Source organism: Copadichromis virginalis, linkage group LG15 (assembly GCF_057382275.1).
Source record: "Copadichromis virginalis isolate Kocher_CV1m ecotype Utaka linkage group LG15, C_Virginalis_male_GT1.1, whole genome shotgun sequence".
Taxonomy (NCBI): Eukaryota; Metazoa; Chordata; class Actinopteri; order Cichliformes; family Cichlidae; genus Copadichromis; species Copadichromis virginalis.
This window is the reverse complement of record NC_140632.1, coordinates 15,800,899-15,942,087: the sequence shown is the minus strand read 5'-3', so window position 1 is coordinate 15,942,087 and position 141,189 is coordinate 15,800,899. Positions and strand designations below refer to the sequence as shown.

General features: G+C 39.6%; 11 protein-coding genes across 14 annotated transcripts in view; 5 read left to right on the top strand and 6 right to left on the bottom strand.

Annotated features, from left to right (window-relative positions):
- The window catches only part of LOC146692182 (uncharacterized), a 7,616-nt gene extending 6,235 nt beyond the window's left edge, over positions 1 to 1,381 (top strand). Inside the window, exons 11-12 of the mRNA XM_085432184.1 lie at positions 876 to 935; positions 1,056 to 1,381. Of these exons, the coding sequence (XP_085288310.1) occupies positions 876 to 935; positions 1,056 to 1,145 (150 nt within the window). The 3' untranslated portion in view covers positions 1,146 to 1,381. The remainder of the gene's footprint in view (positions 1 to 875; positions 936 to 1,055) is intronic.
- A 546-nt stretch (positions 1,382 to 1,927) lies between these two features.
- On the bottom strand, positions 1,928 to 9,289 carry grcc10 (gene rich cluster, C10 gene). Its single transcript, XM_085432186.1, has 4 exons — positions 9,202 to 9,289; positions 8,721 to 8,774; positions 6,095 to 6,271; positions 1,928 to 2,413 (listed from the first exon to the last, which is right to left on the bottom strand). The coding sequence occupies exons 1-4, from the start codon at positions 9,287 to 9,289 to the stop codon at positions 2,274 to 2,276; spliced, it is 459 nt and encodes a 152-aa protein (XP_085288312.1). The 3' UTR covers positions 1,928 to 2,273.
- A 184-nt stretch (positions 9,290 to 9,473) lies between these two features.
- On the top strand, positions 9,474 to 11,404 carry saysd1 (SAYSVFN motif domain containing 1). The gene is made up of 2 exons (XM_085432185.1): positions 9,474 to 9,677; positions 10,963 to 11,404. Exons 1-2 carry the CDS (start codon positions 9,474 to 9,476, stop codon positions 11,284 to 11,286), a joined length of 528 nt encoding a protein of 175 aa, XP_085288311.1. The 3' UTR covers positions 11,287 to 11,404.
- A 20,222-nt stretch (positions 11,405 to 31,626) lies between these two features.
- On the top strand, positions 31,627 to 44,947 carry bpnt1 (bisphosphate nucleotidase 1). Of its 2 annotated transcripts, none has more exons than XM_085432183.1 (10): positions 31,627 to 31,975; positions 37,791 to 37,916; positions 38,014 to 38,118; positions 38,224 to 38,331; positions 38,487 to 38,535; positions 38,955 to 39,046; positions 39,869 to 40,066; positions 43,976 to 44,081; positions 44,204 to 44,356; positions 44,869 to 44,947. In XM_085432183.1, exons 2-9 carry the CDS (start codon positions 37,797 to 37,799, stop codon positions 44,353 to 44,355), a joined length of 930 nt encoding a protein of 309 aa, XP_085288309.1. In that variant the 5' UTR covers positions 31,627 to 31,975; positions 37,791 to 37,796; the 3' UTR covers position 44,356; positions 44,869 to 44,947. The 2 variants fall into 2 exon arrangements, with proteins under 2 accessions (XP_085288309.1, XP_085288308.1); XM_085432182.1 differs by lacking the exon at positions 44,869 to 44,947 and having other exon boundaries at positions 31,632 to 31,664; positions 31,932 to 31,975; positions 44,204 to 44,466.
- LOC146692178 (serine/threonine-protein phosphatase PP1-beta catalytic subunit-like) lies at positions 44,585 to 53,225 on the bottom strand. Its single transcript, XM_085432181.1, has 8 exons — positions 52,974 to 53,225; positions 50,997 to 51,128; positions 50,327 to 50,557; positions 49,775 to 49,879; positions 49,397 to 49,468; positions 48,159 to 48,310; positions 47,657 to 47,791; positions 44,585 to 47,570 (listed from the first exon to the last, which is right to left on the bottom strand). Exons 1-8 carry the CDS (start codon positions 53,023 to 53,025, stop codon positions 47,466 to 47,468), a joined length of 984 nt encoding a protein of 327 aa, XP_085288307.1. The 5' UTR covers positions 53,026 to 53,225; the 3' UTR covers positions 44,585 to 47,465.
- Positions 53,226 to 55,831: 2,606 nt separating this feature from the next.
- LOC146692177 (phospholipase B1, membrane-associated-like) lies at positions 55,832 to 75,516 on the bottom strand. Its single transcript, XM_085432177.1, has 42 exons — positions 75,463 to 75,516; positions 72,575 to 72,628; positions 71,703 to 71,763; positions 71,583 to 71,617; positions 70,590 to 70,674; positions 70,453 to 70,504; positions 69,955 to 70,035; positions 69,481 to 69,546; positions 69,344 to 69,405; positions 68,949 to 69,024; positions 68,743 to 68,850; positions 67,819 to 67,893; positions 67,645 to 67,716; positions 67,452 to 67,526; positions 67,299 to 67,359; positions 66,778 to 66,836; positions 66,623 to 66,696; positions 66,466 to 66,509; positions 66,276 to 66,359; positions 66,023 to 66,074; positions 65,703 to 65,783; positions 65,546 to 65,611; positions 65,345 to 65,445; positions 65,124 to 65,205; positions 64,930 to 65,034; positions 63,542 to 63,637; positions 62,550 to 62,621; positions 62,300 to 62,377; positions 61,014 to 61,074; positions 59,367 to 59,425; positions 59,206 to 59,273; positions 59,078 to 59,121; positions 58,618 to 58,717; positions 58,477 to 58,528; positions 58,306 to 58,386; positions 58,159 to 58,224; positions 57,986 to 58,080; positions 57,653 to 57,734; positions 57,468 to 57,572; positions 57,295 to 57,390; positions 57,071 to 57,145; positions 55,832 to 56,341 (listed from the first exon to the last, which is right to left on the bottom strand). The coding sequence occupies exons 20-42, from the start codon at positions 66,035 to 66,037 to the stop codon at positions 56,066 to 56,068; spliced, it is 1,956 nt and encodes a 651-aa protein (XP_085288303.1). The 5' UTR covers positions 66,038 to 66,074; positions 66,276 to 66,359; positions 66,466 to 66,509; positions 66,623 to 66,696; positions 66,778 to 66,836; positions 67,299 to 67,359; positions 67,452 to 67,526; positions 67,645 to 67,716; positions 67,819 to 67,893; positions 68,743 to 68,850; positions 68,949 to 69,024; positions 69,344 to 69,405; positions 69,481 to 69,546; positions 69,955 to 70,035; positions 70,453 to 70,504; positions 70,590 to 70,674; positions 71,583 to 71,617; positions 71,703 to 71,763; positions 72,575 to 72,628; positions 75,463 to 75,516; the 3' UTR covers positions 55,832 to 56,065.
- On the top strand, positions 75,039 to 78,627 carry LOC146692176 (protein yippee-like 5). 2 transcript variants are annotated; one of them, XM_085432179.1, is made up of 4 exons: positions 75,039 to 75,237; positions 76,383 to 76,536; positions 76,765 to 76,833; positions 77,566 to 78,627. In XM_085432179.1, the coding sequence occupies exons 2-4, from the start codon at positions 76,396 to 76,398 to the stop codon at positions 77,785 to 77,787; spliced, it is 432 nt and encodes a 143-aa protein (XP_085288305.1). In that variant the 5' UTR covers positions 75,039 to 75,237; positions 76,383 to 76,395; the 3' UTR covers positions 77,788 to 78,627. The 2 variants fall into 2 exon arrangements, with proteins under 2 accessions (XP_085288305.1, XP_085288306.1); XM_085432180.1 differs by lacking the exon at positions 76,765 to 76,833 and having other exon boundaries at positions 75,042 to 75,237.
- A 1,397-nt stretch (positions 78,628 to 80,024) lies between these two features.
- slc35a1 (solute carrier family 35 member A1) lies at positions 80,025 to 86,255 on the top strand. The gene is made up of 8 exons (XM_085432176.1): positions 80,025 to 80,214; positions 80,457 to 80,637; positions 82,817 to 82,976; positions 83,452 to 83,604; positions 83,761 to 83,827; positions 84,035 to 84,211; positions 84,297 to 84,431; positions 85,007 to 86,255. Exons 1-8 carry the CDS (start codon positions 80,190 to 80,192, stop codon positions 85,138 to 85,140), a joined length of 1,032 nt encoding a protein of 343 aa, XP_085288302.1. The 5' UTR covers positions 80,025 to 80,189; the 3' UTR covers positions 85,141 to 86,255.
- On the bottom strand, positions 85,755 to 95,604 carry rars2 (arginyl-tRNA synthetase 2, mitochondrial). The gene is made up of 20 exons (XM_085432175.1): positions 95,254 to 95,604; positions 95,058 to 95,131; positions 94,849 to 94,951; positions 94,259 to 94,342; positions 94,044 to 94,144; positions 93,409 to 93,464; positions 92,954 to 93,037; positions 92,717 to 92,793; positions 92,379 to 92,537; positions 92,143 to 92,249; positions 91,099 to 91,194; positions 90,854 to 90,914; positions 90,212 to 90,288; positions 89,573 to 89,697; positions 88,220 to 88,287; positions 87,581 to 87,690; positions 87,285 to 87,380; positions 87,127 to 87,201; positions 86,952 to 87,015; positions 85,755 to 85,963 (listed from the first exon to the last, which is right to left on the bottom strand). The coding sequence occupies exons 1-20, from the start codon at positions 95,287 to 95,289 to the stop codon at positions 85,877 to 85,879; spliced, it is 1,740 nt and encodes a 579-aa protein (XP_085288301.1). The 5' UTR covers positions 95,290 to 95,604; the 3' UTR covers positions 85,755 to 85,876.
- A 1,106-nt stretch (positions 95,605 to 96,710) lies between these two features.
- akirin2 (akirin 2) lies at positions 96,711 to 103,396 on the bottom strand. Its single transcript, XM_085432174.1, has 5 exons — positions 102,848 to 103,396; positions 102,271 to 102,402; positions 98,996 to 99,145; positions 98,809 to 98,880; positions 96,711 to 97,339 (listed from the first exon to the last, which is right to left on the bottom strand). Exons 1-5 carry the CDS (start codon positions 103,017 to 103,019, stop codon positions 97,329 to 97,331), a joined length of 537 nt encoding a protein of 178 aa, XP_085288300.1. The 5' UTR covers positions 103,020 to 103,396; the 3' UTR covers positions 96,711 to 97,328.
- A 2,491-nt stretch (positions 103,397 to 105,887) lies between these two features.
- On the bottom strand, positions 105,888 to 109,947 carry cnr1 (cannabinoid receptor 1). 2 transcript variants are annotated; one of them, XM_085432173.1, is made up of 2 exons: positions 109,542 to 109,947; positions 105,888 to 108,944 (listed from the first exon to the last, which is right to left on the bottom strand). In XM_085432173.1, exon 2 carries the CDS (start codon positions 108,897 to 108,899, stop codon positions 107,490 to 107,492), a length of 1,410 nt encoding a protein of 469 aa, XP_085288299.1. In that variant the 5' UTR covers positions 108,900 to 108,944; positions 109,542 to 109,947; the 3' UTR covers positions 105,888 to 107,489. The 2 variants fall into 2 exon arrangements, with proteins under 2 accessions (XP_085288299.1, XP_085288298.1); XM_085432172.1 differs by having other exon boundaries at positions 109,537 to 109,946.
- Positions 109,948 to 141,189: the final 31,242 nt, after the last annotated feature.

The following is a 141,189-nucleotide window of genomic DNA, read 5'->3' as shown; positions in this document are numbered from 1 at the left end:
TTAGGAAACATAAACCACTGTGAATCCATTTCACCTCCTTCTGTGCAAATTAAGTCACAAGGTGGACTGGAAAGGCAACAAAAAGACCGATCCCACAAATGGGAATGATTGTGGTGGCCAACATTGCTCTCGTTTGACCAATTATTCTCTAGTTACCTTTTTTTTTTCTTCTCTTTTCTCTAATGTCCTTGCCACTACTGGTAGCATAAGACAGTACCTATTGTTCCTATTCAGGTTGCACAGTTAGTCCAGCTACTCCAGGATGGCACAACCATATGTGCCGCCACGAGAAGGTTTCCTGTGTCTTTCAGAATAGTCTCACAAATGTGAAGGAAACAGTGGAGAAGAGAGCTGGACAAGGTTGTCCGCACAGTCACAGACCCACAGAGAAGACCTCCAGTCAATGACTGGCAGCATTACCTTATCTTCACACTCCTTCACATGTGCTCAGTGTGAACCTACTCTCATCTCTGAAGAGAACTGGGTGCAAATGGCGAGCCTCAATAGGTCTTTGTTGTGCTGGACACGAGTCCCACTAAAGGACGCCGGGCGTTCAAATCACCCCCATGGTCTCGGTCTCTGTAAGTTTGGTGAGAAACGTATACAAAGGGTTGCTGGAAGTCTGTTTCCTTCTGTTCCTTCTCACACAAAGGAGTAGATACAAGTCCATCTGATGGTTTGGTGCCCTTTATGACCCTCCTACAGCTCTCTGTGTGACAGACACGTGGTTATACATGTGGAACCTGAATAGTCCATATGTGCTATCTTAATCCTACTTGTCATCTAAAATGCAAAAATAAGGGCTATGAAGTATATTTGCATTTACACATTCATGTCTGTAAATGTTCATACAAAACGTGTCTTTATTTTTACAGAAGGCAAACCTGAAGCTTGCTTTTAAGACAGGAGAGAGTGTCGGGATCTCTGCCACACTAGTGAGACATTTTTGTTCTTCTTGTTCAACTCAGATTTGTGTGTTTTACACAAATAGCTCAACTTTAACATTATTATTCTTTATCTGCTTTTTAAAACTTCCTGTTTATCCTATGTGGCAGACAGTGGAGGAGATGCTGAAGGCAGAAGGACCAGACTGGCAGAGGGTCTTGGGATATGTCGAAAGTATTTTCCGCCACTTTGAGATGTGAAGTCTTCCGCCTTCGTTTTTTATTTCTATAATTATGAATCAGGAGCTGAACCACGGAGACACAAGACGGAGCTCAGCTCTCTAAACTAAAACACGCTGGCAATACTGGACTCCATGACTTAAGTTTAGGTACCAGAACAATCTTTTTCACAGAAACAAGTGGAAGAAACTAAATAGCATTTCACTATCTGAGCCATTTAAAAAAAAAAAAAAAAAAATCTTAAACATGCACAGAAGTTATTCTGGATCTGAATACCTGGCTCGATGAATGTGCACAAGACACAAATCTAAATATGCCAGAAAGACTGCACACTGAACTACTTCCACATAAACTGGGTGCCATCTGCACTGGTTTTGCACAGTTTGCCTTGGTGAAGGGGAAAAAAAGCACTTTTGGAAATGTAGTGTAGGTTCCAGAATCTGGGTCACTTTATTTATCTCGACTAATATTTTTATCCTGAACTTCTTCTGCCACAATATGTATTTATGCATCAAAGCCTAAGAGCTGTATAAGGTAGATATGTATTCAGATTTTATATGCTGGAATAGTGATCTTTTAACCCCAAATCCTATATGTAAAAGAAAAATTGCCTTTAATGAAATGTATATATGTAAATACATGTAATCGATTCAGGGTTTTTTTTTTAAGTTTTTTTTAAGTTTTTTTTTTAAAGTATGGTAAACACTGGTATATAGATTAACTGCAATAATAAAGCATTTAAATGGAAATGAGGTTTTTTGGGGGTTTTTTTGCACATTTTCTGCATTAACAATGCACACAGGTTCAGAGAAAACATTTTAATTTAAACAAAAAAGACATTTGACAGCATATAAAAATGGTACAAAACATGGCATCAAAGGAAATGATTAAGGTTAAGAAAGTGGTCATGGTGTAACATGTGACAAATAAATACAGAACAGTAAAGAAAAGCAATAATTAAGCAAGGGTACTTGAGATTAAACTGGAAAAGTTGTGTTGTCTTTCTTGGAATATTTAGTGTTTTTAAACAATAACCGCTCCACATAAAGACAGAACTGTTGACGGCATGCTGGATCTGCTCATAACTGCACTGTATTCCAAAGTTTAAATGGAAGTATCCTTGCGAACAATGGATGGAAGTAATATTTCCTATGAAGCTGGAATGGCGCCTCCTATAGGTGGTGTTGAAAGTGGCGGTAGGAGAAGAGATTTCAGTTTAGCAGACATGGCTGCGATTTCTGGGTCCTGGGTTTCATACATCTTGACCAGTCGGGCAAATTTAAGGACACCTGAAAGGGAAGCAGATGATCAGCATGACAAATTATATCATCTCCCCAGAATGACATGCAGCCTGTAACCAGTACAGACTGGAAGTTTCCATCGAAAGGGATCTATTACAGTTTGTTACTGACTTTTTTGGATTCTCCTAGAACAGATTTCTATTTCAACTCGTCTTCCTTTAAAGCAACTCCCTTTTGATTGGCTGCACCTTGCAGACAGGAAATTTAAACCACAAGTAGGCGGGGCATCTGTGCTGTGTGCCTGAATTGACCTCATTAAACCCGAGCCTTGGGCTCCCAGGGATTACTTATACATACACTGATTTTATTATTTAAAACTTTGGACATGTTTAATTTTAAAAAATTCCCTGTGTGTGATTAAAAATTGAGGCCCATTTAAAATATGTCATTTAGTATCTATAAAAAACAGTGATGTGCATATGTTTGTGACACTGTAGTGAGGATGATATTAGTTTTGATAATAATGAACTCAGTAGGTGGAATATAAGTGTTTTAAAGACACTGTCTGGCTTTGTTGTTGCATCTTAAAGCTCCTCTGTGGATTCAGGCGGTCTCATCTGCTGCCGTCTTTGTACCTAATCCCATAACAATTTCATTATTTTTCCATCGAGCCTCTGTCTGAGCTATGCAATCTGTTGCAAGCCTCCTAGTTATAACTGTCTTTATGTCTCGGGTAGTTGATCAGACATCTCTCCAATGTGTGACTGGTATACATCTAAAGTGACTACAACCCTGCAAAGTTTGGTTTCTGTAACAGCATTGTGTGGGAGATTTAAGGTGATGTCTTTAGAGATAGAAAACGGTAAGAAACGTTTAGATGAGAAACAAATATGATTTATAAATGCAGCATTTATTTGTTCTTCTTTGAGTAGTTTAATGTCCAATTCATACATTTAAGACCCAAATTAAATTATATGAGTACTCTGCGTCATATCAGCCAACACTAATTAGCACCGGTGGGATCATTTGTTCTAGTCTGAACGGTGTCTTAAAATTATTTGAACTTTAGAGTAGTTTCTATTGTTTTAAGCCTTCAGAGAATAATGTCTTACACTTGGTACTTTAACTCAGAGAAAGGAACCTGCTGTCCTGAAAAAAATTCCACAGATAATCTTACTACTATGGTTGGCTCTTTGGACAGAGTTCATCCCTAATCATCTCAAAACCGGGGGGGATTACAATAATTTTTTTTTCTACAAAAACTAAATGGGAGGCCAGCAGTGGGCGAGCTGCTTATTTTCACAGTACACTGTTTGCACTTTTTCTCTAACCTAGCAAAGAGCAGGCTGCCACCTATAACAACACCACTGACCTCCAGGAGTACGCAGAGACTGTTACTGCCTACATCTACAAGTGTATTGAGGATGTAACAGTCACGAAAACCATAACTGTCCGGGCAAATCAAAAACCATGGATGACAGGAGAGATCTACAGGCTGCTGAAAGCTAGGAATGTTGCCTTCAGAGATGGAGACGAGGCGAGCCTGAGAACAGCTAGGGCCAACCTTTCCCGTGGCATCAGAGAGGCTAAGAGACAGTACTCCAGGAAAATATCTCATCACTTCAAAGACAGCAGAGACTCACGGAGCCTGTGGCGGGGCATTCAGACCATCACAGATTACAAGCCCCCACCACAGACCTGTGATAGCACTATCCCCCTGCTGAACGAGCTGAATACTTTCTTTGCTCGCTTTGAAGTCCAAAACAGCACCACTGCACAGAAGACCCCACCCCCTCCTGGTGACCAGGTGATGACTCTGTCCCCGGACAGCGTGAGGAGATCCCTCAGCAGGATCAATGCACGTAAAGCTCCGGGTCCTGACAACATTCCTGGTCGTGTACTGAGAGACTGTGCAGTGGAACTCACTGATGTCTTCACAGACATCTTCAACATATCACTCATCCAGGCTGTCGTCCCCACATGTTTTAAAGCCACCACAATCATTCCGGTTCCAAAAAAGTCATCTCCCTCCTGCTTTAATGACTATCGTCCTGTTGCACTTACTCACATCCTGATGAAGTGCTTCGAACGACTAGTCATGCAACATATCAAGACTGTCCTGCCCCCCTCCCTGGATCCCTTCCAGTTTGCGTATCGGCCCAACCGCTCAACCGATGATGCCATCTCCACTGCACTCCACTCGGCACTCACACACCTGGACAAAAAAGACTCATATGTTCGAATGCTGTTCATAGATTTCAGTTCAGCATTCAACACTATAATCCCCCAACAGCTCACTCAAAAACTGGTCCAGCTGGGGCTCAACACCTCACTGTGCAACTGGCTGTTGGATTTCCTCACGGGAAGACCTCAAGCAGTACGGGTCGGCAGTAATACATCCAGCACCATCATTTTAAACACGGGGGCCCCGCAGGGATGTGTGCTGAGCCCCCTCCTCTTCACTCTGCTGACCCATGACTGCACTCCATCATATAGCTCCAACCTCTTCATCAAGTTTGCGGACGACACAACGGTGGTGGGTCTCATTAGCAACAGGGATGAGACCGACTACAGAAGTGAGGTGAGACGCCTGGCCACGTGGTGTGCTGACAACAATCTCTCTCTGAATGTGGAGAAGACGAAGGAGATTGTTGTGGACTTCAGGAGAATGCACACCCAACATGCTCCTCTGACCATTGACGGAGCGTCTGTGGAGAGAGTGAGCAGCACCAAGTTCTTGGGTGTGCACATCACAGAGGATCTCTCCTGGACATACAACACCACAGCACTGGCCAAGAAATCACAGCAGCGTCTCTTCTTTCTCCGCAAACTAAGAAGAACAGGAGCACCAGCCCCCATCATGTACACTTTCTACAGAGGCACCATCGAGAGCATCCTGTCGAGCTGCATCACTGTGTGGTTTGGAGCCTGCAATGCGTCCTGTCATAGAACCCTCCAACGCATAGTGAGGGCTGCAGAGAGGATCATTGGTGTCTCTCTCCCCTCCCTCCAGGACATTTACAGCACCCGTCTCACTAAAAAAGCCCTTTGCATAGCGGCTGATCCCACGCACCCAATGCAAAGCTTCTTCAAGCTGCTGCCGTCAGGGAGGAGACTGCGGAGTCTCCAGGCCAGGACCAGCAGACTGAAGGACAGCTTCATCCATCAGGCTGTCAGGAAGCTTAACTCCCTTCCGATTCTGCCCCCTCTCCCCTCTTCTCCTCCATGGTCTCACTGAACTCTGTCTCACACACACACACACACACTCTCTGACTCACTCACTGGCCTGCACCAGTTACCAGTCACTTTGTGGAGCATTGGACTGCCATTACCTCATAAGACTTTGTTGTTACACTATCTCTTACCGTATATTACTAAATCTCCATTTGCACTATTTGCCTATTTGCACTACTCTGCCTGGTTTACACTCAATGTCATTTACCCTTACTTGAATATTGTATATCGTATATTGCATAGCTTTCTTGTTATACGTAAAATTGTATTGTATTTATTTAAATTTTTACTTTTTAATTATTTTATTTGCATTTTTTAATCACTCTCTTATATTTAAATGTTCATTTGCTATTTCATCTAGGGTTTGAGAGTAACGAAATTTCTATTCTCTGTATGTCCTGTACATGTGGCAGAATTGACAAATAAAGTTGACTTGACTTGACTTGAAGAGCAAAACCAAGCACATTTTTAGTTTTAAGATACAAAAAAGCTCACCTTCCCCCTCATTGTTGAATCCGTAGGCTTTGATAACCTCTTGTTGAATTTGGGTGGCCACAGGGAGCACAAGCTGCAGCATCTTGCCCATGTCGTTGCAGGCGCTCTCTCTGGCCTCCTCCATCCGTGCGGCATTCTCCGGTACTGAGAATGCCTGGATCACCTCGCTCAAAACCACTGTGAAAAAAAAGCTTTTTTAGTAGCTGCTCCACAAAGTAAAAAAAACCCAACCTTTTCCTGACATTGCTGCACATTTTAGAAGAAATTATCAACTTAATTAATCTCAGCTCTGCTTTTCGCAGGTGATGTGGTTCTGTTGGCTCGCACTGGAACAGTTTGCAGCCGAGTGTGAAGCGGTGGGAATGAGATTCAGCACCCTAAATTTTGAGGCCATGGTCCTCAGCTGGAAAAGGGTAGAGTGCCCACTCCAGGTCAGGGATGAGTGGAGGAGTTTAAGTATCTCTGGGTCTTGTTCACGCGTGAAGGGAGAAGGGAGCGGGAGATCGACAGACGGATTGGTGCAGTGATGCAGACGCTGTAGCAGTCCATTGTGGTGAAGAGAGCTGAGTGTAAAAGTGATGCTCCTAATTTACTGGTCGATCTACGTCCCTACCCTCATCTATGGTCACGAGCTTTGGGTAGTGACCTAAAGAACAAGATTGCAGATACAAGTGGCAGAAATGGGTTTCCTCCAAAGGGTGGCTAGCCTCTCCCTTAGTGATAGGGTGAGGAGCTCGGCCATCTGGGAGGGGCTCACAGTAGAGACGCTGCTCCTCCACATTGAAAGAGCCAGTTGAGGTGGTTCGGGCATCTGACAAGGATGCCTCCTGAGCTCCTCGTGGGTGTTCTGAGCATGTCTCACCGGGAGGAGGTCCCAGGGCAGACCCAGGGCGCGCTGGAGAGATTATATGTCTCAGCTGGCCTGGTTTGGTGTTCCTCTGGATAAGCTGGAGGTGGTGGCCGGGGATAGCTAGGTCTGGGCTTCTCTGCTTGGGCTGCTGCCCCGCAGGTCCCGGATAAGCAGAAGAAGAAGGATGGATGGCAGTACAGTAACTAATCTGGAGCCTGAAAATCACCATCACTAATTCTTCTCCTTACTTTTCATGAACAAAGAAAGTGCACCCCATCCAACTCCAGGGCCCTATACTACAAAAAAAGTTCACAACACCCAGGCTATTTTACCGTTATCTAGATTCTCTTATGCTAACACTGGCGATCAGGATAAAAGGTCACACAAAGCTGGTTATCAGCTCAATAAGTTAACCCAGGGTTTCTCTTGTGCGTTAACACAAGAAGGGTGGTATTGGCTGCATCTAACCAATCTAAAAGAGGCATTTCACGGATCATATGACTCTTCTTCCACACAAAATGATCCCTATGAGTGTCACCTAATCCAGAAACTATCAATGCGTGATTAAAAGTCTAGGATGAAAGCTTTAGATTTCGGACACAAAACAGTAAAATAAATATTTTCATTCCAGTTGATTATTTTAACACTGAGTGCGCTCTCAGTCCTGCTGTTTATTTCTAAGGTGATGGCTGTGCATTAGAGCTCTGAAACTTTAAACTGGATCCATTTGAATATTAAAGATTACTGTCCCACAGCTTAATACTATTATTAATAATATTATTCTGAATAAAGGAGATGTTTACATTGCCATAGTTTATTGCAGATAAAAGTTAAAACCATATTACTGATTGAACAGGCATTCTTTGTGTGTCCTGTGTTCTAGTAGCTGTAATACCACCAGAGTAAAAGATTAGAATTAAGCATAACAGCATTTTATACATTTTCTAAATCACCAAGTTAATCATGCACATTGCCGTTATAATATGACTCACAGGTTGTGCTTCATTCAGTGGTTTTACTAAGGTACACATTAATAAGCTGCACACACAAGCATAGACCAGCATACAATCTATGTTGCAATTAAAACATGCTGTGAATAAAAGGATCAGTGAATCACGCCGCTTCCAGTTGATTTTAAACTTAAACTCAGAACATAACCCGCTCTTAAAAATGTAAGTTTTTGTTCTCTCAGCTGCAGACTCAGTGCTGTTTAAGGGCTTGAAAGTAAATATTAAATATAAAAACAGAATTCAAACACAGGATTACTACAAATTTGATATGAGGTCATTAAGGACAGTGTAGCCGTCCTGTTTTAGGTTTATATATTACTACTTATTTTATATTACTATTTATTACTCATAAAACAAAAAGCTGTTGTAAAATTGTTTGCTGCCAACACAGAAAACAAGGAATAAGTTGTATCTAAAAATCTGTATTTATTACTGATGCTCATCAGGGAAACACAGAAACTTTACATCCTACAACTCTCCCCACAGAGTTCTCCCGGGTCTTCCAGGTTAAGTCTACAGCATAAATTACCGTGATGACTTACCTCGGTAAAAAGTGAACCACCTATGTAGTACAGAAAACCTAGGGTTAACCCTGAAGCTACCTGGATAATCCAAAATCCTGCTGACAAGTACAGGTCTCGGTCTTACAAATGCAACGTACGAGTACTTACCCAGTATTTATTCAGCAACAATATGGACCACCTGGGGAAGAGTAAACAAGTAGAAACGGGAGCTTTTATATATATAAACCAGCTGTTCCTCTCACCTCTGGTCTGCTCAACTGTCAGAGTGGGCTGCTGTGCTGGAGCTGTGGCCATGTCTGCAGAGAAAACAGAAAGCCACGAAAAAAATAAAGCTACTGTAGACGCACTGATGTAGACAAAATTAAAAACATTTACATTTTGTAATAATAAAAGTAGGAAAATTAAAGGAAGATCGAGGTAGCTTCAAGAATATGAAGCATCTTTGTTTTATTGAAATATATTTTAATGTATAACATAATGATAACTGTTAGCTTGATAAACCAATAAAAAAAAATATAGAAACCGCAATAATAGCACAACGACACGTATATATAAAGGAGACGTGGTGGTTATGTGGTGATTAGCATCTGTCTCCGATCGTTCATTCAGTAGCTTCAGTAGCTTAAAATTTGACGGTTATCAACAGCAACAGCAGCTAAAAATCCATTTATTTATTTACCAAACTAAATGAACATAAAACAGTATAACATTTGGGGAACTCACCTCTACTGAAAACAATCACTAAGCTAGCAACAGAACTGTGAAACTGTCGTAAAACGGGGACTGTTGGAGGCTTCTTGCGACACACCATCCTGCTTTCAGGTAGACGTCGACGTAAAATGTAAACATACCTGTTACTAAGCTAGTAGCAAGTCATCAAACTTAGACTGAAAGTTCGTGTGTGCGAGAGAGATTTACTGTGCTTCGAAGGGCTTATAACTTTAACGTAAGCTTATAGAAGTTGTGAATGAGTTGCTGTCGGTTCTTAATTATCCATGGAGCAAAAGCTGGCAGAGTTCAGAGCCAGACGACAGGCTGAAAAAGCTGCTCAGAAGAGTGAGACTACTGGTTCACAATCCAGAGGGGAGACAGCAGCAGACACCGCTGCTCAGTGTGATAAAACACCCACAGCTGACAGTCTGCAGCCTGAAGACAGGGCACGAAACAACCAGACTGCGACCGACGGCTCTCAAAGCAGCGTAAGAGATAATTTCAATCGGGAAGCTCATGAACTTCCCGATTTAGCTTGTTATTTTAAAGATCGGACTGTGCGTGATAAATGGAGTGCTTCGTCTGCTTTGCACTAATAGTATTGTTTTACAATTGGCAATAATTTAAAAAAGCACACTCACGAACAATGACAAAGTAAACCATCAAATATAACAGTAAACAAACGCACAGACCACATCATTAGTTACACCTGCTAAAAGTGATTTCCATCGTTTCTATTTTTTCATATCTAATATATTTCCCCACACTGGTAAATAGGCTGTAGTCAACAGGATTTACGAAGGGTTTACATATAAAATAAAGAGTTAAATAAAGAAAATGAATTGAAGGTATTTCCATGACGTTATTTCACCTACCCTGTTTTCTACATTGGCCATTTAAAATATCTTCTAATGTTATTGGGGTGTTTTGTTTTGCTTTGTTTTTTACTCAAAATGACTTGATATAATTCACAAAAAGATATGTTTTAGATACTTTTGACAGATTATAGGCCAACAGTATTTACAACAGTGTAAAATAAGCAGTCCTTTTTTTGTCAAGTACCAGAATACACCTTCTGGTATTTCGTTTGAAATCAGGTTGGACCTCCTTTAGCCACCAGAACTGCCTATATTATTTGTGGGATAGATTTAACAAGTTGCTGGAAACAAACAAAATCGCAGAGGTGCTCTATTGGATTGAGGTCTCATAACTGTGGAGGCCATTCGAGGACAGTGAACTCATTGTCTTGTTAACAAACCAGTTTGAGATGATTTGTGGTTGTGACATGTTACCCTGCTGGATAGAGCCATTAGAAGATAGGTAAACTGTGGTCATAAAGGTATGCACTTCTGGGTACCTTGGTTGTAACGATTGGTTGAGTTACTGTTGCCAAAAAAGTGTTGGCTTTTGATGGGATTATCTACAAGAGAACTGCTACCCACTGGATATTTTTTCTTTTTTGAACCATTCTCTCTAAAGATTAGAAATAAATGCCTTTGTGGGAAAAATAATAAAGTAGCTGTATTGATTGCGATGTATTGATTTGGAGATCCAAGCTATTTTTTGTAAGCTCATATTTTTTCTCAGCAGCCAAGGAATACTCACTGTACTGTATATGTTCATTTAATCCCCACTAAGTCATGTACAATTTGTGAGCTGTTTCTAAGAAAACTGACATCCTATTGTTTATTTATTTTATCCAGTTTGGTGTATTTGTAGCATCACATGTTTTTATTCTTCTCTTCTTCTTTTTCTGTTGTGTATTCACTATAGGATCGTGGAGACTGGCTGCTGGATAGCGCTCTGGGAAAGTGGCTGGCTTCCCGACAGTTTGTCATTTCTAACATCACTTTACTAAAAGTGCTGCTATGGCTGGTTCTGCTGGGTCTGTTTGCCGAACTGGAGTTTGGTCTCCCCTTTTTTGTCATCTCTCTCTTCTACTGGCTCTATGAAGGACTCCGGAGCCCAGCGCCGCGCAAGCCTGGTGAACTGAGTGCTTATTCAGTGTTCAATCCAGACTGTCAACCTCTGCTGGGTGCTCTAACCGCAGAGCAGCTAGAGGGAGAGATGGGCTACAGACCTCTGGCAAACAGATGACTTGCCTGTGATATGCACATTGACATCAAATATTTAAATTTTCATCTGAAAAATGTTAACTTTTCTCCCATTTTTTTAGTTGCTGCTTCTGTATGCCACATTAAAATGTAACTGGTCAGCCAAAAGTTTTATTTCTGTTTCTACTGTAAACTATTTTGATAGTGTACATCAGTCATATATAATGGCTAAATCATGATGGTGGGTTGGCATGTCTGTAATACAAGTTTTTTTTTTCATTTAAACATGGATGTACTCCTAATTCTCTGATCAATGTGAGTTTATTTGAAAATACAGAAGCCATATTGAGGATTAAAGAAAAAAAAAAAACAGCCTCTACTGAGTCAAATGAACTGCTTTTAATTTAACTCAGTAAATGGCTATTTTATTTTATTTTATTAGGGCCCGAGCACCGAGAGTGCGAAGGCCCTATTGTATCTGCTCCGTTTCTTATTATTATTATTATTATTATTATTATTATTAGGGCCCGAGCACTGATAGTGCGAAGGCCCTATTGTAATTGCTCTGTTTATTATTTAGGGCCCGAGCACTGAGAGTGCGAAGGCCCTATTGTATCTGCTCCGTTTCTTATTAGGGCCCGAGCACCGAGAGTGCGAAGGCCCTATTGTATCTGCTCCGTTTCTTATTATTATTATTATTAGGGCCCGAGCACTGACAGTGCGAAGGCCCTATTGTAATTGCTCTGTTTATTATTATTATTATTATTATTATTATTATTTCGGCAAATGAATTGGCCGTTTGAGGGCCTAAACATGCTCGAAAACTCATGAAATTTTGCACACGCGTCAGGTCTGGTGAAAATTTACGTATTTTAATGTTCTCAGACATGGACAGGGAAAATTAGCTCAGTAGCGCCACCTAGAAAAATGAAAAACGCGAGCCCCCGGTATGGGTATGGCCTACAAGTTTGAAAGTCGGTACACCTATATAACGTTCAGAGTCGAACAAAAAAGTATATTATGGCAATGTCCTAAACCCAACAGGAAGTCCGCCATTTTGGATTGAAGGTGACATTTTGGCTCTGATTTTACCGTTTCCATGCCTTGTACTTTAACGAACTCCTCCTTGGGATTTGGTCCTATAAGCTTCAAATTTGGACAGTGTCAACTACACCCTTGTGCCATGTTAAATTGCGGAGCTTTTGAGTTTTCACAATAGTATGAGGCCGTGGCGCCATGGCGAATTTTGATGACTCGCCATGAAAATCTTATTGCCTCTCATTCTGTCATACATGTTCCAATCTGGACCAAAGAGCACACATATGATAAGGCTCCACCCCTGAACATATTTCAACTGCCATATTTGACATCAAGGACAGCGCCACCTAGTGGGAACAGGAAATGTCATGTTTTACACTTTGGGGTACAGTATTGTGATGGGTGACATCTGCAGCCTCAAATTTCTCCAGGAAAGCCTTAAGGAGTTGGTCTTGGGTTACAGTGAAAACTGTGACTTTTCACGAAAGGGTGTGACCCCAGCAGCATGGCGAACTTTGATGTCACGCCATGAAGAAACAAATTAGTATAACTCAATGAAATCCAGTCTGATCAGTACCAGACTTTACAGGCATGATGTCAGACCTGCCCTGAACAGATTGATATGCCCATTGTCGGAAATACGGACAGCGCCACCTAGTGGCAACAGGAAATGTCATGGCTTTAACTTTGTTGTACTGATTTTCACAGGTTCATCGTGGCCACCTCAAAAGCGGTGAATATCACCATCAGTCCCTCGTGATGCTTCAGTGCAAAAATTGTGACTTTAAACTGAACGGCGCACCCTGGTGGCAACGCGGTTCATCATGAAAGATGAAGTGGCTTTTGAGGGTCTTGGCAAGTTTATAGAGGCTTGTAATTTGGCACACACCTCCAATGTGATGAAGGCATTGTTGTTATGTAACCATTTTCCTTGAATAGCGCAAAATGGCTCCACAGCGCCCCCTACAATATTTCAAAACATCAGCCCCTGCTCTGTGTTTCATCTATGAGTCTGACACTTGGTAAGCTTGTGTAAGATATCAAGATGTACAAAAAAGTCTCTTGGAGCAATATCCCAAATCCAACAGGAAGTCAGCCATTTTAAAATTAATGTGCAATTTTGATGACATTTTCCCCCCTTTTCAGGCCTCATACTTTGACGAACTCCTCCAAGGGATTTCATCATATTGAAGCATTCTTCAGTGTGTAGAATCTAAAGACCTTTGTGATGTTAAATTGCGAAGCTTTTTCCGTTCAGGGAAACGGGGTGGTCATGGCGGCACGTAGAGTTTCAATCACTCGCAAAAAGCAGTAATCTGCTGTCACTAAAAAACACAATGTCCAATCTCTCCCAAAGGTCGCAGGTGTGATGAGACTCGAGCTTGGAAATGTTTGTTATGCTATTTGTCAATAATGGTTAGAGCGCCACCTAGTGGCATGACTATAATCCTGGTTGAATAAGATGAAATGTTAGCTGGTGATTAAAAGCATGAAATCCATCAATGTGACATCACATCGGACGTGCCGGTTTGAGGTGTTGGGCGTAGCTCGACGCGATGGGGTGCGAGGGCCCTCATAACGCTGCTTGCAGCTTTAATTATTATTATTATTATTATTATTATTATTCAGGCGAAACAAGGGCCTTTTTGAGGGCCTAAACATGCTCAAAAACTCATGAAATTTTGCACACATGCCAGGTCTGGTGAAAAATTTTGTATTTTAATGGTTTTACATATGAGCACTGGGAAATGGCTCTAGAGCGCCACCTATGCCTTGTTAAATGCAGCCCTACGACCACATGGTTTGAGCTACATGTATGAAATTTGGCACACATGTGTATCATGCCAAGACGAACAAAAAAGTCTGGGGGCCCATTGACGCAAACCCAACAGGAAGTCCGCCATTTGGAAGAGAAGGTGACATTTTGGCTCTAATTTTGCCATTTCCATGCCTCGAACTTTTGCGAACTCCTCCTTGGGGTTTGATTTCATAACCTTCATATTTGGTCAGTGTCAACTACACCCTTGTGCCATGTTAAATTGCGGAGCTTTTGAGTTTTCACAATACTATGAGGCCGTGGCGCCATGGCGAATTTCGATGACTCGCCATGAAAATCTTATTGCCTCTCATTTTGTCATACATTTTCTGACCTTGACCAAAGTGAACACATATGATAAGGCTCCACCCCTAAACATATTTCAACTGCCATATTTGACATCAAGGACAGCGCCACCTAGTGGGAACAGGAAATGTCATGTTTTACACTTTGGGGTACAGTATAGTGATGGGTGACATCTGCAGCCTCAAATTTCTCCAGAAAAGCCTTAAGGAGTTGGTCTTGGGTTACAGTGAAAACTGTGACTTTTCGCAAAAGGGTGTGACCCCAGCAGCATGGCGAACTTTGATGTCACGCCATGAAGAAACAAATTAGTATAACTCAATGAAATCCAGTCTGATCAGTACCAGACTTTACAGGCATGATGACAGACCCGCCCTGAACAGATTGATGTGCCCATTGTCGGAAATACGGACAGCGCCACCTAGTGGGAACAGGAAATGTCATGGCTTTAATTTTGTTGTACTGATTTTCACAGGTTCATCGTGGCCACCTCAAAAGCGGTGAATATCACCATCAGTCCCTTGTGATGCTTCAGTGCAAAAATTGTGACTTTAAACTGAACGCCGCACCCTGGTGGCAACGCGGTTCACCATGAAAGATGAAGTGGCTTTTGAGGGGCTTGGAAAGTTTAAAAAGTCTTGAAATTTGGCGCACACCTCCAATGTGGTTAAGGCTTTGTTGTTATGTGATCATTTTCATTGAATATCCCAAAATGGCTCCACAGCGCCCCCTACAAAATTTCAAAATCACAGCCCCTGCTCTGTGTTTTATGTATGAGTCTGAAACCTGGTAAGCTTATAGGAGATATCAAGATGTACAAAAAAGTCTCTTGGAGCAATATCCCAAATCCAACAGGAAGTCAGCCATTTTAAAATTAATGTGCAATTTTGGCAACATTTTCCCCTCTTTTCAGGCATCGTTCTTTGACGAACTCCTCCAAGGGATTTCATCAGATTGGACCGATCTGCAGTTTGTGGAATCTAAAGACCTTTGTGATGTTAAATTGCGAAGCTTTTTACGTCCAGGGAAACGGGTTGGTTATGGCGGCACGTGGAGTTTCAATCACTCGCCAAAAAGCAGTAATCTGCTGTCACTCAAAAACACAATGTCCAATCTCTCCCAAACGTCTCAGGTGTGATGAGACTCGAGCTTGGAAGTGTTTGTTATGCCATTTGTACATAATGGTTAGAGCCCCACCTAGTGGAACGACTAACTAATCATGAATGAATGAGTTGAAATGTTAGCTGGTGGTTAAATGCATGAATTCCATCAATGTGACATCAGATCGGACGTGCTGGTTTTAGGTGTTGGGCGTGGCTCGACGCGCCGGGGGTGCGAGGGCCCTCATAACGCTGCTTGCAGCTTTAATTATTAGGGCCCGAGCACTGAGAGTGCGAAGGCCCTATTGTATCTGCTCCGTTTCTTATTAGGGCCCGAGCACTGACTGTGCGAAGGCCCTATTGTATCTGCTCCGTTTCTTATTAGGGCCCGAGCACTGAGAGTGCGAAGGCCCTATTGTATCTGCTCCGTTTCTTATTATTATTATTATTATTCACCCCAAACAAGGGCCTTTTTGAGGGCCTAAACATGCTCAAAAACTCATGAAATTTTGCACACATGCCAGGTTTGGTGAAAAATTTTGTATTTTAATGGTTTTACATATGAGCACTGGGAAATGGCTCTACAGCGCCACCTATGCCTTGTTAAATGCAGCCCTACGACCACATCGTTTGAGCTACATGTATGAAATTTGGCACACATGTGTATCATGCCAAGACGAACAAAAACGTCTAGGGGCCCATTGACGCAAACCCAACAGGAAGTCCGCCATTTGGAAGAGAAGGTGACATTTTGGCTCTAATTTTGCCATTTCCATGCCTCGAACTTTAACGAACTCCTCCTTGGGATTTGGTCCTATAAGCTTCAAATTTGGACAGTGTCAACTACACCCTTGTGCCATGTTAAATTGCGGAGCTTTTGAGTTTTCACAATAGTATGAGGCCGTGGCGCCATGGCGAATTTTGATGACTCGCCATGAAAATCTTATTGCCTCTCATTCTGTCATACATGTTCCGATCTGGACCAAAGAGCACACATATGATAAGGCTCCACCCCTGAACATATTTCAACTGCCATATTTGACATCAAGGACAGCGCCACCTAGTGGGAACAGGAAATGTCATGTTTTACACTTTGGGGTACAGTATAGTGATGGGTGACATCTGCAGCCTCAAATTTCTCCAGGAAAGCCTTAAGGAGTTGGTCTTGGGTTACAGTGAAAACTGTGAGTTTTCGCGAAAGGGTGTGACCCCAGCAGCATGGCGAACTTTGATGTCACGCCATGAAGAAACAAATTAGTATAACTCAATGAAATCCAGTCTGATCAGTACCAGACTTTACAGGCATGATGTCACACCCGCCCTGAACAGATTGATGTGCCCATTGTCGGGAATACGGACAGCGCCACCTAGTGGCAACAGGAAATGTCATGGCTTTAATTTTGTTGTACTGATTTTCACAGGTTGATCGTGGCCACCCCAAAAGCGGTGAATATCCCCATCAGTCCCTCGTGATGCTTCAGTGCAAAAATTGTGACTTTAAACTGAACGGCGCACCCTGGTGGCAACGCTGTTCACGATGAAAGATGAAGTGGCTTTTGAGGGTCTTGGCAAGTTTATAGAGGCTTGAAATTTGGCACACACCTCCAATGTGACGAAGGCTTTGTTGTTATGTGATCATTTTCATTGAATATCCCAAAATGGCTCCACAGCGCCCCCTACAAAATTTCAAAACCACAGCCCCAGCTCTGTGTTTTATGTATGAATCTGAAACCTGGTAGGCTTATAGGAGATATCAAGATGTACAAAAAAGTCTCTTGGAGCAATATCCCAAATCCAACAGGAAGTCAGCCATTTTAAAATTAATGTGCAATTTTGGCGACATTTTCTCCTCTTTCCAGGCACCGTTCTTTGACGAACTCCTCCAAGGGATTTCATCATATTGAACCAATCTCCAGTGTGTGGAATCTAAAGACCTTTGTGATGTTAAATTGCGAAGGTTTTTACGTCCAGGGAAACGGGGTGGTCATGGCGGCATGTGTAGTTTCAGTCACTCGCCAAAAAGCAGTAATCTGCTGTCACTCAAAATCAAAATGTCCAATATGTCCCAAAGGTCGCAGGCGTGATGAGACTCGAGCTCGGAAATGTTTGTTATGCCATTTGTCAGTAATGGTTAGAGCGCCACCTAGTGGGACGACTATAATCATGATTGAATGAGATGAAATGTTAGCTGGTGGTTGAATGCATGAATGTCATTAATGTGACATCAGATCGGAGGTGCTGGTTGTAGGTGTTGGGCATAGCTCGACGCAATGGGGTGCGAGGGCCCTCATAACGCTGCTTGCAGCTTTAATTATTATTATTATTCACCCCAAACAAGGGCCTTTTTGAGGGCCTAAACATGCTCAAAAACTCATGAAATTTTGCAGACATGCCAGGTCTGGTGAAAAATTTTGTATTTTAATGGTTTTACTTATGAGCACTGGGAAATGGCTCTAGAGCGCCACCTATGCCTTGTTAAATGCAGCCCTACGACCACATCGTTTGAGCTACATGTATGAAATTTGGCACACATGTGTATCATGCCAAGACGAACAAAAAAGTCAGTGGGCCCATTGATGCAAACCCAACAGGAAGTCCGTAATTTAGAAGTGAAGGTGACATTTTGGCTCTAATTTTGCCATTTCCATGCCTCGAACTTTTGCGAACTCCTCCTTGGTGTTTCATTTCATAACCTTCAAATTTGGACAGTGTCAACTACACCCTTGTGCCATGTTAAATTGCGGAGCTTTTGAGTTTTCACAATACTATGAGGCCGTGGCGCCATGGCGAATTTCGATGACTCGCCATGAAAATCTTATTGCCTCTCATTTTGTCATACATTTTCTGACCTTGACCAAAGTCAAGACATATGATAAGGCTCCAGCCCTGAACATATTTCAACTGCCATATTTGACGTCAGCGACAGCGCCACCTAGTGGGAACAGGAAATGTCATGTTTTACACTTTGGGGTACAGTATTGTGATGGGTGACATCTGCAGCCTCAAATTTCTCCAGGAAAGGCGTAAGGAGTTGGTCTTGGGGTACAGTGAAAACTGTGACTTTTCACGAAAGGGTGTGACCTCAGCAGCATGGCGAACTTTGATATCTCGCCATGAAGAAACAAATTAGTATAACTCCATGAAATCCAGTCTGATTAGTACCAGACTTTACAGGCATGATATCAGACCCGCCCTGAACAAATTGATGTGCCCATTGTCAGGAATATGAAGAGCGCCACCTAGTGGGAACAGGAAATGTCATGTCTTACACTTTGTTGTACTGATTTTCACAGGTTCATTGTGGATACCTCAAAAGCGGTGAATGTCACCGTCAGTCGTTCATGATGCTGCAGTGCGAAAATTGTGACTTTATACTGAACGGTGCACCCTGGTGGCAACGCTGTTCACCATGAAAAATGAAGTGGTTTTTGAGGGGCTTGGAAAGTTTAAAAAGTCTTGAAATTTGGCCCACACCTCCAATGTGCTTAAGGCTTTGTTGTTATGTGATCATTTTCATTGAATATCCCAAAATGGCTCCACAGCGCCCCCTACAAAATTTCAAAACCACAGCCCCAGCTCTGTATTTTATGTATGAGTCTGAAACCTGGTAAGCTTATAGGAGATATCAAGATGTACAAAAAAGTCTCTTGGTGCAATATCCCAAATACAACAGGAAGTCAGCCATTTTAAAATTAATGTGCAATTTTGGCAACATTTTCCCCTCTTTCCAGGCACCGTTCTTTCACGAACTCCTCCAAGGGATTTCATCATATTGAACCAATCTCCAGTGTGTGGAATCTAAAGACCTTTGTGATGTTAAATTGCGAAGCTTTTTACGTTCAGGGAAACGGGGTTGTCATGGCGGCACGTGGAGTTTCAATCACTCGCCAAAAAGCAGTAATCTGCTGTCACTCAAAATCAAAATGTCCAAACTCTCCCAAAGGTCGCAGGCGTGATGAGACTCGAGCTAGGAAATGTTTGTTATGCCATTTGTCAGTAATGGTTAGAGCGCCACCTAGTGGGACGACTATAATGATGATTGAATGAGATGAAATGTTAGCTGGTGGTTAAATGCATGAATTCCATCAATGTGACATCAGATCGGAGGTGCTGGTTGTAGGTGTTGGGCGTGGCTCAACGCGATGGGGTGCGAGGGCCCTCATAACGCTGCTTGCAGCTTTAATTAGGGCCCGAGCACCGAGAGTGCGAAGGCCCTATTGTATCTGCTCCGTTTCTTATTATTATTATTATTATTATTATTCAGGCGAAACAAGGGCCTTTTTGAGGGCCTAAACATGCTCAAAAACTCATGAAATTTTGCACACATGCCAGGTCTGGTGAAAAATTTTGTATTTTAATGGTTTTACATATGAGCACTGGGAAATGGCTCTAGAGCGCCACCTATGCCTTGTTAAATGCAGCCCTACGACCACATCGTTTGAGCTACATGTATGAAATTTGGCATACATATGTATCATGCCAAGACGAACAAAAAAGTCTGTGGGCCCATTGACGCAAACCCAACAGGAAGTCCGCCATTTGGAAGAGAAGGTGACATTTTGGCTCTAATTTTGCCATTTCCATGCCTCGAACTTTTGCGAACTCCTCCTTGGGGTTTGATTTCATAACCTTCATATTTGGTCAGTGTCAACTACACCCTTGTGCCATGTTAAATTGCGGAGCTTTTGAGTTTTCACAATACTATGAGGCCGTGGCGCCATGGCGAATTTCGATGACTCGCCATGAAAATCTTATTGCCTCTCATTTTGTCATACATTTTCTGACCTTGACCAAAGTGAACACATATGATAAGGCTCCACCCCTGAACATATTTCAACTGCCATATTTGACACCAGGTACAGCGCCACCTAGTGGGAACAGGAAATGTCATGTTTTACACTTTGGGGTACAGTATTGTGATGGGTGACATCTGCAGCCTCAAATTTCTCCAGGAAAGCCTTAAGGAGTTGGTCTTGGGTTACAGTGAAAACTGTGACTTTTCACGAAAGGGTGTGACCCCAGCAGCATGGCGAACTTTGATGTCACGCCATGAAGAAACAAATTAGTATAACTCAATGAAATCCAGTCTGATCAGTACCAGACTTTACAGGCATGATGTCAGACCCGCCCTGAACAGATTGATGTGCCCATTGTCGGAAATACGGACAGCGCCACCTAGTGGCAACAGGAAATGTCATGGCTTTAATTTTGTTGTACTAATTTTCACAGGTTCATCGTGGCCACCTCAAAAGTGGTGAATATCAACATCAGTCCCTCGTGATGCTTCAGTGCAAAAATTGTGACTTTAAACTGAACGGCGCACCCTGGTGGTAAGGCGGTTCACCATGAAAGATGAAGTGGCTTTTGAGGGGCTTGGAAAGTTTATAGAGGCTTGAAATTTGGCACACACCTCCAAATGGATGAACGCTTTGTTGGCATGTGATCATTTTCATTGAATAGCGCGAAATGGCTCCACAGCGCCCCCTACAATATTTCAAAACATCAGCCCCTGCTCTGTGTTTCATCTATGAGTCTGACACTTGGTAAGCTTGTGTAAGATATCAAGATGTACAAAAAAGTCTCTTGGAGCAATATCCCAAATCCAACAGGAAGTCAGCCATTTTAAAATTAATGTGTAATTTTGATGACATTTTCCCCCCTTTTCAGGCCTCATACTTTGACGAACTCCTCCAAGGGATTTCATCATATTGAAGCATTCTTCAGTGTGTAGAATCTAAAGACCTTTGTGATGTTAAATTGCGAAGCTTTTTCCGTTCAGGGAAACGGGGTGGTCATGGCGGCACGTAGAGTTTCAATCACTCGCAAAAAGCAGTAATCTGCTGTCACTCAAAAACACAATGTCCAATCTCTCCCAAACGTCTCAGGTGTGATGAGACTCGAGCTTGGAAGTGTTTGTTATGCCATTTGTACATAATGGTTAGAGCGCCACCTAGTGGAACGACTAACTAATCATGAATGAATGAGTTGAAATGTTAGCTGGTGGTTAAATGCATGAATTCCATCAATGTGACATCAGATCGGACGTGCTGGTTTTAGGTGTTGGGCGTGGCTCGATGCGCCGGGGGTGCGAGGGCCCTCATAACGCTGCTTGCAGCTTTAATTATTATTATTATTATTATTCACCCCAAACAAGGGCCTTTTTGAGGGCCTAAACATGCTCAAAAACTCATGAAATTTTGCACACATGCCAGGTCTGGTGAAAAATTTTGTATTTTAATGGTTTTACATATGAGCACTGGGAAATGGCTCTACAGCGCCACCTATGCCTTGTTAAATGCAGCCCTACGACCACATCGTTTGAGCTACATGTATGAAATTTGGCACACATGTGTATCATGCCAAGACGAACAAAAAAGTCTGTGGGCCCATTGACGCAAACCCAACAGGAAGTCCGCCATTTGGAAGAGAAGGTGACATTTTGGCTCTAATTTTGCCATTTCCATGCCTCGAACTTTTGCGAACTCCTCCTTGGGGTTTCATTTCATAACCTTCAAATTTGGACAGTGTCAACTACACCCTTGTGCCATGTTAAATTGCGGAGCTTTTGAGTTTTCACAATACTATGAGGCCGTGGCGCCATGGCGAATTTCGATGACTCGCCATGAAAATCTTATTGCCTCTCATTTTGTCATACATTTTCTGACCTTGACCAAAGTGAACACATATGATAAGGCTCCACCCCTGAACATATTTCAACTGCCATATTTGACATCAAGGACAGCGCCACCTAGTGGGAACAGGAAATGTCATGTTTTACACTTTGGGGTACAGTATAGTGATGGGTGACATCTGCAGCCTCAAATTTCTCCAGGAAAGCCTTAAGGAGTTGGTCTTGGGTTACAGTGAAAACTGTGACTTTTCGCAAAAGGGTGTGACCCCAGCAGCATGGCGAACTTTGATGTCACGCCATGAAGAAACAAATTAGTATAACTCAATGAAATCCAGTCTGATCAGTACCAGACTTTACAGGCATGATGTCAGACCCGCCCTGAACAGATTGATGTGCCCATTGTCGGAAATACGGACAGCGCCACCTAGTGGCAACAGGAAATGTCATGGCTTTAACTTTGTTGTACTGATTTTCACAGGTTGATCGTGGCCACCTCAAAAGCGGTGAATATCACCATCAGTCCCTCGTGATGCTTCAGTGCAAAAATTGTGACTTTAAACTGAACGGCGCACCCTGGTGGCAACGCGGTTCATCATGAAAGATGAAGTGGCTTTTGAGGGGCTTGGAAAGTTTATAGAGGCTTTAAATTTGGCACACACCTCCAAATGGATGAAGGCATTGTTGTTATGTAACCATTTTCCTTGAATAGCGCAAAATGGCTCCACAGCGCCCCCTACAAAATCCCAAAATATCAGCCCCTGCTCTGTGTTTTATCTATGAGTCTGAAACTTGGTAAGCTCATGGAAGATATTAAGATGTACAAAAAAGTCTCTTGGAGTAATATCGCAAATCCAACAGGAAGTCAGCCATTTTAAAATTAATCTGTAATTTTGGCGACATTTTCCCATCTTTTCAGGCACCGTTCTTTGACGAACTCCTCCAAGGGATTTCATCAGATTGGACCGATCTGCAGTTTGTGGAATCTAAAGACCTTTGTGATGTTAAATTGCGAAGCTTTTTACGTCCAGGGAAACGGGGTGGTTATGGCGGCACTTAGAGTTTGAATCACTCGCCAAAAAGCAGTAATCTGCTGTCACTCAAAAACACAATGTCCAATCCCTCCCAAACGTCTCAGGTGTGATGAGACTCGAGCTTGGAAGTGTTTGTTATGCCATTTGTACATAATGGTTAGAGCGCCACCTAGTGGAACGACTAACTAATCATGAATGAATGAGTTGAAATGTTAGCTGGTGGTTAAATGCATGAATTCCATCAATGTGACATCAGATCGGACGTGCTGGTTTTAGGTGTTGGGCGTGGCTCGACCCGCTGGGGGTGCTCGGGCCCTCATAACGCTGCTTGCAGCTTTAATTATTATTATTATTATTCACCCCAAACAAGGGCCTTTTTGAGGGCCTAAACATGCTCAAAAACTCATGAAATTTTGCACACATGCCAGGTTTGGTGAAAAATTTTGTATTTTAATGGTTTTACATATGAGCACTGGGAAATGGCTCTAGAGCGCCACCTATGCCTTGTTAAATGCAGCCCTACGACCACATGGTTTGAGCTACATGTATGAAATTTGGCACACATGTGTATCATGCCAAGACGAACAAAAAAGTCTGTGGGCCCATTGACGCAAACCCAACAGGAAGTCCGCCATTTGGAAGAGAAGGTGACATTTTGGCTCTAATTTTGCCATTTCCATGCCTCGAACTTTTGCGAACTCCTCCTTGGGGTTTCATTTCATAACCTTCAAATTTGGACAGTGTCAACTACACCCTTGTGCCATGTTAAATTGCGGAGCTTTTGAGTTTTCACAATACTATGAGGCTGTGGCGCCATGGCGAATTTCGATGACTCGCCATGAAAATCTTATTGCCTCTCATTCTGTCATACATGTTCCGATCTGGACCAAACAGCACACATATGATAAGGCTCCACCCCTGAACATATTTCAACTGCCATATTTGACATCAAGGACAGCGCCACCTAGTGGGAACAGGAAATGTCATGTTTTACACTTTGGGGTACAGTATAGTGATGGGTGACATCTGCAGCCTCAAATTTCTCCAGGAAAGCCTTAAGGAGTTGGTCTTGGGTTACAGTGAAAACTGTGAGTTTTCGCCAAAGGGTGTGACCCCAGCAGCATGGCGAACTTTGATGTCACGCCATGAAGAAACAAATTAGTATAACTCAATGAAATCCAGTCTGATCAGTACCAGACTTTACAGGCATGATGTCAGACCCGCCCTGAACAGATTGATGTGCCCATTGTCGGAAATACGGACAGCGCCACCTAGTGGCAACAGGAAATGTCATGGCTTTAATTTTGTTGTACTGATTTTCACAGGTTCATCGTGGCCACCTCAAAAGCGGTGAATATCACCATCAGTCCCTTGTGATGCTTCAGTGCAAAAATTGTGACTTTAAACTGAACGGCGCACCCTGGTGGCAACGCTGTTCACCATGAAAGATGAAGTGGCTTTTGAGGGGCTTGGAAAGTTTAAAAAGTCTTGAAATTTGGCGCACACCTCCAATGTGGTTAAGGCTTTGTTGTTATGTGATCATTTTCATTGAATATCCCAAAATGGCTCCACAGCGCCCCCTACAAAATTTCAAAATCACAGCCCCTGCTCTGTGTTTTATGTATGAGTCTGAAACCTGGTAAGCTTATAGGAGATATCAAGATGTACAAAAAAGTCTCTTGGAGCAATATCCCAAATCCAACAGGAAGTCAGCCATTTTAAAATTAATGTGCAATTTTGGCAACATTTTCCCCTCTTTTCAGGCATCGTTCTTTGACGAACTCCTCCAAGGGATTTCATCAGATTGCACTATTCTTCAGTGTGTGGAATCCAAAGACCTTTGTGTTGTTAAATTGCGAAGCTTTTTACGTTCAGGGAAACGGGGTGGTCATGGCGGCATGTGGAGTTTCAATCACTCGCCAAAAAGAAGTAATCTGCTGTCACTCAAAAACACAATGTCCAATCTCACCCAAAGGTTGCAGGCATAATGAGACTCGAGTTCGGAAATGTTTGTTATGCCATTTGTACATAATGGTTAGAGTGCCACCTAGTGGAACGACTAGCTAATCATGAATGAATGAGTTGAAATGTTAGCTGGTGGTTAAATGCATGAATTCCATCAATGTGATATCGATCGGACGTGCTGGTTTTAGGTGTTGGGCGTGGCTCGACGCGCCGGGGGTGCGAGGGCCCTCATAACGCTGCTTGCAGCTTTAATATTATTATTATTATTATTTCGGCAAATGAATTGGCCGTTTGAGGGCCTAAACATGCTCGAAAACTCATGAAATTTTGCACACGCGTCAGGTCTGGTGAAAATTTACGTATTTTAATGTTCTCAGACATGGCCAGGGAAAATTAGCTCAGTAGCGCCACCTAGAAAAATGAAAAACGCGAGCCCCCGATATGGGTATGACCTACATGTTTGAAAGTCGGTACACCTATATAACGTTCAGAGTCGAACAAAAAAGTCTATTATGGCAATGTCCTAAACCCAACAGGAAGTCCGCCATTTTGGATTGAAGGTGACATTTTGGCTCTGATTTTACCGTTTCCATGCCTCGAATTTTAACGAACTCCTCCTTGGGGTTTGATTTCATAACCTTCATATTTGGTCAGTGCCAACTACACCCTTGTGCCATGTTAAATTGCGGAGCTTTTGAGTTTTCACAATACCATGAGGCCGTGGCGCCACGGCGAATTTCGATGACTCGCCATGAAAATCTTATTGCCTCTCATTTTGTCACACATTTTCTGACCTTGACCAAAGTGAACACATATGATAAGGCTCCAGCCCTGAACATATTTCAACTGCCATATTTGACATCAAGGACAGCGCCACCTAGTGGGAACAGGAAATGTCATGTTTTACACTTTGGGGTACAGTATAGTGATGGGTGACATCTGCAGCCTCAAATTTCTCCAGGAAAGCCTTAAGGAGTTGGTCTTGGGGTACAGTGAAAACTGTGGCTTTTCACGAAAGGGTGTGACCTCAGCAGCATGGCGAACTTTGATATCTCGCCATGAAGAAACAAATTAGTATAACTCCATGAAATCCAGTCTGATTAGTACCAGACTTTACAGGCATGATGTCACACCCGCCCTGAACAGATTGATGTGCCCATTGTCAGGAATATGAAGAGCGCCACCTAGTGGGAACAGGAAATGTCATGTCTTACACTTTGTTGTACTGATTTTCACAGGTTCATAGTGGCCACCTCAAAAGCGGTGAATATCACCATCAGTCCTTGATGATGCTTTAGTGCAAAAATTGTGACTTTAAACTGAACGGCGCACCCTGGTGGCAACGCTGTTCACCATGAAAAATGAAGTGGCTTTTGAGGGGCTTGGAAAGTTTATAGAGGCTTGAAATTTGGCGCACACCTCCATTGTGCTTATGGCTTTGTTGTTATGTGATCATTTTCATTGAATAGCGCAAAATGGCTCCACAGCGCCCCCTACAATATTTCAAAACATCAGCCCCTGCTCTGTGTTTCATCTATGAGTCTGACACTTGGTAAGCTTGTGTAAGATATCAAGATGTACAAAAAAGTCTCTTGGAGCAATATCCCAAATCCAACAGGAAGTCAGCCATTTTAAAATTAATGTGTAATTTTGATGACATTTTCCCCTCTTTTCAGGCTTCATACTTTGACGAACTCCTCCAAGGGATTTCATCATATTGAAGCATTCTTCAGTGTGTAGAATCTAAAGACCTTTGTGATGTTAAATTGCGAAGCTTTTTCCGTTCAGGGAAATGGGGTGGTCATGGCGGCACGTAGAGTTTCAATCACTCGCAAAAAGCAGTAATCTGCTGTCACTAAAAAACACAATGTCCAATCTCTCCCAAAGGTCGCAGGTGTGATGAGACTCGAGCTTGGAAATGTTTGTTATGCTATTTGTCAATAATGGTTAGAGCGCCACCTAGTGGCATGACTATAATCCTGGTTGAATAAGATGAAATGTTAGCTGATGATTAAAAGCATGAAATCCATCAATGTGACATCACATCGGACGTGCCGGTTTGAGGTGTTGGGCGTGGCTCGACGTGCCGGGGGTGCGAGGGCCCTCATAACGCTGCTTGCAGCTTTAATTAGGGCCCGAGCACTGACTGTGCGAAGGCCCTATTGTATCTGCTCCGTTTCTTATTATTATTATTATTCACCCCAAACAAGGGCCTTTTTGAGGGCCTAAACATGCTCAAAAACTCATGAAATTTTGCAGACATGCCAGGTCTGGTGAAAAATTTTGTATTTTAATGGTTTTACTTATGAGCACTGGGAAATGGCTCTAGAGCGCCACCTATGCCTTGTTAAATGCAGCCCTACGACCACATAGTTTGAGCTACATGTATGAAATTTGGCACACATGTGTATCATGACGAGCCGAACAAAAAAGTCAGTGGGCCCATTGATGCAAACCCAACAGGAAGTCCGCAATTTAGAAGTGAAGGTGACATTTTGGCTCTAATTTTGTCGTTTCCATGCCTCGAACTTTAACGAACTCCTCCTTGGAAATTGGTCGTATAAGCTTCATATTTGGTCAGTGCCAACTACACCCTTGTGCCATGTTAAATTGCGGAGCTTTTGAGTTTTCACAATACCATGAGGCCGTGGCGCCACGGCGAATTTCGATGACTCGCCATGAAAATCTTATTGCCTCTCATTCTGTCATACATTGTCCGATCTGGACCAAAGAGCACACATATGATAAGGCTCCAGCCCTGAACATATTTCAACTGCCATATTTGACGTCAGCGACAGCGCCACCTAGTGGGAACAGGAAATGTCATGTTTTACACTTTGGGGTACAGTATTGTGATGGGTGACATCTGCAGCCTCAAATTTCTCCAGGAAAGGCGTAAGGAGTTGGTCTTGGGGTACAGTGAAAACTGTGACTTTTCACGAAAGGGTGTGACCTCAGCAGCATGGCGAACTTTGATATCTCGCCATGAAGAAACAAATTAGTATAACTCCATGAAATCCAGTCTGATTAGTACCAGACTTTACAGGCATGATATCAGACCCGCCCTGAACAAATTGATGTGCCCATTGTCAGGAATATGAAGAGCGCCACCTAGTGGCAACAGGAAATGTCATGTCTTACACTTTGTTGTACTGATTTTCACAGGTTCATTGTGGATACCTCAAAAGCGGTGAATGTCACCGTCAGTCCTTCATGATGCTGCAGTGCGAAAATTGTGACTTTATACTGAACGGTGCACCCTGGTAGCAACGCTGTTCACCATGAAAGATGAAGTGGCTTTTGAGGGGCTTGGAAAGTTTATAGAGGCTTGAAATTTGGCACACACCTCCAAATGGATGTAGGCTTTGTTGTCATGTGATCGTTTTCATTGAATAGCGCGAAATTGCTCCACAGCGCCCCCTACAAAATTTCAAAACAACAGCCCCAGCTCTGTGTTTCATCTATGAGTGTGAAACCTGGTAAGCTTATGGAAAATATCAAGATGTACAAAAAAGTCTCTTGGAGCAATATCCCAAATCCAACAGGAAGTCAGCCATTTTAAAATTAATGTGCAATTTTGGCGACATTTTCCCCTCTTTTCAGGCTTCATACTTTGACGAACTCCTCCAAGGGATTTCATCATATTGAACCATTCTCCAGTGTGTGGAATCTAAAGACCTTTGTGATGTTAAATTGCGAAGCTTTTTACGTTCAGGGAAACGGGATGGTCATGGCGCCACGTGGAGTTTGAATCACTCGCCAAAAAGCAGTAATCTGCTGTCACTCAAAAACACAATGTCCAATCTCTCCCAAAGGTCGCAGGCATGATGAGACTCAAGCTCGGAAATGTTTGTTATGCCATTTGTCATTAATGGTTAGAGCGCCACCTAGTGGGACGACTATAATCATGATTGAATGAGATGAAATGTTAGCTGTTGGTTAAATGCATGAATTCCATCAATGTGACATCAGATCGGACGTGCTGGTTTTAGGTGTTGGGTGTGGCTCGACACGCCGGGGTGCGAGGGCCCTCATAACGCTGCTTGCAGCTTTAATTATTATTATTATTATTATTCACCCCAAACAAGGGCCTTTTTGAGGGCCTAAACATGCTCAAAAACTCATGAAATTTTGCACACATCCCAGGTCTGGTGAAAAATTTTGTATTTTAATGGTTTTACATATGAGCACTGGGAAATGGCTCTACAGCGCCACCTATGCCTTGTTAAATGCAGCCCTACGACCACATCGTTTCAGCTACATGTATGAAATTTGGCACACATGTGTATCATGCCAAGACGAACAAAAAAGTCTGTGGGCCCATTGACGCAAACCCAACAGGAAGTCCGCCATTTGGAAGAGAAGGTGACATTTTGGCTCTAATTTTGCCATTTCCATGCCTCGAACTTTTGCGAACTCCTCCTTGGGGTTTCATTTCATAACCTTCAAATTTGGACAGTGTCAACTACACCCTTGTGCCATGTTAAATTGCGGAGCTTTTGAGTTTTCACAATACGGTGACGCCGTGGCGCCATGGCGAATTTCGATGACTCGCCATGAAAATCGTATTGCCTCTCATTTTGTCATACATTTTCTGACCTTGACCAAAGTGAACACATATGATAAGGCTCCACCCCTGAACATATTTCAACTGCCATATTTGACCTCAAGGACAGCGCCACCTAGTGGGAACAGGAAATGTTATGTTTTACACTTTGGGGTACAGTATAGTGATGGGTGACATCTGCAGCCTCAAATTTCTCCAGGAAAGCCTTAAGGAGTTGGTCTTGGGTTACAGTGAAAACTGTGAGTTTTCGCGAAAGGGTGTGACCCCAGCAGCATGGCGAACTTTGATGTCACGCCATGAAGAAACAAATTAGTATAACTCAATGAAATCCAGTCTGATCAGTACCAGACTTTACAGGCATGATGTCAGACCCGCCCTGAACAGATTGATGTGCCCATTGTCGGAAATACGGACAGCGCCACCTAGTGGCAACAGGAAATGTCATGGCTTTAACTTTGTTGTACTGATTTTCACAGGTTGATCGTGGCCACCTCAAAAGCGGTGAATATCACCATCAGTCCCTCGTGATGCTTCAGTGCAAAAATTGTGACTTTAAACTGAACGGCGCACCCTGGTGGCAACGCGGTTCATCATGAAAGATGAAGTGGCTTTTGAGGGGCTTGGAAAGTTTATAGAGGCTTGAAATTTGGCACACACCTCCAAATGGATGAAGGCATTGTTGTTATGTAACCATTTTCCTTGAATGGCGCAAAATGGCTCCACAGCGCCCCCTACAATATTTCAAAACATCAGCCCCTGCTCTGTGTTTCATCTATGAGTCTGACACTTGGTAAGCTTGTGTAAGATATCAAGATGTACAAAAAAGTCTCTTGGAGCAATATCCCAAATCCAACAGGAAGTCAGCCATTTTAAAATTAATGTGTAATTTTGATGACATTTTCCCCCCTTTTCAGGCCTCATACTTTGACGAACTCCTCCAAGGGATTTCATCATATTGAAGCATTCTTCAGTGTGTAGAATCTAAAGACCTTTGTGATGTTAAATTGCGAAGCTTTTTCCGTTCAGGGAAACGGGGTGGTCATGGCGGCACGTAGAGTTTCAATCACTCGCAAAAAGCAGTAATCTGCTGTCACTAAAAAACACAATGTCCAATCTCTCCCAAAGGTCGCAGGTGTGATGAGACTCGAGCTTGGAAATGTTTGTTATGCTATTTGTCAATAATGGTTAGAGCGCCACCTAGTGGCATGACTATAATCCTGGTTGAATAAGATGAAATGTTAGCTGGTGATTAAAAGCATGAAATCCATCAATGTGACATCACATCGGACGTGCCGGTTTGAGGTGTTGGCAGTGGCTCGACGTGCCGGGGGTGCGAGGGCCCTCATAACGCTGCTTGCAGCTTTAATTTTATTTTAGGTTTACATCTTAATTTCTTAACTTTACATCTTTGTGTTTTTTCTTTAGCTACTAGAGTAGCTCAAAATAATCTGTTGTATTCTAGGCCTTTAAGCGACCTTACTGCTGATTGGTTGCTCCTGTCAAACAGATGATTGAAAAAGCATGTGGGCACTCACTAGAGATGACCAAGTATGTGGTCTTATTGATATCACACAGGGTCAAGTGTACAACAAGTGCTGAAACCCTGCATTTAAAGCAGCAGCTTTTGGTTCTCAATGATTATTTGTGCAGACACATGAACATCCACTACTGTAATGCTGCATATGACAGAAAATTAGAAGGAGGGAAAAAAAGTACAGATGTCCGATAACAAATTGTGTTTGCGATTCACGAAGTGGAGTTCTAAAATGCAAAACACAGCTTTCTCACTGAAAACAGAATTACGGTCAAGAAAACTGAATGTTAAATAAAATTTAAACAAAAAACTGTACGGCTGTCCTTCCTTTCCTCCCCTTCGACGAAACCGGCGGGCACTTTGACCCGTCACATCTGTCATTACAGAGAAAACGTGTTTCATGAGCAAAAGCGAAATGGTTCACCTCCACATTCCGGTACTTCCGTAACGGTTTTACATTGTGATTAGACCAGTTTTAAGCAAAATTTAACGTTGTTTTGCGTAATACAAATTCGAATTACTTAAACACATTCATATATGAGAGATAATCGCTGTATTTTAATCCGTGTCGGCATTCTTATTATTTGTTGACGGGTTCATTCTGAAACGTTGCTGAGAGTTTGTCTTTTGGGCGAGGGGGTACATATCTTGTGGGGATAAAAGGTCTACCACTTCCTGCATCTCCCTTCTTCACAATCTCCAGGTGCAGTCCAGGAAAACTGTGGCTATTGCACAGCGTTAGCATCAGTAAGTACTCATCAAAGTTAAGAGGATATATTTTTTAATATTCTTCATTTTAGATTTTTAGTCACCTAGCTTTGAGCTATAGCATGGTGGCTAATTAGCCTTAACTGCACGAGCTTACTTAGAATTCCGTTTACACCCGACTTTTAGTTACTTAGCTAAACTAATCACTCTAAAATGCAAAGTTAACTACTTAATATTTAAGCTACGAAGCTGGTTATCGAAAGACGGCATTCACTGAGTTTTAAACTATCAATGTTAGGCTGTTATTAAGTACATTTAGTACTGTACTTACTAAAATGCAATCTTAACATACTTAAACTTTAGTCTTGTCTATTTGTGAGACCTTATACCTGTACTGCACTATATTTCAGCGAGTAATGTTTATGTTTGTGTAACAGTTTAATTACTTTACAAATTTATGCATATGAGTACAAGGTATACTAGAAATTATTGATTTACACAGTAAAGTACAGCTGAATGATTAGTCAATTAATCAGCTGCTGCACCCACAGCATAACCTATGCCACAGATGACCATATTCGGGATATCCACATCCTTTAGCATTATAGGGAGTGGAGAGTGGAAAGACCTGCTTGAGTAGTTGTTTTTAGACCAGTCTGACCTGTGTGTGTATGTATATCTATCTATCTATCTATATCACATTAAAGTGACATTTTCGACTTGTAGCACTTTGCTAAAAAATATTGGCAGATGATGGCACTAGTGTTGTTGTGAATTAATGGGACAACTGCCTTTAGCTAAATATTTTCATTTGAATGTGTAAATCTTATTAAAATAACCTAAAAATATTTTTTTGATGTACATTAAGATAAGAAAAATGTACAACAAAAAGAAGCTACTATTATTTTTCTGATATTAGTGTGTTGTGATCAGCTTAACTTCGTCATTAACTCTTGTAGCTGCAGTATCCTATGTATTCTTTTAATTTAACTGGGGGATTGTAAAAGCTATTTGCTTATCCAGAGTATTTGGTATTTTTCAGCTATTTTTTAAGGAATAAATCCAAAAAGGAATTATTTTTTTGTTAATTTTAAGGCAAGGCAAGGCAAGTTTATTTGTATAGCACAATTCAACAACAAGGTGATTCAAAGTGCTTTACAGAGACATTAGAAACAAGAACAAATAAAAAGCATGATTTAAAATTGATTAAAACAAGCAAATAAACTAACTAACTAATTAACAAACAAACAAACAAACAAACAAACAAACAAACAAAACAGTATATAAAATCAAAACAGATAAAATCAGAACAGTAGATAAAATCAGTAGTTAAATGTAAGTTTTGAAATTTAAGCTTAAAGTGTGGATTTGGTGCTTTATTCAAATGCAGCTGAGAACAGGTGAGTCTTCAACCTGGATTTAAATAAACTGAGTGTTTCAGCTGATCTGAGGCTTTCTGGGAGTTTGTTCCAGATATAAGGAGCATAAAAGCTGAATGCAGCTTCTCCGTGTCTGGTTCTGACTCTGGGAACTGATAAAAGACCGGATCCAGATGACCTGAGGGATCTGGAAGGTTCATACTGGGTCAGGAGGTCATTGATGTATTTTGGTCCTAAACCATTCAGAGCTTTATAGGCCAGCATCAGAACTTTAAAGTCTATCCTCTGACGGACAGGCAGCCAGTGTAAGGACCTCAGAGCTGGACTGATGTGGTCCACTTTTTTGGTCTTAGTGAGGACTCGAGCAGCAGAGTTCTGAATGAGCTGTAGTTGTCTGACTGATTTTTTTAGGTAGACCTGTAAAGATGCTGTTACAGTAATCAAGCCTACTAAAGATGAATGCATGGACTAGTTTTTCCAGGTCCTGTTGAGACATCAGATCTTTTATCCTTGATATATTCTTGAGGTGATAGTAAGCTGACTTTGTTATTGTCTTAATGTGTTTTTCTAAGTTTAGGTCTACATCCATCACTACACCCAAATTTCTCGCCTGGTTTGTGGTTTTTAGATGTATAGATTGAAGTTCTCTGGTGACCTGTAATTGTTTTTCTTTGGCGCCAAAGACTATTACCTCAGTTTTGTTTTTGTTTAGCTGGAGAAAATTGTGGCACAACCAGTCATTGATTTCCTCAATGCATTTACCAAGAGCCTGTACAGGGCCTCGGTCTCCTGGTGACATTGTGATATATATTTGTGTGTCATCTGCATAGCTGTGATAGTTTATTTTGTTGTTGTTTATAATCTGTGCCAGTGGGAGCATGTAGATGTTAAACAGAAGGGGTCCCAAGATGGAACCTTGGGGAACTCCACATGTGATACTTGTCTGCTCAGATGTGAAGTTACCTATTGATACAAAGTATTTCCTGTTTTCTACGTATGTTTTGAACCAGTTTAGTACAGTTCCTGAAAGACCTGTCCAGTTCTCCAGTCGTTTGAGTAATATGTTATGGTCAACTGTATCAAATGCTGCACTGAGATCCAGTAAAACTAGGACTGACATTTTTCCACTGTCTGTTTTCAGACATATGTCATTAAACACTTTGGTCAGAGCGGTTTCAGTGCTGTGGTTCTGTCTAAAACCTGACTGGAAGGCATCGTAGCAATTATTCTGTTTTAAGAAGTAACTGAGCTGTTGAGAAACTGCTTTTTCAATGATCTTACTTAAAAACGGGAGATTTGAGATCGGCCTGTAGTTGTTCATTTGTGTCTTGTCAAGATTGTCCTTTTTCAGTATAGGTTTGATTACAGCAGTTTTTAGTGATTCTGGAAACACACCTGATAATAAAGAAAAGTTGACGATCTGTAACAGGTCTGACTCTAAAGTCTTTGAGACCTTTTTGAAAAAACTTGTTGGCAGGACATCTAAACAGCAGGAGGAGGAGTTCAGTTTACCTAAGATGTCCTCCAGGTCTTTGCTGTTAATAGGTTGAAACTGTTTCATGGTGTTTAAACAGTTTTTTGGTGGACACAGTACATATCCTGGATCTGCTGTTGATGTACCAATTGCTTGTCTAATTTTTTGGATTTTTTCAGTGAAGAATTTGGCAAAGTCATTGCAGGCCATGGTCGAATGAAGTTCAGCTGCCACTGACACAGGAGGGTTTGTTAGCCTGTCAACTGTAGAAAATAAGACCCGAGCATTATGGCTGTTTTTAGTGATGATGTCAGAGAAGTAGGACCTCCTTGCATTCCTCAGTTGTAAATTATAATTGTGAAGTTTCTCTTTATAAATGTCATAATGAACCTGGAGGTTTGTTTTTCTCCATCTGCGCTCAGCTTTCCTACACTCTCTTTTTTCTTTTTTCACCAGTGTGGAGTTTCTCCATGGAGACTTTTTCCTTCCAGAGATAACCTTCACCTTAATGGGAGCAATAGTGTCCATTACATTTAACATGTTAGCATTGAAGCTATTGATGAGCTCATTGACTGACCCTCTGGGCAGGTCAGGTGTTAATGGGAAGACCTGGTTAAAAATTGCACTACTGTGTTCAGTTATACACCGTTTTGTGATCACTGTTGTTGATATATTTGTGTGGGCTGAGATTTTACTTTCAAAGAAAACACAGTAATGATCAGACAGGCCCACATCAGACACAGTAACCTTTGAAATGCTCAGGCCTTTGGAGATCAGTAGGTCAAGAGTGTGTCCTCTATTATGTGTGGCCTCTGTTACATGCTGAGTCAGCCCAAAGTTGCCCAGAGTGTTACTCAGGTCTTTAGTCCCTTTGTCCTGAGGGTTGTCCACATGAATGTTAAAATCCCCAGCAATAATTACACAGTCAAAATCAACACAGATCACAGACAGCAGTTCACTGAGGTCATTAAAAAAGTCTGTGCAGTATTTGGGAGGCCTGTAAACATTAAGAAACACAACTTTGGATGGGGCCTTCAGCTGTAAAGCCACATATTCAAAAGACTGAAAACTTCCAGGAGATAGCTGCTTACATTGAAATGATTCATTAAATAAGACAGCAACCCCTCCTCCTCTCCTGCTCGCCCTGACCTCACTGATAAAACTGTAGTTAGGAGGGGTCGTCTCGATGAGAACAGCTCCACTGTTACTTTGGTCCAACCAAGTTTCAGTTAAAAACATAAAATCAAGGCTGTGCTCAGTGATTAAATCATTAATTAAAAATGTTTTCCCAGCTAGAGATCTAATGTTTAATAAAGCCAACTTAAGTGTTTTAGAGGTATTACTTGTCTCCTCGTGTTTGGGAGCAGTCTGTGGCACACAAGGTATGTTTACTATGTTTAAAGATCTTTTAGAGTGCAGCTCTCTGTGTTTTGACCAGGCCACATGTCTCCTGTCACCTAAAAGTACAGAAATTTTAAAACCTTCTAGTAAACAGGGTCCCAGCTTCTCCTGGGAAAAGTCATCACTGCCATAATCCTCACAGCCCGGACCCTTCACACATCACGCATCAGACTGCGGAGACAGGGCATGAAGAGGAACTAAGGGGGGCGAGGCTGGGCAATGTGACTTCGATTGCTCTGTTGAGGGTGGGGCTCGATGGCGAACCTTTGGCCGCTCTGGTGGGGGGTTTATGGGGGACAAAAAGGGATTGGGACGGGGGGTAGATCTGAGCCCAGCATTGACCCGCTCCATCATCTCCTCAGTGAATTTCAGGTGTGGGGAGGAGGGAGAAAGGGAGGGGGAGGAGGGTGATGGCCTGTCAGGGGTTTGGGGGACTGGGGAAGGTCGTGGTCCCTTGTCCTGGTCGTTGGTGTTGTTGAGAGAGTTGGAGGCAAATAGGGACCCCTCTTCTTGCCTTAGATGTCTCTCCTTTCTGAGGCTCTTCCTCAGATGCCATGGATGTCTCTCCTTTCTGAGGCTCTTCCCGGGTGGGGGCAAATGGAGCTCCTCCTCAAGGTTTCTGCTGGGCTTTGTCTGTTCTTGGAGTACTGTTTGTTCCTCTTTATGAGATAACTCCTCGTTTATCTCAGCCTTGGCACCAAGCACGGATGGATGACGTATGGAATAAAACAAGTTGGAGGTGAACAGTTTCACCCCTGACTTGTTAAAATTAAATCCATTTGCTTTGAACAGATGCCTGCGTTCCCAAAAAATATTAAAGTTGTCGATAAAGTGCACTGAGTGGTCAGCACATGCTGATATAAGCCATTTATTCAGTGTAAACAACCTGCTGAATCTCTCGTCTCCTCCTCTGACCGGCGGTACAGGTCCACTGATGAATACAGCTGCATTCAGAGAGTTTACAGTATTTAATAATCCAGTAAAGTCCAGTTTCAGAACCTCCGACTGTTGTTTGGACACATCGTTTGACCCTGTATGCAGAACAATGTTTGTCACAGTTGGATATTCATCTGCAATTTGAAGAATTCTCTCCTTCAGGTTGTTGACCATATCGTTAGGAAAGCAGAGGACTTTAGTGTTCTTACCGCACATCCTTTGTGGGTGACTCTGCCGTAAAGGATGTACAATCAGAGTTTCAGGCCTAGCCTTTAGCTTTCCCTGTGGCCTTTCACTTTTCAACAGATTTTCAGACCTTATTTCGCTGCTTTTAGATGGATGGTTGTCCGATATAGATCCAGGGTCCTTTGATAGTGGAGCAAATCTGTTCTGCAGTTTCACATTCAGTTGTTTTGGAGATTTGTTGTTAACCTTCCTATTCACGGTTGTCCAGTCCTGTTTCCTCCCGTATATAGGGGTAGAAGAGCTTCTCTGTCAGATAACAATAAGGGTCATCATTGTTATCTTTTATTTAAGATATTATATTTATCAACTGGAGTACTATGCATTTGAGTTTTTAAACCTGGCTATAGCAGATTGGCATAATGAACAAAATCACTCCTAGTTTTATGAGTTTTACTTTCTTCTGCCCTACACCAACCAGAAAGCAATGTCTGGAAGTCCTGCTGTTGTTATGCGACTGGTGGCCTCAGCCTATGCTGTGGCTGAAAAGGCTGGGACCATTGTACGGAAGGTCCTTCACAGTGGAGAACTTGGTATTGTGGAAAAGGTATGACCCCACTATGTGCATTTTGTGGTTTAACAACACTAGCTGCACTCATGGTTAAACATATAAGTTTAACATTTCTGTTTCTACTTTTGCACAGACAGGCGCTAATGATCTGCAAACACTGGCAGACAGACTAGCACAGCAGAGCATTTGTGCTTCACTGTCCAAACGTTTCCCCAAAATCACCATAATTGGAGAGGAGGTAAGTGTCAACAATATTTAGCCAAATTATTTGCTGTGGATACCTAGACCTAAAAACATCCTCGTATTATGACAAAGCTCATGAATATTTATATACTTTGTTCAGGATCTTCCTTCTGAAGTGATACAGGAAGATCTAATTGAGACTGGCCAGTCAGAGGAAATTCTTCAGAGAAGTTGTCCACCTGAGTACAGCCAGCTGAAAGAAGAAGAGGTAATCACATGTGGGTTTAGTTTCAGAGGTTTAGCACCTGAATAAAAAAGTATTTTCTGCTATTACAAATCAGTGTTGTACAGTTGTTGCTTGGACACTGTTTACCTCCTACGGTGTATACGTACTTGTTCTGAATGTGTCTATCTGAATTTCAGATAGTTGTGTGGGTAGATCCTCTTGATGGCACAAAGGAATATACTGAAGGTATGCTCTTCTGAAGCATGTCTTAAAAATCTCCTCCCATCTCTGTGTATTCAGCTGCATAAAGCTCTCTGTGCACAAGCCTGCTTGGTTGCTTTCTGGTTCTCAGCTCTCAGAACTTCACTGCTACTTTTTTTGCCTCTTCTTTGTTCATCCCTGCTCCTGCTTATCCACCTGTCCGCTGTCTTTCTGCTGACCCTAGCATCGAGGTGTTTCCATTTCCAAGCTGTGGCCCAGGCACCACACAAAGGGTTGGACACCCCTCAGCCTCACAGCACAGCTCTCTGTATGGGAAGGCAACGGTTAAGCCGGGCCTTGCAGAATATTAATTATTATGGCCACACTAGAAATATTTATGAGTGAAAGTGCAGTAATGTCGTTTAGTGGCTTCCAGCTAACATCCTGCTGCTTCCTGACTTCAGGGCTCCTGGATAATGTGACAGTGCTCATTGGGATTGCATATGGAGGCAAAGCCATCGCAGGCGTGATCAACCAGCCGTTCTACAACTACCAGGTACAAGCCAAATCAAAACTATGTTCAAACTGTCTAACAGCTTTGCTATATAGTGTGTCGGCTATTTTGTAGTACTTTTTGTAAACATCATTCACCTTATAGTACACAACAAAATCATCACAAGACGCACTAAAAACAGCGCACAAAAGCTGCACAGATGAAAGAGTCACCAGAGATGGAAATAATGTGATTTTCTTACCCACTGAGCATGCTGTACCTGGTGAGCTTGATGGCTTCTCAGAGGCAAAATTAGAAGTCTCAGCTGTGCTGTGGCCCATCTTCTCCTGATAAACGCTGACTAGAGCCATATTTTAGTCTTCAGTTGCTGAATTGCATTGTACATCTTAGAGATGCATTATAGAATAGCTCGCTTATTAAAAATCTACATGCAAGCTATAACAATAGGCCAGCAGCTTAGCATCTGAGTGAGCAATATAGCTTTAAAATTATAACACAATAGTTCAATGAAATTTGCAATGATGATATTAATGATGATTAACTTTTTAACTTCTAAATTTAGAATAACTAAAGTAATCTAACCTTGTAACTCTCCAGGACCTGCACGATATTGACACCCAATAAAACTGAAACTGAAAAATATTTTCTACCTGGAATGTCGTCACTTCCGTTAAGCTTTTTAACCAGTTGCTTGAACCCCTGCTTTTCCACCGTTTGATATCTGGGCTTGTCTCATTGTTGTGCACATTAGGGAATGTAAAAGCATGATATCACAGTAGGACTCTTGCAGCTGCACATATATGTAACAGAAACAGTCTGTAGTAGTTGAGTGAGTAAGGTTAATTGTGACATTTTCAACATCAGCTTGGTGCAGGAACACAATTAGGAAGAACCATGTGGGGGATGCTGGGATTGGGCGCTTTTGGGTTCCAGCTCCAGGAAGTTCCAGGTGACAGACGGATTGTCACCACCACCCGTTCCCATAGCAACAAGCTGGTAACAGACTGTGTGGATGCCATGGAGCCTCACGAAGTTGTACGAGTGGGTGGTGCTGGAAATAAGGTAAGATGGATCTAAAATTTTCTTCTGACAGTGGTAACAACTCTGTGTACTTGTTCGGGCAGGGTTTTTTAAAACTTATCAACATTATCTTTAATTTCAGAGATCATCAAGACAGAAAAACTGCACGTATAGAATGAACAGTCAGTTGATTGATTCCCCGTGTGCCATCACAAGCTTTGAATCCACAGGTTCTGTTAAAGTAGGGTCCTGTGCTCTTCTTATGCTATCATAGGGCTTTGTCTGCAGGCATACCTCACATAATCTACCAAATGCACCCTTCATGCATTTATATCCCACTACTCCATGGCTTTATTTTATGTATCGTCCTGGAGTTTGTGCTTTGTTTAGTTTATTGGTTATCAGCTCTCTCTGCTCTTCTTTCCTCTCACCCCAACCGGCGTTCTCTTTATATTAAAAGATTGCCAGTATTGCAAAGTAGCATTCATAGAAGATTGTTGTAAATGTGGTTTTCTCTCTATTGTTGCAGGCTCTTTGCTTTAGTTTAGCACCCCATTATGAAGGTGGTGAAGGTTGTTACTATATAAATAATAAAAGAAAGATGTAAATCAATATAAAAAAAGTGCTAACAAATTGAACTCACTTTTTTGCATTGGTGACCAATGAATTATGAAGCAGTGAGATTTTTCTTTTACATTATTAAAATTAAAACTTGGAAAAGTGAATGCTTTTGTCTAGTTACAGTGGGGCAAAAATTTAGTCAGCCACCGATTGTGCAAGTTCCCCCACTTAAAATGATGACAGAGGTCAGTAATTTGCACCAGAGGTACACTTCAACTGTGAGAGACAGAATGTGAAAAAAAAATCCATGAATTCACATGGTAGGATTTGTAAAGAATTTATTCGTAAATTAGGGTGGAAAATAAGTATTTGGTCACCTCAAACAAGGAAAATCTCTGGCTCTCACAGACCTGTAACGTCTTCTGTAAGAAGCTTTTCTGTCCCTCACTCGTTACCTGTATGAATGGCACCTGTTTGAACTCATCATCTGTATAAAAGACACCTGTCCACAGCCTCAAACAGTCAGACTCCAAACTCCGCCATGGCCAAGACCAAAGAGCTTTCGAAGGACACCAGGAAAAGTATTGTAGACCTGCACCAGACTGGGAAGAGTGAATCTACAATAGGCAAGCAGCTTGGTGTGAAAAAATCAACTGTGGGAGCAATCATCAGAAAATGGAAGACATACAAGACCACTGATAATCTCCCTCGATCTGGGGCTCCACGCAAGATCTCATCCCGTGGGGTCAAAATGATCATGAGAACGGTGAGCAAAGATCCCAGAACCACACGGGGGGACCTGGTGAATGACCTGCAGAGAGCTGGGACCAAAGTAACAAAGGTCACCATCAGTAACACACTACAACGGCAAGGAATCAAATCCCGCAGTGCCAGACGTGTTCCGCTGCTGAAGCCAGTGCATGTCCAGGCCCGTCTGAAGTTTGCCAGAGAGCACATGGATGATACAGCAGAGGATTGGGAGAATGTCATGTGGTCAGATGAAACCAAAGTAGAACTTTTTGGTATAAACTCAACTCGTCGTGTTTGGAGGAAGAAGAATAGTGAGTTGCATCCCAAGAACACCATACCTACTGTGAAGCATGGGGGTGGAAACATCATGCTATGGGGCTGTTTTTCTGCCAAGGGGACAGGACGACTGATCCATGTTAAGGACAGAATGAATGGGGCCATGTATCGTGAGATTTTGAGCCAAAACCTCCTTCCATCAGTGAGAACTTTGAAGATGAAACGAGGCTGGGTCTTCCAACATGACAATGATCCAAAACACACCGCCCGGGCAACAAAGGAGTGGCTCCGTAAGAAGCATTTGAAAGTCCTGGAGTGGCCTAGCCAGTCTCCAGACCTCAACTCCATAGAAAATCTGTGGCGGGAGTTGAAAGTCCGTGTTGCTCGGCGACAGCCCCAAAACATCACTGCTCTCGAGAAGATCTGCATGGAGGAATGGGCCAAAATACCAGCTACTGTGTGTGCAAACCTGGGGCCTGTTCTTCGTACCTCGCTAAGTAAGTTAGCTGGATTAGATTGTTGACGATTTTGCGTGATCCTGGATCGTTCGGTTCCCCGAAGCTCATCCGGGACTTGCTGTCATAGCAACAGAGCCGTAAGCGTAAACCTGCTCGGGAGCAGGTTTACTTTATGTAAACAGGATTAGATCGCGGCCACGCAGGTATGTCCGCTTCATTCATACGAAAGCAACAGCGATATTCCACCACTGTTTCACCATAAATAAATAACATCAATGTAACTAAAGATAATGCAGCACTTGATCCTTTTATTGATGTCACACAGATACATACAGGTCATTTCCTAAAAAAGGGAAATGTACTATTAACATTCTATTACATGTATGTGATTATTACAGATGTAATTCATATTTCAGAGTAGTAATTGTAAATTACTTCGTGTAATCAAGATGAGAGACCACGGCTATAAAAGCGAAGGTGGATTTGGGAAGCCTGTCGCAGCCATGTCCTGTCCGTATACGCGACCAACCCATTGCGGAAGGTGCAAGATTGATAAGGAGAGTCCTCAGAATTCAGCGTATATTGCGGGATAGACAGGATCCTTTAGCTCAGCGCGACAGTGTGCTCATTGAGAGATATCGATATTCCCGTGAGGGTATTATTTACTTAACCAACTTGTTGACGAGGGGGTGCAGGACCACCACCTGTCTTTTTTTCCTCTGCCCTTTTCTTGGTTGCTGTTATGAACAGAGTATTACAGGCCAGTATTACCTTGCCAAGAGACGAAAAGCAATCTAAGAGATAAATATTACCATTCTGTAGAATACTCCTGTATTCCACTTTTACTTGTTCCCATGTTCTTGTGGGTCCTGTTGTGGCTCTAATGTGAAAGGGGATATAATATAACATATTATAATATAATGCCATATGATATTGGACAATATAGTGTCATATGATAGCTCTACCCTACCGCCTACTGGTGTTGGCCAGAGGGGCCGATGGCGCGATATGGCAGCCTGGCTACAACCGTAGCTGCCTCCACCAGTGTGTGAATGTGGGAGTGAATGAATAGTGGTATCGTACAGCGCTTTGGGTGCCTTGGAAAGCGCTATATAAACCCAATCCATTATTATTATTATTATTATTATTAAATTACCTACGAGTTTGATTTGTCAGCAACTTTCTGCCAGCCCTCTCTCCTTGCTTTTTCAGCCTTTGCAGTGTTCTCTTGCGTTTTCATTAAACTCTGAAACTCCTGAAATCCCTCACTCATGAGTTCTTGCTCTGCTGCCGGAAAATACCGAGCGCGCTCCTTCGACATTTTCGCCGACCAATCAGCGGGTTGCCGATCAATGTTTCTACTATCGATGCGTAGCCCCTTTTACGACACCCAGTGATGTCACATTACTGTGTCCAGCTGTACTAATCGTCAACAGCAGGTGTGTTCGGGGAACCGGATTAGCGAGCTCACGGTTAGCGCGATGGTTTGGTCTTGGATGTGTCATTTGATCTTGGATGTAGTAAGCGACGTACGAAGAACAGGCCCCTGGTAAAGACCTATAGTAAACGTTTGACCTCTGTTATTGCCAACAAAGGTTATGTTACAAAGTATTGAGTTGTATTTTTGTTATTGACCAAATACTTATTTTCCACCCTGATTTACGAATAAATTCTTTACAAATCCTACCATGTGGATTCATGGATTTTTTTTTTTTTTTTTCACATTCTGTCTCTCACAGTTGAAGTGTACCTCTGGTGCAAATTACTGACCTCTGTCATCATTTTAAGTGGGGAAACTTGCACAATCGGTGGCTGACTAAATACTTTTTTGCCCCACTGTACATAGATAAATTCTACACAGAGAGACTGAACGTACATTTTTCTGTCCGTGCTTCTCTACCTGCAGATTATCCAGCTTGTTGAAGGAAAAGCTTCTGCCTATGTCTTTGCTAGTCCAGGGTGCAAGAAGTGGGACACTTGTGCTCCTGAAGCAATCCTGCATGCTGTTGGAGGTGAAAACGTTTAATCATATAGCAACATAATGTCATGTATAGACACTGTTTTTTTTAGGGTTTAAACCACTTTCTAAAATCGTTTCCCAAATATTTCCTGATCATCTCTTTTTCTAATGCAGGTAAACTGACTGATATGCATGGAAATGCATACCGCTATGATGCTAGTGTAAAGCACATGAACTCTGCCGGGGTTCTTGCTACACTCCGTAACCACAAGTACTACGTCAGCAGAGTACCACAGTCAGTGCTGCAAGCTCTCAAGTCAGACTGAGGTTTGTCTTTATGTTGTCAAAACATACAGTGTAAAATCACTGTTTTGTTTTTTTATTAACCACATTATTTGACTGGTGTATCTAATTTTTAAATGTAACTAGTAACAGCAGTATTGAGGGTATTCTGTGTTCCTGTGCCTAAAACAAATCACCGTGATTTCTGAGTGTCAGCAGACTAACCAAACTACCACTATGATCTGCACTAATTTAATGAATCAGACACAAGTATTAAAGCAGGCTTAACAGCACTTCCATTTATTTCACTCATTTGAAACAAACTTGTACAAATCTCAGAACATCTTAACATACGGTTTCTCAACTTGAAGACCAATAGATTTACAAGGCAAAAGGCAAGATCTGAAGGTTAAATGTTGGTTAGTGAGTTGGAAATGATGTACTGTACTTGATTCGGTAACCACAAAGTCGGAACAGTCTATACGTAATGCAATGCCAACAACAAACAAAATGCAGGCATCTTGACTTGATACATTTTACCCTCTTTTTACACACAGTAACAGAAAATGCATTCTGGACAGTGAAAGAGGGCAATGGTCAAACCCCACTGCTGTGAAGAACAAACATACAACTGAGCTGTGAACACTAAAAATAAACTGACAACGACTAGTTAATCCTGTATTTGAAACCTCGTCTTGTATCTAACAAGATGCCGTGTTCTTCATTTTCTTACCTTCTATTTCTCTTTTTTCACACTGGCACATCTGTCTACTTTTCTACACATTTACTGTATTTATCAGACTAAAGGACACACACTCAAAGTGCTCTCTGAGCGGTGTGGGTCCATGATGTCTGGATTTTTACTTCAGAAGCAAAAAAGGAACCATTTACAATGTTGCTTTATCGATATTTTATACCAACAATGGAAACACCCACTAATGCTTGTTCAGTGATGTGAGGGATTAAAAATGTACACAGTACAGTATGAGTTGTGGAAAAATGGACTTGAAACACTACGAGGAGCATCGGCTTTATACAAATGCCCAACTAAAGATTTAGCACAAGTTGGCATCTTTTTGAAATTAAGAGGCTTTAATAGCCCTCTCACATACTTGTGCTTGCATACAGCAAAATTTCTAGCAATGTTTATTGCACTAACATCATAAAAGTCTCTGGATTTTATTGGCATCTCCATAGGAAGAAAACATTCTTGAGTCGTGAGAAAAGTCTTAGCTGTCACATTTAAAGATAAAATTCAACATTATGGGAAATATGCTTTGGCCGTACCTGCTAAGTGTGAAATTCATGGTGAATTGATTAACGGTTCGTTTGTTGTGTTGTTTGGGACTGTAGGTACAGCTAACAGAGCTTAGCATAAAGACTGGAATCAAGTGTCTAGCATGACTAGCAGAGATCAAATACAACAAAATCAACATATCAGCACCTCCAAAGCCCAATAATATTAACAAGAACGTTAACAATATTTGGTTTATCTGGACGAACAAAAAAAAAAACCCACACTAATTTTAAAGGCGTTCTTTGAGTCAACTTTAATGCTGTACACCATACTTATATAGTATGTGAATTTTAAGAAGGTAGTCCAAATTTGATTGCAATCAAATTCAAATTTAATTTGTGAATAAACCTAAAAAAAAAACAAAATAGTACTCGAGGAGCTAAATCTAACAATCGACCTGGTAGATACTTTGCTCATGCTACCCTGCAGCTCAGTCTCACTGCAAAACCTGAAGGAGTAGACAAACGACTAATTGTGAACACAAATTGTCCTTTTTGTTGACACTTACCCCAGCACTGAATTTAATGCACTTCAGTTGGAAGTACCTCTTGTGCCCACATGCGCTGCTTTAAAACATTTGCTACAACATTTGGGGCGATCGTGGCTCGAGAGTTGGGAGTTCGCCTTGTAATTGGAAGGTTGCCGGTTCGAGCCCCGGCTTGGACAGTCTCGATCGTTGTTTCCTTGGGCAAGACACTTCACCCGTTGCCTACTGGTGGTGGTCAGAGGGCCCGGTGGTGCCAGTGTCCGGCAGCCTCGCCTCTGTCAGTGCGCCCCAGGGTGGCTGTGGCTACAATGTAGCTTGCCATCGCCAGTGTGTGTGAATGGGTGGATGACTGGATATGTAAAGCGCTTTGGGGTCCTTAGGGACTAGTAAAGCGCTATATAAATACAGGCCATTTACCATTTACACCTGTTTAAACCCAACCCATGATCTTTTCCTAAATCTAACCAAATATTTTTGCTGCCTAAACCAAACCAACACCTAAAAGCACAACTAAAGCCTCAAAGTATCAATTAGGAAAACTTAAAATTGTTAGTCCTGAGTGTCTCCAGAGTCTTTTGCACTTTCAGACTGGAAGCACAACAATTTGTGTCTTAATTAATGGCTCTGTGCTCATGGCACATCTGTTTTGCAAACTAACACCCGTGATGGTGGGAAATGCACTAATGCAACAAACAGCCATTCCTTGAGAGCACATCCATACTTTTGAAAGCGTGACAAGTATTGAGATGCAATGTGTCCTTAACAAGAGATCTGTCAATTTAAGTTTTATACTGGGAAGTCTGAAGAGTGATTTCAGGCCCTTGTGCTAAGCTATGAAAGCCATATTTAACAGGTGAGAAGTCTTACCTGATAGTTTGCAGGAACACAAAGGAGCATATTTCCCAAAATGTTTAACGATTTAACCAGTGTAATACTTGAGATAACACAGTGGGAATCGAGATGAGACTGGAATTATTCGGACCTGTAGGCTGGGAGAGTGCTGATTTTACACATTGCTTAAACAAAGAGCTCATCTCAATCACACAAGCGTGCATGCATTTACAAAACCACGATTTTTTTTTTTTTTTTTTAAATCTGAAGGCAAAGAAGCATCTCGCCCATTTCGAAAAAAGGTTGGTGTTAATATTCCTGAATGAGCTGAGTAAATACATACTGTAGCATTAAAAAAGAAAAATCACTCACATATTCATAAAAATACCCACAGAACAAGCAAAACAAAAAACCCTCTCTTTGAGTTTTTATTTACACATGAATAAACTGACTGAGAAGGCTGGAGTGTTTGAGGCAGCCTGCAGGGATGTGGGCCAAAGCCCAGCCAGAGGAGGAGCAGGAGAGTCGGGGCCAGCTGCTCACCTCTTTTTAGGTGCCTGAGTGGTACGAGGTGGGGTGACAGGGCGTCCTGAATTCACCCCTCCATACTGATACTTAGCTTTTTTCTCTGACGGCTTCAGGATCTGAAAAGAACAGATAGCAGTGTTGACATAAGCCTACAGAGGATTTAAGGGAGATTTAATGTGCCATCAAAATTAACACGCTCTACCTGAAAAGAACACATGAGTGATTCGTCCACGCTCATCATGCCGCCTGCATTGTCAAACTCCCCACAGTAATTGGGAGCAGAAAACAGGGTCACCAGCTGCCGCTTTGCAAAGAACTCATAACCGTCCTCAACAACCTGTGGTGTGGCAGGATTAATACAAGATGACTGACTGAAAATTAACTGGCACCTATTTTGGTAATCAATTCAATTCAGTTATTTTTAAGGCTTGTTTTTTTTTAAAGATTGTTTTGGTAGCTTAATGTTCCACTCAGTAAGCCAAAAATACTTTCTACTTGGTGGTTGTAAGTCATTCAAGAATATTTAGGGAACATGTTTTGCATACAAAATGATCAGCTCTGTTTTCACTTTCGAGCTGTAATAAATAAAAATGATTTAATTCAATTAAAACTGACCAAACTTGTTTTCATTAACAAATGGAAGTTTAATTATCAGCTGAGCCATTTTAATACAGTTGTATGTCATCAAGTAGCTTGAGTGTTACCTGATGTGCTCGACAGATGAGGTCCAAGTCGTGGCGGTTGAGGAACTTGCTGACCACATCAGCCCCAAAGGTGAAGGAGACGCCCCGATCATTTTCACCCCAGCCCTGGACATCTTTGTCTGGATCAGACCACAGCAGGTCGCACAGCAAGCCTGGAATGTGGCACATTTAGGTCAGCAGTGCAGTCGAGTTGAGCAGTTACCCACCGACAAGTGCCTATTTTTGTAAACTTCTACATGTAATTGTGTGTTTAAAAAACTGACATTTCACCTGTTGGTTAGTGAAACTGTTGTGAAGACTTGTTTCTGAGCGACATCTTGGTGTTTTAAATCCAAACTTGTCACCATGCACTGATACAGTAGAGACTTGTCAGTCACAAGTCAGGCTCACCCTAAACCGTACATAACTGAAACTAGTCAGCAAGACCATAACCTCATCACAAAAGTGTTTATGGTACCATCCAGCAAAGTCGACCTCAAATTGACATTACTAGTTGATTTGAGCAGCACAGCCCTCCAGCTGCTGAAGCTGGAATAAGACACTTTTTGTAAAAAAAAAAAGGAGAAAAAAAGGTTTTAAAATTTCTGGTTTTGACTTGTCCTCTCATATATCAGTGCTGATGTGGCGGTAGCTACGTGTACCGTGACAGTGACCATAAATGGGCGTGGCTATGTGATGGAATTACCAGAAGTGATGGGTATGGTCACCCTGACTGGCCATTGTAAAAATTCAGTCTAAATGGGGGTTCAAAATGGAACAACTAACAGCGATATGGAAAGCAAAGATCCAGGAATGCCATTAACAGTCAGATGCTTCAAATGACAACAGATGAAAAAACTTAAGGACATGAAGTGGACCACTCCTGAGTTACATTTTTCCTCATCTCTGAGGTGAGTGATCTAAACAGCTCTGAGTGGGAACAAAGAAAGTGCTGACTGACATAAGGGGGTGGTAAAAACATAAGAGAGTTACCTAGACAACCAGAGCCTAAAATGTCCTGTAATGAGCATCTGTCAGCTACAAAGCAAGGCACCATGAGCAAATCGTTTCATATCTGGATGGGGCTTAAGGCACTATGACAATGGCTTTACTCTTTAAACCTCAAAGCTATGTCCATCCTTTATATACAGTCTACATGCTAAAGCAGTAGGTGGCAATGTATTCATAATTTTACACAGTGGGAAATGACTACAGATATATATGATGATCTTCATGAATCTATTAACTTAAACACAGACCTGTGTCTGGGACATCAGTGGGTCTCATAATACGTCGGATTTGTTCCATGGACTGCAGATCAGGTGACAGTCCTGAGCAAAAGAAGACCGTATTTACTACATGCATCAGTAAAAAATTTAGACATGACAAAAACAAAGTTGACTAATGTCATGAATTACCAAGTATTTACTGTAGTTAGTAAAATATGTTAAGTTAATGCAATAGTAACAAGATATATTACTAGCTGAGCCCTCAAATGCATTTAAATATCTAAGAATGATAAATGGAGTAATTCTATATGATCACTCACTGCCTATTTAGAGGCACACTTTTAATTCACGGAGACAAATTATTCAGCCGTACTTTGTTACCTCCCACATAACAGATGTTTCACAAACCTCCGTGACAGCAGAAAATCTTCTCATCAATAATCGCAGCAATGGGCAGACAGTTAAAACAGTCTGTGAATGTCTTCCAGAGCTTTATGTTGAACCTGCGTTTGCCTGAGGAAAATTTAACCAAAAACAATTTCCAATTCAGGTGTGTTATTTTACATCCATGAAAACCTCCGTTATCTCACAACCAGAAATGTTCACTTTTCACATTTTTAGCTTTCAGAAAATTCAATATGTGTTTTGAAGTTTAATCATTATCAGATTACTTTAATAATCATGAGTTGTATTCTCTAGTGCAGTAAGCACTAGAGAATGTTAAGGATTAAATCCAATGTTGATCAAACATTTTTGTCTTTTACACATAATTTATTGCCATAGTGCTTATTTCCATTGAATAACAGAAAGAGAAAGGAAAATAGTTCTTCAGTTTGTATCGATACAAACCACAGAAGCAGCTAATCTTTACATCTATGAAACTGTAACCATCAAGTTAAATTAACAGAATTTAAATCTAACAGTATTCAGATGCAGGCAAGCACTGATTTTTCAACTTACATTCGTCATAGAAGCCGTAGATGCGATTGATGGAGGCACACTCGTGGTTCCCTCTGAGCAAGAAGAAGTTTTCTGGATATTTGATCTTGTAAGCGAGAAGAAGGCAAATGGTCTCTAATGACTGCTTCCCTCTATCCACGTAATCTCCCAGGAACAGATAGTTGGCCTCTGGCGGAAAACCTCCATACTCGAATAGCCTTAACAAGTCTGTGTACTGCCCATGGATATCACCTGAAATTAAAATTTTTACCTACAGTTTATTGATCTCTTGTGATTATACAGATATATTTGAAAAAGAATGGCATATTTATAAACATATTTATAAAATGTGTAGTAAAATATTAAGCTCAACTGTATCAAATGCTGCACTGAGATCAAGCAGGACAAGCACACAGGTAAGTGCAGTGTCAGAGGCAATAAGGCAGTTATTCATAATCTTCACTAATGCAGTTTCTGTGCTACAGTGAACTACTGTGAATCTAAATATGGTTAACCTGGAGCAAAAATAACAGCATTGTGGGGTGGACTGTCTTGCTGTGAAGGGACTTAAAACATATAAGACAAATCCAAGTGGATTTTTGCTCAATTCAACCCATAAGCATTGTAAATGTAGTGAACAAATAAAAACAATGTATATAAATGCCCTCTGGGGATATAGGTGGGTTCTCACCACAGATTTTGAGTGGAGCCTCAAGTTCAAGAAGAATTGGCTGACTGAGGAAAATCTCTCTGGACTTGATGCAGAGCCCCCGCACCTCAGCCTCTGTCATCTGTACGATCTTCCCTGGACGGCATCCTCGCACTACAAGGTAAAAAGTAACACACATATCATTATTGTGATTAAAACAGAAAAAGAAAAACATTTCATTCATATCACCAATTCCCAAAACATTTATATTAAACAAAACTATTAATAAAAAAAAATTGTATGTTCAAGTCACAAGTTTTGTCTTTTATTTACATTTGCACCACAGATGAAAGAAATCTGATCACCAAGTTTTGCTTTGCTACTGGCCAAATATGCCATTTACTCCAGTCAACATGGGTTGTTATGAACTGGCAAGATCAGGAATGAACAGCTTGTTGGCTCAGTTGGAAGTTTATGAGTGAGTGAGCGCAGGCGGTCTAGTCTAGAGGGCAGATTAATGTATGAAGAAAAAAAAACAAGGTTGTTTAGAAATGTGGTAGCGCTAGCCAAAGCTGAAAGCTTACTCACAAATGTTATTGAAAAACTGACAGTAGGTACAAGTTGCACATTAAACCCATAATGGTAACCACAGATTAAAAACAATAAAGATTTGTAATAAATTAGCATGATGCTGATTTTTAATTACAGTGGAGTTCTAGTAATGTTAAATACTATCATTCTTCCTGCAGATGTTAAATGCACAAATTTCAGTATGTGCAGAACAAATACATCCAAAATTAGTTCATGACATGCATTAAAGTAGATGGAATTGAAGGATTTAATAAATTTTGAAGTGTAAAGACAGTAACAATGATTTTGCATATCATTGGTTTTTCCATAACCACAAAGTGCATCTGCCAATAAGCAGGATGTTTAACCAGATATTATTTATTGTTTTCCGTATACCATTCTTTATTTGGTTTCAGGCAAGCAACAACAAAAATAATACTGAATTGTTATGAGCAAATGAAAAGATTAGGGTGAAAGGTAAAAGAAGTTCACTTCACTTTTACTTACACTGATGGATGTGGGGTTTATTTAAACTACTTTATAATTCTGGGTATCATACGCAGGTTTTTTTTCAGCTTTTAGAAATTGGACCGAAAATACAATTAAATTTTAAGTTTTGTTTATTTTGTTTTCATTTAAGACACTTTTTTAATCAATCGAATACGTCATTTTTATTGATACATTTCATTTATTTTAGCTCTTAAATTATGCATTGTACAGCAACTAATAACTCAAGATTCTCGTTTTCTTAAATGTTATGGAATTGCTTTATTTAAAAGTATCAGGTACTGTGGGAAATACTAATACCTCAGAACAGTACTAGTGGACTGAGTTGATTCCCACCCCAGGTACAGCCTAGGGAATACACTGGTTTACTGTTTAAATTAGCAAAGGCTCATTAGCCGTGCAGGCTTTAGTGATCCCCTACGTAAAGGGGGTGTGTCCGCAGAGGTAGCCGACTTAGTTACCTGCCTTGGGAACGAGAACAATTAGTGTTACTAAGAAACCATAAAATTTCACAGTTCTTCCCGTTCCCCAACATAAGAAAAATATTAACCAGCACCCACTACAACAAAAGAGGTGCTGTTAAACCCTCAACTTATATGACTACTTAATTTAATTAGCTTTCACTATCCCTATCGGGCAACAGCAAGCCAATTTGACATCACTCTTATTTTCCACACAATCTCAAAACTAGCATTAACCAGCAATAACGAACAGATAGAGTGATGCCACACTATTTGGGTCGAACGTTTACCGTAGCTTTTTAACGCGGCGGTTAGCTTAAGGCTTGATGCCGATGAAAAACAGACAGCTAAGGATGCGATGGCGAAATGCTTTCGAAACATGTCGTGAAGTTCCTGGTTACAAACAAGAACCTCCAGATAGCCTTTTTCTCCTCCCCGAATAAATTTACATAAAGACGCTAGATCACAAATGCTAACCTACCTTCCAGTAATCTAGAGATGAGGCTGTCAACGTTCAACTCGCTTTCCGCCATGTTTCTGATGCTCACACAGGCAGGTTAATGGACAACACTGGCCCTGAGTGATGACTTGTAGGCTCGATGAGTGGACAAGCTCACTCAAGTAAAATCACACTTAAATGTACAAAAGTACGGAAGCTATGGATATAAAATAAGGCAAGAGAGCATTATCAAGACACAGTATCGACGAACAGAGGTATTATAGCTTTCGATTTTTTATTAGTTTATTTATTCTGGGGGGGTTGTTTGTTTTTGTTTTTCATTCAGTTTAGTTTGCCCCAACTCATTTGTTAAGTCTTTACTTTTGTAAAGCTTCACTTCGCTGTTTGCTTCATCAATAAGGGGATTTAAGACGTTCAGAACAGTCCAGTAATGCAGTACAAGCACTTGACTCAGAGTCTTAAAAAGTATTTAAATGAAGAGGTTAGGAAAAGAAAAAAGGGGGAAGAAAAATGGGATACAGAGATGAAGAAAGTAGACAGGAGTGCTGGGAGGCCTACCTACCCTCCCCTTTTTTAGATTAAAATCCGCCACATATACACATGTACATATAAACCTTATCCTTATTGAACTAATATAATTGAAATCAATTGAAATTGAATCAGTCATCAACTACTTCACAATTTCAAATGCACCATATACATTTAGCATAATTAAATTAAAAGTTTAATAATGTTATTTTATACTGCACAAGCTACAGGTAGTGACGTTGTGCTAATGCTAGGTAGCATTTTGCAGGGCATTTTTATTGTTACTTTATGTTTATCTTTTATATGCCAGAATATATTTACAAATCCAACAACCCTGTGAACTTAAACATATTGATACAAAAGCTTTATGAAATGCTGGGTTTGCAAAGGAAATACTTTTACTATGGTTAGACTCCTTTAACTCAGTTGAATGCTCACCCTTTCAGGCGTACAACTGAACACACTCATTTCACTGTGAGCACTAAAGAAGCAGGAAAGACAAAGATGGAGCCTGATGATTCACGACGTTGTGAGGAGCAGGATTTTGAATTTAATTCTGAATTTAACAGGGAGCCAATATAGGAGAAATTCACACACCTGGTTCAAATTTTGCATTCAATTATACAGTATATAGACTTAATGTACCTCCCCTGGTATCTAAATGACTCCAGCTCTATCTTTTTATGCTATGAAAATGCCTGTAAGCAGTGCGATCTGGATGAGGGTCATTTTAATAGAATTTAATTTAATTTATTTTTATTTAGAAAGAGGGACAATACATATTAATGAACATTTTAACAAATGTAAATATGCCAGATTATAGGCTTGGGCTCATTTCCATCTGCAGACTCTCTGGCAGGTTGGTGTTACAGATAAATTAGTAAAAACATACAGAGACACTATTCACAGATCATGTGACAAGGACAAAAACAGTGATCACATCATATTAGAACAAACAATGACAAGAAGAGTGGACAACAGAGGACAATATAGATAACAGTAAAGGAAACACCTCAATTATATTGCACAAACCCCAGTATTACACATGCCCTGACTGTCCTGATATTGCACTGACCCATTACACTAATAGTTTTTTCCCTTTTTGTAAATACACTAACTAAAAAACATTGATACGGTCTTTTTAACGTTAAGGCACAGGCATGAGTCATTCAGCCATTTTTAAAATAATGTAATGCCAATGAAAGCTGATGGGCTGCATCATCAGCAGTTTTGGCTTGTGTAAAAATTACCGTATCATCAGCATATATAATTGTGTCCACATTTTGCACACATTGGGCAAGTCATTTAATTAAAGTGAAAATAACAGGGGGCCTAGAATTTAACCCTGAGGGACACCTTACATACAGTAAAGATAGGGTGAATTACTATTCTTTATTTGTATGCATTTTTTTCTATCGAATAGATAAGACCGTATCCATTTAATGGTGTGATTACTAAAGTTAAATGTTTACAGCTAGATGGAGAGATTGTGGGGAGCTATGATAAGGATGAAAAGTGGCAAACCTGTGGAGGTATCGAGATGTCTGAGAGAGAAGGCAGTGGAGGAATCTCAACTTTTGTCTGATTGTTGTTTTCTATCCGCTTTTCTCTGTTTTTGTCCTTAAATTGTATTAATGCATCTTTCAGCACATGGTGTGAAGTCATAATATTTGTCTCAGATGTGAAAGGGGACTGTCCAAAGTGATTAGAGAAAATAAGTCACTTTCCCCTGGGAGAAACTCTTCATCATTCACAATTCAAGTCTTTTATTGAGAAAATTCCATCAAAGAAAAGAAAAAGATGTGATTTCCATAAACAAATCCAATAAATAATGTTTATCTATGTGATATAGACATACTATACATTATCAATATGTTCCAGTTCACCTTCTTAGTTTTCCATGTGTGCAACATTTGCTTACTGACATTAATGAGTAAGGTGGGAGTCACATTACATTTTCTTAATTTGCCCAATTGAGCGCTTTCTGAGATGCAGCCAGAAATGAGTGATCTTCAAAGTTACTCCAGTTCACCCTGAGAGTAGCATGATAATGAATAACAGTATGACAATACTGATAAGCTGAGCAACTTCATTATATAAATCCAAACCACAAATATCAAATTGCTGCTGGGTGCTATGAAAAGGTTAGAGGGATCACCAGAGCCAGTGGGATTTCTTCTCTAGAGAATATTTGCATATTTATACAAAGTTAATGCTTCACTTGTTGGACAAAAAAACTACTAGAAGATTTAAAAACACTAAATTCAACTCTGTTTTAAACAAATGAATCAAACCGCACTCAAATACTGTAGCATTTTTATTTCATCAATAAATAAAAATGGGTATGATGAGAGTGAAATGTACAAACTGTCAGGATTCATACATTTATTTAATTATGAATAGTTCAAAATGTCTGTGCAATACAAAGTAATTACAAACATTTCACACACCTGCTAGCACTTTTAAAGAACATTTTAATAGTAAAATTAAATATTTGAGAGATGGCTTCAAACCTAAATTCCATCATGAAGTCTTGTCCAGATTTCAGCTCACTGATTTGATTCTTGATACGATTTTAGACAACATTAAAAAGCTGTTCCTTTCATTTCAAGCTCTTTTCTCTCTGCCTTGCTTTTGCGCCGATGACCGAGAGACAGAATTATCCAACAGGCAGCAAAACCCACCACTAAACCTACAATTCCCACAAGGACAGGCACCCACACAGGGGTGGAGGAGGGACAGTTGAGCACAGGGGCTGTTAACGCAGAGCTGGAACTGTGGGTGGAGTCTGTAAATGGAGTAGGTGTGGTTCCTGATGGACTTGGAAGACTGTTGATCTTTGTGAAGATAAACGGACTGGCCTATGGGAAAGATAAAATGGTTAAAAGCTCAAGAGCTGTCTATATGTAAGAATTTCTGAACTTTAGAGAAACACTGGAAATAAAAATTAATTTTGGGTGACATTGTGGAATAATCCACTAGATTTTTAAAATCGTTTGACATATTGTGAAATATTTTCTCCTATTCATCTTCACATGTCCATATTGGCATGATAGCATCACACAGTTGCTGCAGAATTTGTCGACTGCACGTCCATGTTAAAAAAAAAATCTCATTACACCACATCCCCAAGGTGTTCTTTTGGATTGAAATCTGCTGACTAGAGGCATTTGAGTACAGTAAACTCATTATCATGGTAAAAAAAACAAAAAAAACAACTTGAGATTATTTGAGCTCTGTCACATGGCACACTGTCCTGCTGGAAACAGCCATCAGAAGATGATTATACTGTTGTTATTAACAAAAAAAAAAGGACATTGCTGTCAGGCTGTTTACACCAAGTTGTCCAGTTTTGGTGAATCAGTGGAAGTTGTAGCCTCAGTTTCCTGGTCTTAGCTGACAGGTGTGGCCCCTATATTTATATGTATATATATTTATAATATTTTTTGCTTTTTTTTATACTTTTGGTATTTTTTAAAATAAAAAAACTCTTTTTGAAATCATAGATTGTAAGTGGAATTAAATTAACTAATTATTAAATAGTTGTAGCAACATGATTAGTAGAATTTCTCTAAAATCTTCCTAAATACCTCAGAAGGACAGTGAATTTTGGAGCGGTCATATGTGAAGTTGTTGTAGGCCTGCTTTCTCCCTATAGGCTCTAACTGTAAGAAAGAAAGAAAAAGAGTTGAAATCTTTAAAATGGCAAGCCAAAAGAAACGTTTGCACGGAGTTAATACTTTTTACTGAGTTAAAAGTTTGCATAGAGTATACCACCCTGCTTCAGTTTGGTTCATTATTTCCCGCAGCTCACCATGTTATTCCACAGACCAATGGCCATCTCAGCATGTGCTCGCTCACTGATGTGGAAACAGTCTACAGAGAAGAAACTTGTATCTGGCTCACCCTCCTGGTGAAAAAAATGAAAAAAGTACCAATATGGGTGCATTTGATAATTCGTGTTTGGTTTGTTTCTCAGTTACTCACTCCAATTTTAGGGATGAAGGAATTATGTAAAAATGGCTGAAGTACGACAGCAAAGTCTTCTTTTCCGTCATAGAGATCTCCAGATACAAGATACTGGAGCTCAGACTAAAGAAATATAACAGAAAGGATTTTTTTTTTAAATAAAGAAGTTATTGAAATGATTTTAAAACAAACGGCTTCCCGACCTGGTACTCGTGATTGATTCGTTTCATCTCCTCAAGCTCTGGAGACTTTTCTGATGGGTTGATGACACAGGGACAGCTGGTCCTGGAAAAAAATCCTTTTAATATTGTGTTTTATTGTCCTTAGAAGGAATAACATTATCAGCTGACCAATTGAAATATGGTAATACAGTCGAAATGATACAGTCAACGCAAACATCATCTCCGAACAATCTCATCTGTAAAACAAAGGAACATTTATTTGTTCACATTTGAAAAAGTGATTTACATGACATATGTAAAATCCCAGTTTCATTCTATGAAAAGGTCAGAAAAGACACGCACTAGAAAACCAACCTCTGGATTAGTGAGCAGCCCAGAGTGTTCCTCGTAACTGATTTCAACAGATTTATCTGCATGATCTCCACGACATTAACCAACAACCTCGGTACCTAAAGATACATGGAGAGAAATGTAACTTAGTTAAACTCATGATAACAGTGTAGTTCACTATTTTAAATATAACCTACCTCTTTGTAAAGCATATCCAAGCTGATCTTAAGATTATGGCTGTAGTTCTTGGGCGATAGATTATTCTACAGAGGTCAAGCACATGTTGTGTTATTGTTCCATAACTGTTGTTTGTGTACAATGCAGTAATTTGGGGGAACACTTACTTGATCAAAGCAGTAATTGCAGAGGTCATTGCCTCCAATGAATATTGTCACAAGTTTCCAGTCGTTTTCAAAATTCACCTCCTGTGGGGCACATGTACCAAAACTGATTATCAAAAACAAACAAATTGCTAAATGTAACTCATTTTTAAATCTAACTCGGTTTTCATGTACCGTATCTTCTCTTATGGCCTTGATGAGAGCTTGGACTTGTGATGGGATATCTCTGTGAACAAGTGAATACACAGACCGTTAACACGTTACAGAAAATGAAAGAGGGTTGGTGAAAGGTTTGTTTCACTGAGGTGTACATACGATGCCTTAACTCCAGGTTCAGCCATGTTGAAGTGTTTCTGCAATAACCCCTGACCTTTGGAAAAGCCTTTCAGAGAGGGGTTGAACTTCCTTAAGATGTCTGAGGAAATACAAATAAATGAGTAATGAGAATATGCAAGAGTGGCGTTCTCCTTGTACACAGTGGGGTAATGATTTAACTTGGATGTCGTTTGGTATCATGTAATCTTTATTATTAAGTTGTATAGCAATTTCAAATCAAAATCTTTAACAGCAAATCAGAAATTGTTTTAAAAAGGCAAATTCCTGTAACATTTCTTTTCAGGCTTTATATTTTTGGATGTTTTCAACAGTAAATCAGAGATTATTAGACATACGTATAACAGAAAGAATTGTCTAAAGACTTTAGATACCCCATAGAAACAGCTATTTCAGTCCCATAAAGTAACTGGTTTTTGCCCAACGAGTGGCATAAACTCACTTGGTAGTGTTGTGACTGTGTCCAGAGTATCATCACCTCCAATGCTTTAAGATATACGTGAAAAAAGCCAATCAGCAGTACATTGGTTTATAACAGTCAGCATCATGTATAATGGGAATATATCATACCTCCATGATACTCCTTTATACTTTGTATTGAGCTCAAATATGTTCTTTGCTTTAGCACCAGTGCCTGTCTATGAAAACAAATATACCACACAGCAGTTTAAAGATGCAGAAAGTTTGTTTTTCTGCTTAAAAAGGGGGAATAATTATGTTATTGCACTTACTGTCACAGAGTCTCCTAGTGCTGCCACCACCTTAATGTCTGCTGGCCTCAGCTTGTGGACTAGGATATTCAAAGGGTTGAAAGGGTACTCAAAATTTGTACTTAAGTACAAGTATTGTTACATTGGTTAAATTGTACTAAATTACAAGTAAAAGTACTGGTGTTAAAAAATACTTGAGTAAAAATACAAAGTACTCTTCTCAAAAACTACTCAGAGTATTAATTACTTTTTACTGGTGGATGTTTTATTATGTCGTCAATAGCGGCCATTCGGTTCATTTCACCAGTATAAAATATCTATGTTCAAAGCACGTTTCTCAGATGAACAAGGTATAGAAAGGTCATTTGTTTTGTAAATAAATGTTTTCTAATTAAATGTAAATATAAAGCAGGAATTTATATCTACTAGAAGGAGAAAAGGAAAAACTGAAGAAAACAATGCTCGGGCATGCAGCATAGGATGGATTAAAATGCTGAGAAAGAACACAGAGGTCAAGGAACTTAATAATAACTTGGAGTGCAAGAACAATGGCATGCTCAGGAAAAACACAGAGCTCGAAAAACTTAGTAAGAAATTGAAGTGCAAAAACAATGAAATGCAGGTTCAAGAGCAAGAACTGGAGAAAACACATGATGACCTGCAGTGTACGCTTCTAGAAATCCAGAGCAGAAATCACGACTTAGAAGACATGTACAACAAAGTACAACAGAGGAATACAGACATGTAAGAAGCAAAGCTATTACAGGAGGCATCTAAAGATCTGAAGGAAAAGCTTGAAGAAAAACAAGCAAAATTAGAAGAACTGGAGAAAAAATGCAAGAAACTTGAGGAGGAAATGGCAGTAACAATCAAAGAACTGAAAACCCTCATCCTACAGAAAAAAGAGCTCCAGGAACAGTGCCTGCTGAAGAAGGCAAAAAAAGAAGAAACGCTTCTGTTTTTTCTGGAGGAGGGACCCTCCTGCTTCTTCACTTGATCACTCCTTTAAAGGGAGTTTTTCTTAACCACTGTCGCCTTGTGCTTGCTCAGAGGGGATTGTTGGGAGTTTCTCTCCTCCTTTCTCTTTCCTCCTTTATATCCCTGTCTTTTCACCTCCCCTCTTCTCCCTTTCTCTCCTACCACCTCTCCATCACTCCCCATTTTTTCTTTCTCCCCTCCCTTCCTCATCATTTTTCTTTTCTTTGTTCACCCTCCCTTAACTTATTCTTAACTAACAATAAATATAATCAACCATATTTTTACTTGTGTCAAATCAATGTCTTCATTTAAGAATAATTCATCTTAAGAACAAAACCAACAAATGTGTGATAGCTCTGTGTGTTGATGGAGTGACACATTTATGTCTTACATTTTAGTGGGTCTTTTATTGTTGGGTCTTTACAATACAATATAAAGCACCTTGAGGCAACTGTTATGGTGATTTGACACTATATAAATAAAATTGAATTAAATTGAATTTTAGTTTAGCCTTATAGGTTATCATAGTTTTAGTTCTTGCAAAGTTTGGTACTTTAGCTTAAAGTTTTTGGCTTTTAAGTTCCCTGGTTCCAAAATCTATCCAGCTTTTTGAAATTGGGATTGCATTAAGTGGATGATAGTGGACACGTCTTGTGTGTGTGTCTGTGTGTATGTGGGTGTCCATCTTACCTGAAGTTGGCACAGTGTCAGATGGTCCAATATTTACACAGGAAAAGTCACTTCCCCAGTTCTGAAAGAATAAATACCAAAAATATTTTAATCAGACCTCATTAATCAGAACATTTAGCTTTCGTGAAGCATCAGTATAATAACATTTCTTAAAAACAATATTTGTGTCTTTTAACCTTTAAAAATGGAAAGTCTGCCCAAGCATTGCACCGGTTTCTATCTAATGCTTACCCAAAGAAAATAAGCAGACATTAATTAGATTTTAGTGGTTTTCTATCATTGGGGCTAAGATCTGGAGAATCACTGCTTTATTCGGCCTTGAAGCAAGCATTTGTAAATGAGGGAAATACACATACACAACAAAAGTGCATAAAGCTTGTAACAATAATAAGAGATACTAGCTGAATTATAGAAATAATTAAAAATAAGGAGAATACTGGAAACCAATTCCAAAATATCCACATGTCTAACCCAAGTCCCTGGCACAAGATAAACCATCATAAGCCCTCGGGCTGCTCATTACTGGCATCTATTTTAGTTATCTAGATAAGTGTTAAGCAGTTCTGAGCTTCCTCTGAGACCCAACAGACTCTGGTGCATGACTAAAAAAGCCCAAACCCTAAAAAAAGGGAGTCTGTTTACTAGGGTTTAAACAATCTTATAGCTTTAATGTTGTGTGTAATTTGAATGTGTGCTTTGAGACAAGCCCTGGCATTTATGACAATCACAAGCTTTGTATGTTGACCAAAAGATGAGCTTTAGGTCAAGCAGTCGAAATGATCTTCCAGGGTGAGGAGCTCAGTCATTCAAAAAGAGCTCAGAGCAGAGCCTACTACTATTTCAGTCCACACCACTACACATCGAAAGGAGGCATATGAGTTCATTCAGGCAACTGACCATTCCTCCTTTAAGCCTCCAAGGGGAGTGTTTTTGGGTATGTCCTGTCAGGAGAAGGCCCCAGGAGAGAACCAGAACACACAGGAAAGATGGCTAGCTTGGGAACAGCTAACACCTGAATGAGGTAGACGAGGTAGCTAGGGGGAGAGAGGTCTGGACACTTCTGCTTAGACTTCTGTCCTAGTAACTTTAACCCAGATAAATGACAGAAGTTGGGTGGTTCAAAAGCTCTGATTGACACTTGGTAGGTTGATAATAGGTAGGTTGCTAATTTTAATGGCCCATTCAGGTCTTTGGCTCTTAAACAATAAAATATTTTAATCGTGATAGAAGTTGCTGGTTTTCTTTTTTGGATAAAGACCTTAAAAACCTGGAAGTTAGATACTCACTGTATTAGGCTGAGGTGTTGGGGAGGGACTGGAATAGATGTAATTGCTGTTGTTGTAGGTCCGAATATAAAGTGAAGTCTGGGGATAAAAAGAACTTAAATTAAATGTGATGTATAGTGATTACAAAGAGATGCGTATCTATAGAGGCTAGAGTCTAGACAAAGAAACCACAACATTTGTAATCTAAGCTAAGTTTGAATAGCAATTTTTCCAACGAGGATTTACAAAGACATGTTGACTTGTCTCCTACCTTACTTGGGCATTTCAGGCCAGTGGATACAGAAAAGTCCTGTAAAGAAGTCTTGTTGCCCAGTGGCTCCAACTTTGAGAGTAAAAAAAAAAAAGTGATTTGTGCACACAGCATGTTAAGTATAATGATTAGAGCAAATAAGCTTTATAGTGTTTATAATCATGTTAGGATAATGTTCAGTACCAATAAGTCAGTGGAAGTTTAACAGTCTGTTAAATAGTCAAGATTACGTCTAACAGATACAGTTTTGTTAGTCGGTATAAATTCTTATATCCTTGTGTCTCAAGGGTACAGAAAATATATATTATTCTTTATAAGCTCAGCTACTCATACTAGTAATGTAGTTTTATCAGCTGATATTTACAATGTTCCTGCCTTTTACACATAGCATCAGTAGCTATAATGGCATTGTTGAGGGAGCACATAGTGGTTTTTACCCACCACTAAGTACTTTGAAAGCCTGTAATTCAGAAAATTTCCATAGTACTAGTTCCATTAGATATAATACAGTTATTATATAATGTTCTGATTCTGGGTGGGGGGGTGAAACACTGTTGTTTTCCATGCAGTGACCCACTTATTAATATTTTCATGAAGCAGAACAACATCCCCAACAGTCATTAATAATGCAGTCAACAGCAAAATGGCATGTGTGCAAAATACTGTAACAGCCTCTTTTTGTTTACGAAAGAAGGTAAGTGCTGCTGTTTGTGATGGCTGACCCCACTGAGGCTCTTCAGTGGCACAGGCAGAGATGTCAAAAGAAATATAAAAATCCTTGCTGATGTGGCACAATTAGAAGCACATGAAACAGCTGAAGTGTGGCAACTACGTCTTTATTGGTGCTTGACAAACACATGTTCAGTCGGAATCAAATACTCATGTCATATTATGTTGCTTTTGTAGTAATAAAAGTATCAAATAGCAAAAATATATACGGGTCAGAATAAGTGTTTTACAAAAAGAGTCCCTTTTGTTTGCCATATATTTACCATGTTGTTCCAAAGGGAGCGAGCCATCATGGTCTGGGCCTTCTGGCTGACGTGGAAGCAGTCAGCACTAAAAAAAGAGCGATCAGGGCGGCCATCCTGAGAAAAACGCACAATAAATATGTAAATGTTAAGATTTTTGGACTACTTGCATCGGTCAGAATATAACTACTGTGTTAGATATCTGATCAGGACCAGGAGATCTTTCAAAATACAAAAACAAACAAAAGAAACAAAAGAAAGAATCTGCAGTATTTTCTTTTCTTTTTAAAATGTCAATAAAGCTGTTTTTGTAAGAACTTAGGATTTAACATTGACCTTAATCGTTAAGGGAGCAATTTGTCATTTTGAGAAATGTACTTTTAAAATACACAATCTGAACTGTTCTAAGGAGCAATCCACTCTAAAATGATAAAGATCACATAAAGACACGATCATTATACAGATTAAATCAAACCACTGAAACCAGACAGAATAGAGTGACCTTTAGAGGTGGATTTTTAACTTTGGAATAGTATCAGTCAATCAATCAATCAATCACAAGTATATTTAGTATGTTTCTGTTTATTCGTGGTTAAGGATTTGTTGTCTCATGTATAGTTTGAGTTCCATGTGTTATTTTCTGTCTACCTCTCAGTGTTGAGTTTGTGTCTTTGTGTAGTGATTTCGTGTTTCCTGTTTTATTGTGAAGGTCTGCTTCTAATGTGAGTGTATTGTTTTACTTCCCTTGTCTCATCTCGTTAATTACTTCCAGCTGTGTCCCCCACCTGTGTGTAATCTCCCTGTGTTTCTCTGAGTGTATTTAAGTCGGGTCTTCTGTTGTAGTAGTTGCTGGTCCGTCTGTGTATCCACCGTGTTTCATCTGTGTGTTCTCCCTGCTGTCCATCGTCGTTCATGTTCATGTACATGTTCGTGTTCTGGTTCGTGTTTTGTAGTTTAGTTGTTCTCAGTTTAGATAGTCTGCAGTCCCATTTGCCGTTTTACTATTTTGTACTTTATTTTCAATAAACCACCTTCACACCTTTACAAGTGCCTGCGATTGGATCCTCCTTTATTATCTCCACACGGCTCACCCCACTCGCCGTGACACAAACAATTTCTCACAAGAATTTCTACAGAAATTCAATAGTCCTTTCTCTTGTTAGCTAGTATTTAAAATTTGACATCTTTTGTTGATGATTTAAGGTAATCAAAATTAGACCTTATGCTTTGCAGAATAATTTACAGAATTGCTTGAACAGATTCTGTGGAAGCCATTGATTCAGTGGTTTTATAGTGGAATAACGACAAAATCCTTGTGTACTGCTGCAGGGGCCATGTTGTTACATACTGGATAAGGTGAACTGTGGATAAACACCCGTAAATCCTGTGCTCTGTGCTTTATTACTGACCGGCAGCCTGGGGAAAATGATGTCTCTGAAAAAAGGCTGGATAACCACAGTGAAGTCTGAGTGAGTGTCATACCGGCCGGACTCCACGAGTTCATGTAATGCTCGCTGAAATATAGAGAAAACAATGACGATCAATGGGGACTGACTTTAGGGCTCCTTTTTTAATGAGATTTCCTTTTTCTGGACTTTTCTACCTGATAGCTTCTGTTCAGGTCTTCCAACATTTGAAGAGCCTCAGAGTTGGACTTTGGCAAAATAACGCAAGGACACATAATCCTGGAGAGATAACAAGGGGTTACACAACAGTTTAAGATTATTTATGAAATGATAACTGTGGACGATAAAAAGAGCAACTGAGCAATGCATTACCTACATATTTTTTTTATATCTCATAATACAAAAAAGTGATACTCACTTCACCAGCCAGGTTGGGCATTTAAGTGAGGGATCTTTGTGCATTTCTCTTAGTTGTGTTATCTGCAGAGGCTCTACTAAGTTCACCAGAGCCCGAGGCACCTATCAGACATTAGCTAAGTTAATACTAATGCTAACACTGACCAGGACCAGCATACATACTGCATCTATATAAATGTGACAGCCTGCCTGATGATTTTACCTCCTTGTGAAGATAATCCAGGCTTTCTCGGACATTGCGAACATAATTTTCTGTAGAGTAACGTAGCTGCAAACCAAGATATAACATTTTTGGGTTTGGTGACCGTTTTGGCTCTTTAAAAATGACCTATGAGTTCTTACTACATGCCAGTACTTACAGAGTTGTAGCAGTGCTCACACAGGTCATTTCCTCCAATGAAAAAGGTGATCACCTTCCAGTCTGATTCAAAGTTGATCCTCTGCAACATGCACAAATGTGAAGATAGATAGATAGATAGATAGATAGATAGATAGATAGATAGATAGATAGATAGATAGATAGATAGATAGATAGATAGATAGATAGATAGATAGATAGATAGATAGATAGATAGATAGATAGATAGATAGATAGATAGATAGATAGATCGATCGATCGATCGATCGATCGAGTTGGTAAGTAAAAATATTGTTAAAGATCAAATATCTTTAAACATACAGAGTCATTCTTCATTCTTTCCACCAGAGCACGCACTTGGGTTGGTACATCACTAAAAACACAGTAAAAGACAATTCTTTGATGGTTAAAGAGTCATTTTATCGAAGTTGAACCATTAACATCAACAAAACTTTTAAACAGCAAAAACAACAGCTGTACTCATTCAGTATAGAAAAACATATTCTACAAGCTGATCACTCATGTATCACCTGTAACAAATCTCTAGGCAGGTATTTGTGCTAAAAGGACTCACTGGCTTTTTGCTCCCGCCACAGCCTGGTTAAGGAATGCTTGAGGTGTGTCCTGCTGAGGTTTTGGCTGAAATATTTCAAGATGTCTGTAATAACAATAATAATGAACAACAATGAATAGTAATAACAATCAAGGAAAAAAAAATTCACACGTAATGTTGAGCAATGTGTTTGGTTATCTAAATGACTCACTGGGCAGAGTGGTGACGCTAGTCAGGTTTTCATCTCCACCAATGCTGGGAAATAGACATGACGTTAAATACATGAATGATGTGACACACTAGCCCAGGAAGTTTAATAGTAGTATTTTGCTGCAACATTAAGGGATACCTGAAGAGTCCTGACTCACCTCCAGGATAAACCTCTGTATTGACGCAAGACATCCAGGATATCAGATGGCCTGGATGCAATGCCATTGCCTGCCTGAAAAACAGCAGGTTTTAAAAACTTTTATGATCAACTTATTCAATTCTAAATAACGAGAAGTTGATAAGAATGACTCACTGTCAACGAATCGCCAACAGCAGCAACAACTTTGACGTCTCCAGGTCTGAGTTTGTGGACTGCAAAAAACAGAAGAAATGGTCAGAATAATAAATAAAATTAATAAGACAAGTGTAGAATAATATTGTATTTAGAATACACATAAATACAAAATATATAAAATTAAACTTCCTACAAATATTGTATACTAGTATCAATGTACTGGGAGGTACTATTAGGATGATTTGAAAGGGCAGATTTAAAGAACACTTTACATTTTACAGACTGAGGAAACCAAGACATCTCACAAAAAACAACAAAAACAAAGCTCCATCATAAAGCATCTTAGATTGTGACTTGAAGTTTGTACAGTGTCAGAGGTATTACTTTGTAGTTTTTAGTCCCATGTGCTAAAGTGGGGAATAAATGAATAACCTTCAATATGTTATATAAAAAGCCAGATCTTGGATAAAATCAGTTTTACTTTTTTGCTAATTTAAGGTCACCTAAGTGCTCAAGAAAAGCCTTTAATGTCATCTTACCTGAAGTGGGTGTGGAAGGTGAGGGACTTAAGTCCTCACAGGGCATATCTGTCCCTGTAAACTGAGCAGTCACACAGAGCACAATCAGAAATTGACAGGAAGCGTGCAAAGCTGGCCCAAAGCTGGTTCGGGTTGGCTGTAGACAAAACTCACAGGCTCCAGGAGAGGAGAGCTATTGCTGTGGTGATATGACGGAGAGTTTCCTTCTGTCCTCAGGTAGGGTCGTTCCTAAGGGAGGGAGACAGATAAGGAGGAGGAATATGCTGCACAGAATCATCATCTGTAAATACAGTGTGTCTAATGTGATTACCATATATGTAAGTGGGTTTTCTGTAAAATTACTCACCTCGCTTGGACATGGCAATGTGAAGATCTTACCATTGTCCTCTGGTTCATATTGGGCAACTGTGACCTGCAGCTAAGAGACAAAAGGCTCATTGTTTTCATGTCTGGGATACCGAGAAGAGTAACTGGGTGTGAAAGTGCCAGTGCATTCGACTTTGAGAGTCCCAAGCCTCACCAGGTTTGTCCACATCTGCACCAACAGTTTATCTTTGTGCTGTAATGCTTCAGACTCAGTGAGATGCTTCCCTCTCTGTTAAAAGCAAGAAAGACAGACAATGTACAGTGCATAAAAAATATCTTCAGTTCAGTTCAGGAAGATAAACACAGACATTTAATATCATCTACCGAGAAGACAAAGTCTTTGTACTCTTTGGGAGTCGATTTTCACAGATGCTGGGATGAGACACAAATCCCTGTGGGACTTAATCAGGAAGAGTATCCTGCATAAAAACGCCTGCTAAACCACTGTGCGAACCACCTGCTGTGGTGATCCCTTGTGACGTAGGGAGCACCTGAAAGTAGTTTTTATATAATGCATACAAATAGACTACAACACTCGATTTAATATCACCCTGATGGGCCTTCTTGAAGCCCTTTAGTTTTACTACACTAACTGTTTTAGCTCCCTATCACATCCCTTTAACCTTTCTGATTGGCTTCCCTTCATAAACAGAAGGTCTAAAGAGATAGTGGCTGGGGCTTGTATATTCAGAAGCTAATGTTAAAGTGCTCCTCACAGATACACATCCACAAAAAAAAACTGTTAGAAAAGGAAGTTGACTTCATGTTCAATTTGACCAACTGCTGTTGCAACAAAATGGATGAAGAAAAGTTAAATAGGTCACTATTTAATAAATTTTTGCTCTCTCAAGCCTTATAAAGAGAAAGGTTGGGTGAATTTCTTCAATCACAATAAAAATGTTTTGCCCGGTAAAAATGTGTCAGCATAGGCTCTAGCATTTTTTTTTTGATGACAGAAATGATCACAGTAAACTGCAGGTGTGACTAAGGCACTAATAAAGATTTGGGTTTGCAAAATAGTGCAATTGAAAGGATTTATAGGAGAATAAAAGGATGATATGATCTGAATTTAACTCACAGCAATAAATGATGGGTCTGTGATGAAAGGTATATCCTGAAGGGTAACAGTGAAGTCTTTTCTGTCACTGTACCAGTGTTTCTGTACCAACAGCTCATCCAAAGATTCCTGGAAAAAGGGAGTTTAGGAACAACATTTATCAGCAAGAGGTTAGCTATACCCTCAAGCAAATCCAAACACTATTTGAACATGAAATAAGGACAAACCTGCAGAGACTGAGTCAGCACGGCTCTCAGGAGCCTGAGCTCCCCTTCACTGTTTGTTTCCAAACACTGGCCTGATCTGTCAGTAAAACACATTTACTCATTAAAACTTAATATGGATCCTCCTGTTTAAAGGAAAACAATCTACCCCAACAGTGAATAATTAAAAAATGAAAATAAAACTATTAAAGGAAACAAGTAAACGGGTTAAGAACATAACATTCTCTAACTTGACAGCAGTGACATTTTGTATTGCCACACTGACTTATCATCATGTCATCTAATTAATTTATTTTCCTGGGAAAAAAAGATCTTAATTCCTTTTACATCTTCAACACATGCACGCCATCTGTTTTGATGTCATTCTCTAAAGGTCAGGGAAGAAAAAGTGAACTTACTTGCTCTGCATAGTGTCATGCTCTCCATCCCATAATGCAACACTGACAATGGTCCGTTTGAGCTGTAGCACAGTTTTTGCAAATTTTATGAACACATTGTAAGTAAAATCGCTTCCTGCGTATAATATGAAACATACCCGAGAATGCAGCAACTGCAGAGCCTTATCCACCTCTTTGACCACTGCCGCGATAATTGATGAGACCTGCAGTACAAACACAACAGACTCCATGAACTCCTAGTGACTTTAATGCTACTTTTTTACAACAAGACAGTCACCAGTACAGTCACTTGTTTGTTTGGTTGTCGGCTAATACTTTAATGTGTTATGTGAATCAAATTATAGGAAATGCTAAGTAGCCAAAAAACGCTATAGAAGGCAACCTTTGCAATAGCAACAGTGACAACATATCTACAGAACAAATTTTATTTGCATATATGAAGGAAAGTTGGGATAGTGCAAGTCTGAAACTGATAAGAATTGATAGCTTGGGCTGTGTAACTACAGTATTAAGGCAACAAAGTCTATAAAACATGAATAACAAGGGATTTGGACTCTGGGCATTGAGCTCTTGAAGATTAAGGAACCTCAGTAAGGTCTTTCACTGTTTACCTGCTGGTCCTCACAGGCACAAAACTGATCCAGCTGAACAAAGAGAAGCACCAACTTCCAGTCCCGATTCACATTGGGAGCCTGTTGGGGGTGAAGTCACTGCTGGTTACTTTTGAACTTGAAATAATTTTAATTTGAACCTGTAAGAAACACCATGCACTGGTACATGTTTAGTAAATTGTATGGCAAGTATGATCTTTAGATATTTTTCTCAGGGCACAGCAGGTTAAAACAACACCTGTTCAAACATATAGTTCTGCAAAATTTCCAGTTTTTAATAATTAAATCAATAATGAGAGAATATATTTTGTTTTCTGGTGTGTGTTTTTTTAACAAACACTGAATTATATATATTTTTTCTGAGAAGGTTGGTTAGAATACTTTTATTGTGAATATTTAATATTTCCCTCATTTCCAAATAAGCTATATCTTCTTGATTCACCATGGAAAGCATAAAATCAAATTTTATCCTTAAGGTTGGAAAATGCAAGAATATACCTGACTGTTCTGTAGATAGAGGGACAGTTTCTTTGCCTGATCCACCAGAGTGCTACAAAAATAAAATAACATGAAGGAGTTAAGCCATCATATGCAATCATAGCTTTTCCTCATGAGCCAAAAAGTACACACTGTACCTGTGTTGTATAGGCTGAGAGGTGTAAAGGTTTGTTTCCTCTGAGAGGTGACTAATCAGTTCAGGATTGAACAGAACCATCAGCTCTGGTTGAGAGAAGGTAACACAAGTTTAACATTAGCACTTATTTTTACCCTATTTTCACTCTTGAACTCATAGGGTAGCTTTGCATGATTCACAGTTCAAAATAAGCTCTAAAAGCAGAATTGTGTCCCCTGTGCTGGGCCTTATTGCAGTAGATCACTTTGAAGTGGCTGTGTGTTAGTGCTAGATAAATTCATTTCTATTAAATTGAACTGAACTAGAGCTACAAGAGCTGAAACACTTTTTAAACTCTTCTGCCTTTAAGCCAACTTCCTTTCTAAATGGCTGCCTCTCATAAACAGAAAGTTTGAACAACATGTGGGCTGAAAAATCTGTGCTCACAGCTAGAACTATGTGTCTTAGATGGGCATATTAGATAATATCTATGTATTAAAATATCATACAGGCCCAAGAGTAGAAAGATTGAAAAAGAGGCCAATATTTACTATCCTAAATCTCTTAAACGCAAGAGTTTACTGCTCACCTTCAATCACAGTACAGTATCTTTGTTTTATTCTGTGTGGCTGTTAAAACTAGTTTAGGTTTAAGCTTTCTGACTGCAGATTAATCATAAAAATTAATTTGCCCTGCCAAGTTGACGTGAACATGATAGCAGTGTTTTTGTAACAGTAACTATCACGTTGTGTCCATATCAGTGCTGTATAGATAAAGCACTGTGGTATAACAGGAAAAAATTATTAGCCTCGTGACATGAGTGTATTTAGTAAGGTGCTGTAATTCTAGTGAGGGTAAAGCTTGGATCAAGCCATTTGGTTACTTTTATATTATCCCAGAGACACTTGAACACATTGAAGCTCTCACATTATGTCCCACGGGAAGCCCAGAAAAACAACAGCGACTTTATTAGGTACACATATAATGTCAGAAGCTGTTAAAGATATATACTTACCTCTAAGTCTTGATACAACTGAGGACAGCTCAGTGCTGTAGAAAAGGACCAAAGTGTGAATTTCTAATTTTGTGTAGGTTTTCACTGTGCTATCACAGCTGAACAGTAAACTGTGCTCACCTGCGCATGTGAAGTCCAATGGCGGAAAGCAGACCCACATCTGAGGGCCTAACAACATTAACTGAAAAAATTGCAAAAAATAAAATGATGCAGCTGATTAGCCTAGTTACCAAATCTGGGTAAAGGTATGAATGGTAAATGGCCTGTACTTGTATATAGCACTTTACTAGTCCCTAAGGACCCCAAAGCGCTTCACACAACCAGTCATCCACCCATTCACACACTGGTGATGGCAAGCTACATTGTAGCCACAGACAAAGGCGAGGCTGCTGGACACTGGTGCCACCGGGACCTCTGACCACCACCAGTAGGCAACGAGTGAAGTGTCTCGCCCAAGGACACAACGACCAAGACCGTCCAAGCTGGGGCTCGAACCGGCAATCTTCCGATTACAAGGCAAACTCCCAACTCTTGAGCCACGATCGTCCCATGATGGTGTTACATTAGTGTGTGCAGCAGGGAAGTTGTTTTATTTATTTATATATATACATTTATTATAACCTACATTTATTTATATCCCAGTAAAAGTTTTAAAAAGTGTGATAACAGGAAAGTTTACTAAAACTATCAAATCTAGTAATCATGCTAAACGTTCTACTCAGACTTAATCATTACACCTACATCGATCTCCCAGTGCAGCTTTTGTGTTGTTGTTGTTAATGCAAGAGGATGTTTAGGACTACAGTAATGAGTCAGCAGAGCTTTATGCACTATGTACCTCAGCACTCACCGACCCTGCTCTGTACTTTTGCGTGGTCAGACACTTCATGGCTGAGTTGTAGTTTATCATAAAGATCAGTATTATAGTGTCAGCTGTAGAGCTTTGTTCTCCTCGAAGGCTGTTCATAAAACCATATGATTGTCTAATTTACCAGTTGAAGGAGGCTCCTGCGAAGGGATCATCTGAGAGCACGGCAGTCCGACTGCTAGAAAACGTGAAGAGATAACAAATGATAAAAATGCTTCAAAGTACAGAAGTTCAAGGCCCTGAGGAGCATTTTTGGCAAAAGTATTACTCTTTATTCAATTGCAGACTTGGCTCAAATCCACTCTTGGTTGGAAAAGAGGAGCACAACAAACACAAACATCTTCTTCCTGTATTGCTATCACTCTTACCAACTGGACAGTCATATACTGAATATTTTAATTTTACTTAAATTATTTTTTTAATAACTATAGTAACTATATAAATAACTATAGCAGCAAATATACATCAAAATCCAATAATTTCAACTAAACCTCCAAAATAAGCAAATAAATAGTACAAGTAGTAATGTTAGTATTAACAGACTGAGTTAAAAATAGCTTATTTTAACACCTGACTTCTGCAAAATTTACTTTAGGTAAATCGTACATAATTCCTACATTTCATGCAGAACCTTTTCAAAATATATATTTATAATTTGTCAAATTGAAACAAAACATCATCATAACAAACATGAAACATGAGCATTAGATTGAGCTATAGTAACAGTGGAGACCTGATGTCCACGTGAGACCCAGCAGAGAGATCAGAAGCAGCTGCTGAAGCATCTTATTTTTTAATGTTGTTTTCATTTATCTTCTGTATGGCTTTCTTTCCTGCCTGCTCTCTCAGCTTACAGTAAGCTGTCTTTCTCTGTTATTATCAGTTATACTTAGTCAGTTAATTATAGCTGTCATAAATCCTCATGCAGGGAAGGGACTATTCTATTTGTTCAAAGGACACAGCTTGAAGATGATATATGATATATGATGATATAATGACACTGATAAGCTCAAAGAAAGTAAGAAAGTAATGGGTTTGAATTTGCTTTTCTGTGTGGAGTATACCTGTGTGGCTTCCAAAGACATGCTTGTTAGGTTAACTAATGAATTTGTTGGCTGTAGGTGTGAGTGTGAATGGTTGCCTATCTCTATGTGTTGCACCTATGGCAGAGTGGCAGAAAGGAGAGGTCAGAGAATATGTCTGTGAAGGTTCTCAGTCATCCAGGTCATCGTAGTCTGAGGAGCTTGGAAAGAAAAGCATCTGGACTTCTTTAAGTTTCCTTGAAGATGTTTCCCCTCTCACCCAAAAAGCTTCTTCAGTTCTAAGAGCAATTGGTGGACAGTCCCAGATAGGGCTTAAATACTGGGACTCTCCACCATGGACTTGTCGGAGAAAAGAAGCAACTTCAGAAGTAATGCACAAAGTTTCGGAGCCTTTGTATCAGGCACTGAAATGAGAAAAGTAAACTGGCAGATTGCACTAAAGTACTAAATCTACTGAAAAACCCATGAATACGGGGAAGTATTGGAATAGTTTTCATAAAAGTCACAATAAAACCCCTCAAATCCCTGATTAGTGGCAAAACAAGAGAGTGGCAAAAATAGATAACAAGGAAAAAAGACAATGCATGGAGAAATGACTGCCTTCACATATGACACTAAGTGGAATGATTGACAATCAGTCCAATGTTCCTGATTGTTTTTCTGGCTGTTCAGAGCACATTAGTCTAACGTGACAGCAGATGCAACGAGTCCTCTCAGAGATTAAAGAGCTACACGTGTTATTCTGGAAAACTGGCTTGACTCACTATAACATAGGAAATGGGTTTTAGGGGGCTGACGAAAGTCTGACGAAGAGATATAAAGTGCCATGGAAGGAGAATGAGGCTACAGAATGAAAGCTGGTGCAGGTGGTGCAAGTATGCTGTGGTTCTATTTTGAATGGACACATTCCTGGGTAAATCCCATTGGTTAATCTTGGTTGTAAGGTAAACCGACTGTTTACTGCAAGATTAGCACAATGGAAAATTTGACTAAAAATAAACCGGTCTGCAGTTTTTGCTCACAAGCACGCGATTCAACCTTCGTTGACATATTTACCTTTACTTTAAAATGAAGAAAACATATGAAAAGTACATTTAACAAAGGAGAAATTTACTACAAAGGACACTTTCTGTACAGTTTAAGGGTAGTTGTACTTCATGTATCAAAAAAAAAAAATCAAAGAAGGTAATCTATCTAGCAATGAACTGGTGGATTTATGCTTCAATTGGCAGGAACGAAATATACCACAACATCCAGTCATGTGGGTCTGATAAAGGGTTTCTATTTTGGTATGACGTGTTGCTCCCTAGTGGTCAAAGGTAGGAGCTGCGTCAAGCTACTAAATAGTATGGAAAACGTTGGAGAGAACGAAACTTCAAAATAAAAGCCTTTATTTTAAGAAGATGCTGAAAGAAAGTAGGTTTATGACTACTGTTCCAATTAAGATGTTTTTCAGGGCACTAACATTTATAATTAAATATTATTTACACAAATGTTTCAGTATTAAAAAAATAAAGTTTCGATTCGGATTTATTTTTAAGCCCCTGAACGGAAGCTGTCATATCATTCTTGGCAGCTTGGGTAAAAAAAACAGAAATCGCATCAAACGCTGCCCTCTGTGCTGAGTTTGACGGCAATAACAATAGAGGAAACGTGAAAATACTCGAATATAAAGACGACCCGGCGACTAAAAACAAGGGAAACGTCCGTAGTTTTTTGAGTTTTCTTCAGCTAACGCAACGAGGTGAGAAATTTGGAGCACACGTAACGGTTTTCTTTGGCCTATTGAGGTTATCCTTATTTAGCTATTGTTTGGGTGACTTTGGCATTACATTTGGCATCATATAGTTTTCCGAGAAGGTTTTTGGCATAAGTCCGCTTCAGCTGAATCTTTTGTTTATTATAAAAACTATCCTTTTTTATAATTTACGATGTCGATGTTGAAACGTAGTTTGTATATGTTCCTAACCTTGTTATTGGCGAAGCTCTCGGCCTGATGATGCCTTTAAGGGGTCCCTTTAAAAACAGAAACCCCACTGTTTATTTTACAACAAGTACGGTACAAAATCATATTTATTTATTTATTTTAAAAGTAAGTGGTGAATATTTGTTTTTTGATTACTCTGTCTGGATACCCCCCCCCCCTCCCTCAAATAAAAACAAGCTGTTTGAGTTCCCTTTTCTACCAATACACAAGCTAACAATCGAAAAGCACCTAAAGGAGCTAATCAACATATTTTCGAGTCTTTCAGATATTGTGTGGACTATCATAGTAGTGTGATACGATAAACTTTATGGAAGACCAGTTGTTGTTGTTTCATTTTCAAACATGGCCTCAGATTTCATTTGGGAAGGAAAAGAAGGATGAAAATAGGTGGGTTGCTCTGTTTTTGTTTTTTTCTATATGACGCGTATATTCCACAGCAATCATTATCTATGTCCAGTCATTGGAGTGTGACATTTTTCGATAAATCTGAGGTGGGTGAGCAAAAGGCCCACTGTGATTTCAGATGGAATGACTCAGCTGTTAATGTATAAAAGTACCAAATTGAAATGTATCTGGCAACTCCAACAAAGAGGAAGTTTTCTTGCACATAAAGATTTCTTTTTATATTTAAACCCCTCTGATTTATCTCTTTGTGATGTTAGTATTTCAATTATTTTTTTATTTGAAAGGACAGTGTTCATTCAGACAGTAAAATATTTTCTGTTATTTGTGGCCAATTTGACACATGGCTTTTTTTGTCAGTTTCTTGCACATGAAACTTGAAAAGAAAATCAAAGAGTCTCACACTGTTCATCACTTTAAAACCCACTGTATGTGTGAGAGCAATCTAAAGAAAGATGTGAGAGGCATACTCCAACAGGGCTGTTTTCTTCACTATGAAGGCCAAGCTTCAAAATGGGGCGTATCTTCTTGGACCACATCGGTGGGACTCGCCTCTTCTCTTGTGCCAACTGTGACACCATCCTGACCAACCGAGCTGAGCTCATCTCCACCCGCTTCACCGGAGCCACTGGCCGGGCTTTCCTCTTCAACAAGGTACATCAGTTTCTCATGTGATGGACAACATTGATGTTATTTAGTTAAAATACTTTAACTTAAACAATAGAGTGATTGTTTAGTATATTTAATGCAGCTATGTAAATAATTACTTTCATATTAAGAAGTATTAGAAGAGTTAAAGTCTGTCAAAGTACATAGCGGTTAACTGAAATTAGGAAACTTTAAAGTCACCATATTTGTTTCCTTCTTTTTGGATTCCTTAAGCCCCTAAATGAGGGTGGCTGTGACTCAGGAGGTAGATGGTCATCCACCGGCCAGAAGGTTCAAACCCAGGTCGTCCAGTCTGCATGTTATCCTGCCCTAATTGCTGCTGATTCATGCATTGGACTGGTTGTGTTTGTTACAGTTAGAACAAAGCACTGTATGAAATTGTATATGAATGGGTGAATGTGGCTTGTAGTAAAATGTGCTTTGAGTCCTGTGTTAGGGTAGAAAAGCTCTATGTAAGCAGGCACAATTGGTTTGTGATTAGCTAAGGCACAGAGTCTGTGGTACATTACATAACAGATGGCATTTTTATGTTATTTCCATTAACAAAAAAAACAAACATATTTTATGCTTGAGTGAACAAAACTTATAAATATTATAGTCCAGATGATTTTCTTTCAGAAATGTTTTGCATGAAGGTAAAACCCAAAATACATATAACAGTTTCAAACCAAAATTGTTGTTATTGGATCAATCTTTGTTGATTATCTTTGAGATTTAAAGTTGGTGCAATTATTCAAGCTGTAGTTTGTTACAATTCTGGCTTCCAAACAAAACACTATAATCAAGATAAAATTATCACTGTCTTGTTTTTTAACAATTTTCTCACTTTGTCTTTCAGCTCATCCCTTTCTTTCATATTTGCTTTACTATAAAAGTCCAATTTCACTACTTTAATATTTTCTAATTTACTGAAACCAGTTACCTGGAATAAATCATGTTGAATAATTATCTCAGTATTGATCACTTTTGAAAAGCAATTATGCGGTACAGTGACGTGTGGTTGGTGTTCTCCAGGTTGTGAATCTGCAGCACAGCGAGGTGCAGGACAGAGTCATGCTGACGGGGAGGCACATGGTGCGTGATGTCAGCTGCAAGAACTGCAACAGCAAACTCGGTTGGATGTACGAATTCGCCACAGAGGAGAGCCAGCGCTACAAGGAGGGCCGCGTCATCCTGGAGAGGGCGCTGGTGAGGGAGAGCGAAGGCTTCGAGCACGTCCCGACCGACAATTCCTGAGTTCATTTATATTCATCTGTGGATACCAAAGCTTTCCCTCCAGCAGCAGCAGAACATGGACTTGCATTGATGGTGTTCCATTTCTCCCTACAGCTACACCAAAATATCACAGGCTGGGTGTTTGTGGGAACAACTGACAACAAGGTGTTAGATATTTTTCAATTCTGATGGGGATTATTCCTCAAAGGGCAAATAAAGTTGCTTTTCTTCCCATTTAAAAATCATCTTCATGTCCAATATGTGATGAGCAGGTGTAGCTGATGGTGGCTGCTGTCAGACGAAGAGACGTGGCTCCTGCAGCCTTACAGGAGGCTCAGATTTCTGTGTAAAGATAATGCGGTGAATCTTGAAAGCTGAGGCTGTCAATGGGTCTAATTTGCTTTAAGAGTGAGTTGTTAAACATTATACTGCAAAAGAATCATTTTCTACAAAGTGTTCAATGTGATGCTTTGCCCTATGGGCTCAGCTGTGCTAGAGAATTACCTTTAAAAGAGTTATTAGTTGATATAAAATGTTATAATTCAGGTTATTTTCATTCAGACAGGTTAGCAATTTAAGCCTGTCACTTAGTTTATTTTATCTATTAAATGACAAAAACAATATTGTGGGGTCTTTACCTTTCCATACCTCTTATTTGACTCTATAAATATAAATAAACCTAAATTCAGTAAAGTTGATTTGACATGTTCTACAGAGTTAGAAATGCCAATATTTCACTACATCACTACTAATCTATCCAGTTTATTTTCCTTTATTTAACAAAGCATGTTTTTGTTTCAGTATTTCAGACTTGTGATATGTTTATTTGCAAAACAATAAATGATTTCAAATATGCAGTTATTTAATTCTCTTTTTTATTGTGTGTGCATATCTAGATTTACATAATATGCCCAAATAATCACAATCTGGTTAGTTTTCTCTTCTTTTTTTAATGTGCTGAGTTTATTTGCCTTTTTAAACAATCATTTTATCATTAAATATTGTCATTACCAGTGGCTTAGACCTTGTGTTTATTACAATTTTGGCCAGTGAAAGCAGTTCTCGGTATGCTTTGTGACTGAATACTTTCTCATAAGTCAACGTAGACAAGCTAACCTGATATAAGTGAAATCAATCTGAAAAAAAAGGGGGAAACAATTATGCATACTTACTTGAAATGACTCCTCCTCAAATTTAATGATGTGCATTATAAATTCTTATTTGGCAGATGTTAATGATATTGTATATTTATATCTGCCACACAGTAAAATGAAGTATATTTACTGTCATGACCAAAGTATATTTTCCTAAACTGGTTACCTGTTAACCCCTATGCCACCGCATTTATAAAACAGAAAAATCCTAGATTATTTTTTGCTTTGTAGACTATCAGCTCAGTTTTGACATCGACTAAATCAAAGGAGACACATCGTTTAATATAAACTGGACAAACTGTTGTAAATATTGCATTAGACTGTTCAAACTTCTAGGTTTGAAAGCAGTCTAAACTGGTCTCATAGCTCAAATAAGGTAACATATTGAACTTTATATAGACATACCTGTTTGGTTGCATATCAGTCGTAATGGAAAACTCAAGGCACCAAAGTAAAATCCTACATACTATTCTCACTATACCACAGCTAACTACTAGGAACCTACAGGAAGTGTCGAGTTACCCTTCATTTCTTAATATTATGTTTCAAAAAAGCAAAATATGTTTCACTATACCGCCAATATTTTGCTTCAAAGAAACACAATGTGTCTTATAATTTTTAAAGTGCTCTTGAGCAATAGTTCTCCAGGCTTTCTGAAAGGCTTTCCAAAGTTTGTAACACTAATCTATTCAAGTAGATGAACCAGTGTTACGTCTACACATAACAGGAAATAAATATTTTTTAAACTGTATCTTTAGGCACTGCTAGGGGATCTTTACAGAATAAAGAACAAAGGGCAAGGAAGAGCGTTTAATGTACCTCAGGAAGTCTAGAGAACTAATCCCGAAGCTTAGAAAAACTTAGAAAAAAGCAAAAGAAAAATAACGCTTGCTCAATAAGGGGGGTCACGTGATGCTCTTTTATTTATTTATTTATTTATGTTCTTTTTAATAATACTCATTTGTTTCAATCATTTTTACCTTATTGAGCAATTGCCTTTATTCTATTGAGCAATATTGTTATGGTTTGTGTTTAACAGTTTGACGTCAATGTGTAGAAAACAAACGCACCATTTGTAAACTCGATTTACGCTGCATTCTGGGTAATACGGAACGAATGACGACACACAGGAGCTGGGAATAAGATAGAAAACGGGTTTCACGTGCTGCGAGAGGCATTCCCCTACTGACTGCATGCTTGCAATACGCGTTGTTTGGATGACATGTAACATAAACGGCATTATTACTTCTCCATTCACTCGGACGGTAGATGAACGAAGCAACTATGGCCAACGGTGAGTTTACTTGTTAACACAAGCTAGCACAACTGGTTAATGTTAGCTGTAAGACCCCGTTAGAGCGACAAAAACATTAGGTAGCAAAACATTAAAATGCAAAACCGAACAGTTTACAGATAAACTGTCATAACCGCGTCGTTTCTGCTCTTAAAGTAATTATTAAAGCGGTCGCTAATGTAGCTTTATACCATTTTGTGCCACGAGCGGTAGCTAATATTTTCTCCCCTTTCTCTCCTCAGAAAATGTGAGCGTGATCTTCAAAGTGTACTGTCTCACGGTGATGACACTGGTGGCAGCGACCTACACAGTGGCACTGCGGTACACCAGGACCATTTCAACAGAGGAGCTGTATTTCTCCACAACTGCAGTGTGCATCGCCGAGGTCATTAAGTTAGTGCTGAGCTTGGGGATGCTCACAAAGTAAGTGTTTGAGGCGCTACCCGCTATTTCCTTAGTGACCACAGAATGTAAGGTATGGGATTAAGAAACCCACATGACTGGCCAATGCGGGTTTGGACTCCGCTTTCCCTTCAGAACCATCTTTATTCTTCACGGCATTGATTCAACAAGTTACTGGAAACATACCTCGGACATTTTAGTCCGTGTTGACATGATAGGATCACGCAGTTGCTGCAGATTTTTCGGCTGCACATCACATTTCAAAGTTGCTCTATTGGATTGAAAGCCAGTGACTGTGGAAGTCATTTAATTGCAGTGAGTTCATTGTCATGCTCAAGAATTCCGTTTGAGACGATTTGAGCTTTATGACATGCTGTTGGAAGCAACTTTCAGAAGATGTGTTCAGTGTGGTCATAACGTAGTGGGCACGGTTGGCAATAACGTTCAGGTAGGCTGTGCTGATGCTAAGGGGTCCAATATCCTCAGTCTAAGCAGGATATATCCAGGCTTTCATGTTGTTTATGCCAAATTCTGGCTATCTCAGATTCATAACAGGAAACATTTTTCCTTGTGTGTGTGTGCGCGCGCGCTTCGAGGTTCAAAATCTTGTGTGTTCAGAGACACCTTTTCCAAACTTTGGCTCTAATGAATAGGTATTTAAGTTAATGTCTCTTTCCTGTAAGCTTGAGGTAGTCTGGCCATTTTTCTCTGACATGTGACTTCAAACAAGGCATTTTCGTTGATTTTTTTTTTCTTTTTTGAGGTATTCTCTGTAAATACAAGAGATAATTGTGCATGGAAATCCCTTCAGATGAACAGTTTCTGAAATACTCAGACTAGCCCGTCGGGCACCAACCGCCATGCCATGTTGAGAGTCAAGTAAATCACCATTCCTCATTCCTCAGTTTAAAGTTGAGTAGATTGGCTTAGTTGTGTTTTCCAAATGCACTTGTTGCCAAGCAGTTTAATTACCTAATAAAGTAATCAGTGTGTGTGTGTGTGTGTGTGTGTGTGTGTGTGTGTGTGTGTGTGTGTGTGTGTGTGTGTGTACATAAAAATGTTTCTCTATAAATCTTTATATTAATAAATTAAGGTTGCCTAGATTGAAATTTCATTTGATAAATAAGCCAATAGATTTTGTCTAGAAGATATAATAGATGATGCTTAGCTTCATTAAGAATATGTATGTGCTTTTACCTAAAGATAATCTTCTTTGCCACTCATTTTCCGAGTAAATCGATTTATAGTTTGGTGTATAACATTTCCTTTAAACTTGTACCTTTTCAGCTCATTTAAGCCCAGTATTTTGCCTTTATAATTTTCCATTTCATTTTGTCATTTTATATTCATTTTGTCAGATTGATGCCAAATAATAAACTAAAGGCTGCCAAGAAAAAGAAGAGCAGAAATTTCTCACAAGTGACAAGTTGTAAAGAGACAGCAAAGAAGACTTTAATAATAGAAAAACATCTTTAGACACATTGTAGTTCAATCTGTAACTTTATTTACAGAGCTCAGGTTCAGCATATCCAGACTTTCTTTGGCTCAACAAAACCAGTCAAAGAGAAGCAGAGTGGTTATTAATGGTCTTTGCTTCATTTTCTTTTTCTATACCTAACTTTTTCCACACACAATAGATCAATGTCAGTCAGAATTTGTCAGAGAAACACAATATTGAGATTTATTTTTAATAAGGCTATAAAAAAAATATGGAAATTATATTCGTTTTGTCCAAATGAGAGTGCAAGTAATTTGCACTACAAATAAACTGATCCGTCTTCTATAAGCTGCAATTCCAGCACTGTAACACATGACTGTGTATAAATTCCTGTTGCGTGCTTTCGTTTGTCAGTGCCAATAAAATGCACCTCAGTAACTTATTACGTATAAACTGGATTTCTTCAAGAGAAATTCCAGAGTAATTGGAGGTGATTCTGAAAAGAAAATATGTGCCATTTCCAGTCTGAACCTAACTGCAGATTGTCTTTGTCATAGGTTGTCGTGCCATTGTAGCCACACAAATGGAGACACACCTTCACCACATACTAAGAGACTTGTTAATCTTGTTTCATGAATAAACCCCTCAGATAAAACAAACATATCATGTCATGCAGAACATACAAATAACAATGGTTTGATCATTTACCAAAAATTTCTTCTTCATCCATTCATCTGTTGTTTTTCACTTTTCCTCTCCCAGGGAAACGGCAAGTCTCATCAAACTAAAAGCCACCTTACAGGAACACATCTTCTGCAGCCCTAAAGAACTGCTAAAACTCAGCGTGCCTTCGGTGGTGTATGCAGTTCAGAATAATATGGCTTTCATCGCCCTGAGTAATCTGGATGTAGCAGTTTATCAGGTATTATGTGAATCTGGGTTTGACGTGTGGCTCTTGTGGAGACAGTCCACGTCATCATTTACACAGGTCTTGTTACACGCATTTAATTATATCAGTAGCAACTAAATTCTATAGATAACTGCTTGATAAAGTTTCCTTTTTGTTTTATATTTTTTAAGTACTTGGTATATTTTGGATCCAAGAAGTTTGATATCCTCCTTATGTCAAGTGGGACTTTCCCCTTATAGTCAAAGGGTTTGTTGCACAAGTATTTGTGGCAAAATGAAGCTCAGTTTATGTGCAGTTTATACCTCAGAAAGCGTTCAGTAAATTGCATTTTTGACACATTTTTGAGAGAGATTTGTAGGCAGTGAATTTAAGATCACTTTGGCTTTTGCTTTTCAGGCTGAAATGCTAATAGTGTACAACATATTTAGGGAAACAAATTCTACATCTATGTGTGAAGTTATAATATTTAGTTCAAAATCCTTTTTAGGTCACCTATCAGCTGAAGATCCCGTGCACAGCCTTGTGTACAGTGCTCATGCTGAACCGCTCTCTCAACCGGCTGCAATGGTTTTCCGTCTTTATGCTCTGTGGAGGCGTTACACTGGTTCAGTGGAAACCTGCGGAGGCCACTAAAGTTCAGGTGGGGCGGCATGTTACACTATCCTGGTTACTCAGTAAACCACTCTTAATTTCCTGTGATACCACTAGCAGTAAATTAACATTCATTTTAAAAATCTCTTTAATTTACAAGCTGTATCATCTGTTCTGTAGTTCATCATTGATCCTTTTTTCACAGATTGAACAGAATCCTGTTATTGGGTTCATTGCCATTGCAGTTGCTGTCCTTTGCTCTGGTTTTGCAGGTAAGACCAGTGCTGATGATTTGACTTTCAGTATTGGCTTAACTGTCAAGTAAAATCCAGAAATACGTTTGGCAACTAAGAAAACGCCAACAAAACCCACGATCTGCACACATGCCTGATGATATTTTCTCTAAAGTAGATGGATTTTACTTTTACTGCTGCTGTACTTTGAACCTTTGAATCTGACAGTCTGGTATTTACTTTAAGGTGTGTACTTTGAGAAAGTGTTGAAGAGCTCAGAGACATCCCTGTGGGTGAGAAACATTCAGATGTACCTGTCCGGCATAGTGATCACCTTGATTGGTGTTTACATGACTGATGGAGAGAGGGTCATGGAGAAAGGATTCTTCTTTGGTTACACACCTTGGGTGTTCTTTGTAGTATGTAAGTATGACATCTTGAGGAAGAAGTACCTTTCTTTTACTTTCCTTGTACCTTTTGTCTGACTCTGCTCTGCTTGTGCTTTCAGTCTTGGCCAGTGTAGGTGGCCTGTACACATCAGTGGTAGTGAAGTACACTGATAACATCATGAAAGGCTTTTCTGCTGCAGCTGCAATTGTCCTCTCAATGGTGGCATCTGTAATCTTGTTTGGACTACAAATAAGTAAGTTTCTCATAACCACAGTTTGAATCCAGCCAATTCATTAAGTAAGAGTATATTGTGGTTAATGATTTTTGTTCTTTTATTTGAACTGTAAACCTCTCTAGTACTTGATAAAGTAGTGGGTCAAATATAGAGTAGATCACTCTTGGAATCAGATATTAAATATATAAACACAAATTTTTACTAATGGTCAAAATCGTGTTGCTTCGTCCCTCTTTTATCTGTGTAAAACATCCAGTAACACTTTGCAGATCCCACAGTCTCCTGTAACTTTCTAGAAAAGTTTTGAAAAGTAGCTTAAAGCCTCAATTATACTCTATTATTGACATTAACAGCTTAAAACACTGTGCACAGCAGCTTAGATTCACATAATTAAAAATATTGGCAACAGTCAGTGCTACCTTTCAGCCTCCCTGCATGTTTTCTTTCCATTTTGAAACTAACAGAAGGTTTGACTATGTTTTTATATGAAATGATTTGGTATACACCGGCTTTCATTAAAACCATTAATCTTCCTTTTTTATTTTTTTTTAATAATGGAAATGTCATTTTGCTTTTTTTACCCTCCTGTGCAGCTATGACGTTTGCCTCTGGAGCATTCTTTGTCTGCATTTCCATATACCTGTATGGACTTCCAAAGCAAGACACATCCAGATTAACCTGGAAGGATACAAATTTAGAAGACAAACAGAAACTAATTTCTGTGTGAGGTGCTGACTGACATCAGACATTTCTATGCTGGACCAGGATCAAGGAAGCCTTTCCTCATTTGAGGTTAGAGTTGGATCTGCTTTGTGTCGACGTCATCAGATGGAACCGTGAACTGAGTCTCTGAATACTTTGAAGAATCTTAGTGGGTTTTTTGTTTTTATAAAAAGGGGGTGGGGGAGTTTGGGTTTTTTGTAGTTTTTTTTTGGAAACTGCTTATAGCTAGCTACCAGTAAGCTCGCGAATCTATACCCTAACCGGTGAATTCTTGGAATTGGAATCCAATCTTCAGCCACAATAAGTAGCATAAGGGGTTTACTATTATGCTCCCTGTGTGTTTTGTTTTTTTAAATTGGGAGTACTATATTGTCTTTATTTTATTTAATAATCCAGTGTTAATAATTGGTCTTTAAACTGTGCAATACGAGTGACTTAACTCCAAATCACTTAGTCCTTACTCTGAATGTGCCCAAATCACAGACTGCATGCATAATCCACCTCCCCCATCTTGTTTTCTAATATTTTTTTTTGTTTGTTTTAATCACTTCAGTGTTGTCTCGTAATGAAGGTAATTGTACAGTTTTTATTAGCAGAGAAGTGTTTTTCTGAATACAGACTAGACCCAATCCTACAGACTAGCATAATTTTATTTTGACAATATAAGGCTCTGTTTTTAGAATACAAATCAACAATAGTTGCAGCACTGAAAAGAACACTGACACACACCGATGTGGTTTTTACATTTTGTTTACTGGTGTGATACCCAGGATTCTCATCCCGTTGGCCAGGACTGAGCATGCTCCGCTGAACAGTCGTAACCTTGCCTGTGGATATGAGGAGAATGAAGCAGTTTTCAGGTTGCAAAACTGTTGTTAGCAATGCCCTTACATATGTAGTGACAGATGTAACAGTGACTGCAAATACAATCAGTTCTCGCAGGGAAACAAAGAGATCAGTATAGCATATTTTAAAGACTCATGTAGTGATTCACATATTTGACCGGCTACCAAAAGATGGGGATCATTTGGTTATCAGTCAAATATGTGAATGAGTTGGACTCTAGAGAGAAGACATCAGGAAGGGTATTTAAAAAAAAAAAAAAAAAAAAAGCCAAAATATGTGAAGCTACTGTGTTGATCCCTTGATAATAAGGTAGCTTTTTACACTTTAACATTTGTCAGGCTTACAATTGCACTGACAAACCTAAGTATCTACCACTGATATTAGTATAGACCATCTATGTTTTCATTATGCTGATATCTGTAAGCAGTGCTCCTACTATTAAACAGAAATTCTATTGGCTGACCAATGTTTTCTACAAGCAAACACAATGTTTGATTAGTCAAAGAAGAGTCCCGTGAGGGGTAAGGCATCTTTAACTTTGTCCAAATTTCATCTTTGAACCCCACTAATAAGCCCTTCTGTTATTCATTTTCATGTAATTTTCTTGGTATAAATCTCTTGGGTATTCTTGCCAGAATGTAGCTATAATTAATTTTCTAGACCTTTTAAAATCTTGAAAAATTTCCAAAACAGTCAAATCAGACAGTAAATGCCCCTCAACCTGTCACCTCCTCAGTACAAAGCTTGTGGTGCATGTGACTGTGCTAATTTGGCAGTTTCAGACAATGTCCCAGCCAGTTTCTCTTAATATGTTCATGTGTGAGAAGAACAGGTTGTTGCATAAGAACTTATAGAACCATGCATTAAAAGGCTATACAAAAATCAACTCCATTGTGGCTGTTCAATGTAGTATTTTTGGCAGGTTTAAGAGGAGAAACAGAAGTTTGCTTAACTCTGTTTTCTTTGTACCTGTGCAACAGCCTCAGGGCTTCCTTTTACCGGCAGCTCTCTGTGCGCTGAAGCAATCAGGTGGCTGGAAGACACGAAAGAGAGTAAGGACACACCTCTGTACATATTTAGTACTAATGTTAACTTATGACTGTAAGGGCTTGCCAAGTAGCACGACTGGCATCCTGTCCCTTACCACAGCTTCAGCAAGAAGTTGACAAGGTGCTTAGGTTGCAGATCCTGAGCTGACTGGTACAATACCTCGTCATAACTGCAAATAAAGAAGGGACAGTTTTGTAAACGTAGAACAAATATTGACATTGACAAATGAACAGATGTTCAGAAAGTGCTTGCCGAAGGAGGTGCTGTAGGATGGCAGTACACGTCTGCTCAGATAGAAGAGATGGGTCGAAGGCAACTGCCTCTACACCTTTGTTTGTCTGCTTTAAACTGTAATAACAGGATTATATGTGAATCACATGACAAATATCCTGTTGACCTTTTGGAATTAAGGATGTCAGACATGCATCTAAAGTGTTAAGTCTTTCAAATGTTTCTCTGTTATTTCTCAATTTCCAAAATAAATGACTGAATAGATTAATGGATAGAGGATCCAAAATGAAAACGTATCAATACTAGAAATCTCAGACCTGCAGAGTCGAGCATGTGTGTACTGAAGGAAGACACCAGTGTCACCCTGAGCCTGCAGCATCCGGTCCCAGTTAAACTTATAGTCTGACTGCAGGGGGCCTTTGAAGTCCTAAAACAGAGTTTTCAGGCACGTTAACGCCTACTTGCAAAGTGCACAGAGAGGAGGAAAGGTGTGAGAAAGGTAATGCATCAACAGGACTTTACTGCTTAACTGATGGGTTTTGGCTCGTGATAGGCCCGATGAAGGCCAGAAACTAAGAAAAAAAAATGTTGCTTTAATGCTAAAACTCCTGAAAGGAGGAGTCACCACATCATCACTAAGACCGAGAAATGAAGCAGCCAGTGGTGGAATATTATACTTGACAGTGTAATAATCTTGTTTATTTTCTTTTGTACTATTGAAACAAAGTCTTAATTATTTAACAAATATGTGATTTACATTATTCTTTTAGATCTTTATGACCACTAATTTTGAACATTTAGCAAACTTAGAATATCAGTTAATGGCCAATATGTTATTATCGGTCTGACTTAAAGACCTGAAACTCCCAATCATAACATTAATCACACACACAGATCAATGAATGAAGCTGCTGGTTGCTGAATACTAGCAGTATTATTAAATAAAAATACTAAACCTGGATTATTAGGGCACTGATTCCTACTTTCTCTGCAGTGTCCTCTGGGTTTTCCAATTCCTTTGTTGCTGTGGAAAGATTTAAATTTAGTCAGTGACACAACAAAACAGCCCTTGTTCTGACATGTGCCAATCCCACAGTAATCATGGAATAAGTAAGTGTTGAGTCAACGATAAGAATGTGTCTCAGTTCAATAATATGTCACAATACATACCAGTCTTTGTACTTTTTTAAGGAGGCATTTTTCTAAAGGCCTTAACCTTAAGTAGTTTCAGCTCTTATCAACTCTGACCACCCCTTTTTTGGCATGTGTAGTTCATTGTGGGAGAAAAATGTGCTTAGCTGCTTACAGGAGGATAGATTTCAGACTAGGGATGGGTATCGAAAACCGGTTCTTGTTGAGAACCGGTTCCCACTGTTTCAATTTCTTTTTTATTGTTTGCCATTGTTTGCCATTTTTGCAAACGTTTCCCTTATCGATTCCAGTCGCCCCGAATGACGTCACCACGTTGCGTAGCGTCATTTACCTGGCAGGAGACACAGCGCGTTATACTTTGTTATTGCTACAGAAGAGTATTTATTTTATTATTTTACATTTACAATTTTTTCCCCCGGGGACCTTGTGACACCCCATGGAAGAGCCATAGGCTGTGGATCTCTTAAGGATCTCTTAAGATCTCACTGTTGGGTTTGTAAGGCCATGCTACTCCTAAATTTCTATCTTGTTCAAAGAGAAGATATAAAACAAAGTTCTAAGCTATTCGACCTTTGTGTTCTCCTTTAAAAAAAAAAAAAAAAAAAAAAGAATCGATAAAGAATCGAATCGTTAAACAGAATCGAAAATGGAATCTGAATCGTGAAAATCTTATCAATACCCATCCCTGCTCATCACATAAAAATGTAAATCAAGCTCATTTTAGAGAAGAGCGCCATCTTCTTGTTGCAAAATGCAATTGACAACAATTACAGATAAAAGCAAAACTCCTGCACACCATTCGATTGAGGACTGAAGTGCTGATTTTGTTTTTAAAGGCACATAACGTCTTGATGCATTCTCAATCATCCAGGTAAGTAAATCTCCAAAAGTTGATTCTTTTCATCTGGGCGTAGCGTTTTCAGTGGGAGAAACGTTTCGTCACTCATCCAAGTTTATAAGACTGGGGAAACCTGCAGTCAGCTGAGACTGAAGAAGTCACTTGAATGAGTGACGAAACGTTTCTCCCACTGAAAACACTTTGCCCAGATGAAAAGAATCAACTTTTGGAGAAAGGCACATAACAGTACTTAAAGGACACATAAGTATTTATTTACTCTTTTACTGTTATATAACTGCCTAATGTGTGATAGGCTTACTGTTTGATTGGCTCATGTTGTTGAGCATCCTGGCCCGAGCCTCGTCCAGCACGTCCTCCAGAAACACCACCTCACCGGCCCTGGTCTTCATGCCCTGCACCAGACCAAAGGACACGTGCCGACACCTAAAATCATGTTTTTAATACTATTAGAAGCACTCATTTTAAGCACTTTATAAACTCATGATATGCATGTACATTCACAAATGTATCCTATTATTTTTTTCTAAGTGTAACTTTAAAAGAAAAAAAGCAATAACTACAAGTGGCAGAAAATTTAAGTGAAATGTGGAATAGAAGCCTGAAGTTGGCTTAAATATTAAGGCCAACACAAAGTTGCCAGCACCATCACACAGACATCATGAGACAGCAGAATTTCATTCTGTTTCTAATTACAACAGCTGCCTGTTTTGGGTGGGAGGAGTAAAGTAATGCTGAATCTATCTTCATTGAATTACAAGAGAGACCGTGGAAATCCTGTAATTACTGAGCCGAGGTTTACTGTCATTCCAGCCTTAAATGCATCTTTAATTTCAAGTCTTTCATAAACATAATGTGCAAAAATACGATTGAGAGCTGACATTAATTAGTTTTCATTAAACCGGTGCATTATGGGTGAATTTATGTAATGCTACATTACCCATCTGCCCAAGAGTGACCCATCGCAAGCAAGATCTGGAATAACTGGGAGAAGTGATTCTCTTGACTTTTATCTGTCTAGAAAAAGAAACATTTCAAATGTCAAGTTATTGAGTTACAATTTTGAGATAACTCCAAGCTTCCATAGAAAAGTCCTGCTAGTGTTTCTAATACAATATTTCATATTAAGTCTTATAAAGACTTTTTTTTTCAGTTTAAATACTGAATTAAATACAAAATATGAATATCATACAGACTAACCATAAACAGTTAATCTGCCAGTTGCTGTTCTCGATTATTTACTACTTGTTTTGAGAAAATTACCAGAAAATTATTATTTATTTATTTTTCATTAAAACGAAAGTCCAGGTGTATTTCTCAATACATTTCTTCTGCTTTTTTAAAAAAGCAAATTAGACAAAGATTGCTTGGCTATAAGTTACTTAAATGACCAGTTGTGAAAGTAGTTTATTTTTCTGCTCCGTTTTCAGCTCAAAAAAATTAACGGCAAAAAACAAAAATTATAATGCAGAAAATAAACTGGGCTCCATGATTATTAAAGTCATTCAATTTCTACTATCTATTCCTCGTCTGTTATTGGCATAAAGCAGCAGGCAAAAAAAGAGAGCTTGGGTGTGCTTACCACATAAATCATCTCATCAAAACTGTACTTTTCCTTTCGGTTAATGGCTGCAGCGATATCTCTAAAACAGAAAATACAAAATAAGTGCTTATGGTGTCAAATCAGAGGGAGAGACATCATTTACCAGGTGCACTCGATTTTTCAGAGTAAAGCAGCTAACAATTTCAGTGGGCTCACATAAACTTAAATCCCAAGGACTAAAAGCTTTCACCATTTTGTACCGATCGCAATTCTTGCTAACTAACCTGGTGATGTAGAGAGTCGTACCATCGCTGCGGAGCACTGTGCAGACGTTGGTCATGTCTCTATTGGGGGAAAGATCCACCACACCAGTGCCCTTCCTGTCAACAGAAAAAAAAAATCATTATGTCCAGAAGACATAGGGTCAGGCTCAGCTGTTGAATCTATGCATATTTTACTGTATTTCATTTTTAAGCTACTAAGCACTGAATCCCTACACTCCTCCTGTGAGTTCACGGGAGGGCAGACCCAAGTAGCTTCCAAACCCTCTGCCTTGAGCCGGTACCCTGGGCCTGATTCTAGGTTGTGATGCGGGTGATCCTGTACAGGAAAGGGTAAACTGGACCTTTGATCTTTTTTTTAAGTCAACATAGTGTGTTGTAAAAAAACACTTCAACTGGCTCCTGCACAGTAAAATGAGCCAGTTGAAGTGTTTTGGTTATCTGATAGAGCTGGAAAAGGTGTATGGGGTGAGAGAAGTCTGGGCTTAGGTAAATATTTTAACAATATCATTATACAAGGGGTGGCATGTAGCAATAAACTGGTAGATAACTATGTGAATCTGTATTTCCTTTCAAATTTAATCTCTCTGCCTTCCAGCTTAACTGTTTTGGTTCAGCCGTTGCTCTCGTTTTTCAAAGTAAAGCTCTAAAAACCAACAGGACACAACCTGCTGAGCACCAAAGAGCTGGCAGACACAGGTGAGCACAGAGGAGAATGTATTAGCCAAAGAGCCAGATATTTCCCTGTAGAGCTGAACGAGATCAAAAACAGAGCTATAAAAAGTTCTGTGACATCTCCAAATGGCTCCAAAATGAATGACTGATGCATCGGGGATCGACGACACCTTCACAATTAAATATATGTTATTCGCAGTTTAAAGCCTTGCTTAAAGATGGACACACTTTTTGCAAATAAACTTCCCCATCTGTTAAAATCTATTTGTATTCTGTTTGTAGGGAAGCTGAACTCTGACTAATCAGTGGCCTCTTAGCACATGTTTACTTGGTGTTAGACACACCAGTTACCAATCGAAGGTCGCCACATACTCAGATGTCTTCAGCAGGCCCCGGCTCTGCAGCTGCTGCACCACCTCCTGGGCCTGATCCTGGTGAAAGGACTCCCCGCTGTAAACGTCGAAGTGGACCCCCAACCGCTGGAGAGATTTTAAATCAATCTCAGTCGTGCTCCATGGCAGTCAACTGTTAAACATTTTTATTTCTCATTTCAAGTTTCTATCTTTAGAGACTCAAGCTGTTACCAAGATGCCTGGCAGCTTTCTAACCTCATAAATGTCCTGATACTCCTTCACTGTGATGTCTCTGAACTGCTGCCATAAGGAGACAACATGGCTCTCGTGCTGCTCCAGCTGTCTAAAGAAGTCTCTGGCAGCCTGTTTCATATCCTCATTGTTCTCTGCTTCTTTGTTTACTCGAACATAAACCTGAAAAGCAAAAAAAACAAACACTGGTGCTGTTTAAAAATGCCTTTTTAAACAGCATTTAGAATATAACACTAAAACAACATCTTCTAAACATGCAACTGAGGCTCATTCAGTGCTTAAATATAAATTTGAGAGTCAGAGAGCATCTATTGGGTCTTTCTCCAAACATCCAAACTCACTTCGAACAAATGCTGTAAGGGATTCTGTTTTAATTTTTCCGGACTTCCAAATTGCCCAAATCCAGCTCCCAGCAAACCTGAAATCCAAGACAGGTTACTTGTCCTTGACGTTTTAATAAACAAACAAACAAACAAACAAACAAACAAACAAACAAACAAACAAACAAACAAACAAACAAACAAACAAACAAACAAAAGATAATCCCTCACTGTGGAGTAATTTTCTGACCAACTCACCAAACTGCATCCCCCAGTCTCCAAGGTAGTTCATTCGAATGACATCATTTCCAAGTGACTGTTTAAGGTTAGCAATGAAGTTACCTGAAGATAGAGTTTATATATTTTTTTTTTTTACACTTGCTGAAAAACTATTTGCTATTTAAGAATTTGAAAATCTAGTAATGACACATCGGGTCTTAATTTTCTTCTTCAAGCTAACAATATAAATATTTTGAAGATTTCCTGATAATTAAAAGGTAAAACTGTGCGGACTCACGGTTAAAAAAAAAAAAAAAACGAAACTTGTTGCTCAAGATGACAAAATAAAAATCATTTTAAACCCTTTTGTGCACATTTTTGTAATCAGTAATAAGTTCATTGGTAAGGCTCGATTTAATATGTAGCTCACATGCATTTCAGTTAATAATAATAATTGTACTATTATTATTATTATCAGTTTAGTTTATACTCACCAATTATTGTGGACCGCAAGTGTCCAGCATGGAATTTTTTGGCAATGTTTGGAGAGCTGTAAGCATATCAACATATCAACTCTGTCTGTTAAGTGGAAATGAATACACTCAATAGCTACATTAGCCACTTTTTCTTATTCCAAAGAACAAGGCGCTGGATACAATTCCTCAGGGAGTTTGGTCCATATTTAAGCAATGACATGACAGAGTTGTTAAAGATTTGTCAGCTGCACATCCACGTTGTTCTACCACATCCCAAATCTGCTTTATTAGATTGAGTTCAGTGACTGTGGAGGGCATTTCAGTGAACTCACTGTCATGTTCAAGAGACCAGTTTGAGATCATTTGAGCTTTGTGACAAGCTGTGTTATTATGCTGCCTCATTCTTACACTTAGGTTGAACTTCCATAGGTTGCCTTAGCCATGTTCACATGGCTAAATACACAAAGTTGTTGTAATGTGATTGGCTGATTAGATGTTTACACTAATGAGCAGTTGAACAGGCGTACCTAGTTACATAGTCAGGGTGTGTACGTTAAAATAAGGGGGAGACATACAGAATCCTTCCCCCGTTTTAACAAAGAGGCCGCATTTAAATTTATCGCCATATAAATAAAACTGAAAAACAAACTTACCTGTACTCCACTAACGTCGTTCCTGTCGTGAGAGTATTGAAAAGTTCACTATTTAACCCAAATTTATCATTCTCCCCATTTCCAAATGGCTCCAACAATTTCTGGAACAGATAAAGTGGAGAGGGACTGTGATCACAGCAGAAGCTGTGGAAGTTTTTTTGTTTCATTTTTTTTTTGTTTGCTTAAGCTGTCACTGTGTGAGTGGAAACTCAAACCTGAGCAAGAAGCTTGCGATTAACTTTAAAGTTGATAATTCCACGTGCAGCTGAGATGTGTTCCACCACATTGTCCTGCTTCAACTGAAAGATAAAGTGTGAATTACCTACTAAAAACAAATTAAAGCTTCATCTAATGTATATGAGACAAACACAAACTAGAACTCATTGAATTGAGGAAGATTAATTGTATAATCTGTAGGAACAGATTATACAATTATATGACTGTCTTGCAATGTCCAACTGTCATAAACACATGGTTACGGTGCTTAAAGGAACTGATAAACTTGGATGCACATTAAGCTGAAAGACTGGCCTGTTTGGAACAATGAGGAATGAAATAGATCGCAAGCAGTGAGAGCTTCGGCTACAGGCAGCTCAGCCTGTCACAGTCTTACAGTTCATGTTACAGGTTAGGCTTCAGGTTAAACCAGTCTGCTTCTTTAACTTCTTTGTCTGAAGCAAACAATTTCTTTAAGGGCCTCACTTTAAGCCGCGGGTTTTACCATGACCTCCACCAAAAATATATACATGCGGTGGAGTTACACGTGAAGAGGAATGGTGACTGTCTAAGGGTGGTTTAATCTCACCTGAGTGGCCAAGTTTTCTGTCTGCACCTGAATGTCTCCACTGGATGGTAAAATCCCACTGGCTCTCAGGGTTCCAATTAAAAGCCTGAAATCGGCTCCCTGCCTGAGGATCACAACTTTTTTTTAAAGTCTCTGACTAACAGGTGAGAGGACAAAACATACTTATAGCATCCTACAGGTTAGCAGTGAGCGACACAAACAGACTTAACTGTTTCTTCAGGACTGGAACTGCTGTCAGAGCTGGAATGAAAACATCCTCTGACTGCTGCAGCGCTCTACCCAGCTAGACATTAAAACACAACACCAGATAAACGTTGTAAGTGTTCAATCACAGCCCTGCAGGGTCAAAACATGATAGCATTAGCACACAGGTTTGTGAAAATCTGAGACTCCCAGCCGCATTACCTTCTCCGCGATTTTTCTCCTGAAAAAGCAAGCCATGTTTTCTAAACACACGAACAAAACCTTAACTTAACCTTTATGCATAAATTAAAAAAAACCCTTGCAGGGTGCTTTCACATTGACACATTGCTGCTGCACTTCCGTATTACTGTTACTACTTCCGATTTCCTCGGCCAATCACAGGCTTCGCTTTAGAAACTAGCGTAAATAAAAGAAAGGGTTTGTTCGAATTTGTTCTAGGCTGCTCCCGGTCATATTATGGCATGGAGAGGAAAGGGCGGACAATAATATGACTGCGGTTAGTTTTATCATCGCCAGCCATCTTAAAACGAGGGAGCTGGTGAATTTAAAAATGACCAACAACGCTCCTGCGGAAAAAAAGTTTTATTATTATTAATTGTAGCTTTTTATTGACTACAAGAGACAAAAGTTCAAGTCCCTGGATAAAATCTGTGCACTTGAGCAAGTCCTAAAACAAGAGCCGTTGAATGGAGGAGCTTGAGTCAAGTGTTTTTCCCTGGTAACAGAGGGTCCAATTGGCTCGAGAACTCACGTGACTTCAGTTTCATATCGTTAAATGCAGCTTTAAAGCTTAGAAAAACCTTTTTTCCATAAGTAACGAGTCGAAAAAATATAAATCCTCACTAAAAAGATTGAGGGAAGGATTAAGTTATATTTGTACGGTTTCTCAAATTTATTGATAATCGAGATCTTTGGTGATTTTAAATGACCTTTAACAGGAGGTATGAAAGTTAGAAATATGGAGGAAAAATAGTCCCGCGGATTACTGCAAAGTTTGTGATCTATTCCAAATACCATCTCTGGACGGAGAAGTTGGGTAATTACATTTCTCCATTTTTCGAGTCTTCTCATCTTTGAATTACTGAGGAGATAACATCCGATCAATATCAGGGCTTCTGCGTGATTTTCAAAGTCAAAATTTATGCTTTTTTTCTGAACTTGATGCATATAAACAAGACCAATGTCAAATTGATGCGTTAAATTCAAGCATGGAATACCCCACCATAACTACTATATAAACATACAATGATTCAATAATCCCTGCATCGCAGTGATTTTACTTCTTTCATTACCAAATGTAATTTTCTTTTTACTTAAGCTTTCTGCTACTGTACTGCAAGATTTGCAATTTTTATGGCTCTTGGAATATAAGAGCCGAATTTTATTTAAAAAAAAACAAAACTTTTCAGCTGAATATTGTCATTTTGTGTTTAGCGTTCACATTTATTATCCTAATGAATGTTATCGCCCCAAGCCTTAAATACATTTACAGAACGTATGAATGACTTGAGTGTGGTTGTGGCCTGGGAGATGAGCAACAACTACCCCCAAGTAACAAATCACAATGGCAAAGCCCATTACCAAGTGATAGTAAGAGTAAAAGGCTAGAAAACAAACAAAGAACCCCCCACCCCCACAAACAACCGACAATCTAAACATTTGTGTAAAGACTTTTATTTGTTTGATTTTCTTGAATCAAAGCCCCTTTATACCTACAGCGAATAAAACCATGAAATTATGGTACAATGGACACACATCAAGCAAAAAAATAAAAATATACAGTGTATACAAGTGTAAAAGCAGTAATCACCAGTACAGTTTAAACTATGTTGAAACAAGCCAAGACAACTGTTCCTCAAGTCAGTCTGAAAGCTGCCTTCAGCCATTCCTTTTTTCAAAGAAGTACATACAGAAAAGCCGCGACAGTAACATCCTCTCTGTGGAACGACTCAATATGATAAAGAATAAAGTGAAATCAAAAGGTCAAATGAGTGGTGGCAGTCAGCCTTTCACAAAGGCATCAGAACAATGCCAAATAAATATCGATGCGGCAGTGGAGAGGCCACGGGTGGAGCCACAGCGGGTCCTCAGACATGAAGGCAGCAGGGCGCCCTCCAAACTCTGGAGGCAACAGCAAACATCAGTGCCACTAACTGATGCCTGAGGCAGAGAGTCCACATAGAGGCGATATGGCACAGCTAGGAGAAAAGTCCAACTAGACCCAGTGAGGCCCTGGATTAGTTTGCAGTAAATGGTACTCCATTTGGGCGCCAACCTCAGGAAACATCTATGGAAGAAAAAAAAGGAATAAACGATTACACATAAGAGATGGCAGACAGGAACTGTTCTTAATAAGACAGTTTATAAATCCTGTCTAAGCTAGAAGACATTTAACAAAAGTTCAGCCAAAAAATGTTTGCACTGACAACTTCATAAATGGGATTCAACGTGCAAACATGCAGAGCTCAAAATTTTGTTTGCATTTTGTTTTTAAAAATTTACTTTTCAATATTACTTTTAATTTAACATCTTCTATATTAACACGCAAAAAACAGATTTCTTTGTTTTCTATGAATATTTATTTGTGAAAAAAAAAAAAAAAAAAGTAATTGTAGCATGTTGGTAAATGATTAAGCTAATAATAAAAGCCTGACCAGTACAGGATTGGCTGTTGTGTTTGCAAAATATGGAACATGGAAGTTACAGAGCGCCCTCTTGTGGACAAACTATGCAAAGTCAATATTCATAACATGGTTGAAGGGTGTTTGCCCTGTCTCTACTGCTTTTACCCACTACCATTTACTGGCCATTAATAAATACAAATACTGATACATCTGCAAATAGCCTACAGCAACCTGTCAATAAATAAGTCGAGCCCTACCACGTCTACAAGAAACTGATCAACTGATCACAATCCACACAGCAGATGTGGGAAAAGTCACCAGCACCACTAAGGGGGCCAAATATTGCAGGCTTTGCCCTCAATAGAGGGGTTCGGTGGACAAGGAGGGACTGAATATTTATATACAGTTTATGCACCACAAACATTTTTCAAAAGTAGGTTTTGAGAGATGTTTGCAGATGAAGAAGTTTAAATAAATATCGCAAAGTCCAGTTCCTCTTTATTCGATCACAGTTATATCATCGGTTTGCCGTTTAAGATTGGTGGGCTGTTTGAATGACATCCCCACAAAACACTGCACCTCTGCAGCACCTGAATATAGAAAATGAGTCACTAGGTGTCAGTTGTAACCAAATTCTGGAAAAATGAGCGAGCACTAACTAACTAGTTCTGGTTGCTACCGCTTAAAATGTGAGTTCTTCCTTCACACAAATAGCCCTAAGAAGCTAAAACATCACCTACGATTTGAATTTCATTCATGTTGGCTTGACTCTGAGGCTTTTATCAGCATAAGCTGATATGCCTGGGCACACTGAAAAGGCTGCACTCTCACAGTCTACTGCAGCAAATACTTTGTCATTTTAGACAGTTCAGCCTCACATCATTATACTTCCATTTAGCTCAGACAGCTTCAGTCTGCTGTGAAAATGTAAACATGCACCCAGAAGCTGTGTAACTGCTGATAAAGCATAAATGTACACAGACTCTGACAAGAGCTCTGCCATGAAAAGCAAGTTTCCTTTTATATTATATTTTAATATTAACTACTTATTATGCACTTTAACCTCAAGAGGCAAATACCATAGCTATGGCTAATATGACAGAAATGTTTAACAGCAAAAATATACACTCACAGCTTGCAGGCTGCTCTCCAAACCTTCGCATCAGCTGGTCATGGGTGAACTTGACAAAGGCGTCATATTGCTCTAGTGGAATAAATCAAATATTATTTAAAAAAAACAAAAAAAAAATCAGTTTGGATTACTTGCACGTGAACATAACATTAAAAAAAAAAAAAAAAAAAAAAAAAAAAAACTATACCTGCAAGCTTTGTCGTCAGGATCTCGTCATACTCCTCACGGATTTTGTCCTCTCGCTCCTTCAGTAGTCTTTCGCAGATCATCCCAACTTGTCTGAGGGAAAACAAAGGCTGTTCTTTCCTGGCAGGAGATGAAGCACCTGAGGATGTACCTGTTGAAAGAGTCAGTAATTCACATGTAAGTTATATATATCAAAAAAAACAAAACAAAAAAACAACAACACTACAGGCAAAATATAGCCCAGAGAATCAGCCTGCAGCAAGAAAGAAATTTAAAAAAAAAAAAATTGCCAGCTTCATGCTAACAAATCAAAGGCCTGCTTCAAACAAAGCAAAGGAAGCACAGTCAGTCTTGCCTTAATTTGATACCACTGCACCACGAATCGGGTATTTCTGCTGCCAGCAAAACGGCCTACAAGTCTCAAGTCATGCCGACATTATTTTTCTAACTTTTGTTTCTAACAATAGAGTTTGGGCTAACAAGCTGCAACGTGTTGTGCTTGTACGTTTTTGGAACCACTCAAACAGTGTGAGCATGGTGATGTGCTGCATCAATCGTGCCCTCACTGTGTGAATAGACACTGCTGAGAGGCTATGTCACAGACAGAGACAGATTGCCTACACGTTCATAATTAATGCAATGCAGTCGCTCGGCAGTTAGTGAAACAGTCACAACCCCTAATCTATTGACTAGTCACAATACTAGCCACACAAAATTAATATATATTAATATTTTTCCACTTTTTAAACGTCCACATTTGGAGGCTGGCACGCTTTGTGGAAGAGTAAACCATTTCGCTGCTGACACCAGAGGCCACACTTTGAGTCATGCCAGACAGATGACAGGTTTATAATACAATGCTCTTTTTAAGCTTGTTTTTCCTGGTTGCCATGGTGACACCTCCCCACTGAAGATTCTGGCCAAAGATATTTCCTATTACTTAACAAAATTGTGCCGAGTTAAGGGGGGAAAAAAAGAAGAGCCACAGTGTCCATAATTATGAACCATTACTGCAAATGCCTTTTGGAAGTAGACTATTTCATGGTGGGCTATGAGACCAGCTAATGACAAGAGTATAAAAGCAGCACCAGTGGACTACTTCAGAAAGTGTGGCAGTGCAGTAAGCATAAAACAGTCATGTTTGTTTTATCTATATCTCTATCTATCTCTATATATCTCTATCTATCTCTATATCTCTCTCTCTCTATATCTCCCTCTCTATATCTATCTCCCATATACACACACAGTATCGTGATATTTTGTTTGCTAATAATGTATCGATACAGGAACAGCAGAAATCGATATTTTGTTACAAAAAGGTTTTTGTGGACTGGAACATGCTCTGACTTCAGAGCATGTTGATCCTTTTTCTGAGCAAGAATCCTGACATTCCTTCACTGTCCAAATGTGTTTAACTATTTTTTTGCAGCAATAAACATGACAGTTTACTTATTTTAATTTAAGACATGTTTTATTTTAATTAAGTTTAAAACTTTTTTATTTAATGTAAAATTATATTTTGTTTTAATTTACTTTCAAATTCTTCAGTTGCTGAAGGGGCTGCATAGTTTTTATAAATTGCATAGTTCAGAATAGCTATAATTGTACCAGACGGTTGCATTCAGTTAAGTTGGACTAGACTGTAATACAAACCGTCCAGTTTGTCAACAATAAAACTGAAATGAGAGAAAGACTGAGTGTGAGACTTTGATATTAGATAAAATGAATATTGATAAAGTTTACCTTTGTGTACAGAATCTGAATATTGCAAAATATTTTTTAAAAATTGCAATAATATCGTATCGTACGTCAAGTATTGTGATAATATCGTATCGTGGGATGTATGGTGATTCCCACCTCTAATTAATTAATTAATTTTTTTATAGATAGAGAGATACATAGATAAAGAGAGAGATATCTCTCTCTCTCTCTCTCTCTCTCTCTCTCTCTATCTATATAGACACACACACACACACACACACACACATATATATACTTCGTGGTGGTTTTCTCTACACTCAGGAAAGTAGGAGACGAGCAGGCTGCAGGTTCTCGTTGTTAAACACAACAGAGCAACACAATAGTTTTATTCCAGCATGTTTTTCTATAAGTTTGTTTTAAATCTGTCTGATAATAGCTAGGAACCACAAATCGCTAATAGAAAAGAGGGTTGTAACAAAGCAACTTAAAACTGATGAGAAAAACTAAAATATAGTCAAAACAGGCCTGCTGTCAAGTCGAATACGTTAACCTGAGCCTCATACTGTAATTACAGTTTAAAACACTTCATCTGCCCTAAATCTTGTTAAAAAAACAAACAAGTGCATATGCTTTGCTGTCAGGTTTTAATCTTACTCTAAAACACATCTGGTTTTCACTTTATGATCTGTCCACCCCCCAAACATTCCTATGTAAACACTGTTTTGGTGAGTTTATGGGTTTTGTCACTCATTTTAAGCATATAAAAGAAAATTATCTGTGATACACCAATTGTGATTGCTGTCTATTTTTATTTTTTTTACATCCCAACCTTCAACCAAGATGTATATTTCTGTTACTGTTATTGGTAGAATAAAAGGCCATTTATGTTACCAATAAAACAACACTAAACACAATTATCGCACGTCTTGATAAATGTTTTAGTGAAGCTGAACAGTTCAAATAAAGAACTGATGACAGAATACCCTGATGTATGGAAGTAGTGTCACGCAAATGTGCCATTGACACTTATTTTTAGACTTAACACCACTGTTGACTGCGGTTAAGTATTAGTACAGCATATACACTTTAAGTCAAGTGTAATTTCAAGACCCAGAGGGCCTCTACCATCTGTAGTCTCCAATGTCTGCTGTACACTCCCATCTGGGATAATTACACACAAAAAAAAATAAAAAAAAAATATAACCCCCCCCACACACACACACACACACACACACACACACACACACACAATCAAAAGAAAGTGAAAGGATAAGGAAGGAATGTCATCTGTTCTCCCTCTGCCTTTTTGTGGAGTTGCCTTAGGCAGCAGGATTTCCCAGCAAGCAAGCAATGTTATATAAAAAAAAACAAAGCAGTAAAAGAAAAGTGATGATTTAGTGTGAAAAATGAGAAAAATCAGGCTTGTAACCCAAAACAATCCCTCACAATAAGCTCATCCACACTCCATGCAACTGACTTAAACATTTATATTACCCTTTAAACCCTGATCTCAAACAGGAAGTTCATGGATTACAGCAAAACAAGCCTATTCAAAAACAACCCTGGTATAGCTACCTGGTAAGGCAGATCCACCGGGAATGTTCTGCAGGTCCAGAGGACAGCCTTCAGCCTGCTGGAAAGCACTGTCCAAGTGTCGCCGTTTCTGAAACCTCTTGTACTCCTGTTTAATGTTGTGTAGAATTTGCTCTGAAAAAGACAGAAGCAGCATTAAATGAGATCTTTACATAGAGGTGCTGTGATTGTATGGAGACAGAGTCGCTGCAGTATTCAGATATGATCATTAAGTATGGCCTTGGCATTATTTTAATGTATATCCCGACTGTAGACAAATACATTAAATCAATCAGTTAAACTGTAAGAGATTATTCTTTTACTATCCCCCCCCCCCCTCCCCGCACATTAATACCAAACAATATTTCTTCATAAAGCCATAAAAGTTCGATGGAAGTTGAATTTATAACAAAATAACCACCACATGCTGCGCTAAATATAACAATGCTTGTCTTAACTTTACACAATCGTGTTTGGAGCGTTACATCATGTACGCCACTGGAAATACTTGTTAATATAGCGTGGTATAAATATAGAAAACTAGAGGGCCGTGAAATCAAACGTAGACATCATTTCTTACCCGTGGTGAGTCTGGACGACACTTCCCCGAAAGGCGATGGCTCCATGCGCAGATATTTCTGCGGTGAAGACACTGGAGACATAACCGGGGCGCACCTCCTTCTTTTGGGGGAAGCAGGGCTCATTAACGGATCAAAGTCCAAACTCCTTTTTAGAGTCGCTCCACAAGCCATCACGCTTAAATATGTTAAATATTTAAAGCCAGGAAACTTCAAAATTCCTTGGTATCCGAGAAAGCCGCCGGCCTGGGCCCGGGTATGTACCGCTTTTGCTAGCTAGTGTTAGCTAAGTCGATCGGTAGAAGCCTTTCCGGGCTGCAGACAAATACGGATTTTTTTTCGTCTCCCGTTGTCTTCCACTGATAAATCTCACAACGTTCACGTTAACGAATATATTTTACCGTGACCAGGATAAAATAACGTCGCAAAAACGTCGCATTAAAGCAGATGATTACAGATTTTACCACATTAGCTGAGAGCACCGACTACAACGGTCTGGACAGCCCTACCTTTTATTAGTTTGCGTTTGTTTGGTAATGCGCATGTGCAAGAAGACACGCTCTTGCAGGTAATTGTAGTTTTTAGACACATTCGCATCCGTTTGGTTGTACATTTTGAAAACTACATTTCCCGAAAACACAGAAAACGCACTCTTTTTAAATTTGTTTTTGTTTGTTCATAAAACGTACCAAATCCACGCGAAGTTTCAGTTTCGTCTAAAACTTTAGGATATGATATCAAATACATTTTAAAAAGTATTTGTGCAACAGACTTGACATTTAGGAGTTGTTTTCTAGAAGAAACCATTCAAAGTACACATTTTAAAGCATTAAATCTTGGATATGTGAGGAAATATCGACCGAAATCATCACTAGCTTGCCTAACATAATTAACTGGTTAATAGCAATATTTAAAGTAGTTAAAATTCAGCTACTTAAATGGTGAAGAACTCCGATTTCAATATGTTCTCTATGTTGTTTGTCGTCCATACATTGTATAATCCCGTTTAAATTATGTACTTGAGAATGTGCCTCAGAAAAAGAGTTTTCGTCTTGTGTCATTACTAACAAATGAAGAAAAGCTTCTGTTTAAATTAATCCTAAGGTTTCACCCAATTCAATTTTATTTTGTTGTATAGCTCCAAATCACAACAACAGTCACCCCAAGGCAATTTATACTGTAAGGTAAAGTTACTTAAATGTTAGAGAGAACTCAACAACCAGAAATGAGCAAACACTTAGTGACAGTGGGAAGAAAAAAACATGAAGCCTTCAACAGAATCATCAGAATCGGAACACTTTAATAAACACTTTAATAATCCCTACAGGTATTTGGCAGGAATCTGTTGCAGATGATTGGAGGTAAGGGAAAAGACTAAATCCAAACAATAAGTGAAAGTAGAGTTTGATCATTATTAGTGATTAAATGCAGTTGTGATGTATGAATCCACAGGGAGTGAAAAGAGGTAAATGAAAAAGAAATGAGTGCATCAAAAGAAGCCCAGCACCAGTTTAAAATAAGGGATCATTCACTGTCGCCTCATCCAGCCCTAACTATAAGCTTCATCAAAACGGAAAGTTTTCAGTGTAGTTTTTAAAAAGACTTCCTGAATCCAAACTCAAGCTGGTTCCCACAGGAGAGGGCCTGATAACTGAAGGCTCTGCCTCTCATTCTACTTTTAGAAACTCTAGGGAAGAAAAGTGAGCAAAGTGCTCTGTTAGGTTAATAAGGTACTTTAGGATATGTGTTTTATGTCGGATATAATATCAGACAGCTTGCTGCTTGCTAAAAACCAAACCCCCAAGTACAAATTGAATTCTTCTCATTCCTTATTACTGAGAATATAGAAGCCATAAAATGCTCCGCATATGTTAAAGCCGAGAACTGTTCTACCTTTGATACCCTGTAGGACTCCCTTTAAAGCTTGGGTGTGGCACTTTGATTTAGTCTTTTTTTTTTTTTTTTAATAACACAAAGACTTGTGTTCTCTTTGCTTCAGCCTTGTGTTGTTTGATGCAAAGAATAATATTAAGAATAATAAAAAAAACAATTATTACAAAATGTGGTATTTTCATTTCTAACAATCAGATTGCAAAAGTCTGTCTCTCAGAGATGCGGTTTGAGTTTTGAAATAACCCTCAACCTCTTGCACAGATACACTGAAGACGTTTCCCATCCATCACTTCCTCAGCAACCTCTGTACACATATGCTATGTTTGAACTGTACAACAGGATATGCTAGCTTTGTTTATTTCACCACTTCTTCTTTGTGTCACTGTGCTGCTGTGCGGCTCGATAAACTATTATTATTCTGATTTAAGACTGATATTAGTGCTAAAGGGTGTAGAAAAGACCTATTTTCACTAGTCTTGTATGACTTGTTGCATAATCAGCGATCTAATATGTAAAAAGGAGAAAAATGTAATTAGAATAAAGGCTATTGTTTTTTTGACAGGGTTATTAACTTTTATTTAAACAGGAAGTCAAACTTTTAAGAATCTCATTCACCCACATCAGTACCCGGGTCCTGTTTTGGTTTGGACCTGTGTGCTGTGAAACAGAAGTGCCAACCGTTGAATCACCATGCTGCCTACTGAGAGACCTGTTCATGTATGCTGCCTCATGGCTTTTTTTTTTCTTTTTTCTTTTGAAGACTGAAGTATCTGCATTAAACAAAATCCCAAGGACAGCTGTGAGAACAGATGTTTCAATTTCCCTCTTCATGTAATCCAAGAGATAAAAAGATCAGAGCAGATGTTGCTGTCAGGAGATGATTTGCAGCCAGTGATTTGCAATTTGTCACTTTTAGGGCTGCGATAAGTAACCGTAACAAAGCTAAATCCAACAGGAGGAATGTCCTCGTTATTCAAAAAGGCTGATTAGATTCTTCCACAAGGGGGCACTGAAGCATCACAGATGCTCAGGAGCTCAGCGCTGTGCTTTCTTAGCGTCTGGTCCCTCTCAACTGAGTGGATAGATTAGGCAAAACGTCCTGTTTTCCATCGTTAATTAATCAATCAAACAAACAAACTGCACGCAAAGTGACCACCAGCTGCGACTTTATTCAAAAGTTTGAGAACAGCAATACTAAAAACACTTGACTGATTGGGATTTTTAAAGTCATAGATTCCTCATTATGCCACCAATGTACAGAAGCCACTTGACAGTTGACATTTTGATCTTCAATACTCAAAATTACAAGAGGCAGCAAAGCATACTGATAAACAGCTGTCTGGATAAGTTTACACCGAGATAAATGTCTACAGAACAATTGTGCTGTGAGATTTCTAGATTAAAAGTACTACATCACCTATTAGAAAAATCACATCTTCTGAGCTTCTTTTGTAAGGTCAGTTGTCAATGCTCCACAGAACGCATACACAAAACTCTCATTCAAAGTACCAGCTAATGAAAAGACCTTAGTTTCTTTGTTTTCATACATAAAATAAAAGTAGACTTCTTTTTTTTTTTAAATGTAGAGTTACGCCAAAACTACTTCACTAGCCCCGTGCATGGGTTATTTTCCAACATGATGCCCCGCTGCAACAGTAGCACTAAAACACCTCACTGCAATGATCAAAAGACTCAGGATTGGAAACATATCACCAAGTCACAAGGTATCACACACGTACAAGGCTGAATCCAGTAAAATCATACATTTGATGAAAGCAGCTAGAGTCAGTTTTTTACAGTAGTGACCAGCACACTGCGTCCAAATTCAGTTTTTGAGCCGTTCAAGCCTCGAACAAAAGCTTTTTTGTTATTGTTGTCTCGGCTTTGTAGTTGAATGAGTCGATCTGAACACTTTATTTTGCAAGAAAACACTGTACAGTTGTTAGGTATACATCGGAACAAAGACACGTTACTCTGAGGGTGTAACAGCCAGCGAGTAAAGAAACAGACATCGGGGACAGTCACTCTCCCGCAGAAGATCCCATTTCAGATTTCACGATGCCAAAAGCTGTGAATCTATTTGCCTTAGAGTTTGCTTCATCATGGTGATAATGTTTTCTGTCTTGGAACACAAACCACCTTTGATTTCTCAAAAATCTCCTCACACGTTTGCCACTCACTGAGTGTTGTCAGAAGTACAAAAGTAACATGTTATATGGCAAAGACAGTTTGCATCAATTTTTTCCTTCTATTTGCTTATAGAAATGTCGATATGCAACATGTACATGAAGCCTGTAGAAAGTCAAGATGCGAGGATTTCATACTTTTATGGTGCAAGACGTGTTAAAGTCTAAATGACACAGTAAAACATCTCTACTTAAAAATGTCAGTAGCCCCTTATCCCATAAATGAAATATTGTTTTCAAAACCTGAATTCACAGTACAAAAATATAATATGCCTTCACTAATTGGATATCATGACGTCTCTGGTAAACAGCAGACTTATGATAGTCTTTAATGACCCCTTCCAGTTATATGAGTCCTTTACATGACCTTGCAATACCATTTGGCACTTTGGCACACTATGTACTCATACACAAACGTAAATTATGCAACCACTAAAGCATCTACGTGAGGATGTAAGTCAGAATTTTCGGGAGATGAATGCCTAACCTCTGCTTTACGTTGTGGAATGGCATTGTTTGGGGAGGGGAGAGATGACATTTACACAGTTTTCCCCGTCATGGCCAATTAGACAGCTTCTGCAGAAGTTTCAGTTGATACAGACATTGTTACTTTGGCTATTTTCACAGTGGTCTTCACGCAACTCTCTGCAGCCCTGTTGGCAGAAATGTGGGTATTTCTGTTCTGGCAGTCTGACTCGAGGCTATTGTCCAACTGCTGGCCACTGCCCCTGCAGGCATTGCAGGAGCTGAGGAAAGCATGCCTCAGGTCCTTGCTCCTCAAGGCGTAGATGATTGGGTTGACAGTGGAGTTGAGCAGGCAGAGCATGCTGCAAAATGCAAACACTGTCTTGATGTCATCGTCCATCCTCCAGAAGAGGTCATAGACCATGATGGCAAGCAATGGGCCCCAGCAGATTACCAGCACCACCAGGATAAGCACCAGGGTCTTGGCCAGACGGATGTCCATGCGTGCCTGATCAGGGCGTGTGGTCTGCACTTTGGTCCCATCTGCTGAATAGACAACAAGGCTCTTCTGGGAGGCGCGGCTCAGCATGCGGACAGCATGGTGGTGAGCTTTCCACAGGATATATATGTAGGCGTAGATAATGAAAATAAGCAGCACGCTGGTTACACCGATCCAGAACATCAGGTAGTTCTCATCGATGAGGGGGAATATGTCTGAGCAAACAGAATTGAGACGCTTACAGTTCCAGCCCAGCAGAGGTAGCACTGCGATGATGATGGAGATTGTCCACATCATACAGAAGGCTATGACAGCCTTGGTCCGTGTCACGATGCGCCTGTAGGCGAGAGGCCGGTGAATTGAGATGTAGCGGTCAATAGCAGTGAGGAAAAGACTCCCCACTGACGCTGTGAACGATGCCGTGACTCCACCCAGCTTGAAGAGAAAAACATTGGGGCTGTCCTTCCTGTGGAAAACATGGAAGTCCAAAAAGCTGTAGACAAAGATAACACTGCCCAGCAGGTCAGCCACAGCGAGACTGCCGATGAAATGGTAGGACGGTCGACAGCGGAGGGTGCGGGACTGCAGGATGACGCAGAGCACCACCAGGTTTTCCAGAACAGTGAAGGTGCCCAGGGTCAGAGACATCACAGCCACAGCCAGCTGCTGGCTAGGAGTCAGGATCATGAAACACTCCATGTCCATAAAGTTCTCCCCACACTGTATATTGTTAGTCTCATCTTTGAATGTACTCCTGTTGCCAAACAAGTCTGTGGCATTGGTAGGGTAGAAGGGGATGCCCTTGAGGATGAGCTCCTCGTCTGGAGGTACTTTGTTTGGGAAAGAGTTGCTGCGGAAAGCAGATAACGGCTTCTGCAGAGAGAAGCTGCCCTTGAAGTCTACATCACTGAGCGGGTCATCATAGTTAGCATCGTTGGAGCCCAGATACTGCAAACCAGATGTAATAGTCCGAAAGGTGGTGTCTGCCACACCATCCAGCACAGATTTCATGGCTGCGTCTGAGGGTTATACTGCAGTCTAAGATGTCTGGACAACCTACAAATTGATTTAAAAACAAACAAAACAACAACAAAATTTCAGAAATATTTTTTTAAAATCTAAGAAAATACAAGCCATAAACAGAAACAAGTTTGCAGCAGTGCAAAATTTGGGCTGAAATTTCTCTAAGATGGATAATCCTCGCATAATTCAAATTTTCCACTGCAGATATCTGAAAGTCTGTGCAGTTCAGATTTTTTTCCACACGTATTACTGAGTTAGTTAGTTAGGCATGACCCACACAGTAGCTCACTTTGTTCTTAGTACTGTTTTATACATTTTTTAAGCTTATTGTGCAAATTTGTGCAGTCTACTATGAGACATATAAAATTACAGAACAATAATTATTAAATAACTTCCACATACAGTTTTAAACACTCCCACACGAATTTAAACATTTAATGTGGGAATGTATATTGGAACCTGTGTTCCGGTGCGTAAATTAATATTTGGAAATACGTAACATTTAAGAGAAAAAGAAAAAAAGAAAAACCAACCCTTTGATGGCGGAAGAAACATTAAAAAGGCATTTGAAGTACTAATCTAAGTATTAATGTAGCGCTTGCAATAGAAAAGTGCTGATTTTTACCTTACATAATTTTCCCAAGTGCACAGAATCGCCCTTTTTCACCGCGCATTAGTCCAAGTCAGAAACGCATCCTCCAACCAACTCAGATCTTACATAAAAGGAGAGACAACCACCATGAAAGCTTTAAACGCAAATCGTCACTTTTATCATAATAATTAGTTTGCTTTTCAAATTCTCTGCGCAAGTTAAGTTTTTCGGGTGTCTGCAGAAGTGCCTTTTCGCTCTTGGAGTGCGCTCCTGCTTTGTAGAAACAGGTTGCTGTTCCTGCTGCTCCTGCTGCTCCTGCCGCCTCCAGCGTCTCTCCAATCTATTTCTCTCTGTCTTCACACTTATGAAGCGTAGCTTCCACAAAGCCCGGTCACGTGTTTCCATACCGCGTTATCTGCCCAACCCATGAAGCTGTCAAGTGCGGTGCATAGGAACAAGGCAGACGACAGAGGGTTCTTATGTGGGGAAAAAAACAGAAAGAAAGAAAAGAAAAGGGATTTTGAATTTTGAATTACCAAAGCTCCTCTTTGCAGAGGATGTTCTCGGGCAAAGAACCAGCATCACCACAGCACAACAAATAGATAAATAGCAGCTTAGTAGAAGCTTGCTGTCCTCCTACTTCATGACGTTATTGTGATCACAATCGTTTGTATTGTACAGGAACAAATAGCTGCACGTTTCAGTTGCCTTGAGTAGGCTTAACTTTAATTTGAATGCTTTCAAAGACAGATGGAGGTTGCAGACTTCGTTGATAGTCACTCCATGCCTGTTTATTCTGTGAATAATTAACCACGATTGACAAACTCAGAGCGCAGATAGCACACTTCATATATTTTGTTGGCTATCTCTAACTGTTGAACCCCATCATCCCCACCTATCCAGTCGGGTCTGCCTTCCAGCTATTTTTAAAGCTTAAAAAACAACCTCAAGATCCCGATTTGGAGAAAGAAAATTGGAGAAAGAAATAAAGAAAAGTACGTTTTAGTCGCATTTAACATTAAAACACTTCACATTTCACACACAGTCCTGATCGGTGATGATTCAAGGACATTTTCTTTGTTTTTGTTTTTTCTTTGTACACTTCATATTTGCTCCAGTGTCCCTTCTCATCTGGACAGGCCGACTAGTTATCAGCACATTCGATCAGATTACTCACCAACAAATTAAGAGTCAGATCCTGTTATGAATCACAATAGCAAAGCCCTGCCCTGTGCATGGTCGTAATAAATAAAGATTCAGTTCACTGATTATGAATGATCTAATTTCCATTTATTCAGACATTTTAGTGATGTTTTCTTCTCCCCACATGGCTTCAGGCCAGCACAATGGCAGAATTGGCAGTGCAGGCCAAGGAGGCAGGAGATGATAGCAGTAATGTTGCAGATAAAATCAGAATAGATGCATTAAAATTGGACATTTGTTGGTCACAGGCTGCCTCAGCAGACAGACAATTAAAAAAACCAACTTGCTGGCTCTGTGGGACTGAAATTAGACTGTGCCTCTGTCATCATCACAGGTGTAATTATTAATATTGTTCCGCCATGGCTGCCAGTGATGTCTGAAGGGAACAAAGTGTACTGTTTCACAAAGTGTGAATTCATTTATTGTCATGGGGAGGAAATGACAGAAATGCCAAAAAGAACTTAGATTATTTTTTGTCTTTTTGCTTAAATGAGGTCAAGGTTGTTAGTATGAGCCTGTGAGTTACTCGTAGATTTTCTCCAAGCTAATTCTCAATAATCTGTAGAAAAACTGAGAAAGAACACGTTATTTACAGTCACAATCAGCCAGACTAGATTCGATAAGATCTGAGCTTCACATACTGATTGAAACCTGAGTGAAGACCAAAATAAAAGCCCTCTTCCTCCTCTGTTGATAACTGATAAGCTCTAAAAGACTAACTGGGAGATAAATGCCTAGTTCTAGGAAACATCAAAGCAGTGTGAGGAGAGAGACGCTGCTTCACGTTGTCTGCTCTGGGTTTCTCAGTTGGTACACAAGCTTGAGGTAATGATCTTACTGTTTTTAATCTCCCTCTGAAAGGAGAATGGTTCCCTCAGATGCACTTTCACTGCTAAAAAGCCAACTGTGATGTTGCAGTACATCCTATCCACTTGTGTTTTGATCATATGCTGTACTTCACCTTTTCACTGCATCTTTTTGTCAACTTCCTTGCTGTATTTCCTACAATTTAATAGCTGCAGAAGTAGTTTGATGCAATTAAAGTTAAGGACATGAAAATATTTCCTGGCAGGTGTAATTACTAATAAGGAACAAAGCACAGTTGTGCTTTAAGCATAATATTCATGTTAATCAAAATGTTGACATTCAGTAGGTGCTTTCCATCTTCAGCAGCAAAGGTTATAATGTACCAAACACGGGTAAATAGACTTATATTCATACAGTGCTTCTAGTTTTACTCAGAACACTGTCTACACTACAAGATACATTCATCTATTACCACACACTGGCAGAGTGCTTTTATTCTTTACATTTAGCGTTGCCACTTGAGCTACAGGCACCGAAAAACACCACATCCTTCACGATGTAATCAAACTAGCAACCCAAGGGTGTCTTTTGTGATCACTCTAAAGTCCTCTGCACTACCAAGGGAGCTTTTGAAGGATGAGCACAGTATGATTAACTGTGCAGCTGTTCTTAAAGTATCAGACAACCTGAAACGTCAGGGTGAGGGCGGTGCTATATAAAAGGTCGGGAAAGATACAGTTGATCCTGAGTTAAGATATTCTGCGCTATAGGTGGTAGTTTTGATAGGGTGGACTGTATTCGTGGGATGCAGAATGTCAGTATAAAGTTTACAGCGTTAGTTTGTGGACTAGGATACATGTCCTGGCTGTAAACGTGGGGTATTTTATCATGAATACATATTGCTTCACATGAATAATAAGAATCTGTGAGGGGATTTTTGCTACGCGATGCTTTCAGGCTTCTCTTTGTTATTCGAGTTCCATCTAACATCAGGTTTAAGCAGGCTTTGGTTAAGGTAAACAACCTGTGTGACAAGCAAAACACAAACAGCAGATAACGATCAGTTATCACCCGCTGACGATTAAGCATTTATTTACTTTTTAAAAATTGATCTGCATTTGAAAACAATGGCCAGCTGACAGAAACTATAATCATGGCCTGGCTGTGGCTGCACATGAAAGCAAATCAGAGAAGTCAATAAACTGGCCAGTGGGTTCCCAGGTGGATAGGGACCATCTCACATTTGAAGCCAACTTCATGTGGCCATTTGAGGAACTGATGCCACTTGAATGGAAACAACAGCAACAGATTGTAATATTAAAACAGAAGGGGATAAATTTAAGATCAAGGCAGACTGTTCTTTCTTTTACGCATCATTTCTGCAGAACTCACCTTTAAGCATCAACATCTATTTGACTGACACCTGGAAACAACAAAATTCTAAAATGTCACTTATATTCAACAATACTAACTGCCTTCTTATGTGGAGTTCAACACCTGTGAAAATAACATACATCCGCTAGCATGTTGCAGTTTTACTCTAAATATATAGACACCACAAAATGTTCCAGCAAAAATGTCCAACATGTGAATTTCATCTGTTTATTATTCTCTTCCCAATCTCTGAGACTTTGTAATATCCACCACATGGAGCAGTTAGACTTTAGGCAGCAGGGTGGTTTGCCAAACTGACGGGTGTACTGTGACAGTTTTCTCTGACTTGGTTGGCATGCTAACCTGTGAGTGAGCAATGAGTGATGGCTGAAGCAAAGCTCACGGCCATCTGCGTTTCAGTTGTGGTACATAACATTTTGTCCTCCAGTGACTCACTTCGAGTCCATGGACCAGACAAAGAGCTCAGGGGGAAATTAAAAAAAAAAAAAACAGTCAGAGGAAGGAAGTCTTACTAGATGTAATTTAAGTAACTAACTGGTATTCAGTACAAAATGTCAAACTCTCCAGTTTAGGTACATTTACAGCCATTTAAGCCCATTAATAAGCGTATATGGAAAACGACCTTCTTAGTCAGAAGTAATTTTGTTACCTCACCGAACGCATGAAGTCATTATTTCAACATTAAGGTGCATAAACAACTGTCTACATTATAATATAGGCTGAAAATAGGAAACAGCTATTTATGTAAACGGTGCATGAAATAAGCTGCTGCTGTAGTTTTGTAGAGCCTGTGTTAACCCGGTAAAAGGCCAGTACTATAACATGTAGATAGACGATTAATACGAGGTACTGCCTTTTCTGGATGTAATGCAAATAGTCTGCACATAGACTGTACACGTGTCTGCACCTGCTGTTGGACCCTGCAGCTGTGCAGTAGTCAGCCTGTCTAAGGAATGTTCAGTTGGCGACGTATCAGGACAAGTGTCCAGAAAGTCCTGTGCTACACTAGCATAACTTGTATGGAGACAGGAATTGTCCTGCTGAAAAAGCCACAGGGTAGGGTGCTATCACAAGAATCGCACAAGTACAAGTGTCTCAGTTTTCCCTCAAGAATGATCAGATTTGGGATGGCAAATCGTGACTTATGGCATGCAAGTCCGCATCCAGCATCCCAACAGCAAGCCCTCTGTTGTGCCATCGTGGCATTGTGACAGTGTTCTGCACAAACTATTGTTTTGTTTTCTGATACCACTGGCTTAAGAATGCAGCAAACTGAACACATTCTGAGGTGTACAGATTCATTCATTTGCGTTTGACAAACAAATTAAAATTCCCACCACTGAGTGAAACCAATCAACGAGAAAACTACTCACAGAATATGTTTGTGTTTTCCAAGAGATTCAAATCATGTACTGGGAAATTGATTCAAAAGAAATCTAACTTTTTAATGGTTCGTTTTTTTGGCGAGCCTCAAAAATGACTGCATCACACTGCACTTGAAGCTGTCAGGTAAAAGTTCATCAAGGCTGTTTACTCCATCCTAACTTCCTGCCTCTTCCCTGCAGGTTTTTTCCTGCAATTTTTTAGGAAGAAGTTCTAACAAAAAATCCCAGATACCTCACTAATACATCAGTAACAAACTCATCAATATCCAGCTAAAAAACAAACAAACAGAACATCAAAAATAAAAACATTCCTGCATTTGTCTGATCCTGGTCTCCCAGCGGTATTCCCCTGATCTGAATCCTAAAAATTCATTGGGAAACACGAGCATTCAGTTGCTCATGCTTTTGCTCAAACAGGTGAAACCAGTGAGTAAGGTTATCGCATGACATGTGGATGAGTCATCTGAAAATAGGCCACATGTATACTTCTGCCTTTTTGCCAGTAAGCAGTCCAACTAACTTAGAGCTTATTTTTTTCCTATGTGGCACTTACTCATCATTCCGTGTAATATTCTTAGAAACCTATCGAGACAAATGAGCCGTTGTTTAGTTCCTCCATAAATAGACCCAAACTAGCTATAAAATCTGTATGTAACAGAGCTGCAGCTGCACCATCAGTTCATGATAAATTACAGTTTACTCCAGCTCTGCAGCAATAACCAAACTTCCTCTTATTTATGCTAAACAATAAATAAAATTGTGATGAATAGATCTGATTAGTTTTATGACACTATTTATGGGTCATTTGTGGGTGAATCCCATCTGTATCTATTATGACCGAAGAACGGGCCATATTCTGTTCACATTACTGGTAGATGGATGTTTTCATTGTTAGCTCTTCCCCGTTGAGAGGCGCTGTCATTTCAGAAGGACAACCCACATTGAAATGCTATCAGGCAAACATCACCTTTGTTTGTGTCGTTACTGAAGTGATTGTTTGTACTTGAAAACCCTTTTCACTGTGACCTTGCTTCAATAAAACGACAGAACAGAAAATAAAAGGTTGATAATGGGAAAGAGAACAAGTGATTGCAGTTTGATCCTCCTGCACGTTTTCTTTCTCGTCACAGGCAATGTGTTGAATTTTAAAAAGAGTTTGGTTATCTAAATTTTTATTCCTCTCCGTTGTGTGTGCATGTGCTTTACAATTTAAGACAATTAGCATTCACTTTCTTACACAACTGTACACATTTTATCATAACAGGGGGTTTTGGTTGTTGTTTGGCAGCAGTGTTTGGCTAAAGGCCCAGACTTCAGTGCATGTGCTGTCACAGTTAATTAAACAGGTTATAAATCATACTGGCTTTGTTGAGTTTCTGATATTTCTTCTTATGAGTTTGGCATACGTAGTTACTGAGTGAAATGTGGTACGCAATTTTACTACCCTAAGGCTGAATTGTAGAAACCTTAGAGGTGCATGAACTCCTCATACAGCCTAAGCATCAGATCAAGGTTTAAATTTTGCTAACTCATACATATCCATCCTACAGCTTGTTTGGCCTGTTTGGACTCCCATGATGATATGCTCAATCATAGCAGATGTTGTTTATATGCTGAAAATGGGCGATTTTAGCCTGTTAGGTGGTTGCTAGGTATTGAAATTAAAATCATGTGGTTATAAAATAAATGCTTTTGCTGTGAAATTATAACAATGGGATGTTTTCATTATGTTTTTGTAAGATAAAGACTAAAACAGGTTATTTTAGCCCACTTCTGGGTACTTACCAGGCAACATGATGGTGTCATAATACATCATGCATAATTCAAGATTTCTGGATAGAAATGAGATGTTACTGTTGAGATGATGCTTTTACAAGGTGTTATAGGTATATAAATGTATTTTTAGCCTGTTATTAGACAGTTGCTAGGCAACACGTTGATATCATAATATCTGATATAGATAAGAACCTTCAGGGGCCTAAGATGTACCCTGGGCCCCAGTTTGATTACTCAACTCCTGATGATCTAGGTCGAGTTGGTGGACAAAGAAACGAACAAACAGACAAAAAGGCATTTGCTATATTATAGGAAGATACTGCAAAAGAACATTTGCATCAGCCTACATTGTGATTAGTGCTAATTAGTTAATGTTTGCACACTACAACTCCAGAAGCTTAAGGCTCACAAACATACTAAACCATGCCAAGAACAAACCACTCCAAGGAGCATCTGCCTTTAATCCCAGCAAAGTATTGAATTATATTATAAGTACTGAGTTATGGAATTATGGATCATCTGAAAAAAAATTCAAGTTTTATGCCAGAAGATCCTTCACAGTGAGTGTCTCACAAAACCTCTGTCTGAACCATGGGAAAATGCAAAACTCGCTATGCTTACATTGCGTGCATCATTGTGTTAAATTATTGCTGTGTAAACTACAGCCTAAATGTGTCTCCTTTAGCAGAAGGGTCTGTCTTTGAATGAGAAAAGAATATGTTTGTTTGCACACCAACATACAGTGCTAAATAAAAATGGAGCATTGCATTAATGGTCTGTCATTTATTTTGCAGAGTTAATCACTAAACAACATAGAGGAGCCCTGTGACAGAAAGTGTTGGATAGTTAAATCTTACTGAAGTATAAAATAGACATAATTGTATTGGAGACATTAGGCAATGAGAAAGATTTTAATCAGCTACCTTGTAAGGATATGCAATTTCATTATAGTTAGCAACTGAAATGTGATTGTGAAGGTGTTAATTCTAATTATGTCAGGGCTCTGTGTGCGGGCAGGCAGAGAGGAGGATCCAAATGCAGGACTCGGAAAACGGAATGCAACTTAAAAAACCTCAGCTTTATTGCTGGCCAGAAAACAAAACAAGTGAGGACTGAACACCGAAACCAAAAACACACAGGCATAATCTGAGGGTACGACGCGACACTGGGCATGGGAAAACACAGGGCTTAAATACACAGGGTAGTAATGAGGAAATGGGCCACAGAAGGGAGACACAGCTGGGAGAGATCAGGGCTAACGAGACATGGGGAACAAAGCTGCACACACTAACATAAGACAAAGTCTTTCACAATAAAACAGGAAACATGAATCACAACTCAGAGACATGGACTCAACACAGAGACAGAAAATGAAACATGGAACTGAACTATACATGAAACCACCATTCCTAAAACATGGATAATAGAAACATGAAACTCTAATAATAATAATAATAATAATAATAATAATAATAATAATAAACATCACAACAAGAGAATGAGAAACAATCCAAAACACCAAGATAACTGAAACACAAAGTACCAGAGAAACAAAGAATAATCCATGATGCAAAAGTGAACCAAAACATAATAAACTCAAAATACTGGGTCCAACGGACCCGGAACCGTGACAAATTATATGATTTAAAATATTATGTTAATAATAACATTTCTTCTGTTGTTTTTGCATTTTACCCCATGCAGGAATGATTTCTCTTTGCATATAGTTCAATGTCATTGAACATCAAGACCATTAAGGGTAAATTTGTTGGTCAGTAATGAACCCATCCTTAGCTGCTCATAATAATACCATTTAGATGAATGCTTTCCCTAAATTCTTATATTTAATTTAATGTGTACAAATCTTATTAACATGACGGAATAAGGCTGCAAAACAACAACCACGTCAAGGAAGGTGAGCGTTGTAAAACTTGTTTTCTATGAAAAGTCTGCAGGTAAGTCATTATGACCGCAGTCACCAACAATACCTCCTTCTCTATTGTGTTTATTTACCTTCAGTTTTAAAATAATCTTCACTGAGTTCTGCTGTAAGGTTTAAAGTACTGAATTTAAATTTATGCTTTGTCCCTGAACATATGTTAGAAAGACAAACAGGGTAACTGGGTTATTGCATTTGAAAAGTAACTTTCCCAGCATTCTTTCATCATTTTCTAATTCTTGAAAAAGTTTCTTTTGACTGTAACTAAAAACTGTCTTCATATTCAAAAGGTGAAAATAATGAATGCATAAAGGAAACCCAGTAGACTAAAAGTATTTAATTATATTAGTATATAGGAGGCTTTATGCAGGCAATACAGAATATTTTTTTCATTTGTCTTGAACTTGAGTCAAAAGTGGCAGAGAGAAACATATTGGTGGTGACAACAGCAAACATAATGCACTCCAAGCTGGAAAAAAATGAATCAGCATTTGTTTATCTCCCTGTTCCTGCTTATATGAAATGCAATGAAGTCAGGATGTATCACATGGGTGAACGCCGCAGTGCTCTGCTGATGCTGCTGCATGCGGACTGATGATAGCCTACTGCCTTTTTAAGCATCCTCATACACATTTTATGAATTATATGTCAAAACACCTAATGTGGGTGAGCGTGCTGCAGTCTGAGCTGAATATGAGGAATTTTTTAAAAAGTTCTTAAGGAAGTCAGCCTTCCATCTACTGAGACAGGCATGTGTGCTGCTCATGAAAATCAAGCCGGACTGTCAGGAGTGCTCAGTGTTCCACAAAGTCTTTTCATTTATTTGAGCACCAAGGGTAATTTTCTTTTTTTAAGCTGATGTTTTTAGAATCATATCAAACATTCACAGTTTTGTCCTCTATTAATAGCTCCCTTCTTTATTACAACTGTGAACTAGGACAGGGGGTGAGGGTGGGGGGGTGGAGGGGTTGCATTGATTGACAACAACACGGGCAGCTGCAGCCCGCAGCTGTTTATTAGGCCTCATCTCCGCCAATTACAATCAATGAACTGGACATCTCTGTTTGTGCCGTTGGTGCCTCTTTATTGGAATTATCTATATATACAGTATCTCACAAAAGAGAGAAAATCCAAAAGGTGAAAATGTCCAAATTGTGCCCAAACTGTCAATATTTTGTGTGGCGACCATTATTTTCCAACGCTGCCGTAACTCTGTTTGGCATGGAGTTGACTAGAGCTTCACAGGGTGCCACTGCAGTCCTCTTCCACTTTTCCATGATGACATCATGGAGCTGGTGGATGTGAGAGACCTTGCGCCCCTCCACCTTCCATTTGAGAATGCCCTACAGATGCTCAATAGGGTGCTTGACCAGTCAAGTATCTTTACCCTCAGTTTATTTAGCAAGTCAGTGGCCTTTTTGGAGGTGTGTTCGGGGTTGTTATCATGTAGGAATGCTGTCCTGTGGCCCAGGTTCTGAAGCGAGGGGATCATGCTCTGCTTCAGTATGTCATAGTACATGTTGGCATTTATGGTTACCTCAATTAACTGTAGTTCCCCAGTGCTAGCAGTAGTCATGCAGCCCCAAACAATGAAATCCCACCACCATGCTCGACTGTAGGCAAGACACACTTGTCTTTGTACTCCTCACCCTTTGCCGCCACACATCCTTGACACCATCTGAACCAAATAAGTTTGTCTTGGTTCCATCAGACCACAGGTAATCCATACCCTTAGTCTTGTCTTAAGCAAATCGTTTGCAAGCTTTCTTGTGCATTATCTTTAGAGAGGCTTCCTTTTGGGTCGACAGCCATGTGATGCAGTGTGCGGCGTATGGTCTGAGCACTGACTGGCTGACCCGCCACGGCTTCAACCTCTGCAGCCACGGTGGTAGCACTCATACATCTATTTTCAAAAGACAACCTCTGGATATGACACTGAGCACGTGCACTCAACTTCTTTGGTCATCCATGGTGAGGTTTGTTCTGAGTGGAACATGCAATATAAAGCGCCTTGAGGCAACTGTTGTTGTGATTTGGCGCTGTATAAATAAAATTGAATTGAATTGAGTGTGAGCACACAAAAAAAAGAATTGAGTGTGAGAGCAATAACACCAAATTCAACACACCTGTTCCCCCTGAAAGCTTGTAACACTAATGGGTCACATGACACCAGGAAAGGAAAATGGGTAATTGGGAACAAGTTGGACATTTTCAGTTAGGGGTGTACTCACTTTTGTTGCCAGCGGTTTAGGCAATAATGGCGGTATGTTGAGTTATTTAGAGGGGACAACAAATTTACACTGTTGTACAAGCTGTACACTGACTACATTGTATCAACGTTTCATATCTTCAATGTTGTCCCATGAAAAGATATAACAAAATATTTTTTTAAAAATGCGAGGGGTGTCTGTCTGCGGTTTGCACCCATACACTTGTTCATTTGGTTGCTCTTATTAAGTACAAAAATTATCGGGTGCCAGTTGATGTCACTGGACTGAGGAGGCGACTCATATGCTGTAAGGCTAATGCAGAAGCGTGAGGTTTGAATCCGCCCTGAGGTCTTGCTGTGTGTTTTTCTCTCAGCTCTCCCGTCTTATCTCTTTGTCTCTTGTCCCATTGCAATAAAGGCTGAAAAGCCCAGAAAATCAATTTAGAAAAATAATATCTTGTGATTCAAAAGGTTATTGTGCACATGTGTGGATATGTATTTCATGGTGCCTGTTTATCATCTTCTGCTCAACTGCAGTACAAAGCTTCAGTTTGTAATTCACTCACCATCAGACGCCTCGTCCTTTGTGCCAGTTACAGTGGGGCAAAAAAGTATTTAGTCAGCCACCGATTGTGCAAGTTCCCCCACTTAAAATGATGACAGAGGTCAGTAATTTGCACCAGAAGTACACTTCAACTGTGAGAGACAGAATGTGAAAAAAAAATCCATGAATTCACATGGTAGGATTTGTAAAGAATTTATTCGTAAATCAGGGTGGAAAATAAGTATTTGGTCACCTCAAACAAGGAAAATCTCTGGCTCTCACAGACCTGTAACGTCTTCTGTAAGAAGTTTTTCTGTCCCCCACTCGTTACCTGTATGAATGGCACCTGTTTGAACTCATCATCTGTATAAAAGACACCTGTCCACAGCCTCAAACAGTCAGACTCCAAACTCCGCCATGGCCAAGACCAAAGAGCTTTCGAAGGACACCAGGAAAAGTATTGTAGACCTGCACCAGACTGGGAAGAGTGAATCTACAATAGGCAAGCAGCTTGGTGTGAAGAAATCAACTGTGGGAGCAATCATCAGAAAATGGAAGACATACAAGACCACTGATAATCTCCCTCGATCTGGGGCTCCACGCAAGATCTCATCCCGTGGGGTCAAAATGATCATGAGAACGGTGAGCAAAGATCCCAGAACCACACGGGGGGACCTGGTGAATGACCTGCAGAGAGCTGGGACCAAAGTAACAAAGGTCACCATCAGTAACACACTACAACGGCAGGGAATCAAATCCCGCAGTGCCAGACGTGTTCCGCTGCTGAAGCCAGTGCATGTCCAGGCCCGTCTGAAGTTTGCCAGAGAGCACATGGATGATACAGCAGAGGATTGGGAGAATGTCATGTGGTCAGATGAAACCAAAGTAGAACTTTTTGGTATAAACTCAACTCGTCGTGTTTGGAGGGAGAAGAATACTGAGTTGCATCCCAAGAACACCATACCTACTGTGAAGCATGGGGGTGGAAACATCATGCTATGGGGCTGTTTTTCTGCCAAGGGGACAGGACGACTGATCCGTGTTAAGGACAGAATGAATGGGGCCATGTATCGTGAGATTTTGAGCCAAAACCTCCTTCCATCAGTGAGAACTTTGAAGATGAAACGAGGCTGGGTCTTCCAACATGACAATGATCCAAAACACACCGCCCGGGCAACAAAGGAGTGGCTCCGTAAGAAGCATTTGAAAGTCCTGGAGTGGCCTAGCCAGTCTCCAGACCTCAACCCCATAGAAAATCTGTGGCGGGAGTTGAGAGTCCGTGTTGCTCGGCGACAGCCCCAAAACATCACTGCTCTCGAGAAGATCTGCATGGAGGAATGGGCCAAGATACCAGCTACTGTGTGTGCAAACCTGGTAAAGACCTATAGTAAACGTTTGACCTCTGTTATTGCCAACAAAGGTTATGTTACAAAGTATTGAGTTGTATTTTTGTTATTGACCAAATACTTATTTTCCACCCTGATTTACGAATAAATTCTTTACAAATCCTACCATGTGGATTCATGGATTTTTTTTTTCACATTCTGTCTCTCACAGTTGAAGTGTACCTCTGGTGCAAATTACTGACCTCTGTCATCATTTTAGGTGGGGGAACTTGCACAATCGGTGGCTGACTAAATACTTTTTTGCCCCACTGTATAGTAGCCTGCCTCAACAGATTCTGTGAAGCCCTACCTGTCCATCTCTGGACCTCTGGTACATTTTAAATTGGCCCACTTTGTTAGCGCTATTTATTGGAGACTGTTAATGCTTGACCTGCATTAGAGTTCTTCTTTGGGTCCAAGTCACTTATATCCCTCCTGTCTCTTCTTCTAAAATCCTTCAGAAAATTGATCGTGCGATGACGTGCAATGACATATGCTTTTACACTCTTATTTTGAAAATATTTTTTTCAAATTGCTATTAGTTCTGCTTTTCCTGTCAGATCTGTGACAGGATAACAACCCAAAGTGCAAACTCCTCTCCTTCCACTGGGTTTCATTGAACATAGCTTGAACATAGCAAGAATTTTTCTTGCATTTTTCCTGACAGTTTGCTTTTGCCTATTTACCTGCACTGCTTGGATTTTGTATTTTAGACAGGTTTTTTTGCACTACACATTTTCCCAAACCCTTTGCTCAGTTTTTCCCTTGTTGACTGCCTACCTGTGTGCGTGATTCCCCATTTGCACATTTTATTGTAATTATTAATGATTAGTCTTTTATCCTGAGTAGCGTCCGATTCCTGCCTCTGAGTGTGTTCTTGGTATGATCCAGTTAAACCTAGCAAACTGATGTTGATTAGCGTTAAATAATGGAAAGAAATAAAGAAATAAAGTCTGCATGCTAAAAGCTCCCGCGGTGACAACAATTTATTACGGCCACAAATGTCTGGTAATAACTAACGCTGTTTTGCATTAGAAGCTTTTACTTTGCATATTTTGTGTGATGAATTTCCTACAACTGATTTCAAACCTTAGTTTCTGACTTATTGCCCTCAAGGGAACATTTGTCTAGCAAAAAAGGTTAAGGTTACTTTATTGCCTCTCAAAGGATGATTGAAAAACGTCTGCATAAAAACAAGACAACAGAAAACTCACTGCTGTGTCTGTCCTGCAGGAGCTGTTTGTTTAACTGGGAAAGGGGCAAATGATGGCTTATAATGGTTATGCTTACACAAGCAGACCCTGTAAAACAGCGGTCCCCAACCCCCGGGCCTCGGACCGGTATCGGTCCGTGAGTCGTTTGGTACCGGGCCGCGAGAATAGAGGCTCAGGTGTGAAATGTATGGTTTTCAGGGTTTTTATCGGTTTTCAGCGTTATTTTGTTATCGTTTTTATCGTTAACTTGGTTTTCCTGGGTCTTTTTTACGTGTGTTATGAATAAATTTTCTTTTTTTCGGTACAGGTAGTAGTTTTATTTTGTTGTATTTATCCGCGACACCTTAAAGGCCGGTCCGTGAAAATATTGTCGGGCATAAATCGGTCCGTGGCGCAAAAAAGGTTGGGGACCGCTGCTGGAAATCTTTCCAGAATTTATTAACACATATGGAGAGTACAAAATATAAGTGAATCATCCTATTGGCCTTCCCAGCAGTGGACTGTTTAAAAATGCTTCGAGGGGTGACAGCATGTTAACAGAACATAAAACATGGAAAAAGTTAAAATCTTACATCTAAAACAACAGAATAAATCATGGAAATTTCAGCTACCTTAAAATGCAAAAGTAAAACAAGGAAAAGTACTTTGGGATGCAAAGCTTGTACTCAGGGGAAAAAATATGACCTTCAAGGATATATGTTTGCAGGCACATTTGTATTCCACAAATCCTGTTGGGTATCACACACTACTGAGTCTCTCTGTGGATTAGTAACAGTTTGTTCTTTTACTTTTAAATTTTCCTCCAAGTTTCCCTGGACTGATGGTCAAAGTCGACCAGAGCAGTGTGCATGACGTTTTGACACCGTTCAAATGGGGATCACCACCTCTGAAACGTTTCTCACTGGACAAAGAAGCCCGACCCATCCAGGTGAGAGATAAAAGCAGCCATATCGCGGCTTCTTTCTTTAGAGATTTTAAGAAACACTGTGGGCCTGCCAGCCTGTCGTGGAGGTTTTGTGTCACACTGATATGGGGAGCTGAGCTGTGCGAGGCAGCTGGTGAGGATGCCCCCGAGTGCCTCCTGTTTGGAGAAGCTCTGGGCAAGATTGACTGGGAAGAGACCCTGGGCCCACCCAAGACACACTGGAGGACAAAGTATCCCAGTTAGACCAGGACTGCCTCAGGCTCCAACTCATTAAATTGTACCACTCACAACAACAGTAGCTGCATATGAATTAGAAATAGAGCCAGAAGTTCTGATGTTTAATCAGTCTAAAAAGGACAAAATTAATTAGTAATCAGTGATACACAAATTTGAATCCAGGAGGGTTCCAACATGAAATCATCCTTGTTCATAAAACTCAGTAATAAATCTTGGGATCTTTGTTTTGCTCAAAAATAATAATACTCATTTTAACAGACAACAGTAACATTTGCAATTAAGGTGATGATGAACTACCCCAGACAAGCTTTACTGCCCCAATAAACTGTAAACAAAACAAAGTTATCCAAACAAAGTGATTGCTAAATATCTACAGCTTCCTCTCCAGAAACTAATGGCAGCACTCTTACCCATGTTTAATCTAGTAATTCATGTTATGGTGTCATCACTGTCATTATCAGTCTTTCTTCAGTAAAAGACAACATGAATTAATTTAATTAGGTTTAATCTCCTCTATATATTTGATAAAAAAAAAACGGCAGCATTAAAGGAAAAAAACATCCCCCCCCCCCACACACACACACACACACACACACACTTTTTAACCTGCTTATCTAATTAAGGGTCACGGTGGGTTGAAGGCTATGCCAGCTTTAAAAATTGGGAATCAAAAATATGAAAATGATTCAGATGAAAAGCAGAAATGAGCTCATATGTGATTATTTAGCATGACACCGTTCTGCGTGTCTTTGCATGGTCAAATTTGAAACAACATTAGAATAAAAATCTGATGAAGGCTCCTCACAAAAGAGGAGCCAAAACCAGACGGAGCTAGCAGGTGTTATGATTTTAAAATAACTTGCAAAAAAACAAGACAACCAAAGAAAATCCAAACAAAGCAATAACCAAGAAAGAAATATGGTTAAAAACATATATAAGAAAAGCAGACTCACTGTGAAAGTACACAGTCAGCGACTACAGACCTACAGACATCTGACAAAGTGAAGAATAGATTATAAATACACAGGGATCTAATAACACACAGGTAAAAATGATGGTGGTGGGGAGGAGGATTACAAAAGGGGAAAAAACAAACAAAATGGGAAGTAAAACAACAGGAGACGCATGAAACTATTACCCAAATAAAACAGGAAGTGACAATAACAGACATCAGGGAAACAGAGAAAGAGGGAAAACATGACAGGAGGCTTTTCTCATTTCTCTACTTTGTACCTCCTCACCTCCTCTGTCCTCCCAACTGTGACCCGGGAATCATACTCTGTACGCCTCAGTGAAGGAGAGAGGAGCCTTGCTGGAGAAGCTTTAATCTACCACATGCACACACAGGTGTATTCTTTGAGGAAGTGTTTTTATGTATGATGCATGAAAGAGCTGGGGCACCAAGAAAATATACAAATCTGACCAGGAGGAGAAATATTTCTTTGCATTCAGAAGTTATTTTAACTTCCTTGCTTCCTCTGTTGGTGGGAGGGATAAGCTGAAGATAAAAGGAGAGGAATCGAGTATCTACAAACTTTTTTAGTTTTCACCAATATACAAAAACTACATGCATATAATAGAATTTCTACCAGCATGTTTGCTGCTGAACTCTCTTACAGATTTCAGTCCAGGTTTCTCTGAGCTCCAGGACACTCTTATAACTCCCAATAAATTTACCCCAGATGTCAAATAAGTGAATCATCGCAAAACTTCAGTGCAAAAAATCCAAGCACATAAGTGTCCTTTGAGAGTGCACGACGCACGACGAAGCTTACACTCTGTATGCACCTACCTGCCTCTCTGTGAAGCGCAAGCATCCCATCTCAACACCGAACAAGCACACTGACTTAGATGTACGGTTGGCATGACAACCAGTGAGGATTGAAATGGCTAGTCACATGACACAGCCAAGGTTGAGCACAGACAAAACACGGGAACATAATAATTTTTGCTGCAGGGTAAAGATTTTACAGCAGACAGTGCATCAAAGAAAGGGGCCAATAACAAGATGTTCTGAGCCAATTATCCCTGGGACACCCAGTGGGTGCAAGCATGCCTCCTCTGCAGCGCAGCGCATCTGAAGTGGGAGTCTATTCCAGCCCAGCACATCGTGATCTGACAAGTGCTATTGAACTGTGCACAAATGGTGCATTACAGCTGCTTGAGGAAGGGTAAGGAGACAAAGAACAAAAGAAAAATGAGCAGAAAATGGGTAACATCTGCTATCTGAACCAAGGCTAAGCTTGGCTGTCATAGCAACTGAGTCCCTTTGAATGAGATGTTGGTGGTGCGGCATCATGTGGCTGAATAGCAGGCCTCTGGACAGAGCCCAGCTGAAGTGTGTACACTGAAGGGCTGTAGTCATTCACACTATACTGTCCAACATCTGTCCCTCGAGAATGTGGGAATATTAAAAGACTCAGTGCTATGAGAAACACAATGGATGGGCCTTTTTTTGTCCATATGAGGTGACTTTATGTAAGCCTTTGTTTAAACAGAATTCAACCAGAGACATGAGACTCTTTAAGGACTTTTATTAGACCGTGTACGCATGCCATTTATGTTACAAGAGCACTCATTTCTAATTTTTTAGTGATTCTTTTGCACTTTATTATTTGCTTCAGTTTCACATAACTAATCATTCTGAATTACTGGGTTAAAATTCCAGGATTCCATTAAATAAAATAGAAGAAAATGTAACAGCAAAAAGTAAAACTATAAAGACACTGCAGATGCACTTTTATGAGGAGCTGCTTTTGTTTATATGTCTGTGAAGGTTCTCAGTCATCCAGGTCATCGTAGTCAAAGGAGCTTGCAAAGAAAAGTGTCTGGACTTCTTTAAGTTGCTAGAAGACGTTTCACCTCCCATCTGAGAAGCTTCTTCAGTTCTAAGGTCAAATGGTGGGGAGTCCCAGATTTAAACCTAGTGGGAGTATCCCCCCAAAAGAGGGACAAAAGGACCCCCTGATGATCCTCTAATCGCCTAAGCCAAGGTGTGAAACTGGGTGTGGGACCCAATCAGCCAGGGTTTTGGGTGAGCTCATTGTGAAACCTGGCCTCACCTTATCATGCGAATTCCTGAGGTCAGATGGCCCAGGATGTGAGTGGGTCTTCTAGCAACTTAAAGTCCAGACGCTTTTCTTTGCAAGCTCCTTTGAGTGCTTTGGTTTATAAATACAGAATAAAAGGTATTACGACTACATATACTGCAACATGCATATGTAGGCCTCAATCCCTTTTATTGTACTACATACATATGACCTACATGGACATCACAGTGATCCTGGGTTCAAATCTAGTCTGTGTGGAGTTTCATGTATCTGCGTGGGTTTTCTCTGGGTACCTCCCACAATCCAAAGACATGCTTGGGGTTATCCCACCTCTCGCCCTATGAAAACTGGGATAGGGTCCAGCTGTCATAGGGGGAGATAGCTGTTTTTTCCAGATAAAACCTATATTTAAAAAAATCACCCTACAAAATGTGATCAACTAAATGACCCTATGTAAGTGAAAAGAATTAGCTCCACCTGAACTACAAACAACATCAAAACACAATGTTAAAACATTAAAAATACACCTTTTTTGTCCATCTGAACAGTATTTGAATTACTGATTTAGACGCTTAGTTTAACTTTTTACCAACTTTCAACTTTTTTAAAATTAAGTGCAACTTTTCAAATTAATTATGTTGATGTATATGACATTAAGCAATCTGATGTCCTTCTAGCTGAAAACAAGCAAAGCAGACTGCAGTTTGCTGCGCTGCGCCTTTTGTGTTTGCCGTCTGTCTTTGCATTTAATGAGAAAATACAGATATGTGTCTTATCTGCACAGATGGAGGCACTTTGATTGCATTAGTATTCTTCTCGGTTTTCTGACTAATTTAGCAAACTTATTCCCTCCCCCACGATAACCTTTTCCTTCCTCCTCTCCCTGCCTCATCGGCACAAACTCAAACTTTCAGTTTTATCATACAGGAGGGCATAGAGAGGATTAAACCTCTGACTGTAAACATTTGGTCTTCGTTGCCTCATGAGCGAAGAAGGTAATGTTTGCTCTATTGCAGCCCAAAATTGTACTGCTAAGTCCGATTTAGAGTATGATAATGGAAATGAACTCAAAAAGGAGCAAAAGTAAAAGCAGATGCAGTTAAAATAACAACAATAAAAAAAATTGTAAAAACCATTTAAAAAAAAGAAAAATAAATAAGTAAATAAAGTAATAGTGGAGGGGAATAAACACAGATTTACTATATTATTTTTTTTTTTAAATCAGTAAAAGTGAGTTTAGAGGAGTAAATTAGGAGCTGGCTGCTGCTGTTCACCATTTTTACTTGTACATAGTTCTGTGTAAGTTCTTTTCTCTAATGTTTCAGTTTACCAGCAGTTATTACCCAGCTCCAGAATCACATTTGGGCCGACAGAATTAAAGATGAATATTTACCCAGCTTTGTTTGAGACTCTGGAGTAAAGGCCCTCATTCTGGTCTTTCCATTTTCTCTAGTGTACTTTTTACTCATGACACATTTGTTTGACATTTAATGAACTATGCCTTCTTACTTTCTTAAGTTTTGTTTATAGTGTTGCACTGGACCCCTGTTAAGTCCATGCTGTAGTAAGCAATTACCTTGCTCTCCCATGAGTGAAGCTGTTAATGTCAGAGCCAATGCATCCTGAACAACAGTTACTAGGAAAAAGAGAAGACTTTAACCTTGAATCAACAGAGTCTGATAAAAGCATGTTACACAATTGCAATTACAGCCTACATGTTACATCTTGTTTCACATTATTATCCTTGTGCTAATCCTATACTGTGTTTACACAGCACATACTAAACAGACATCTCACAGTTGCTGAGGTCTGCTTTGCTGACATGTGTAGATATGATTCTGAAATGTACACCTCAGGCTACAGCATGCGCTACCCTGCAGGACACAGTGCTGTGGTGCAGATTTAACACACCACTATCAGCCCAGCAATGGAAGCACTCTCACGTTTGTCTGTATAGGTAAGACTGGATGTGTTTAACAGTTCCTCTAAACTATGTGACTAAATAGCTTGTCAAATGACCCTACTGTATATAAAAGATGCACTTAGCTACCATGCTGTTACTGATTGGTTTGTGAAGTCCCGTTTTGAAGCCTTGAGCTGAGTATTTCGGCTGTCACCTTCTTGGTGTTTTAAAAACTGAAAATATGAAACCACGAGCTCTGGGTAGGGAATGAGACTGTGGATACAAGAAATGGAAATAAGCTTCCTCCGAAGGGTGGATGGGCTCAGCTTTAGAGTTAGGCTAAGGAGCTCAGTCGCACTCGAAGGAGGCCCTCGGGCAGACCTGGGTGATACTGGAGATATTATATCTTTGGGTTGGCTTGAGGACACCATGGTGGTTCCCCAGCTACCTTCCTAGGAAGTAGCTGGGCATGTCTCCCTAGATAAGCAGTGGATGAACAGACGGACAGATGGAATGGATGGATGGATATGGCCCAAAGTCAATAACTAGGTAGCAATGTCTTCTATTCACTTCAGTTCAATTCAGGATTCATGAGGTTTAGGAGGGAGAAGAAAAAAGCAATACAAAAAATGTAAAGAACTGCAGCAACTGTGTACTAAATGCCAGCTAAGACACCACTGAGGATTCTAAGAAAAAGCAAAACTAGAGAAACTCAATCAAGAGGATTAAGGGGAGATCAATGATCTTAAGCCACCACCTGCAAAACTTTTCCTCTTTTTGGGGGGTGTCTGGTTGATGCCTCTCCAGTGCACCTGTTGTCACTTTTATTTGCTCCAAAGCAGATTGACAATAGTTTATTCTTCCTAGTTGGACAGAATGGTGTCTCTATTATGTCTCTATTTAACTGTGCTTGTGTTATACTGTGATGATCACATGCTCCCTTAATGTTCTTCAGCAGCGTAAACAAACAAACAAACAGAATGAGGGTTAAACTGTTCACAATATAAAAATACACGTTGAGGATCGCCAATCAGCATCTTTGTCGATAGAAAGAAGAAAACACAGAAAAAGGAGCAAACTTGAGCCAAACTTGAGCCTCAGCCAATAGCTGAGGCGGCATCAACAACACAAGGTTAGTCATTAATGTTGTGGTTTAGATTACTTGGCATAAGAAAAGTTATGGTCCTTATTTAATTAATCTTCATACTGAGAGAGGCTTAAAAATATTTGTTGTTCAGGAAACCACGAGCTTTTAAAAATGTAGTTTAAAGATGTGCTACACATCAAAAGGGTTGATAAAAAGCTGGAAAGGCAGAGAGAGAAAGCTTTTGTTTCTTCTCTTTGGATCTCATTTGGATCTCAAAAGCAAGAACAAATTGCAGGGTTAATAAATAATCACTCGACAAGCAGATGTCCATCTTTTAAGTTGGATAGGTACATTTTCCATTCGGCCTATAATCTCATACAAATCACTACTGCAGAATTATGTAGTTCATGATGTAACATGAAATATGAAGCTTTCATGTTGCTGGCGCAAGCTTCATATTTACCATAAAGACATAAACGTCAATATTTTAAAAGTTAAACATTTTAGAGCAAGAATACTCTATGGGCTTTTGTGTCTGAAATCTCCAGATCCATGTGTGCTGATGAAATCTATCAGCTTTAAGGTGAAAAGTCTAAAACGTCAGAGTCCCAGAGGCTCATTTCAGAGCTGGCATTAGTATTCATGTTGCATCCACGCTCTCCTGGTATGATTTATCTGCGCTGATTGCATTTGCCATCTACAAACGCATTAAAATCAGATTTTTCTCTGCTTAAATGAAGATGAGGATGAGATAGAGAAAAACTTTAATTACTCTTTGGGGAAAACAAGGATGCTGCAGCAGAAAGTATAACAATAATAAAACACTGCAAAGGGGAATCGAAAAAAAGAACAGAACAAATGGGATTTTGATCTTGGACGAGAGCGAAATAAACTTTGGAAGCAGAAGCACATGAAGGATGGATGAACGATAGATAGAGAATCTTTTTTTAACAGAAGGGAGGTGCTTAAAAGAGCGATTTTTAGGCCACTAAACACTTACCTATGATTTACTCAAGCATAAAAAAGACCCTAAATTAAGGAATAGAGAACTAAGCAAAGAACCAAATTTAAATGGTATCATAGCCTGTTTGTTACTAGCAGTCTGACACAGAAGCACATACCTGGTTCCCATTTCTTTACCTGAAGCTGTGAAAAATGCCAAAGATACCACACTTGGACAGTCATAAACCTGTCAGGCACAAACCAGGAAATTCCAAAGAGCCATTAAGTGAAAATATTATGTGAAAATATAGCATGGTGTGCAGGGCCTCTTTTCTTTTTTAAATGAGGAAACTGGACAAATGGAGGACACAAGAAGTGGCAGCCCTAAAAAAAAAAAACCCTAAAAAAACCCCAAAACCAAACAAACTATGTACAGTATATGAACACAATCAGAGAGTTATGTACTTAAGAAATAGGGAAAAAACAAAGAGGAAAGAGGAAAGACCTGACACAGGACCTGCCAGATCCATCTGGTGAAGTACCACCAGATTTTGATCCACCATGCAATGCCATGTGAGAAGTGTCTGATTGGAGCGGCTTCATTTTTCAGCATAGTAATTATCTCAAACACACTGCCAATGCAGTAAAAGCATGCCTGGAAAGAAAAACACACAGTGGAACACTATCTGTCATGGATTGACCTCCCCAGAGCCCGAACATCAGCAGTGTAGAAGCAGTGTGACGGAGAAACGAACAAAAGGATGAAGAAGGCTTAAAGAAATGGCATGATGATGAAAACTCAGGCTGTGCTGATAAATAAAGGTGGTACCAAATACTGGCTTGTAATGAGGGGTGGCTCAACAGTTTTGCAACACGCTGTATGCATTACATGTAAGTAATACAATTCAAATATATATATATATGGCATAGTGGGGAGTATAATAAGGACTTTGCTCCTCCAAACACATAACAGATGCTTGTTATAAACATCCAACGAGGAGAACAGATGAGCAATAAAATGCGAAATTGTCTTAATCTTCTATCTCATCCAAATTACATGAGAAACAAAGTGTTTTCATTTCAGGGAGCTCCATCGACAGCTTATAATACACGGAGCTAAGTTTAACCATGTTTTTTCTACATGAACACACATGCTGGCAAGCGTGTTTGTTTTACAGACTGAACGGAGTTATAGATTTGTCTCTGGTCCTCATTTTAACAAATAGAAAATTATGCAGAACAGCACTTTGTCAGGCTCATGAAAGTACAGAGCATCACAGAATAAAGAAAAAAGTTACTTCATTGTTCCAAACCTTTAATTTCTACATATGTACACAGAACAAACATATGCATAAAGATCCAATCTCCTGTAATAGAGATGAACCCCGGGCACTGAAATGTGAATATGTGTGTTTGCAGCTTGTGCAGCAGAAACTATGATGCAGACCCAGAGGGTGGGAGGTGTTGTCTAAGCTGGAGTTTAGGTTGAATGATGCAGGCAGGCTGCTAGTGGAGGCTGGTGTGGGAAGAAAGCTGATGGACAACCCGGAGGAGGGGAGAAAGGACTGTCATCTTCCCATGTGCTATTTACATCTTTTACAGAGTTTGCAGGCACACACACACACACTGACTGACTTCATCACATTTCTTCATCACAACAGAGGAGGAGGAAGAGGAGGAGGAGGAGGAGGTGGAGGTTTGACACCATTTTACAGAGCTCTGACTGAACTGACAAGGAGTGAAGAGCTGAAGGTGCTCATTTGTCAGGACAGAAAGGAAAGTGCCAGGGCATTATTAAGGAGCAGATTTTAAGATTTCAAGCACGCTCCTTTAAGACAAGTGTCATCTGAGAGCGAGGTTGTAAAAGCTTGTTTCTATTTTATAATAGTGCTGTTGCTTCTAGTTTGACCTTTTCTAGTATCTGGAACACTCGGAGAGCCCTTGTGTTCGCAGAGTAAATAAAAAGTATAGTTTTCAGAGTTGAACATTCACACAATTAAGTGATTTAAAAAACACATTTACGCTATCAAACAGTTACACAGCCACGCAGTTTTTTTTAATGTGGCCATGCTGAGAACGACATCACTCAAACTGGTATGGTACTGAATTTGTTTTTTAATTAATTATTAATTAATTATTAATTATTTTTTTCTGGCCTTGTAAGATAAATATAACATTTTGGGGTCACTCGCTCTTATCATATTCAGGCATGACTGCCATGCAGAAGTACACAGTGACACACTTGGAAAATAATTTAGGGGGTAATTTGACTCCCACCCATGTTGCCCAGGACACAATTATTACGACTGTTGTTGATATTAAAAATGAAAATAATGATATCATCAGTCATTTTCATCTGTTTTGTCTTTTGTATTTTTGTCCTTAATGATTTGAATTCTGAAAACAAGTGTGGGAAGGTGGATAGATCTCTCTGAAACCATGTGCAAAAGTGTTTAATGGAAAAATTCCACAATCCATTCTTTTCCTCTCATCCAATTTGGCTTGTGGTCTAGGGTGGGTTGGAGTTTTTCTCCCTCTTTTCTCTCTCTCTCGTCTCCTGTCTTTCCTCTGCTCTCAGGTGGCGATGGACCCCATAGCTTCCCACTCCTTATCCGACACGCCTGTTACTATTTTACCAGTTCTCAAGGACCAATTTGAGCTCGCTTTTTCCTTGTCAGGTGAAGCTCTCCCTCTGTGGAAATTACTCACCTGCAATCCTGAGCTGGTCCATTTTTGAAAAAGGAGGAAGTTGTCACTTGTCTCACTAAAGTCACCAGCCTGTCCGCCCTTTAACGTCTCCTCATCTTCTGTGAAAGACTCCAGTCTGTCACCCTCTCTGCCTCCTATTTCCTAAATAAATTCAAACACTTGTCCCAGCCTTGTGAACTGAAACTCACCATGTGGCTTTCTCTGTTGTAAATTCCTGTGCAGAACCTTGAGTGTTTATAAAAAAAATCAAATCATGTTAAAACTACAGATTCCACTGAATTAATTCAATTAAATGATTTACCTAATTTGATTGTGGCACACTGTTAATCCTATAGACAGACAATTTGTTTGAGGATTATGATTATCTGAGATGAAAGTTATCCAGATTATAAGATACAAAATACACGACTGATCGACATTTATAGATATATAGATATAGAAAGCTGACTTTCACTGGTGCCAGCTGCCATTAAAAACCTACCAGAAATACATCAATATTAGAAAATACAAGGATCAGACATGCAAAATATGAAGCTCCCTGTTTAAATTAGTATCTTTATTCAATCACTATAAATATTTTTTAAAAACTATGTAAAAAAAACAAACACAAATATTCAGTGAAATTAAATGCACTCTAATGTGTGTAGGTGGCATGTTAGCATTTAGCTGCATCTTTAGCACCATAAAGGTGCATGATGGTGTTCGCAGTCATCAGGAGTGTGCGTGGCTTGGAGGTAGCTGGTTTCTGGGAACTGTTAGGTATTGGCAATATAGTGGCGAGGGCAGTCCAGCAGAGAACTGCGGCATCCATCAACCTCGAAACGACCAGCACTTGATTACACCATGAGAAGCAGATGTGGGGAGGTCAGCCCTGGCAGGAAAACTACACCTATGAGTGTATGAAGAATCAACGACAGCCCAGGAACTCCATCTGGGACTAAGACTGAAAGACTAGAATTTAGTCTGTGCTGTTTATGGCTATGCCTCGGCTCCTCCCCTGCTTTTAAAGAAGAAAAGAAATGAATGGGCAAGGGTTGACAAAACACATCATTTGGTACCTTGGTATTAGTGTTTCACCAGTGTTTGTTCATGTATAGCATAGCTAGTGAGCAATATTAAGTACTTGCTGATGAATAGGCGACACTGGCTTAAGTTTAAGAATCTTTTTTGTACCTTGTGGATTGTGCGTGGATGTTTCTACAGATTTATTTTGCTGCCTTTATGTTTTGGCAGGCCTTAGACTCTACACGTAAAACACGAGTCATGGGCTTATGTAGTTCTTGCATTATATAATACAGACATCAAAGAAAGAAGTGAAGGCAAATACTGTTGAAAATTCGTGTAATTGAGTTTAAAAACCTCTTTTTCTTGGCCAGGACTCCCTTGAAAAAGAGGTTTTTAAACTCAATGGGACTTTTCCTGGTAAAATAAAGGTTAATAATAAAAAAAAAAACCAAGTCAGATTGGTCAGATTTACTTTATCACTGACTTAGATAATAAAGAGCCAGATTAGGGTTTAAAATTTTAAGGGAATTTAAGATTTAAGAAAAGTTTTTTACTGGGATCAAATGAAGTCCAATCAAAGCCAGGAATGTTGAGACTGTATCCTAACAGGTGGTCTTGTGCTTCAGTTTCAGATTTGGGGATTTAAATCAGATGAGACTGCAGCTCTGAGGTGTTTGTTATCTAAAGCACTGTCTAACTGAGATAAAGCACTGGCACTGTCTGTACTTTAATTCTGGATTTTGTGTTGGAATCTGGGTATTAGCTGTTAAAACCACTTACATTTACACAAGAAAATACATCACCATACTGTAGCTTAGGCTCTAAATCGCATATCACACATCGCACTGAATTCCCTGCCACAAAACGTCAGAGGTGGGACCAAGTCATTGTTTTGCAAGTCTCAAGTAAGTCTCAAGTCTTTATCCTCAAGTCTCAAGTCAAGTCTCAAGTAATGTCAGGCAAGTCAGAGTCGAGTCTCAAGTCACTGGTGTAAAAGTCCGAGTCAAGTCACAAGTCTGAAACTTTGAATTTCAAGTCCTTTCGAGTCTTTAAAAAAAACAAACGAAAAAATAATGTTGCAGTTATATGCTAAATGTAAATATTAGACCATGTAATTTTAAAATCTGTGTTTTTCTCAACACATACAAAATAGTGAACTTAGAAAATACACACAAATTGTGAAATTGCACCTCTTTAAAATGCAGCTCAATTAAACTTAGCTCCAAGAATAATTTTCACCGACAGTTCTGAGATACGCTGCATGTTATTCTTGGATGCGGTTGTAGGACCAGCTTTAAAATCGCATGACAAAAATATCATACACATTAAAAAAAACTGTATCACCAACGTAGCCTGGACAACATTTGCTAGTTAGATGAAGTCAGCTATCTCATCCTAGCATATTTATATGCATATTTATAATTATACGGTTCTTGGAGTGAGTGCATACACTCATGAAGTTTAGTAACTTCCGGTCACTGCAACAAGCCCAGGTACAGTTTACCGACGGATGGGTGCAGGACCTTGAAATGCACCGTGTAGAACGAAAGACCATCGTACGTATCATAAGTTTACCAGTCTCACAAATTGTCGTCATAAATACACATTCGTTAACCGTTTATTAATAGGACCTTTGAGCTCAACGGTAATTAATTAGTAGTAGAAATAATTTCTGGTACCCATCACAGAAATGTAGCAGTGACAATAATATTGTATGCTGTAATCGTACTGGGCAATTAGTGATACAAAAAACCTGTTTTATCCTGTGAATAAAAGTATGTGTTTTTGTCAGTGTACCATAATAACAGAGGCGAAACGCAATATTGTGTCAGGACAATTTACTATTTATGCACAATAAATAAAGGAGCATAGCGCGACAATTTCTGTTCAGCGCCAGACTTGCTTGTAACCTATATCACCAGTTATGTTAAGAAAAATGACGCATTAACTACAACAGCAGACTGACCTTTGTGTAAATGCTTGGAGCAGACTAACCTGTGAGCTGGAGTGTTCTAGGACGTTATATTTGATCTTTGAATGGCTGCAATCCAGGCCATCCATCGCGTCTTTGTTACTTCGGAAACATGGCTCGAACAATTTCTCTTCCACAACGTAATCCGATAACAACCGATCTCTTTACCCGTCGGCTTTCCGTGGCTGTCATGCGACCGGCTATTGCAGTTAATAATACAACAGCTTCTTGACATTTTTGTGTTTCTTTTTATCGCTGTGTGACTGATTTTAATTGAAAGCCTGCGTGCGCTAGTACCGCTTGCCACGAGTTCCCAGAATCCTTTGCGGTTCTACCCGTGAATGACGTCACATTTTCAATCTCCATATAATATGCGTGTTAAATTTTATATTTGGGGTAAAATATCAAGTCTTTTCAAGTAAACCGGTTCAAGTCCAATTCAAGTCCCAAGTCATTGGTGTAAAAGTCCAAGTCAAGTCACAAGTCTTAGAACATTTTTTCAAGTCAAGTCTAAAGTCATAAAATTAATGACTCGAGTCTGACTCGAGTCCAAGTCATGTGACTCGAGTCCACACCTCTGCAAAACGTTGTATAGGAATAGCTAATCCCTTTTTAATCACGCTTTTCTTTGCTTTCACTTTCCTTCTTAATTATTTTCCCCTTTTCCTTTCTTCCCATTTCAGAACATCGGGGGGAGGAAAAGATGTATTTTCGACATGCTTCATCAACAAAATTTTGCACCCACCTCGAGCCACCCTGACCTCTCATTTTCATCTGTTCTGCAGCTTCATCTCCTCATCATTAAATCTGTTCTGCAGCTTCATCTCCTCATCATTAAATCTGTTCTGCAGCTTCATCTCCTCATCATTAAATCTTTTTCTAATCTCTACCAAACCTCACCACTCCCTTCACCCTTCACCCTTCACTCCTCCACTTAATTTCCGTTAACCAACTAAATCTGCAAAAGTATATACGAGTTAGTTATTCAGTGCTGCTGCACTCGCAACTTTGTCCCTTAGTCACGTGTATTATTCTGCAGGTGAAAACGAATGCACTATGCTGAGGTTAAGTCAGCTAAAACATACAGTGACCAGCTGGAAACAAAAGAAAACGGAGATGCTGCAAGAAGTTGAGAACAGATCAAATTGAGAAAAAACGGCATACTAATTAGAACCAAAGAAATATAGAATAATATCTAAATTATACCAACGACTAATGGAAAGCAAAGGAAATACACCAGGTTCAACAGAAAAGGGAACTGGAGCTAGTCGTGTAATTTTCAAAATGTAGGCAATTGTATTATTTAAATAGTATTTACGTTACATTGAAGGAAATATCGTTTCAAGAGAAGATATTTGTGTTAACTGCTTGTAAGAAGCTATCGCAAAGAGTGCAAAACCAGATCCACCAACACAAGATGAAAGGGTGAAAATATGAATATATGAAACATATGTTTTAGAGTAACTGACTTAAAAGATAAAACTTTACGAGGAAAAGTGTGAAGAGAAATGGACGGAATTTATCCATCAATGATAGGGTGAGGAGCGAAATATGGATGTTACAGAAGCAAATTGTGAGACTAGCCGATCCAAATTGTTCACGGGTTGATGTAATGTTTTGCTTTTCAGTTCTGATTTGATCTGAAATGTGAAATTTACTTTGTTCTCGCACAAACTGAAAAAGGCTCTGAACCCTTTTTTCCCTCATTTAAATCTTTTTAATAAAGCAGTGTCTCCTTCTAAATACAACTGTTAAGATATCAGATTTATTGCGGTCTAAGAATATTATTATATATGTTAGACCATAACATCTTTACTAAATAAAATTTGTAAAAACTAAATCCCAGTAACATTAATGTTCCTTGTTGGGCAGTTTGTGTTTTTTTGTGTTCAAGGGTGGAGAAAAGAGGCTATAACCCTGAAAAGCTCACAAAAAGAACAATCACACTTAATGGACAGAAGAAAGGAAACCTCATGAACTGATAAATGAGCCACAGGACCTCATGTCTTCCATCAATGCAGTGATAATTGAACCAAAGTCGTTCATGGGGAGCCGGGACAGAGAGTTTGTTTGTGAGGCACAGAGAATGACAAACTGCCATACAGGGTGATTTAATGTCCGCTGACCATATCACTCCCACAATGACTGCTCCTTGCCAGCCTCACCAGTGATGATTCAAATGGTTTCCCTTTATAAAAACTTTCAATCAACTCTTTTTGTATTAGGCTGAAAACACAACCAGAAGAAAAAACATGTCTTAATAGTTAGTTTTGGTTGTTTTGATAATTTAAGCATTATTTTTCAAAATTGATTTTTTTTTTTGTTTGTTTGTTTGTTTGTTTGTTTGTTTGTTTGTTTTTTAAATCTTCAGACCCTTCAAGGGGACATAGGGTCTTAATTGATCACAGAATAATATGATGACCAAGTGTGGCAGAAAGGATTTTACTGTGGAATTGGAGCCATGCTTGGAGCAGTGAGGACATCAAGAAGCTGAAAGTTCAGACAGAGGTTGTACCAGATTTTCAGGGGCACTGAGAAGGGGCAAAATGACAACATCCACACCCATCATCCACTATGGATAAAAAGTATTGTAGCACTCTGTAATTGTGGGATTTGGGTTCTCAATTGCCGCACAGGACACCGGCATGCTAAGAGAATCATCTTTCCATGGGAGCCTTGTTGCATTGTGCTTAAAATCTGTCTCAACTTATTGAACTGGCTCATAGGAAACAGTCAGTTCGGATCCTAGGTTATCTGGTGGTGAACACATGTGGTGAATGTTTGTTTGTGGCTGATTTTATTTTATTTTTTTTTGCTAAAACCTGGTTGTCTATTTCCTGTTTAGTGCCCTGTTTTCATGGCACATAATATAAAAATAAATGACAATATCAGTAGGGTTGAAACTGAATTGATAAAGCCAGGAAATGTGCAGTTTAATGCACTGCTACCATATTTATGATTACTGAAATCGACAGGATAAAAGAAGAAATCAAACTCTGGTGTGTGTGTTTATTTCCCCTTCTACATATCATAATGCCTAAAAACCCAGTTCTTCCTGTTATGGACAGTAGATGCCATCATGCTGTCCCTGCTCAGTCTCTAAAAAACTGATATGTCTTCCTCTGAGCTTTCACCTTCCTGCTCTGATGCCTGGCCTTCTTCCACCTCTTTCATCAGTTTTGAGTAAAATCCTTTCTGTATCATCCTACCCTCTGCTTCTCAGAGTGTATACGTTGGTTAAGAATGTAAGGTAGTAAGTCCTACAAAGGACACTGAATAAAAGTTTAGTTGTGGAAGGGGTCAAATTACTGTGCATTTCGATTTGATTTTAAGCAATAGAATCATAATATCTGCAAAAAAAAAATCCTTTGTGGCCATAAAATACAGTAGTTGCATTTTCTGTCCATGTGCATTATTAGCCCAGCCCACACCAATATGGCATCAATAGAAAGCCCAGGATGCTCACTTGACAGCACAGCAGGAGTCACATAGATTGCATAAATGGTGTGGAAGAACCGTACACAGCCACAACAGCCTGGCACCTCTTCCTCATGCTTGTCCCCAGCTCGGTCACACACTGCTGTGGGATGGTGTCCTATTCATTCCAAAATCGCAGGCAGGTCATTTCATCCTCTCCACTTCCAAGTTCTGGAGGTAGTCTCTGATAAAGCCCACTCTGTGGGGGTCATCTTGGATCCTAGATTGGGGACATATGGGAATTTTCTTCAGTGATGACAAGGGTTATTTTTCTAACTGTTGTAGGAAGAATCTGGAAAGTTTCCTCCACATATTCAGGTTTATTTACGGTTGTGTTGCTGACCCAAGCATAAATGGGCCTGAAGGTGAAGGGTAGTCATGGAGGGTTTCCTGGTTGCCCTATGAGTGATTTGTGGAGTCTGTTCCGGATTGTCTGGGTAGAGAGATGGTAGCCATATCATCCTGCAAACACAGGGTGAGGAAACAATCTTCTCATGTAGTTGTCTTTTTGGGACGCCTACT

Coding starts and splice junctions, on each gene's coding strand:
- LOC146692177 (XM_085432177.1), bottom strand. Junction 62,378..62,549: donor GCCTGAAATGCCCAAGTAAG/GTAGGAGACAAG, acceptor TTTTATCCCCAG/ACTTCACTTTATATTCGGAC. Junction 59,274..59,366: donor CACTAGGAGACTCTGTGACA/GTAAGTGCAATA, acceptor TTGTTTTCATAG/ACAGGCACTGGTGCTAAAGC.
- bpnt1 (XM_085432183.1), top strand. CDS start 37,797: ATGTCTGGAAGTCCTGCTGTTGTTATGCGACTGGTGGCCTCAGCCTAT. Junction 38,119..38,223: donor TCACCATAATTGGAGAGGAG/GTAAGTGTCAAC, acceptor TACTTTGTTCAG/GATCTTCCTTCTGAAGTGAT. Junction 38,536..38,954: donor CACAAAGGAATATACTGAAG/GTATGCTCTTCT, acceptor TCCTGACTTCAG/GGCTCCTGGATAATGTGACA.
- LOC146692176 (XM_085432179.1), top strand. CDS start 76,396: ATGGGGCGTATCTTCTTGGACCACATCGGTGGGACTCGCCTCTTCTCT. Junction 76,537..76,764: donor GGGCTTTCCTCTTCAACAAG/GTACATCAGTTT, acceptor GGATTCCTTAAG/CCCCTAAATGAGGGTGGCTG. Junction 76,834..77,565: donor GCCAGAAGGTTCAAACCCAG/GTCGTCCAGTCT, acceptor GGTGTTCTCCAG/GTTGTGAATCTGCAGCACAG.
- LOC146692178 (XM_085432181.1), bottom strand. CDS start 53,025: ATGGCGGAAAGCGAGTTGAACGTTGACAGCCTCATCTCTAGATTACTG. Junction 49,469..49,774: donor GATTTTCTGCTGTCACGGAG/GTTTGTGAAACA, acceptor TCTTTTGCTCAG/GACTGTCACCTGATCTGCAG. Junction 47,792..48,158: donor TCATCTGTCGAGCACATCAG/GTAACACTCAAG, acceptor GCCACACCACAG/GTTGTTGAGGACGGTTATGA.
- slc35a1 (XM_085432176.1), top strand. CDS start 80,190: ATGAACGAAGCAACTATGGCCAACG. Junction 80,638..82,816: donor AGCTTGGGGATGCTCACAAA/GTAAGTGTTTGA, acceptor TTCCTCTCCCAG/GGAAACGGCAAGTCTCATCA. Junction 83,828..84,034: donor CCTTTGCTCTGGTTTTGCAG/GTAAGACCAGTG, acceptor ATTTACTTTAAG/GTGTGTACTTTGAGAAAGTG.
- cnr1 (XM_085432173.1), bottom strand. CDS start 108,899: ATGAAATCTGTGCTGGATGGTGTGGCAGACACCACCTTTCGGACTATT.
- saysd1 (XM_085432185.1), top strand. CDS start 9,474: ATGGAGCAAAAGCTGGCAGAGTTCAGAGCCAGACGACAGGCTGAAAAA. Junction 9,678..10,962: donor CCGACGGCTCTCAAAGCAGC/GTAAGAGATAAT, acceptor TATTCACTATAG/GATCGTGGAGACTGGCTGCT.
- akirin2 (XM_085432174.1), bottom strand. CDS start 103,019: ATGGCTTGTGGAGCGACTCTAAAAAGGAGTTTGGACTTTGATCCGTTA. Junction 102,403..102,847: donor GTCGTCCAGACTCACCACGG/GTAAGAAATGAT, acceptor TGTCTTTTTCAG/AGCAAATTCTACACAACATT. Junction 99,146..102,270: donor CGGTGGATCTGCCTTACCAG/GTAGCTATACCA, acceptor CTCTTTCAACAG/GTACATCCTCAGGTGCTTCA.
- grcc10 (XM_085432186.1), bottom strand. CDS start 9,289: ATGGTGTGTCGCAAGAAGCCTCCAACAGTCCCCGTTTTACGACAGTTT. Junction 6,272..8,720: donor GACAGTTGAGCAGACCAGAG/GTGAGAGGAACA, acceptor TTTTTTTCACAG/TGGTTTTGAGCGAGGTGATC. Junction 2,414..6,094: donor ATTCAACAATGAGGGGGAAG/GTGAGCTTTTTT, acceptor CTTCCCTTTCAG/GTGTCCTTAAATTTGCCCGA.
- rars2 (XM_085432175.1), bottom strand. CDS start 95,289: ATGGCTTGCTTTTTCAGGAGAAAAATCGCGGAGAAG. Junction 93,038..93,408: donor CTTGCGGTCCACAATAATTG/GTGAGTATAAAC, acceptor CTCTATCTTCAG/GTAACTTCATTGCTAACCTT. Junction 92,250..92,378: donor AGTATCAGGACATTTATGAG/GTTAGAAAGCTG, acceptor AAATCTCTCCAG/CGGTTGGGGGTCCACTTCGA.